At 41.6% G+C, this 121,896-nt stretch overlaps 5 protein-coding genes across 13 annotated transcripts; 3 read left to right on the top strand and 2 right to left on the bottom strand.

Annotated features, from left to right (window-relative positions):
• Positions 1-409: 409 nt before the first annotated feature.
• GART (phosphoribosylglycinamide formyltransferase, phosphoribosylglycinamide synthetase, phosphoribosylaminoimidazole synthetase) lies at positions 410-39,721 on the top strand. Of its 2 annotated transcripts, none has more exons than XM_055701353.1 (22): positions 410-467; positions 9,245-9,393; positions 13,518-13,613; positions 14,338-14,512; positions 15,192-15,303; positions 16,556-16,624; positions 18,653-18,778; positions 19,623-19,710; positions 20,128-20,213; positions 20,842-21,010; positions 21,604-21,835; positions 24,651-24,745; positions 25,921-26,030; positions 26,604-26,802; positions 28,942-29,190; positions 29,550-29,702; positions 30,849-31,052; positions 31,371-31,502; positions 32,113-32,243; positions 33,795-33,936; positions 36,996-37,111; positions 38,324-39,721. In XM_055701353.1, the coding sequence occupies exons 2-22, from the start codon at positions 9,249-9,251 to the stop codon at positions 38,504-38,506; spliced, it is 3,012 nt and encodes a 1,003-aa protein (XP_055557328.1). In that variant the 5' UTR covers positions 410-467; positions 9,245-9,248; the 3' UTR covers positions 38,507-39,721. The 2 variants fall into 2 exon arrangements, with proteins under 2 accessions (XP_055557328.1, XP_005438601.1); XM_005438544.3 differs by lacking the exon at positions 410-467 and adding an exon at positions 6,165-6,311.
• LOC102054569 (trifunctional purine biosynthetic protein adenosine-3-like) lies at positions 39,548-63,453 on the bottom strand. The gene is made up of 21 exons (XM_005438606.4): positions 63,291-63,453; positions 62,416-62,511; positions 61,594-61,768; positions 59,880-59,991; positions 59,357-59,416; positions 58,392-58,517; positions 57,618-57,705; positions 56,347-56,432; positions 55,671-55,839; positions 53,311-53,542; positions 53,081-53,175; positions 52,290-52,399; positions 50,309-50,507; positions 49,475-49,726; positions 49,049-49,201; positions 47,526-47,732; positions 46,383-46,526; positions 45,931-46,061; positions 44,349-44,490; positions 43,103-43,218; positions 39,548-42,615 (listed from the first exon to the last, which is right to left on the bottom strand). The coding sequence occupies exons 1-21, from the start codon at positions 63,433-63,435 to the stop codon at positions 42,343-42,345; spliced, it is 3,111 nt and encodes a 1,036-aa protein (XP_005438663.2). The 5' UTR covers positions 63,436-63,453; the 3' UTR covers positions 39,548-42,342.
• A 6,544-nt stretch (positions 63,454-69,997) lies between these two features.
• DNAJC28 (DnaJ heat shock protein family (Hsp40) member C28) lies at positions 69,998-73,718 on the top strand. 5 transcript variants are annotated; one of them, XM_055701226.1, is made up of 3 exons: positions 69,998-70,113; positions 71,276-71,379; positions 71,866-73,718. In XM_055701226.1, the coding sequence occupies exon 3, from the start codon at positions 71,919-71,921 to the stop codon at positions 73,035-73,037; it is 1,119 nt and encodes a 372-aa protein (XP_055557201.1). In that variant the 5' UTR covers positions 69,998-70,113; positions 71,276-71,379; positions 71,866-71,918; the 3' UTR covers positions 73,038-73,718. The 5 variants fall into 5 exon arrangements, with proteins under 5 accessions (XP_055557201.1, XP_055557202.1, XP_027660226.1 ...); XM_027804424.2 differs by lacking the exon at positions 69,998-70,113 and adding an exon at positions 70,148-70,629; XM_055701227.1 differs by lacking the exon at positions 71,276-71,379 and having other exon boundaries at positions 70,013-70,113.
• Positions 73,719-73,873: 155 nt separating this feature from the next.
• Positions 73,874-93,605, top strand: TMEM50B (transmembrane protein 50B). Of its 4 annotated transcripts, none has more exons than XM_005438546.4 (8): positions 73,874-75,573; positions 76,708-76,819; positions 86,138-86,313; positions 86,868-86,980; positions 88,056-88,123; positions 89,178-89,270; positions 89,477-89,534; positions 91,925-93,605. In XM_005438546.4, the coding sequence occupies exons 3-8, from the start codon at positions 86,215-86,217 to the stop codon at positions 91,968-91,970; spliced, it is 477 nt and encodes a 158-aa protein (XP_005438603.1). In that variant the 5' UTR covers positions 73,874-75,573; positions 76,708-76,819; positions 86,138-86,214; the 3' UTR covers positions 91,971-93,605. The 4 variants fall into 4 exon arrangements, 3 of the variants coding, with proteins under 3 accessions (XP_005438603.1, XP_055557204.1, XP_027660140.1); XR_008730755.1 differs by lacking the exons at positions 73,874-75,573; positions 76,708-76,819 and adding exons at positions 78,535-78,689; positions 91,673-91,764; XM_055701229.1 differs by lacking the exons at positions 73,874-75,573; positions 76,708-76,819 and adding an exon at positions 78,535-78,689.
• A 1,316-nt stretch (positions 93,606-94,921) lies between these two features.
• IFNGR2 (interferon gamma receptor 2) lies at positions 94,922-108,256 on the bottom strand. Its single transcript, XM_055701228.1, has 7 exons — positions 108,043-108,256; positions 103,804-103,930; positions 103,151-103,326; positions 101,050-101,195; positions 99,653-99,806; positions 98,371-98,525; positions 94,922-96,011 (listed from the first exon to the last, which is right to left on the bottom strand). Exons 1-7 carry the CDS (start codon positions 108,116-108,118, stop codon positions 95,835-95,837), a joined length of 1,011 nt encoding a protein of 336 aa, XP_055557203.1. The 5' UTR covers positions 108,119-108,256; the 3' UTR covers positions 94,922-95,834.
• Positions 108,257-121,896: the final 13,640 nt, after the last annotated feature.

The raw sequence follows: 121,896 nt of genomic DNA, 5'->3' as shown, positions 1-121,896 counted from the left end.
CAATCTTTGTGCAGTCCTGCCCAGCCAACTTCATCAACCATCACCTTCACCCTCTGGGGTGATACTCTACTTCCTAGATAAAAGTAAAAACAATAACCTACATATAGATAAGGTTTTTCAGCTGGTTCTGGCACCTTCGCGGCCCGGCTCAGCACGCTCCCCAGACAGCAGCCACCCCCAGTGGAAGATATTTCGAGACTTGAGGAATTACGTGCAAAAGCCAATTAGTGACTCTCCGGGATGAGACATCGATTACCCTGCCTGCCTGCCTGCCTGCCTGCCTGCCTTCTTCCCTCCCTCCCTTCCTTCCTTCCTTCCTTCCTTCCTTCCCTCCTTCCCGCCCTGCTTCCCGGCCCCCGCCCCCGGGCTGACCCGCCGCCATGTCGCGGCGCCCGCTGGGTACTGTAGTTTTCGGCGCGGCACGGTGGAGGATGCTTTCCCGCTCCTTAAAATCCCCCTGAAGGAAAGTAAGTTTTTCTTTCGCTGTGGAGAAGGGCGTGCCTCGCGGGCCGCTCTGTGCCGGTGCCCGTAGCCAACCTCCCGCGGCCGGGCTTCTCGGCGGCGGCGCGGGAGGGGCGAGGCGGCGGCGGGGCCACATGCTCCCCGCTGCCCGCGCTGTAAAATGGCGGGGTGGGGCGGTGCGGCCCGCCGGCTTCCCCTGCGCCCGGGCGGCGGCGGGCAGCGGGGCCTTGCCTGGAGGGCCGGGAGGGCCGGTGTGGCCCGCGGCCCGTTCTGAGCCGATGAAGGGGCGTGTGGAGACAGGTTGCTAACGGGCTTATTCATATGAATACTTTTTTTTTTTTTTTTTTTAAACTGTGGGACTCCTGCTCAGATTTGCTTCTGGGGAGCTTGATGTGTAGCGTTTTTAAATGTACCGCATTTTAAAAGATTTTAAAATGCACATGGCTTTTATTCTTACGAGTTTGGGTCTTTTTCCCCTCAGCTCTGTTTGGCTTTGAAAAAGTGGTGAAATATTTGCTTTAAAGTAAACATTAAACTTATAACCTCTCATGTTTTGGACTTTGATTCTTTGTCTGCTGTTTGCAGAGTTGGGGGTTTACCAACGTTAACATTGGCCCCCTCTTTTATTTTTTTTTTTTAATCTACCCCCTTGAAATTAACGAGCAGTTAGCACTTACTTCACCGTGTGTGTAAAACTGCAATAGTGACACAGAGAGGGTGTTATGATTCCCCGTCCTCCCCAATCACACACACACACACACCCCTATTCTGGTAGTAGCTTCTGCTGAGGCATCCATCGATGGTTAAAGACACTGAGCACTTCCAGCTTCCTAGGTAGAACCTGACGTGTCAAAATTTAGTACTTTGAGGGTGGCTGTAAAACTTTATGATCCTGTTTATTTTTAGCAATGAAACTTCAGGTAATGTTTTGCCCAGGAAATGCACAACCTGGCTGTGTGGAAGATTGCACCAGAAGGCAAGGTGCCTGTCTTGCAGAGCCTCAGTTTAACCCGCGAAAGACATGTGTTCTATTCTCATCTGTGATTCAGGCCTTCAGTGTGATGCTCCGATTTCTGCAGGGGTGAAACACAGATAATAATGACTTTTCTTTGTTTATTTTGTTTTATAAAGTGATCTGATATACCACACTATATGGCCAGGTGAGAGAGGAATTAGTCCAAAGTAAAACACATGAGCAGAAGAAGCTTGTTTAAACCCAAAGCTATAACTAAAAACTGTAATTGCCACCTGATTCTGGAGGCCTCTGAACTCCTTAATTAATTCTTCATGATATTGAAACCTTGTAGAAATTAAAAGTTATCTAAGGCCATGTTTTCTTTCAGGATGAGCCTGATGCAGCCCTAGCTTAAACTTGCAGTTCTGTCATCATATTTTGGCTGTTTTGCCACTTCGGGTGCCATGGCTGTTTGTTTGTACCTTAAGTTGCACCAGCAGAGCTGCCTGCACAATTGGCACGTTGAATTCCCTCTGGAAACCGATCCACATAGGAAAAAGACATGACAAGGCATGGAACTCTTACTGTCCCCAGCCCTTATTTGATTCTCTGATCCAACCTGCTCTGTGACTGTAAACAGGCTGGGGCAAAAGGTAGGAATGAGTAGTTGGGTGAGAAGGTAAATTGTGAAGCAGCATTTGCCACTGATTGCATTACAGTCTCTGGATCAATCAAAATGATCTGAGGGTGGCATTGCACAGGACAGCTGGTCTGACAAGCAGTTTGCTGTGGCATAACCAAGCTCTTTTCACCTTCTCTGGCTGCCTGCTGCTGCTGCTTCCCTCATACTCTCTGTGGTGATTACTTCATCCCTCGGGAAGTTAGTTTAGCTCACTAAGCTGACAGAAAACTACTTCCTTTATATGTGCATATAGATATCATTTACTTTACTGACTTGGTTGCTGTTGTAGTGTTGGCTTTCCAGCATTTATTGTCTTGCTGATTCAAGTGACTGCACACCCTTGGCACACATGGGAGGGAGAGGGAAGGAGAGACTGGAGGTGGAGAAGTTGGTGGAACCAATGGGAAGCTGCACCAGCAAAGGGCAGCACAAGCCAGTTGTGAAACACCAGTCAATGAACCTGCAGTTTGCACATTTCAGCCCCCCAGTTCATCTCCAAGCTTGGATGGTGTCCAGCAGTTGGCAGAGGTTCACCGAGAAGGCCAGCCTGGAGCTCACTTCACGTGTACTGAGATCTGTGCGTACTCATAACGTGCAGCGGACTCAAGAAGTTACTCGGCCTGACGATTAGAGTGTTAATTCAGAAAACAAAAGAGCTGGGTTCAGCCTGAGAGGGTTTGGGACCATGCGACCTGGCTGCTGGTGAGTTCAGCAGCCAAGGAAAGGATGGCTAGTTCCTGGGAGGGAATACAGCAGCAGTCTAGCTGTTGAATTTGGGAGGAGGAAGTTCTAGGTTCTGACTTCTTCTCCAGTCCATTCTTTCAAATTTTGTAACCCATTACAGGTCTACGAAAAAAACACATAAATGGTCCTGACTGCTAGGGCTAGAAACTAATACTACACTCGATGGGGTGGTGGCAGAATTGCACAGCCTCCCCAGTTTTGTGGTTTTTTCTGTCCACTGTGAGTCTGCTTTTCTTTTTCATCTCCTGCCTAACTTCAAGAAGAAGAGTGAACCTTCTCCTTTGGTACAAAAGCCAAGTGATAAAGAGTTCTTTTCCAGGGATGGGTGTGTGTGGGTCTGAACCTTCTCAGTGACTCTGGGCTTGGGTTCTCTGTGTTTGGGGTAAGTGCTGCCACTGCTGGGCCATTTTGTAGACTAAGCTCTAGGAAAAGTAGGAGTTAAGGTGCTCTGGGCAAGGACCATATCTTTTGTATAAAGAAACTTAAATGTCTGTGTCAGGTTTCCTAAATCCCAGTGTTAGGAAGCTAAGGTATTTCAGCTTTCAAATAGGCTGCAGCAAATATTAGATGTTACATGTTGCAGCGATACAGTAGATTGTTGCTGCCTGAAAGGCAGGTCTTGCCCTCAAATTCTTCTGCTCAGCTCTGTTGTCTCATCCATTCATTTTTGGTGTCTCTAGACCTTGACTGATTGCACTTCAAGCTAGCTGAGCTTAAAGAAATCTGGGTTTGATGGTTTTGGGGTTTTTTTTTCCCCGCTTAGGTTAGTTCTATGAAGTCTCAATTAATTGACTATGCTCAAGTCAGCACCAGAGCTAGTACAAGGAAGGGGAAAGTGTATCTGAGTTCATGACATCCCCTTTCAATGACAGTCAAGGTATATAAATGGGTCCAACATGGGTAAATTTTTGCTGCAAAGTGTAAACCTGTTTGATCAGCAAATAGATTTTAGTGAAGGGCTGCAGCACTTTGGATGCTGGACAGTACAACATTTTAAATATATCTATATGTCCCATTGTCCCTCCACCCTTGTTGCAGCACTCTCCAAACTAACCAGCTGCAACAAGGTCTTTTACCATCTCATACCAACATACTCTTCATGCCAGTCCCTCTGCTGCCTTCTCCTAGTCTCTCCTCATCCCAGACATGCATTCTCTCTCTTCTCTCTGCTTCTTCCTCCCCTCTCTTCCTCAGCTGCTCCCTCTTCATTGGTTGCCCAACCTCTTAACAGAACAGCCACAGCTGCACCTGTTCTACATCAGCCAACCCACCGCCCCTGAAGCCAGCCCACAGCTGTATATTATCAATGCTAATTAACCCAGCTTCATTCTTCTACACACCCTCAGCTCAGATTTTTTTGAAAGTAAGACACTACAAAGTCTCTTCTTATACTACTTTGTTTTGTGGCACCTTTTTCACACATGTTGTCAATATTTGGCATAGTTGTGTCACCTAAGCAAAACACACTCCACCCAGGTCTTTCAATCAAGGAACACAGAGAAAACCAACAGCACTGGAACTTAATTTTAAAAAAATAAAAAAGACACTATCTGAAGCAGTGAGCTGCCACTAGTCATACCCTTTACTGTCTGTACTATATTGCATAGATCTTATTTTAATTGTGCCTTTTTTTACTGCTTTAGTTAGGGGGTGATGTAATAAGGCAATAATTTAGTATGAGATTCCACTTAGTTGAGATAAAATATTTCAATAACTTGCACCACACGCTTATGATGTGAAACTGAAACTTGGGAAAAAAATCGCTTAAGTTTACATTTTCTTATAGTTATCTTTGTAAATGCAACCAAGGAGCTGAGTTTAACTCCCAAGGCTGTGTACAGGATCAGTTCAAGAAAAAGTCAGTGACTCCTGTCCCTTCCCTGTTAGTTTGTCACCTCATCTCACTTCTACCTGTACTTAAAATCTCATAGTGCCTTGTGGAGGAGTCAGGATGGGGAAAGCTATCAGATACTGTTGGGTTTGCCTTTCTTATTTTATTTTCTCTGCTCCACAGGCCCTGACCTAGTGGAAGAGTTGCCCAGCTTCTTGGTGAGCCATACCTTTTGTGGAGGATAAAGGTCTCTAGGCTGATGCTCTTCCAGTAAGGCTGGTGACTTACTACTGGCAACTTCAGGGATAGGCTCTGGGAATCGACTTGTCTTCACTCCATTTTTGTCCTCTTTTCTTGGATACACAAAGTGATTAGCTTGTTTCTGCTTTCCTGTTCCTACTTCATATAAGGACCTAGTAATAGACCCTTGCCTGAAATGCCACTTGTCTTTCCTTTAAAACATCTTTTAAGCAAACATATCTTCCTTGTTTACAATAGCAGACAAAGGTTGCTGAAGGTAATTTCGTACCATGTTTTGGAATCTTTAAGGATTTCACCTATTGCTTCCAAAAAACCTGAGTGCGTGATAATCCTCACAGAAGAAATCATCTACCTTGTGAATGGCTTTAGGTCTTTTGAGAACAATTTTTTGACTCCTGGATTAGTGACAAAATAAAAAGAAAAGTCACCTCTCGGAATTTTTATTTTTAATGCAAGATCTTGCTGGGCAGCAGAGGGCCTACACAACATCTTTCTATGTTAGTGTGAAAAAGAAATGTTGCCACTGCTAGATTTGAGCCTCCTAAACTGGGACTGCCACCAGAAGTTCTCAAGCTACATCTCTCAATAAAAGTTGCTAGGATACCACTTGTGGGATGCACAAGTAACACTGAGTTTCAAAACAAATGATTGAAACTTGGTTTTTACTCACATGTTGTAATAAATGGTTACATTTTATTTGAACGTATGATACACAGCTTGTTCTATTTACTTGTTCCATATAAAACTATGCTATATATTATTTATTTATTTTTTCCAGCTGACAGTACTATTAGAATATGTTACTTCAGGCAAAAAAAGGAAGTGATTCTTTGACTAAATTGCCAGCATGGTGAATTAATTTAGCTGGCAAGGTGTCACTGGATCTTCAAGCCTGTCCTACTGTTTTTAAGCAGTAGGCTTAATGGAGCATGAATATGCACCATGCACCTTGTTCTTTCATACTGTTGATATGCAAAGGACCATGCATAGCCTCATTTTTATGCACAGCAAAAACGCATGGCCTCTTTTTTAGATAAAAAAAGAATGTTTACAATCTTATTAGTAGATGTTTTTTAACTGCAAAAAATATCTGGATTGGTACAGAATTTATTTTGCACGTTTAGAAACAACAGGATGTGTTGCTTCTGCTCTGCAAAGTTTTTGCTCCTCACTCCTAAACCATTTGTTTGTAAGTTTCTGATCCCTCTTCCCAGCTGGAATAGCAGGACTTTCCTGTTCATTGGCTAGCGGCAGGGTGTCGTCAATGGGGCGGTTAATGATGGGACACGGTACTACATTTTAACCAGAGGCTGCTTATCTCCATTCTCTTTGCGCATCTGAACTCTTGAATACTACTTTCCAGCACATAGGAGAGAGTAAGTTTGTTCTTTGTTTGCGTTTAAATCTCTACACTCAGTTCTGAGGTACCTGTAAGAAAAATACGCAATGTGTATAGTTCAAGCTCTTAAGACAAAATCTGCCTTAAAAATTACTATTTAATGATGACTGTCTCTGGATAGCGCTGTGAAACATGCTCCCTTGGTTTAACTTTAGTGTAGGAGATAGCTGCCTGATACATGATAAATGTGTATTCTTTTATATTGCATTCTTTTGTCCTTGGTTACTGTCTTCATCTAATTCATCCCTTTGTTGTAGCCAGTCCTTTATTGTTATCTTTTCTTTTTGCTTGAATTGTAATATAAAAGACGTTTAGCATAAATTGGTGTCCCAAATATGTATATCATAACTCATAATTTTTACCCCAACGTACTTTTTTGGTTTGTAAGTAATCCTGGAGTTTTGTAATTAAAACATCTCTGCAACATGTACATTTTGTCTAACACTTTGACTAAAAAGCTGCTGGTCTCCCCCAGCCTGAAACTACAATCAAATTTTAACTCCAGTGTGTTTAGTTCATAGTTAACAACTCTGTGCTAATATTCTGTATTTTATCCTTCTATTCATGTGTATTTTGTCTTTATTCTGACTGGATGTTTTGCCTAAAAGTATCGCTCTGAACAAATCCTTCCTTCCTTAATGGATTAAAATACATTAGCAAATGGCATAGGAATACCTTCTAAAACACGTGAGCTCTTTCTGTCTGAAGTTTATTACAGAGGGCTTGGATTTAAAAATTAGGGTCATCATATGCATTGCATAGTGCCTTCAGAGCAGAAGCTTTTTCCTGCGTAGTCCAGGTCCTCAGGAAGGCAGGTTTCTCCAGGGTCACAGCTATCTGAACAGCTTTAAAGTCAGGCTGTAGCGGCGGATGTGAGGGAGAGGCACGTGCCCCTGACATATCAGTTGGCTGAAAATTTGCCTTCTATCATGTCTTTTTGCTTTTCCCTTAGAAATCTGTTGAGGGTTTTTTTTTTTCCTTTTATTTAAGATGTGTTTTGTGCTAGTTGTCTCTCTGTCCTCCCACAAAAGAGAGGACTGCAGAGGAGATCTGACTTTTTGCTGCTTTTGGAAATGGAGCTGTCACCTGTGTGTATTCAAGCTGCATTTTGTGTCAGGGGTTTTTCTCTGAGCTGGCCTTGGGAGGCACTGTACACATGGGCAAGCACAGGTCAAGGACCAGGTGCTTAATGGAAGAAGCACAGGGAGCGACCAAGGGTTGTGTGTTACGTGTGCCGGGATTACAACAGGGACACTGGTTGTTCCGTTTGACTAAAACTCTTATCTGGACTGCGTTCCTCCTCCTGATGAATGGGAGGTGATTTGTATAGCAGATGGACACATCATTCCTCTTCGCTGGCTGTGCAAAGGCCTTTGAACAAATTGTGCCCTTTTCAGCACAAACCTGTTCTTGTTTATTCTGATTACATAACAGTTTAAGCCATTTTTATAGGTTTAGATTGTTATTTTGCATATGCTAAGATTTAAAGTTTTTAGATGATTTTTTGCAAGTAGTGCATGTAGCACTTGGGCTTAGGACCACCTGTCAAATTGTAGCTGCTTGCTTTCTGCTTTGTTGAACAGGTTCTTCAGGGACCATTTGACTTCTGTGAATAAAACTCTTACTTTAACCAGTGCAGTGGCGTCATTTGTATATGTAATTTATATATGGCTGGACTAATGTGACTCTAACAGCTTATTCTTTGAATAGCTTAGGAAGCTAGCCTTTGCTTTTCAATGAACTCCACAAATAAAGACGTATGTACTTATTTTATAAATTATGTACCTACTTTATTTCTTTATTTACTGTTTTCTGAATTCCAGTAGTTTTTTTCAGTGTAAGTGAAAGTGTTAGCTGTGTGGTATCATTGTTGGGATAGCAATTCTGAGGTGACATACATCAGCAAATATGTAGAGAATATGCATAGAAGTGAATGTATCTTAAAAAGCAAAGGCTAACTTTCAAAGCTGCTCAAAGGAAAAAATGTAATCTTGATGTCAGTCCAATATGTGTAAGTTATGTGTACACACAGAGATAACGACATAGGGAGGGCAAAACAGAGTTCATTTCATTTTTGTGACCATTTTGTTTCCAAACTGCTGAAAAGGTTTTGGACAGTTTAAAATTGTAATGAAATTGTGGCCTTTGTTCATACACCTACTTTCTGCAGGCCAAAGGAGTGTTAATGTGTTTTTGTAAAACTCAGTAGAACGGGAGGGAGGAGTGGATGTCCAGCAGTACCTTCCCAGAGTGAGCTCCTTTATTAGTGACACCTGGTCTTCCCTGTTGTTTGCCTCGTGGTTATTCTCTCCTAAGGAAAGCTAGAGCTGGAAGTTGTTTTCCCTCTCCCATTGCTCGTAGCCTTTCCTTCTCATAAAGTATTTAGAGCTCTTTCAGATATTGCCTCTAAAAACTCTTGAGTGGCCCCATTCAGCGTTTACCACAGTAATACTGTGCTCATATAGTTAGTTCATCAGAAAGGCTTTGCCCTTTGCAGACTTGGATTCTCCAGGAATTTCTATAGGCCACAAATCACAGCCTGGTCACTCATAAGGGGTTTTCCTATATCACAGCCTTCTGAATGACTTAGAGCAATTGCCAATCTGACTAAAGGAAAACCAGGACAGATTGCCCTGTGGGTTAATTCTGTGTTCTGGAGCGTTTCAGTCTTTGACATTTAGTTTATATCTGATTAAGTCAGATACCCATTTTCATGTACATATCTCTCTCTTTTGTTTTTTGATCAACAAAACCCTTATAGAAATACTGTTGCCTGAAACTAAGTGACTTTCACCTCTGTTGTGAGTTGTGTTGCACCCAGCACTTAAAACCAAGGTCTGTGAAGCTCTTGCTTTCCTAACCTCACGCAGCTAATTCTGGCTGTTCCGCTTGTGTTCTGGTTTTATGCAGACTAATGGCTGACCGAGTGCTTGTGATTGGCAGTGGAGGGAGAGAGCATGCGCTGGCCTGGAAGTTGGCCCAGTCCCCACATGTGAAACATGTTTTTGTTGCTCCAGGAAATGCAGGAACAGCTGACAATGGAAAAATTTCAAATTCAGGTAAAACCAAAAAAAATATACCATTTTAAAATTTTTTAACCAGTAAGTTCTCTAGTCATCAATCTGAAATCACAACTGTTAATGTGGAAGGATTATTATTACTATTTTTTAAGGGTTTGGACATGTGAAATAGATTATACAGATGCAGTTAAGAAGAGCAAAGCCTTGTGCAACAGCCATTCATTTTATATGATCTCAGTTGTGATACTTAATTCTTTAGGTTTGGAGGATGCAGCTAAAACTCCGTCTGTCTGCTGCATGTTCCTCCAGGAATACAGCTCTGGATAGCTGCTCCGGTTCCCGCCTCCCAGCAGCCTAGCAGGGAAGGGGTGGCGGTTTCTTTGTACACACTGAAGATCAACAACTGGCTGGTGAGCAGCTGAAAAGTGCCTGAAGCAAATGCCAGCACCTAAAGTACTAAATTCACTACTGTATTTTCAGAAGTGCATTGAAGCCCTGTGATCCCTGCAGCCTTTGATGGGAATACTTTCTCACCTGAAATGTTCAACCAGAAAAAAAAAAAATCATGCCTTTGTCTTAGTGACCTTAAGAAGTTAAGGCTATTTTCAAATCTTTCTCTCTTTGTGCTGTAACTGCCTGTTTTGAGATTCTAGCTTAATATGTTAAGCTCTGACTAGCTGTAGTTGAAACTATTAATAGTTAATAATTTTGAGAAATCAAGCTTAAGGTATTTCAAATTGAGCATCCAAAATTACGTGCTGCATTTAAAAAAAAATACTGGTCTAAGGTGCTTGCCTGGAGGCACACAGTGAATCAGTACAAACCCAGGGGGATTACTCAGATATTCCTGTGTCATGTCCTTTATATAACAGATCCTGAATTAGGTACTTTACAGCAAGCAACTTAAGTTTCCACTTCAAAACATGTGATAACATACAGAATTAAAGTTAACATAGTATGCATATGAGCATGAATTATATACATTCTCTTTCTGCATTCCTATTTGTGAGTAAAATCTTTTTTTTGTTACCATCTCATGTGGAAACATGAATCCTGTCAGATCTTTGTACAGCAGGTAATTATTGTATTTAATTCCATTGGAATGCTTAATTACAGGCTGTTTGTCCTTAATTTCTTTGACTAGTCACAGTATCGTAAGTATTTTTTTTGTTCTATTTGGCCTCTGAGGAGAGGGCCCAAGGGAAGAGCATGACAGAAAAGTCATACATTTCCTTCTCATCCCAGAAAGTCAAACAAAGATTTCTACCCTTGTGCTAAATGGAGTCAATGCCAGCCTGTATGGCTTGCAGAATGTTCATTTCAGCATTTTTTTGCAAGTGGTGTCTTTTAAAAACTGCTGCACTTTTCTCTCACCTTGTTATTTCATAAAAAATACTGAACCCTCAACTGGAAAATATTTGAGCATGCTTGAGCCAGGTCCATGAAATCTACCATATGTACTAAAATATTTTTTTCTAGAATATGGACTCACATGTACTTTGGGAGAGAAATCCTCAGCCAACTAGGAGGTGGGAAGAATCTAAAATTTGTGAAGTGTTTGACTTCTTTGGTTTTTAATATCTGCTCAGGCATTTTAGTCCTACCACTGGGGTTTAGATTTTAAGTCAGGGGAGAAAATGGAAAACAGCTTTATAGAAGCCCTGTTATATTGTGTGAGCCTGGGCAGCAACATCTGTGAAACTGCTACCATTGTTTCTGGTTTTTTTGGTATAATCAAGATTTGACTTTGCAAGTTCATCCTCCCTTCATGGTTGATGAGATTGCCTTTAATTAGCATTGCAACTCTAGTTCTCAGATGATTTCTGAAACATATAAAGGTGAGCTTAAAATTATAAATAACCTTGCATTTTCAAAACTTGCCTGTATCTAAGTAAAAAAAAAAAGAAGTTTTATGGTTAATTTGAGTCAGTAATCATTTCTGACAATAAAGGCAGATTTAGGTTAAGTGACTAGTTTTATAGTCAACTTATATGTAATTAGCAGGGCAATTTTGGTGCCAGAAGCACACAGAATGGCCTGATGAACCCAGAGATAGACATATGAATGTCTGTGAATGGACTTTACTGGCCTGACACCTCCTTCCATCACATTTTTAGCTCTCCGTGTAACGTACACTCTTAACTTTAAGCTCTAGCTTTGTAAACCTTGATCCAAGGTCCTTCTGTCTGGTTCAAAAGGAGTGTTCAGCTGTCATTTTGAGAAATAAAACACAGCTACAAAAATGTCCCCTTTCTGTCTACATCCTGAGGAAAATGATGTTTGGGGGCAACATTGAAATTATGTATTAACAATGTGATTTATTCCTTTCCGTTTGTTACTAGGACATTTCCACGTCATATAAATCCTCTGCCATATTCACTGTTCATATCACTAGTAGATCAGATCTGTGGCAAGACAATTTGGGTTGAAAAGCGCAATTACCTTACAGACTCATTCCTTCCCTGCTCCCCTTTGCATGGATAGATGTCATGGGTAACAGAGATCATCCCTCTGCAGTTGCCCACCAGAGCTCCCGCTGTCTTTGGTTGGGATCTCCTGTTCTCCAGCAGCTTTCACAACAGCCCCATGGGACTGAAAGACAATTGACCTTCATGTTAATCAGTACTTTAAAGCCAAGTGTGTTATGCCTTTGGTTTTGCTCTGTTTTGAGCCAGAAGTTAACTGGCATAAATTGCTCCCAGAAGTCAAAGGCCTTGGCTTCTTACAAATATTGGTGAAACAAAATAATTGAACTGTTAAATGAGTATCAAGGAGAAACTTTTTATTAGTGTTCAGTCTGGTTTTTTCCCCCACTCCACCCGAATAGGGTAAATCTATAACCAAAATGTAGGTTTCTGACAGTTGCTTTTATGACATCTCTTAGGCAGAAATAGCTGCTTCTCTTGTGGAAGGAGGCAATTTACTCATGCAGGATGGCAGGAGCGCAGTGGGTACCGACACAAGATATGTCTGTCCAGCAGAAACTGCTGAATCACAGCCTCTCCCTTCTCTTTTATCACTTCCCAGGAAACCAGTTGGAAGAGACCATCAGCTCCCGGCATGCTTGCCAGTACAGTCACTAACAGGAGATCACAGGCAAAACTTAAAGCAAAGTATTTCAGCTGCAAGGAGGGTCTGTGCTGTGCTGTACTGTGCTCCCTTTGCCAACTTCAGGCCCTGATGTGTTAGTCCCCTTCCTGCAGGGTCAGCCAGTCCACCCCGGGTTGTGCTCACCACTTTTTTGGCTCTCTCTGGGATCGTGTTCCCATCCTCTGTAGACCTTGGCTTTATTTATTCTTGATAAAAGCAGTGGAATTGCATTGCCTTTGCGTAAACTTTTTATCATGAGACTTGACATTATTGTCTTTTGTGCAAGCTTTTTCTTTTGTTTACACAGGTTTTGGCATCCCAAGTACCGTCATATTAAATGTTTGTCTATGGAAAGCCTAATGGTCGGTCATAAAAGCCTAAGACCAAATATCCTTACCTGTAATTACAACACCTGCCCTTATTAAGTTTAGCCTACAGCAAAAAAATGTTCAGATTCCCCTTTGTTTCAGTAGGGTCCATTTAGTGTGGCAATTTTTAGCTGGCGCTACAGAAAGAAGGAAAAAAGAAAGCAGTTGCAGTCTCACCACCAGCCACTCATTCCTGTCCCCTACACTGTGCTGGCACAAGCATGTGTAAAGCTTCATTTATGGTGACCCTACTCAGGGAGAAGAGTGGCTGAAAAATGCATATATATATATATATATATATATACATATATATATACACACATATGTAAAAATATGTAATTTTGCTTGTGAGTTATTTTTCACTTGGATCCTTCACAATGATTCTTGGGCTTGGAAACAGGATGTTCCTAGATATGAAATCAGTTTACTGTATAGCCCCAAACTTTTTTTCCTCACCTTCAAGAGAAGGTGGGTTGACAATGCATATCAAACCACAGCCTTTGCTTGAGGGTTTGGTGGTGCATTTTGTTCTAAGCCTTGTGTGTAAGTCTGTGTATCAGTGTGCGCCTCACTATTCCAGATTCACAGTGACCTGCCGTTCCAGAGTATGCGACTGGTGAAAATGCTGCTTCAGTGTTATGTGATAAATAAGTGCTAAACAACAGTAATTAATACAGTCTTACCGCCCTTTTGTATCTTCAACAGCTGTTTCAGTCAGCAATCATGCTGCACTTGCCCAGTTCTGCAGAGATCAGGACATCAAGCTGGTTGTGGTTGGTCCGGAGGTTCCTCTTGCTGCTGGTAAGAGAAAACAAACAAAAAATCATAGCCTTCATAATTTAGGAAGAAAATAGATTTTAGTCCCTATCTTCCGTGCACCACTCAACAGTGTCTCAGTGTCTTCAATAGGAATGGAAACAGCTCCTCCATGGCAGTTTGCCTGAAATGCAGCATTGTGCTATGATGAAAATTAATTTTTGAAGGGTATTGTGTGAGCAATATAACAGTTAAAATATCCTTAAATGTTCAGTTTCTTTTTAAACGTTTGTGATTAGTAAAAGAGGTGTCAAAGTGTTTCCATATAGGAACCTTAACTAGAATTTTGATTTTCCTATGGAGTTTTCATTTTTTGAAATAGTAATAATTTGAGACTTGGTAAGAAAACCCCACATTTATAAACATGCTGGTAAGTTTTCTATTTTAACCTTTTACGTGATCCAACAACTGTCGTCTTCACAAAAGACTAATGTTGACTTTTTAGCTAAAAGCTATATAAACAAGGGGGAATTGTCATCAAATGCAGCAGATCTTTTTAGCCCAGAATGCTGCAGAGTTACCTGCTCCTCTTTACAGTGAACAATGCATGTAACGCCCGTTTGGTAAAACAGGCACAGAGGTATGTATGGCGTACTTTTCCTGAAATACTTGTTCCAACAAATCAGTACATCTGTAGACTTGGACTATCTTACTCACTCCTATAAATCATCTGGTGATTTATAAAATTCTTTTGTGTTGTCATTTTTAGGAATTGTTGATGACTTGACAGCCGCTGGAGTAAGGTGTTTTGGTCCAACAGCAAAGGCAGCTCAGCTGGAGTCCAGTAAGAGCTTTACCAAAGCCTTTTTGGATCGTCATGGGATCCCAACTGCAAGATGGAAATCTTTTACTGATCCTAAAGCAGCATGTAGCTTTATTAATAGGTAAAATTACCGTAATTTTAGAAATATTTTTGTTTACAGCAATGTATGGTGTGCTAGGTATCCAAAACAATCACATGATTACTAATGTATCAATGCTTTTGGCTGTGATAGAACATCTTTAAAGGTTTTGAAGGATAGTCTAACATGACACTATCACACTGCAATAAGTCTGATAATTAAATGGTTCTTATTTACTGCTCTAAAATGAAAATTAATTCAGTGTTCAGTTCACAGGAGAATATAGGGCAAGCTTTCATTTTTTTCGAATTGCCTGCTGTGGAAACCCAGCTTGCAGTCTGATAGTCATATGTTCTGCCTTCTTTGTACCTTTTCCACAAATATAAATTCTGCATTGGAGACTGACTTAGCAACTGCTGATCAGAATACAATCCAGGTGACCCAAAAATGATACAACAGTAAATTATTAAAAAGAAAGCAACCTTACCAGAACAGCAATGAAATTCAGTGGTGGGGAAAAAAACAAGAAGCAGAAACTCTTCATAGGCATAGCATAACAAGAGAAGCCTGGTGTTTGTGTGTTATTCAACAAAGTAGAATGGTTGCTATGAAAACTGACAAGTATTTTGATCTTTCAGCTGTTGAAATGTTCAAAATGTCTACAGAATATATTTGCAATACAGAGTGTTTACTGTTGAATCTCTCTCCTCTGTCTTTGAAGTGCAAACTTCCCTGCTTTAGTTGTAAAAGCTAGTGGCCTGGCAGCTGGCAAAGGAGTAATTGTGGCTTCCAACAAGGAAGAGGCCTGCAAAGCTGTTACTGAAATCATGCAGGTGAGTAGAAATGTCACACACTAACTGAAGGAGTTCTCACAAAAAGTTATTAACCATCTCAGAGTCCAAAGATACTAATTTCTATGTAATAGGAACTTGGCTAAAAGATATCAAATCTTTTACCCATTATTTGGACAGTTATGAAGCTCCGTCATATTTATTGCTTGGGGCAGGGTACTCTTTTTAGGCATAGTTCCTGTAGGCTAAAAGAAAAGAATTCTGAATGAAAACCCATGCTTATTTCCATATGGTTTGGTGGTTGGGGTTTTTTGGTTTTGGTTTTTTACCATTTGAAACCTCTGCAGCCAAACAGGTACTACAACGCTGTAATATTAACACGGTAATTGAGCTGGATCTTGACAAGAAACATCAGCTTTAGGATTCTAGTCACACAGCACTTAAATGTGTAGTGAAATTCCAGTGGAATGATTGCAAGTTAAGTATACATTTAGGTAGGATATTCAACAAATAATTAGGACCTTCAAAATCTGAAGAGAAGCAAAAAGAAGCGATTTCATCTGAACAGTTAAGACCATGGAGCTGGAAAATAAGGCATATACAGGCCAGGTCCTCAGCTGGGGCCAGCAGCACAGCATCTTACAATTCAGGGGAGCTATGCTGATTCATAGGAGATGTTATCTGACACTCTTGTACTTCAAGAATCAAGAATATAGGGTCTGCACTCACACTTTGCTGTATGTGTGTGTGTGTATGGTTTATGGACAAATACATGTCTTAACATGTGGCCCAATGTCTTGAACAAAAAAATGTATATTAGAGTCTTACAGACCCACAAAATCATCTTGTCGGTGTGGGTTCGATGTTCTTAATTGTCTAAATATGCAGTCAGTGTTCAGACATTGCACTGGAATATGAAAATATTGACCCCTTCTAATGTATTCTATAGAATTGCACTTTCTTACAAAGTAAAAGTTCAGATTATGGACTTGACAGCCATTGCTATTAGTCTCAGTATCATGGGCTCATACTAAAGAAAGTAGAGCATGAGGGATTGCTAAGTCATAAATATCATCTGCAATTTAAAAATGTTCAAGCATAAAATCTGCATTTAAGAACAAACAGAAAAGAGGAGCAAAGATTATACCATTGCTAACATACGCAGGGTGGAGAATGGATTAATAGTCTTAAAATTGTGCTGCGTTTTTCTTGCTGTATGAAAAATTTATTTTCTTGTTATTTTTTTAAGTAGCATAACTGAAACAGAACTAAAGAGCTTTTGTTTTTACTGTAGGATAAGACTTTTGGCACAGCTGGGGAAACTGTTGTTGTTGAAGAACTTCTTGAAGGAGAAGAAGTTTCTGTAAGTGTGCATCTCAGTGTAACACTTTGATTATATCTGTTCTAAACTATTTAGGAAACACTATGTAAGTACCTACAGCAGGGATGTGTAGGATTTTATTACTTAAATTGAAAAGTTTACCTGTTTATAAATAAAGTTGTATTAATTAGGCAGCTGTGTGAAGAACCAAATTTCCTGCAGTCTGTTAAAATAATTCAAATTATGTAAAAATAACTCCAACAGTCATCAGTGGTTGTTGCCACATGGGAAAAAAAAACACCTTAAAAATTTCGAATGTCATTGAGCATGTAGTTCTGTGTTATGATTTCTCTGACAGCAAAGACAGTATAAGGTGTCCCTTCCCTTCCCCTTTGCTACTTCTTCACTGCTGTTTGCTTTTGATAGTTCAGTTATACTAGTTAGCTGTTTGTGAAGCTACAAGCTAAAGACCTTTTTTCAAAGAAATCAACACCACCACCTTGCTTCTTTTCAGTGTTCTGGTTTAGAGCCCAGTGCCATTTGAATCAGTATGAGTAACAGGATGGTGAAGTGCAGATCAAGGCAGGGAGTGGCTGGGAGTAAAGGAGGATGGAGACTTTCTTTAATCAGCTTTGCTGAGGAGGGGGAAACGTTGAACTGCATTGTGAGGGAGCAGTAGGCTCCTTTGGAGCAAGAGAACAATCATCTCAAGACAGGCGCAGGCAGGATCCTCTAACCAGTTTCATTGCCAGAGATACTGCAACTTGGAAGTGCACCCGGGGACAAAGGACCTGGAACTGTTAAATGGCTGTAGAATGTTTTGACAGTGTTGATGTGCTCTGCAGATGTAGAGAGAACATTTCCTTCATTTTAAGCTGATTCAGTCCTTTGTTTAAAAAAGTGTATCTGATTTAATTAGCAGAGTGTGAAGGAGAAAAGGAGAATTAGAGCCTAGACTTTGAGGTGGCAGGGCAACTTGACACCTTCATCACACAAAGTAAAACAGCCAAGCACCAGCTCAGGTTCCTGGGTCCTGGAGCTGGAATTGACTTATGCTGAATGTTGTAAACATTCATCTTGGAGGTGGTGGTATTTATAAAGTAAGCGATCATCTTGAACTGTTGCCAATCTTTGCATAGTCTGGTTTCCTGCCCAATATGAAGAAATTAGATGTGCAGATACTGGTCTTATAATCCTTATTCCTTCCTGGACGGCTTGACCTTTTTAGGAGCTAAGGGGTTATCCAGATCTTAATTTTCTGGTGGAAAACCTGTAATGCTCTTAATTAGTTTTTAGAATGCTAGCAGGCTTACTGTAATATAACACAATAATATAAACGTGCAGTTTAAAAGGTTTTTATTCTATGAGGACTGACAACAATGAAGGAAACATACTGCTTGCCTTGCCTGTCAAAATAATTCACATTCCACAAATGACTGGAGTTTTTAATTTATTAGTATTTTGGCATTTTCAGGTTTTGTAGCAGAATCCTTGCTTGTTTTTTAATTAGCATTATAAAATGTTTTTGAGTACTGCTAGCAGTAGTCTGCACAGTGAACATCACCATCCAGTTACAGAAGATGCCAGCAGGCTTGTTATTATGAAGATATTGAGGATAAAAGCATTTGCTATATAAGTAATTTATTAATATTTCTAAAGTAAATAGCTTTATCAACAAGGAAAAGGAAATCTTGAAAGGAATGTAATGCCTTCCTTCTGGGGCAGGGGGGAGGAAGAGGGAGGGAAGAAGCAGCTTCCATTGTGAAGTATTTTAGTTTTTTTTTTAACCTTTTGAGTATCTCTTTTCAGTACAACTACTGATGTTACATTATTTTTATATGTTATATTAAAGGTAATTTCTGTAGGAAGGTCATACAAAATGAGGCACTGGTCCCTGTGGGTACTGAGGGAAAAGGGAAATGTTTAGTATACTATAGTTTGTTTTATCAGGGAGACAGAATTTATACTCTTAAATATCCATTTGCAACACTGAAAATCAAATATATTTGCACTTTTTGTACTTCAATTTTAATCATACATTGGAGTTTTAATTATTGCCGTGTTTTCTAGTGCTTATGTTTCACTGATGGCATCACAATTGCTCCCATGCCACCAGCCCAGGACCACAAGCGATTAATGGACGGAGATGAAGGCCCTAACACTGGAGGGATGGGAGCTTATTCCCCAGCACCTCAGGTAAAAATGTATTGATAAGGAGACATTTCAGTGCAGCTGTACTACAGCTCTAGTATTGAAAGTATATGTGAATTTTTAGTTCCACCACGAGGAACAGGAGAGAGTGAGTCTTGTGGATGGGAAGAGTTGCTTGAGTTGAGTTGTTGAGAAGAGTACACAGTCAAGTCCTTAATAAATCTGTTTCTCTAAAGAGGAGGGTATTACTACTGCATTACTTTTAATTATAAAGGTGGAAGTGCTGTTATTTCTGCAACCTTGTATTTTGATTTGGTTTTGTGCTTGAAACCATGTTTTTATCTTGGGCCAAACTAAGCTAATGACAGATTTTTGCTGTGACTTAAGGTAGTTTGGTTTCTGTGTGGCAAGGAACTTCTGTTTGCAAAAGGACTTACTTTGCTTTCTCTTCACCTATGTCATGGTCAGTGATTTTTATTTTTTTCTTTCAAAAAAATATGGTGTTTGTTCCTCAGTAAAGCTATTCTTTTTATTTATTGAATAAAATTCAATCACTGATCGCTATACTTTCCAACTGTGATTTTGTCTTTGGGAGGCCTTATCTAAATTTAAGTGTCTGTGCAAATGGTTTGTTCCCGTGAAGGCAGTGGGATTGCTTGCAGATGTAGATCTAAGCATGGAAAAGTGTCTGAAGAAATGCAAACAGTTGTTTTAATGCTGTGGTATGTTGTCTGAGGAGAGAGAAATAGCATTAGCTTTTCATTGTATGAAATGTTTTGAAGTGACCATCCAAGTGTTCTGCTTGGCTCTTAAAAATGCTAGCCATCACAGTAGGAAAGATCATGCACTACCTTTTTACAAACACTGTTTTCTAATCCTGTTTTATTAGATTTCTAAAGATTTACTGCAGAAAATAAGAGACTCTGTTCTTCAGAAAACTGTTGATGGCATGAGGAAAGAAGGTGTCCCCTATTTTGGTATGTACAAAAGTCTGGGCTTTTTAATCATAAAGAGAAAGACATATTTTTTCACTTTGTCCTCTTTATGGGCCTAAGTTACACTGTAAGTTAAGGAAGATAACTTCGATTTTTTTTTTTTGAAACTGCGTTTGGTATCAGTGGCTTGTTTTAGAGTCCATTGAAATCAATGGATATATATTTTCATTAATGGTGGATAATCATCAAGTAAGGAGGAACAGAAAGGAAAACATTTGAAAATAAGCTGCAAAATTTTAACCACAACTATTTTTGCCTGGTTTATCTTTTTCTCAAGTGTTAACATCCTGCTTTTAAATGAGCACAGGTGTCATCCTTTTAAACAATATTATGAATAGATTCAAAAGAAATGATCTATGCAGCTGCTTAGATAGCTTTTTATAATTTTTTTTATTCTAGGTGTGCTTTACGCTGGATTAATGCTTACCAAAGATGGACCTAAAGTTCTTGAGTTTAACTGCAGATTTGGTGACCCAGAATGTCAGGTAAGTTATTTTGTGTGTAGATACAGTTTGGCATTATGGGAGGAAAAAAGTCTGTTACCATCTACCATTATTCCTAACTAACTTTCAGATCAAGAATTAGCTAATTGCACTGAGTTTTAAAGTATTTGGTTTGTTTATTCAAGACAGAAGTTCTGTTATGAAATGATTCTATTCCAGAGAAGATTTCAGCAGGTCATACTCGAATATGGGCTTTACAAGGGTAAGCTTGAGTGAAACTCAGCACTTTCCTATCTTTTCTGGAATGGAGTTGGATTGGTTTCGGTTTTTTACTTTAATAAAGAGGTGAACAATTCTTTTCCCCACTCCCTGTTGACAAATGGAACCAAACACTGAATTTCTATCCTTCAGAACAAAATAGGGTTCTTTGGTTTCTACCTTTTCCCCTCCACATGAGCAGTTCTTTTACCCACAGAAATTAACTTTAAGGAAGAGTATTTTTAAAGGTACATAGATCCTGCACAGTATGTATATATATGTGAAAATACAGTATATGAACATACTTATTTAATGTTATTTTTACAGTTACATTAGTATTTTTAAAAGCTCAGTGAAGAAAATGTAACAGCGTACATTGTTTTATATAATTTGCTAATCTGTGTTTTCGTAGGTAATTCTTCCACTGTTGAAAAGTGATTTGTATGAAGTTATGCAAGCAGTTATCAATAAAAAGTTGTCTAGTTCCATGCCAGTTTGGTTTGAAGACAGTGCAGCTGTGACAGTGGTCATGGCTAGCGAAGGATATCCAGGAACATATCCCAAGGGTTTGGAAATAACAGGTAAATATAGCAGGAGAAACTGGAAATCTGATTCCCCTCCTGCTCTCTCTCCTTTCTCTCTTTTGCTGGATGAAGGTGAGTCACTGTAACTCGGATTCATAGAAACTGTAGATCTGGTGGTTATGGGTCAGCAAGAGACAACTGAATTTTCACACTTTAGAGTTTACTGGTAATACACCTGTTGTGTTTTCAATTCTCTGTACTGTGTTAAGTTCTGTAGCATTTCTTTAATATGTGTTACAGTAAAGTAGTTCTGGGCTGATCACTAATTCTTACATAATCTTGATGCTGGTCTGTTTTGTGGTCTGTATGCCAGTGAAGTATAAAATCCAGCTGGAATTAGATGTTGTATGCAGATGTTTCAGCCAAATACCTCTTTCTGTGTCTCCGAGCATGCAACTAGCAGACTTGTCTTTCCTCAAAACGTAGTTTTTACAAATTTATTCCTATTTCCCATCATGATAACACTGAATTTGATTGTGGTTTCTAGACACAGTCAATAAGTGCTGAGTATCTATTAATTTGCGATTTAACAGAGAATGTTCTAATAAATTGATTTTTCCTGCATTTATTTTCTTAAACAACAATCACAGGACTTTCTAAGGCTAAGCAACTAGGACTGGAGGTGTTCCATGCAGGCACAGCCCTGAAGGATGGCAAAGTAGTGACTAGTGGAGGAAGAGTCCTTACAGTAACTGCTATTAAAGAGGATCTCATGACAGCACTGCAAGAAGCCAACAAGGGAGTAGCAGCCATATACTTCAAGGGTGCCATTTATAGAAAGGACATTGGTTATCGGGCTATAGCTTTCCTGAGACAATCCAGGTAGATATTTGAAATACTTGAAATGGAAATAACTGGTGTAAAAGGGACTTAAAGACATCACTAGTTTACATTAATAAACTGATGTTTATATTATCTGTAAATCTAGAAAGTTTTAACTACCATCCTTGTAAGCAATCTAAGCAAGACCAGCCAAGGAGGGAACAGGCTGATGGAGCTCTCATCCATGCTCTTACTCTCCCAAGTCTGAGTTAAACTACAGTGACAAGCATATAGGAATAACTTGTACTGTTGCTATCTGTTACGTCTGTGTTAGGGAAGGTGAACTTCTGGTTCTTGGGCTTTAAATCATAGCTTTTGCTCTAGGTTTGTATTGTCCAGAAGTCTATTATTAATATAATGAAATATATATGAAGAAAGTTTCATTATTCGTTCATTTTAGAGTTTTTAGAAATGGTTAAAATTATCTTGAAACACCTACCTTGTTGGCATATGTGTTTTAATGGAATAACTGGCTAACAATGTGGGTAGGATTTATTGCTCCTTCTTATTCTTATGTCTTTTATTGTCACAGTATTCAGTTTAACAGTCTTGAGATTATATGGGTGCAGGTTTTTTTTTAAAGCAGTGTGTCCAGCTGTCTCTCTAATGGTATTACTAAAGGTAAGAACTTCTTACAGGTTTTTAGACTAATTTTTACCTAATACAAAGCATATCTTCCTGCCTATGCTCCAGTTAGCTCAAAACATAACTTTCGATAACAGGTGTTTTTGAGGTCTATGAAGTATATTAGTAAGAGCTCCATTTTTGCTGACAGCGTATACTGATTAGTATATTGTAAAATTATGATCAATAAACTTACTAAATGAACAAGGGTGTTTGTATTTAGTGTTCTTTCTCTCTCAAGTACTGTGCATCTTTTGAGAAATTTATGTGAAAATATGTAATTGGTATCTGTATTGTAGAAAAAGGTCAGGTCAGTGTGTGTGAGGCAAGAGAGTAAGGTACTTTACATTATAAGGTTCTTGAAAACACTTGAGTTCAGTGGCCATAATCAGCAAGTTTCTTGACTGGAGTGCCTGTATGCTGGGAGGATCCCTGGCTTATGAAGGAGACTCCTGGGACCTGTTTACAATCAGTGCCTGTTTCACTGCCCTTGAGTCTGTACCAACTTTTGCTCAGACGTCCCGAAATTGGAAAAACAGGCAGTCAGGCACATTTCACTGTGGACTCTGTGTTGCACATGCTTAAGGAAGGGTGATGGTTGGCTCTGTAAGTTCGAGGATGCACCTTCTCTTGGCACTTAGCAGGATTTGAGTCCTATGCATTTCACACTTCATGAAAATATCCAAATATTTATTTAATAAAATATGTTTAAGAAAATCTGAAGAATTAAAGATTCATTTAAAGAATCAAGGTAAATACCATGCTTTTAAAAATAAAGTGAAAATATGGTGAATATTTACCATGTTCAGACTGAAAGGGCCTGACTTTGGTCTCTTACCACAGGCTAGTATTTCCTTGAGTCTTACTCACAGGCTGAACAGCTGCTTCTTATGATTATTTTCCTCTTGCAGATTTTTGAGCAGTGATACGTGTGTGCAGATACCTTTGTATTTTCCTGGTAGCGCCACTCTTTGGCCAGCTGTTTTGCTGTATTTGTCCTTGTTAATCAACAGCGTGTTTCACCCTCAGCATTTAAACTTAACGCTGAACCACATCAATAAGAGACCTAAAATAGGTATGAACCTAAAATAGGAATGCAGCAGGTAGCCTGGTTCATGCCACTCACAGCATAGAAATAACAGTCGCTTAACTGGAGCGAGATATGTTTGGTACAAGTAGTGATGAAAAGTCATTAACTCACTATCTCCAAAATGAAAAGGTTCTTCTGTAAATATGGGATGGTACTTAACGTCCCCAGTCTGTCGTATGGACAGACACCACTTAGTACTAAGTGTGTTTTCTCTGTTGTATGGCTGTATATAAAAAACCACCTGGAGCTTATAGACGTTTCTTTCCAGATTTCTGAAATGGACCTCAGGGACATAGGTCTTTTAAAATAAACTTTAAAATATATACTTTAATAGAAATTCCATTTAAGCAAAAAAGATGTGTTGCTTGTTTTGTGATGGTATCATTCCAGGTGATAAGGAGAGGCAACCTTTAAGCTACAGTTGTAAATGTCAAAGTATCATAGAGGACTATTGATTTATGCGATAATTCTGTTTTGAAAAGCTAACTTGAGCTTGATCCTGCACAGTGCTGAGGTGTTCTGATTCAGCAGTGCATTTTTGTATACATTTTGGTTTGAGCATAGGAACTATACTACAGATACCTCAGTACCCAGGCCAGGGATTTGAACCTTGCAAAATCAGATCCATTAGTCCACTTACTTTACCTTGTTGATGTTTTTTTTTCATTTGGTTGGGTTTTATCTTGGTATTTGACTGGATGATGTATGATACTGATGCTCTGATGCTGTCTTCAAGATACCTGGAACTATTTGGAAAATGCTTATGGCAGACTGTCTGTGGTACAAATCCATGAAGTTTTGTTCCTTAGTTATAATACTCCCTATCTTCAGGTATATGTGTGAGATCAGGTTCCAAACAGGAAAAAAAAATAACCTTTGAACTATTGAACTTGCCTGAAATGAGTACTGCAATACTTAGAAATGTTTTTATATGAGCAAAGTTACTGTACGTGTGGGGAAATGGTGGTACTTGACAGCAGAATAGGATTCTAAATGGTTAATGCCCATAATGATGCAATGATGTAAAGAAGTAAATATTTTTAAATATATGTTTATGCATTTAGTTATCAATTGCCGTTAACATTTTTAACGTTCTTTCAGAGGCCTGACTTACAAAAACAGTGGGGTAGACATTGCAGCAGGGAATACTTTGGTTCAGAAAATTAAACCCCTAGCTGCAGCCACATCGAGGTCAGGTAAGACTTGTATCTTCTCCTCTTATTTCAGTCAGTTCATGGCAAGCAATAAAGCTTATAATTTGATCTTGATATGAAAGCTCATATTTATGTGTTCTGTGTGTTTCTAGCTTACACAAGAAGTCTGCAGTAAGCAAATGCCTGTGATTTCTTCAAAACTTACTTCGTTAAATTTACAGATTTGCTTCCCAAAATGACTAATCTATATCTCCTGAATGTTATGAATGATAGAGCATAGAGTTAAGCACTCTAAAAGGATAAATGCAAGCAGAAATCCTACAATTTAGTGCTATTTTTGATTACATGGATTATTATTTCTTGCAGAGTGAACTAGAGTTTTTGTAGATGGATGTTTAGAAAAGCGTACAAGATGTAGACTTCCTCAGAGACAGTAATACTTTAGATAGATATGGAAGACACATCTTTTGCTTGGTTAAAACAGAATCAATTAATCCTTTTTTTGTTGTGATCTCAGGCACATCTTGCACTAGCAGGTCCTTGTAATTCTCTTGATAGATTTAAAATATCATTAATTTCTGAAATAACCCTTTTACTTCAAATTAACTGATAACCTTCAAATAATGTCAGAAAAACATAGAGAGAAAAATATAAATACATATACACACACTAGTAAAGCTAATAATTTCTTATCATGCACAGTATTTTTCACTTATGCTTGTTTCACTTCTAGGATTTAACCAATTTTAGTTTTCAGGTTACCATACTTACCTATCACAACCAATTTTAGGAACAAGGAGTCTTAATATGCTGTAAGTAGCAGTATTAACAAAGAGATAAATTTCAGTTGGAAAATGCCTAGTTATCACCTGTTCCCAGGAGGCAGTGGGCTTCAGTCTGTTACCACAATTCCTTTTCTGTTTTTTGGAAAAATACTAAGTGCAAGTGTGAAATATATCAGTCACAGTGATTATTGAATGTTCAATCAAAAAGCTTTGGATTATTAGCCTTAAGTAATAACGAAGAAAAAAGACAAAGCAAACGTAAGAAGATTAGGAGCTCCTGTGCCTCTGTGAAGAGGCTCTAAATGTCAGAGAAGTTTCCTGGTGACAAAGCAAAGTCATGTTGACAAACATCGGAGAGAATTTGTGTTGGAGATCCTGGAGAAACCCATGAAAGTAAAAAATGATTATTTTTTCCTGTTTTCTGGCTGGCAGGCTGCAATGCAGAACTTGGAGGATTTGCTGGCCTCTTTGATTTGAAAGCAGCTGGTTACAAAGATCCGATCTTGGTATCTGGAACTGATGGTGTTGGCACAAAACTCAAGGTAATATGAAAATTTATGTAAAGGAAGGAAAATAGCACAGAAGGGAAAACGTTTTAACAGAAAATATCAGTTGTCTTCTAGAAATAGCTATTTGTCTTTCTAAAAAGGCAATGAAAAATAAAATTGCCTTCCTTTAGGCAAAAAAAATCAAGAATACATTTGACTTCTGGCATGTAAATAACCATACTTGAAATGATGCTTCAAATAACTAATTTTTAATCTTAATTATGTAATCAGGGACTCCATTAAGGTAGAATCTCCACCCTCAAAAAGATTACTCATGGGGAAAAACATTTAATTATACGGTTGCTATTGTGTTTATGCAAACTGCAATGAAGCCCTTTCCAGTTCAATCCCTTTCCATAAAGTGCCTTTTGTACTTGTCAATTAAGGAAGTAACAGTTCCTAAAATGAAATGTTAGGAGAGGCTCACAGCCATGATAATAAATTAGGCTGCTCCTCAAAAAGCATCTAGAGGAACAGCATGATTTCAATCCTCTTCCATTGCAGACTCTCTGTTTGTGATTCAGTTTCTCGAAGCTAACCAACAGGTTCTCTCGCTGTGTTTTGCAGATTGCACAAGTGTGTAAGAAACATGACACCATAGGTCAGGACCTGGTTGCCATGTGTGTCAATGACATCTTGGCTCAAGGAGCAGAGCCCCTCTTCTTCCTCGACTATTTTGCCTGTGGCAAACTTGATGTTGAAGTGGCTCAGGGTGTCATTGCAGGAATAGCTGAAGCCTGCAAAAAAGCAGGATGTGCTCTTTTGGGTAAGAACACTCTTCTTTGAAGGATATGAAAAATCTTATCCAATATCTTTATAATTGGTTTTAATGTGTTTGTTTTCTTACTCTGTTGAAGAATCTTAGAAAAAAACCCCAAAGCATCACATGTCTTTGTTTTCAGAGGACATAATCTCTACCCACTTAAAGGAGACAGTACAAATGATGCCATTAGCTCAGGAACTTGCACATAAATGTTCATATTCATTTATTTTCATTTGACTTTGCAACTCTAACAGCTACCTAGAAAACTAGCAATTTGTGTATTTTAATTCTTTGTATTTTTCAAGTAAATTTTAAAACATGCCAAATAGGTTTGTTTATTTTTATCCTTTATCCTGAAGGAAATCCTCAAGCTTTCCTCTAGAAACAAGATTTATATGCGTCACTGTGCATGCACATGTCCTTCTGTGTGTACATAACTAAACTTCGAACCTTTTAGCTGATTTTAACAAAACTGGACAGGAAAGGTAAAGATCTCTCAGTTGTGTTCCCACAAGCTTCATAAAACTAGAAGGCCTGAGAATGTTTTTAAGAATGCAACAAAAGCTTCAGCTGGAGCTCACTACTTCGGATACAGAAGTTAACCACAAGACAGAAACATAAAAGAAACCAGGTTTTGTTAGTTATAAAACTAATACCAAAATTATTTGTCTAGTGAAGACTTGCTGAAGGTTTATTTCACCAAGATGTTAGGACCCAAATTTAAACATTTTCCTTTTCAGACTTATAATACGAGTACTTAATACATTTTACTAACAAATTGTATATGTATTCTGGTATACAGTAATCTAGTTATCCATGAAAATGATACAGTATTTCATGTATTGAATCTTTAGTTTACATACATAAAGCTTAAAATACAGCTTTAACACTGTTCAACTCAATAAAAATATCTCTAGGTCAGTGAAAAATACATTCTTTTGTATAAGTCTTTAGTTTAGAAAAGAAGTACAACACAGGGTTAAATTTTAAAGCAACGAAACCCAGAAGTTCAGTTTGTTCACATAGGGTTTTTTTTTCCTTCTTTTTATATAAAAACAGACATGGAGAATTACCATGATTTTTCAAAAAAGACCTTTAAATTGACACTACAACTGACAGTTCAAGTGTCTTACTTTAGGTACCATTTCATAACTGGTAATACAGTAATTCTGTCCTTTTTTCCAGTTCTGTAAGAAAGTTGGTAACAGAAGTCTTTCCTAAGTGGGAGTGTGTCATTTTGAGGTAGTTTGCAAGCTTTGACCAAGAGGCTATTCATGTTCTCATTTAATTTCTTCTGCATGAACAGTTAGCTTTACATTTGTCTTAAGGTGTTCTCTCAGTTTATCAAATATAATCAAACAATTCATACTTCAGCCTAAGTACATGTTATGTTAAATCTTGCTATGAAATTTCAAGATTTTATTCCCAATTGGAAGACTTTATAACTACAAAGGGCTTTGGGTGTTGTAAAATTTATTATCAGACTTTCAGACTGCACTCTAATGAGGTCAGCCAGATAAAACATAGTTTTCAGGACAAAGCAAGAAGATGTTCTAATAATCAGGATATAAGTTAATAGCCTAGACAACAGTTCAGCTGCATGGATGGGTAGGACAGGCCCTCTTTTACAGTGTTCTCCCAAAACAGTCTATAAACCTCAGATGTTCAAAGTTGGTGTGATAATGATGGCCAGGCCGTGGGCAGGAGTGTCGGGCAAGATAGCGCTATATACAAAATCGTCATGAAGGCAAGACTAATAGCTGTGTGGTTCCTTTGATGCTCTTGTATGAATGTCTTGGTATCTCTTGCACCTTGTAGGTTTTTCATGGAGAATATTAAGCCTGGCAGAAATTTGGAAATATGAACAATTAAATATATGCTTTGTTTTTAAAATGTGAATGCACAGTGATTTGGTACTGGTTGTCAGAGTGAAAGAGGAAGTGTCCTTTCCCAGTCTGCTCTTGCTTGTTCAGTTGAAGGGCCTGTATTAAACACGTTTTTAATTATTTTTAATGTTTATTTATCCAATTAAAAAACCTAATCTGTTAATGCCTTATGAGTTTAAAACTTTGAAAAATTGCATGCCTACGGGTCCCACTGGTTTTCCAACACCCCCTTTCTGTTTCTTTTGGGTTCCCACAGGAGGAGAAACTGCTGAAATGCCAGGCATGTATCTACCTGGAGAGTATGACCTGGCTGGTTTTGCTGTTGGTGCAGTGGAGCGCGGGCAGATGCTGCCCCAGCTGGAGACAATTGCTGATGGAGATCTGGTTATTGGAGTAGCTTCGTCTGGGGTTCACAGCAATGGGTACAGCCTTGTGAGGAAGATTGTGGAAAAGTCATCGTTTGATTTCTCTTCTCCAGTTGGTGTCTCCGGTGATCAGACATTAGGTACCACTGATAATGTAGTTTCTTGCATTATAACTTGAACTTCTGAACATCACACTATCGTTTTATCTGTGCCTTTGCTTTTGTAACTTTTCTAAGGTGCTAGAAAAATTATTCCGTTATTTGACATGTTCTCATCTTGTTTTTTCCTGTGAATCACATATGCAGGAAAGAAACTAAGGGAGGGGGATAAATGACAAATTGTATGTTAAAAAAGGTAGATAGAACATTGTGTTTTTCTCCCTGGTACAATGCTCATTAGATTCCAGCAAATTAATATTTTGAGATTTCCTCAATTTAGTATTGATTAACATTTCTTTCTGTGCCGTAACTGGTCTTCTTTCATCTCTTTCCATTTACAGGAGATCTCTTGTTAACCCCAACTAAAATCTACAGTAAGACTCTGTTGCCTGTCCTTCGCTCAGGCCATGTGAAAGCCTATGCCCACATCACTGGAGGGGGCTTGCTGGAAAACATCCCCAGAGTTCTCCCAGAGTCCTTTGGTGTCGTTTTAGGTGAGGTAAAAAGACAAGCTGTGGAAACAGCCTCATGTTAATATGGACTGATGTGCAAGCCTGTGTACATGGGGCCATGTCAGCTGACTTGTGCTGTAAGAGGTGGACTTGTCTGTCTAGAAATGTTTGCTGAACCTGAGCCAGACAAAACACTTTGTAGTCTTAAGACTGCTACCCATCAAATTAACTTCCCCTGAAGGTGTTTTGGTTTGGATTTTCTAGGAAACTTTTTCCATGCTTGCAAAAATAAAACAACTTTAAAAGCAATCCAAAATGAGCTGTCATCATTTGCAATAACCTACAGAATTATTGCTAATTAAATGATATTCACAAAGTCTTCAGCATTCAGATATGTTTAATAGCTCAAGTACATCTCGTACTATTCAACATACCTTAATTAATCCTCATCATGAGCTCATCAGGTATGCTAGAAAGAGTATTTCACTTAGGGGGAAAGTGTAGTATGGAAAGGCAAATGACTTGCTAGAGGTTATGCAGTGTTCATTGGGTTGTAGAATAAATATTTATTTTAATAATTTAATAAATAAATGTAGAACTAATATTGAGTTTTGCACTCCAGAACTGCATGTAAATCGTTCTCCCACTTGTCCACAGTGGACACTAGTATAGGTAGATGGGGATAACACCATTTTAAAGATAACATAACAAGAAGGAAGCTTATTGTTTTTGGAATTCCTTTGCAGTGGCTTGTCCAGAAGCATTTCTCATGCTGCTGTAAATCATTCTTACCTTGTTGGAATTGGGTGCAGTGTGAGACTGTTGTGACAGTTTTTAAGGCTATTGTTTTGGTACAATAGTTTCTCTAGAAGCAGAGTTGTCACCTTTGAGAAGAGTATTTTCCAAAGACTGCCTCAAAGCCCATTTTGGATTACTGATTAACGTATTGCAGTGGAACAATATGATTAATTTCCTCCCAGAGTGACACTTCCTTCTATTCCCAAGTCTTGTTCAGTGAGGAAGGAAAAAACATCGTGTTTCCATGCATGGAAGCTGATTTCACTCAACTTAATGCTGCTGTGGGACTCTGTCTGTGCTTTCCATCCAGATCTTGATACTCTAATAATTGTAGTATTTGTCCATTGGTAGTGATTGCCACGCTTCATTTGTATTTTCAATTTTCTTCAGATGCTCTTACCTGGAAGATTCCTGAAATCTTTTGCTGGCTCCATAAAGAAGGGAACCTCTCTGAAGAGGAAATGACTCGCACATTTAATTGTGGGATTGGTGCTGTCTTGGTAGTTCAGAAGGAGCTAGCTCAGCAGGTCCTCAAGGACATACAGAGACACGAGGCAGCCTGGCTGATTGGGAAAGTTGTCTCCCTGCAAAAAGGTTATTAAATTTTTATTTTCCTTAAAAAAAAATGCAGAGCTAAACTCCTTAGCTGGTGAGTCTCCATGGAGGTTAGCTGAAAATCTCTTAACTGAAACTTCCATGCTTTTTTGCACAGCATATTAGAATGACAGTCCTTACAACTTCTTAGTCCATAGAACACGTGCTTAGCAATGTGAGATGTCACCAGAACTATAAATAATTAATGAGAAGTAAAGCAGTGCCATTAATCTCTTTTCATGGGAACTTTTCTCTCTGTTTCTCCTTTTATTTACATTTTGTTTTGTTGTTGTTGGTTTTTTTCCTCTATGTGTTCAGGCTCTGCCCATGTTAAAGTCCATAATCTGCTTCGAGCCTTGCAAGCCAATAGGTCACTGTCTCTGCACAGTCATATCCAAGGCAAAATCCAAACAAACAAAGTGAAGGTTGCTGTCCTTATCTCTGGAACAGGTGAGAGTTATATTCTTTCCTACAGTGTAAGACAGACTATTGAAAAAGGAACTTCAGCTCAAATTTAAAATCTCTTAAGTCCCTGCAATTCTCCATGGAGGCTCTGGTAGGCTTCTAACAGGCCTTCAGTAACAGGCAGAATATATTTTGATTAATTTCAGTAACAAACGGAATGATCTTTAACCTCTTCTGCAAACTGATAATGAATTGCATCTATGTTCATATTATCTAGAAATTTCTGCACATCTCCAGATTCAGGTAACCACTGTGTTGCACTACAGGGACAACAGCATTATTTTGCAAAAATATCAGAATTTCTTCTTGCCATATAGGTACTCCTAGGGTTTCCAGTATTCTCACTTGCTAAGAAGTAGACCATAATTCCAATTCCATAAATTGCAGTTTAAAAATGTAATTGCTAGTAAAAGCCCTGTAGCCTCCAGCTGTCAAATTCAGGTCCCAGTAAGATCAATTAAAATAGGACTATTGTTAATGGGTTTTAGATTGGGTCTCACCCACATTGCTGCTTATTTAAAACCTATTCTAGTTGTTAACTGTATTTATTGTCCAGGAACAACTTGATATTCATGAATAGTTTTTTCACTTATAGGCACAAACCTGGAAGCCCTCATAAATAGCACAAAGAAGCCTACCAGTTTTGCACAAATAGTTCTTGTTGTTTCTAACAAAGCTGGTGTGGAGGGGTTAAGGAAAGCTGAAAGAGCTGGTATTTCTACAAGGGTAAGTATTTCTCATCTTTTTAAAATTAGCCATCATTATCTCTGACTGTAGCAGGAAGGTACTGTGAGATAGTGAGTTTTGCTAGGGTAGGAGATGGTTTGATAAGGCCTTAGCTTTTCTTTTTTGGTCTGTCCTGAACTTGGGCCTTTGGGCAAACTACCTAACATGGGAAGCAAAGTACTTCCTTTTTTCCTTCTCAGAAATGCTGCCAGCAATCCTGATGGTTTTGGGAGCAGTCATTATATTAAACCAACGCAAAACTTTCACAGTTAGAATTTAAACTTTGCCATTTATTTAGCTGCAGTGCATTTATGCTAAAGTAACAAGCTATTTTATCTGAATTTAATTTTAAAATTACATGCTGAACAGACATGGTAGTTCATTTGAAAGAAACAGAGAGGTCAAACTCAGTGGGACCTTCCACTGACTCCCTGGGCATTGCTTCAGGCTCTCCAGGATTCATTCAAAACAAACTGTTCCTCTTAGTGTCACTAGACCTAGCGCTGCATTGCTTTGCCCTTTGTGCAGTCATTTGTATTACAGATGTGAAATGTTACTGTTCTGACTTAGGAGCATTTTACAGTCACATTTCACTGATAATTACAGACACAGGGAAGATCTGGGCCCAGTGCAAGCTTTGTTATTAACTTGAATAATAGCAGGATCTGAATGTTAGTGCTGCTGTCTCTTATTTGGGAGTACACAAAGATCACAAGTAAAATATGTCCATGGTACGCAGGGGAAGAACAAACATATAATGAGGAAAAAATTATAGTCTGGGAGAGCTGATGGTCTCAGTGGTTAAGATGGAGAGTGAATGGTGAAACAGGCACTGAGGAGTACCTGCTGTGCCAGTTACTACCAGGTAGCTCCTGGCAAAGTTCAGCCCAGTCTTGAGCTGGGCTCTGTTCCTAGTGCCCTCTGCCACCTTTTCACCTAACCCGTTCTGTTATTCAAAACTAGTGTGGTAAACCTGGTAGGGATTAACAGGCACTTTTATTTAAAAGACTGGATGTTTTAAGTTATGTAGCACTGCCTTCTTCCTGCTTAAATTAGGGGATGTATCCTGGATGACAAATACATAACTCAAGTATATTGACCTTATGTGGCAGGGGCTGTTTCAGGAGTTTGCAATTAGCCTTTCTTTCAAGGTTTTGTGTTACAATTTTCAGCAAGATTCAACAGCTTACAGCTATCAGAGGCCTTAAATTGTTTGGAATCATTGCAAAGGCTTTAGGTTGTCTTAATGACCTACATTTGTAGGTTGTTAAATTGTGTCAGAATGCTGGGGCCTGCAGCTATGGGCCAATTAAAAAAAAATTCTTGTTTATTCTGATGATTGCTCTTTGGGAACAGGAATAAAGACTGCATGTTTGGCTGTTAGCTGCATGCATTCATGAAATGTTCTTGCTGTGGATGTGCACCCAACCTGAGCCACATGTGGAGATTTGCTTGTTTTTTATTACTCCAGGGTACCATTTCACTGTGCTCTTAGGGCTTTTAGATTAAATTGACAGTGTCCAAATTTCTTTGTCTTTTGGGTTATCACAGGTTATTGACCATAAATTGTACGAAAGTCGCACTGAATTTGACAGTGCAGTTGACAAAGTCCTTGAAGAATTCTCAGTTGAACTGATCTGTCTGGCTGGATTTATGCGAATACTGTCAGGTCCTTTTGTCAAAAAATGGGAAGGTAAGCACAGCATAGCAGTGTATGCATTTTAAAAAAAATGATTTTATAGCTTATCCTCAGGAAAAAAAATGGGAAAAATATAGAAAAGGGACCATGTTATTTCTAGGTTTGCAGGAAACTAGAGTGTTCCCATCTTGTGAGGAAAAGGATGAAAAAGAGAAAGGCTATATTTTTCCCCTTCCCCCTATAATTTCTGCAGAGATTCAAGGAAGCCAAGGGAAAATACAGATCTTGTAGTCTTTGATTTATTAGAAAATATTTTACAATAAGGCTGTGAAGACTTTAGACCTCTGCATATGTTATGTGCAGGGCAAATTGTTGCCTAGGCAGTAGATGTTGTTTGGGGAGAGGTGAGCCTCCAGCCACTGAGAATTCCTTCTCTGCTTTGGCTGCATATAAAACTGCAAAACTGGCCAGCACTATCCAGTTCCTGTTAAGAAGACCTTGCTAGTCCTCTGGTCTCGAATCCCAGGAGCTGTCTGAATCCAAGGGTGGCACGTTTCACAGGCAGATTCAGCTCTTGTTTGTCCAGAGTGTTCACAGTGTCTCCATTCTGGTCATCTACGATTTTTCCAGGTCTTTGTTAGAGGCAGCCTACTTCACCTCTGCCTACTCTGCTCTCCCTCCCCTAGTTGTTACATTCCTCTTCTTATCTCTTATTGTTTTGTTTAGGGAGTCCTGAATCACACACAGGCAGCTGCTCTTCTCACTGTTTGCGCTGCTTTGGATTCAGTCACGGTTACTTAAACTACTTCTTGCTTATACCAGTTACAGGCTGGTCAGCCAACGCATTGCAGCTTTCTGGGCGGCCTTTGTTTTTCACATGGTGACTTTTGAGCTAGCTGGGTGTGTCTGTCACACAGGCCTTTTACACCTGAACTGCTTTTCAAACCTCTTTAAAATCAGGGGAGTAAACAGGCATTCCTAGGAGGCAATTCGTTTTATGCTATTTCTGTCAGCTAAAGTAAGTCAGATGAACTCTTTTTGGTTTTTTCCATTCATTACAGAGTCCAGAAGATGAAGGTGTTGGATGTCTGGTGTAGACAGCTGTAGTTAGGAGAGAGGAATCCCTCACTGCAAGAGATGTGTATTGAGTAGAGTATTTGTGTAGAGGATAGAAAAGAGCTTTCTCTGGTGCAGAGATCTTGTGCAAATGAAGGATGAGCTTAACTCCCACTCATGTAGGGAGGACTTCCAGTACTGATGATTGCCCTGCACACTGCAGGATTTGTTACATATTTGACTGCCCTGGGAGCAAAAGAAAATATTTTCTTCGGTACAGGATGGGTAACTCATTTTTTAGATGTCCAGAACTGAGCTTGAAAATAGATACCTACCTGAGCTCTGACCAAGGGTATGCTTCAGCTAGGTCTTAGATATGAGCTCAAACATTCAGTTCAGCTCAGGGATCTGTGCCAGCTAACAGGAGCCTGCTGTAAAACTCTGACCCAGACATGCCTAGGCACTGACTACCCTAAATTACCCATGGGTAATCAATTCTTGCTGCTGCTCTCTTAAAAGCTGTTACGTTTTCTTTCTTTTGCAGTCATGAGGACGTAGTGTGAAGTTAGTTGTGAAACTCTTGCTTAACGGCCCTGAAATGTTAATTTTGGATCTTAAAATAAAGGACACATGATAACTAAAACAAAGCCAAGCAAACAGAAAGCCACATTCCTTTAGAGCCGTTTCTGGTAGAACGTAACGAGAAACTGAGGAAACTCAGAAGTGCAGAGCGTTGTTTCCAGCTCACTGTCCCCAGTACCTTTTCACTCAGGCAGCAGACAGGGAGATGCTGATGCTTAAAAAGGGGTATTTTTGAGATACAATACACATCTGAGATATTGTTGAAGATCAGTTGATACATTGACCTCTTTAAGTTGCATAGGTCAGTATCTGCACAAGTTATTGCAGTGAGAGTGCGGGTTTCATATGGTGCTGCCAGAAATGGCCTTCACTGCACATTATGAAATCATAAGCCTCTATTTTGGTACACTGCTGCCTCCGCCAGCGTATGTCAGCTCAGTCTCGCTGCTTGGCATTTAGGTGGTGTTCAATGAATCCTGATGACATACAGTCTTCCTAAACAGGAGGCATGCAGAGACAGCGTGGGTGTAGCATACTGTGGTATAAATAGTATTGATGGCCACTTTTTTTTTTATCCTGTAAGGCTTTGTACTGAATCCAAGAGAAGATCTAGGGCTGTCAGGCACCTTTTGACTTCACTCTGGTTCAGAATGGGCAGGAAGAGTTGTCACAGACATATTAGAAGCAGACGGGGAAGTCTGGCAGAAGAAAGAAGGTTTTCTTACCGTTTAACCATCGCATTGCTGTAGTGGTGAGACCCTGAGGTCATGGGCAGCCACTCTCACTTACTGTACGTCTGGGTAGGAACTCAGGTATATGCTTTCTCTTTTAAGGGCAATGTATGGTACAGGCTTCCCAGGGTTACAGCCACGGTCACACCTGGTTGAGCATTAGAGGTTACCTTCAGGATCCCCCAGCCAGATTTCTGTGTGGAAAGTAGCAGTGGTAGACAGGTGCTTTTCAGAAGGGCAGAGAGAAGGGCTCCTATGTGAGCAGCTGTTGTCTTTTATTAAGCCGAAACAGGTGTGGAGGAAAAGTCCAGGCTAAAGAATTTTTGCCTTGTCATGGGAGCGGTGAGTGGGGGTGGAGTGTCTGTTACATCATTTTAAACTGCACCAAGTTTCTTCTGGGTGCTGAGTTTGTAAGAAGGAGGATTGTGCTTGTGATCAAAGAAGAGAAGAACAACATGCTGAGGGAAAGGACAGCTACATCAAAAAACTAATTATTATTAGTCACTGGAGAAATATGCTTTAGCCACGCAATTAATTATAACTGATTGCTGTCTTGATTTTTCTGAAATAGTGAGACATTCTGAAATGCTTTGGGTTGGTTCTCTGTCACTGTCATCAAAAAGTGAGCATATGTGAAAGTCATGAAGAATCTTTTTCACAGATTTTTTGTTCTTCTGTTGATTATGGTACATGGAACACTCTGGTAAGGCTGAATGCTGTAAGTAATGCCTCACAATTTTACAGGAAAAATACTGAACATCCACCCGTCTCTACTGCCTTCTTTTAAGGGAGCAAATGCCCACAAATTGGTGTTACAAGCTGGAGTCCGAGTCACAGGCTGTACTGTACACTTTGTAGCTGTAAGTACTTCCTTCTCCCTCCCTTTACAATTTATTAGTCTTAAGATTTTCACCTCAGAGCTTGCTTGAACACCATTATACTATCACATTTGATTACCTTTTCTCCTTTGTTCATAACATTATTAGACAATACAGTGCTTTAGTTTGCTGTCCCTGGAAAAGCAACTGGAGATGAATAATCTATACAATAGTTTAAGCTTCACCTAGGTTAACTTCTTCCCTGAACATCCTACTGCTGCCTTCCATCAGTTGGAGTGGATGTACTAATTCCTATAAGGCCTTGGCTAACCCAAAATATTTACACAGCACCAACAACTTAGATTTTATCAGACAACCTCCTTATTTGTTGCTCAAAAGAGAAAAAATAAAAAAACAAAATGACACTAGAAATGATACAAGAAGCTTAGTTTTCTTAGGAAATAATCCCGTGTTTGTGGGAAAAGAAAAAAACTTGGCAATTTATGTTAATCAAAAACTAAGAAAACAAAAGCCAGAGATCTCTTGACTTGGAAGGTGCACATTTTTATCAGTTCAGGGAGCATTTTTTCCCATCTTGTTCAGTTCTCAGGCTTGACAGTAACCGTTCTCCCTTCCTCTGCTGCATTCTTCAGATTATCTTCCCCTTTTCCACTGCTCCTGAAATCTGTTCTCATGTTTTTTCCTTGATCTTGGAAAAAAAGACAAAAGCTATTTTTCCAGATAGAAGGAAAAATTGCATTCCTTTCTTCATGATACGACTTAAGAGTTTCTTCTATGTGTGGCAGTGTACTGAGAAACAATAACTAAACAGCAGGGATCTGCCTCATTAATATGCAAAAGAAAGATCTGCTGGGTCCTCTAGTCCGGCTCTGTGCCCAGGCTTGGCTAATTCACTCTTCTGAAATGAAATGTCATTGTTTTGTCCAATTTAGCCCATCATGCCCCCTGTTAACATGGCTTTTGTGGTTTTCTGTAGCAGAAATGTTGCTTGCTGGTGTTCTGTCTACCTCCTCTGTTTCTTTGAACCCTACATTTCTGTTAGTTCCTCACAGGCCAGAGTGAGTGCCAGCATCTTTTCTGCATTTCTCACATTAGCCCAAATTCGTGTTTCCTGTAATAACTTAATGACAAACAGATCCCCGAGGCAGCTGGATTACATTCCTTGCCGTACAGCTGGGCCCTCTTCTCTCTCTTCTTTCAACCGTACAGAATTTCTGGCTGTTGCTTTTGCAGGAGGAAGTCGACGCTGGAGCAATCATTTTCCAAGAGGCAGTTCCAGTTAAGGTTGGTGACACAGTGGAGACCCTGTCCGAAAGGGTGAAGGAGGCCGAGCACCGAGCCTTCCCAGCTGCCCTGCAGCTTGTCGCCAGTGGGGCTGTTCAGGTGGGAGAAGCTGGCAAGATCTACTGGAAGTAGGAGCAGCATGTCCATGAACGTCCTCAGATGGGACGGCTGGGGTGCCTTAATTGATCAAAACAGAGATCTCAGACTAATAACATGGACACTATTCTCTTCACAAAGAGTTTTCAACATAGAGTTTACCATGTCATGTTCTCACTCAAATGGCTAAAGATTCAAAGTACGATCCGGAGAAAGCCACAAATGGGAATACTGAGGCAAGGGGGCTGCTGTTCTCAGTAGTTTCAGCAACGGCTCTGTTACATGCTTCCTAACCATGATCACTTCCTTGGCCGACATTTCGGTTCTCAATCACTTTTTTAAAAACAAAAAAAACATTCCTTTGGTTACAGAGAGATCTGAGCATCTCTGAGATTGACTTAGGAACATCAGTATTACCCTCTAACAGACCATACAGGCTGTAACAAGGGTTCCTCTTGTCATGTGCTGTGAGGAAAAGTAATGGAACTAGTACAATGGAAGAGATGGCTAAAGGCAAAAAACTTTGCTCACCAAAACCTCTAGCCAAAACAAGATAAACCGGCCTCCCAAAACACTAACTATTTCTGCAGATAATGAAATAGACTTTTTTCCATATAATTTCTGGTTTAATGTTGGTAGATCTTGTCTGGCCCAGATTCTCAATATATCCCATGATTTCAAATACTGGATCTGCTGTCAATCAGATGCTAAATAGAATTAAATGTCTGCTGACCATTTGCCTTCAAGCATCCCCATGTGAATTCACATGTGAATTCCCCTCAGAGATTTGTTCAGAGCCAAAGGAGTTGGGTTGGGTTTTTTTCTTTCAGTTTTGGGGTTTTTTTATGAATGAGCAGAAAGGGAGTTAGGACTAGATACAAAAATTCTGTTGAAATAAGTGCCTTTATTCTTAAAACATAATACTGATGGAAACACAGTAAATGTTATTCTGAAAGCAAGAATGGTTTTTGCACAGCTCAACTCTTATGAAAAAGCACCTGGTTTTCTTTTAATGTTTTACTATAGTTGTGAAAACATTTGAAGGTACGTACTAAAATCATCAGTTTTCCCCCATACAAACCAGAAGCATCTGACTGAAGCTGATTATGTATGTTTTAGAGCTCCCCTTTAATACAGAGAAAGCTGATTTGTATTCTGTGCACTGATGTCCTTACGGTACTTCTGTGTTGACATAATCTCAATTTGGATTTGAAATAAAGTCTAATAAAGTTAAAAATTTAAATATCAAAATCCTTCCTTGGAACTCCCTTACCCAGGGTATAAGCTGGGGGAGGAGTTTGTGAAACAGAATTTGACTTAGTCTACAGTACAGCAACTGTGAACCAGTTTGTGAGGTTACAGCCATGTGCAATCCTGCTTAAGGTGGTATCCGCCGAGTGTGGTGACCTTACTGTTTCAGTGGCCAGATGGTCCGTGATGAAGTAACTTGCTGACAGAATATTCCCGTCATTATTTGCCACCGAGGATAAAGCTGAAGCAAATACAGAGGAAAATGACACGGTCAAATTTAATTTGCTTGTAAAAGGCAAAGAATAAAAGATAAGTCTTCATCCCAACTTTTTTCTGTACGAACCTGCCCTCCCACAGCAGGGCCTCCCCCGCGGGCAAACTGCCCACCGAGGCTTGAAATGCAGGCTGTCTCGGAGAATGCAAAAGATGTGGGGAGCGTCCAGCTCTGGCAGGGGTTCAGTCTGCTCGAGTCCAGTGCCTTAGCCATGACAAAGTAAACATTTTACAAGTCAAAAGAAATTGTACTTCAATGAACTCACACGTTAGAAGAAGTAGGACTGCTAGGGGTGAAATCGCTACCTGTACAGTTAATAAATGTAATGTCAGTGATAAAAGCCGTTTGATAGCTGCCAGAAAAGCCAACAAGCTGCTGGAAAATCCAACAGCCCATTCCGTCACAGGTGGCTCAAGCAGGGCTCAGGTAATTTGCCACTGGAGGCTGATAACAAATGGGATTTGAGCCCCTAGCTGTATTTCGACAAATGCATAAAAAGAAATTTCATAGTGAACTGGATCTTAGCTGGCTTTACTTCCACTGCCAATCTGTAAAAAAAATAAACAGATTAACAGACTGTCACCACACCCAGCCTCAGAGGGCTGCCAGGAACACAGGTACAGAGTGAGTTGTTCTAGACATGATCATCTGGAGACGGATCAGAGCACAACAACTAGCACCCTATTCTCTGTTAACATTTTATTTGTTAAGTTTGGAACAATCAGTCATGCGTGCTATGCAATTCAAATAGTATACAACAGGAAGTTACTACAGAGTTACAACAGGCCAAAAGCAAACTCAGCAATGTCTTTAATCAGAAATATTATCTATATATACCAAATATTTGTTGATCTTGCCTTGTTACAGTTCTTCCTATTTCTCCCAGATCATGAAAAATACATGTTCCTTGCTCCAGTTGCTGAAATGCAAGAACACAAACGTAGATTTCTGTACATAAATGGCAGAGCTTTCTGGAGGAAGCTGAATCTTTTCTCCCCTCCCTAACTAGGTACATATATAAAATCACTAGGTACATATATATAAAAAAAGAAAAATGTAGATTTTTTCACTGGAGCTGACTCATGTGCTTGAACAACCTGATACAGCCAAGAGCGAGACATACAGTATTTCTGTTTCTAGGACAGTACATGTGATACCAAAACAAAAATACATTTTTTTTCACTGCATTTAATTGCTGTTAGTGATCCCTCCACTAGAAAGTTCAGCGCTGGCTGCTTCTTTTCTAGTCTGTTCAAGTAACTTCTTAGGTAGCTTTCTTCCTCCAATTTGTTACGTGGGTGAAAGTCATTATTCTGGCAGATATAAAATAAGCTTCCACAGAAAAAGCTTTTATTTTACAGCAGAACTCTCTGGACCAAGCCAATCACTCAGTCAACAAAGAAAACTGAGATTTTCCTGCTACTGCAAGTTAAGCTGAGGATGCTTTGTTCTGTGTATTCTAATGATGAAGGAAGAAAAATGCCTGAAATCTGGTGTTTCTAGTTCCTCTAATCAAATATTCATCCCTCAAGATCCAAATGTTTTAATATGAAATTCTGGGAATGTCTATGCACCGCTCCCTTTCAAGGAGTGTGGGCAAGTGCCTAGGTGTCTGTTCGGTATGCACTGTCACATACTGACAATCTGTGAAGGGGGGCTTGTTTCATTTTATTTTGCCCTCTGAAAGTTCCTCACCTTTTTGGCCTTTGGGTCTTCTGCTTGGCAGCTCACTAGTCTCTGGCTCCCACACTGGTGAACGTTTACACATCCTTTTCTCTACCCTGAGGTGCTCCCTCAGTGATGGGGCTCACAAGGACAAGGTCCTTGTAGGCTCCCACCTCCTCTCCCAGAACAATGCATTCATCCCTAATGCTTGTTCACCCTCAAACCCACGGCTCTGCCCCGACACGTCTGGCCTCTTCCATCCAACAGGAGCTGGTCACCCTCTTGCAGCGGAACGGTTCCTGCTTGTAGCTGCTTTGTGAAGCTGTTCATGCTCTGCAATGTGATGCAGCCAACAAAAACTGGTACCTCGGACTGATTTCTCTCCAAAGCACTAGACCATTTTTACAGCTTAGGCCCCCTCTTTGATTTGTAACAACAGTATCTCCTTTACAGATGAAAAAACAGAACAAAGAAATTCAAAATCTGAAATGATCGCTTGGCTTCCACTGCCGATTTTGCAAAAGGACTGTAACTAAAGCTGCAAGCTGAGGGAAGAGGATCACAGCCCAGAATGGAAACCTGTGACAGTGATATGTCTGCAGTCAAAGCAAAGCACATCAAGGGCAGGGAGGAGGAGGGAGGAGGGAAAGATGAGCAGAGAGCAAACCACTCAGTAACCTGGCTACACCACATCGTTTTCTGGAGGCTCCAGAGCCACAAGAGGTGGTGTGCAGGCTCTCTTCTCTTCTTGATGACAAAAACTCTGGCTCTCTTGTTTCCAGCAGGTTTTACCATCAGCTCTCAACTGCACTGCTCCACTGGCCACCAGCTGCAGGGCAACGGGAAAAGCCCGACACTCGGCTTCTTTAACCTTTTCTGACAGTGTCTCCTCAGTGTCATCTGACTTCACAGATACCAGCTCCTGGTGGATCACTGCTTTTGGACTAGATTCCTCCTAAAATGGGGATATTGGGAGTCTTTTAGAAGAGGCTGGAACGTTATGGAATGTCTCAAGAAGATTATAGATTATGTGGATGGAGCAGAGAAAGCCTCATGAGAGATCTCGACAAGCACATGTGTAGTTGTGTGCAGGAGGCTTAAAGGATGCCAAGAGAGGCTTGCCACCTCCATTAGGGGCACCTACATTATGCTAGGGAGTACAGTGTGAAGAGAGACATGGGCTAGAAAATTCACAGAGCAGTTTGCTGAGAGTAGGAGAAACTGGGAAAAAACCCAACCCCATGCATGATATGAAGGAAGAAGACAGGACCTCAAGAAACCACAAATGCAATGTAACTGCCTCATCTTCCTGTTTTTACTGGTAACAATCCCAATATTTCCACACATTCCTGTTACGTCTTCCTGTTTCTGCCTTCAGAAAGAGAAGAAAAAAGCAAATTCCTTTTCATAACTTACTCAATGTTAGGCAAGAGGACACTTACCAAGACAAAATGCACAGTGCAGCCTGTGACTTTGAATCCACTTTCCAGAGCTTGCTGATGGGCATTTCCATCCTTGACCAGTGGGAAAAGTGATGGGGAAGCATTCAAAATTTTCCCTGGGCATTGGTGTGAGAGGAGGAAAAAAATAGAAAAAAAAAATCAGTTTGAACTGAATTTCCTTTAAAAACGAAAGTGAGATGTGATCATCAGTTCCAAACAACAGCACTGAGCACCACTTGGGAGTTTAAATGGTCTCAGCTACTGTCAGAATGTAACAGGGCATGTTCAGATCCAGGTTAAAAAGCAAAATGTATACATGGGGTTACGGATCTCTGCAGAAATCTGAGGAAGGGCTGCTCTTCCAGAAACACAGGTGATGGCATGCAGGCTTTGGCAGTAGCCAGGCAAGCATGTTTCAGTTAAGGCCAAGAACCTCATTTGCTTTTGCATCTGCGAATGGACAGACAGGTCAGTCTCTCCCCTCCCAGGTGCCCAGCCCTCATGCTGCAGATGACGGGCTTAGAAGCAGAGGACTTCACACTGCAGCCTCCTGCAGAGCCGCCGGGCAGGTGGAAGTGATTCTCACAGGAAACACCATCCCCAAAGAAGCCTATACCAGGTGCATAGTGAGCGAGTAACTTCTGAGCAAGGTCTCAGGAGCTGGCACTCGGCATCCAGAGCCAGGAGGAAAGAGGAGTGTGCGTTCCCCCGTCCACTGGCCTGGCACGTATCTAAAGAAAGCACTGCCCTACAGCAGTCGGGGTCTGTAACGGCTGTATTCCCAGCACACAGTGCAGAGTAGTGCTACGCAGCACAGGCAGGAGGTGAACTGAGAAATCAGTCTCTCACTCGTTTGTTTCTGAGCAACAACTGCAGGAGCATGTTCAGCAGAACTCCCCAGCACAGCTCCTTGACACGGTTAACTCTGCCTGAACTCTTGCCTGCTCCACAGGCATTCCTCCTTCCCAGAAGGAAGGCAGACAGACCAACTCAGTGATTTTTCCCCTCTGCTACTCATTATGCCAACACAAGGTGTTTCTCTGCCAACGCATCGTCAGAATTCTAGCACAGTCCCACTGGCTGGAACAAATTAAAACATAGGGCAGCCCCACTGTCTAACATGCAAACCTCAGTATCAGCAAGGCTGTGAGAGATTTAACCAAACGATAAGAACTGTGACTGTGTAATTCTGGTGAGACCAAGCACCCATATTTTAATTTCTCTTTTACACTTAAGAGTTTCTTACCTTTCCATTTTCTGAGAAAAGGACTGGACAAAATTCTCATAAATCCTGAAAGACATATCAGTTCAACAGCGAATTCTTCAAGAACTCGGTCGATCGTGCTGTCAAATTCAGAGCGACTCCCATATAATTTATGATCAATCACCTAAAACATTAAAACACATCAAAAGCCATATCAAGGAAATAACCGTGTGAATGAGAGCAGCTACTTGGGCAACAAAGAGAAAGCAAACTGGATTCATTCTAGGATACTCAAGGCCTTAAAAAGTTCTAAGTTGGTACATTATTCAGGACATCTGTGATTTTTCATATTCATATAAACATACCTGGGAACACCTCAATCACTAGCTAACACCGTATCACACAGGATGCTTTCTAGGATGTGTAGAAAATCTGCACAAAGAGAAGCCAACTATGAAAAGGAAAATGTGGTTTAGAGGGAATGCATCAGAAGATATGGACCTCTTAATCCAGAATGTCTGGCCAAAGACTAAAGTAAAAATAGTAATGACTCATTGCATTGACAATATCACTACCAGTTAGTCTGTAGTGGCTTACTGAAAATCACAAACTTAGCTAAAAAGACCAACAAACTGGCCAGGCATTCTGTGTAGGGGGAGGAGGAGTCAGGAACTTTTTTATTTCTACTCCACCTCTCAGCCTCAGCTCCCATGGTGTCGATTCCTGACTCTGTTTATGAGGACATTCAAATAAGGTGTTAACAAAGCTGTCATGCTCTTGCCTATGAAAATGTGAATGAATTTCGACGTAATTTTTTCTCTAGAGATGTGTCTTTACACTGCCAGGAAAAAAAATAACAAGTTCGACCCAGCTGCTGAGGAAGCTTGCTGAAAACTTTTTAATGCATGAAGAGCCTCTAACAGTATTTATTTCCATCTGTGCATAGCTGTACAAACATGGTAACTGCTCAAAATCATTTACCATTAGAAGGAGGAGTTCCTGGTGGTGGGCTCCATTTGCAACCCCAAGTTGTTGAATGTTTTCAAAAGTCGTGTTCTATACTTTGACAAATACGATAGCATGATGGTAGCCCCTTTCTATAGCTTTTTTTATTGAAACGAACCAGTGAAGGTTTCTGTAACACAATGCTACTTTACTGACCACAGGCAGGAGAAAAGACTTGTAGAGTGCTGCTGGAAGTGACTGAGAACAACATGAGACAAAGGTCTTTCTATAAGAGGGATGAGCCAAGGAGACCACACGTTTACGTGTTTTGCAGAGCATGAAGTCTTACTGATTTCAGTTAAAGCTTGAAGCTCCATGGGCTACAGTCTCAGACTCAAATCATCGAAGCACTTGCAGTTTTAAGTCCCTTCCTAACTCTGGACTGTTGCAGTCACTGAAGAGACGGGGGAGACTCACAGCCTCCTGCGAGCACTGTCCATACAGCTTTTCAGTTCTGCCTTTGCTGATAACTCTGACAGCTTTGTGCTACATCCACTTATCCCCAGTAAAAGTTCTAAACAGAAGCGAAATATGAATTCTTACCAAGCATTTCATAAAGACCTATAGATTCAGAATCTGTGAGTTGGTGACAAAAAGGAAAGGAAATGGGTGTCTTTACCCTGGTGGGAATTCCAGCCCGGGCTGCATTTCGTAGTTCTTCCACACCAGACTTGTTGGAGATGACAAGGACAACTTGAGCACAACTGCCTGGCTCTTTTGCATAACTGATGAGCGCAGCAAGGTTTGTGCCTCAAATGAAGAGAAAGCAAACATTGATGAAATAGATGAGCACCTATGTCATGGGGAATTGGCTCTCAATCCTGTTTATGTAACAAAAATTTTTTTCAACAACTGCACAAATAGAAGAGGACAAAGGAATTCGTGCACTGATAAAGCTCATTTGTTAAGCAGTGCAACTTCTTGATTTCCAGTCAAAATGCAACCTTGGTTTTAGAGGGCTCCACGGACTCTACTGAAAAGAAAGGCAAAGTGGATGCACTTGTATCAGGGCTGAATTCAGTCTCTCCCTTGTAAGGACATTTCTCTGTGTGATGACAAATGAAAGCTCACCTGTTCCAGAGATGAGAACAGCTACTTTAACTTTGCTCTTTCTGGGTTGGTGTTGACTCTCAACAACAGCGTTATTCAGCAGATGCTGGGGGCTGCTCAGCTGCAAAGCTTCTAGAAGATTCTCGACTTCGATGCGAGAACCTCCTCCAAATATGTGAGGAAAATGTTAAAATACTTCAGATTTTACTTTTCCATCTATATTTACTTTGTATAGTTTATTAATCTTGTTTCGATTAAGAGAAAACTTATCTGCAATGAATTTGTGCTAGCACTGACTGAACTGCAAAAACATGTATTTACTAGAACAAACCAACTCACCCTAGTTGTGCTGATCTCTTTTGTGTTACTCACTTGCAGAATTGTTTACAAAGGCCCAGGTATGGGTCTTCTCAAAGGATTATCCCCATCTTTTATAACCATCTCCCTCTTCCTCTCGTGTTGCAAAATTACCCAGACAGAACTGAGGTTGCATTTTGGCTGCCTGAACTGCTCCATAACCTCTTTGGTTTCCAGTGAGATTTTGGTTCATGTCTTGCTGTATGTCACCCGATGGACATGCCAGAATGAAGACTTATCATCATATATGACTATACACAGCTGTGGCCTACCCACAGTCTTTACAGGGAATCTGTGTGGAAGGGCTTGAAAAGGAGGTGGGTTGATTACCACAACTGTGGTAAAATATAATCACCTAATGTTTAAGACCTTACAGAGAGTCATCAGAGTGATTTACTCAAGTCTCAAGCAGGTACCTAAGTAAGACATTATTCAAGTACTGTCACTCTGAAAACAAGACATTCACTTCTCACTTCATTTAATAGTGAAATCTAGATGTGAAGGTGTCAAGCAGCCTCCAGCCTAGTGAAACCACAGGAAGAAGATGTGAATTACACAAACTTTGCAATAGGGAGTCTCCTCAGTGCCTACAGAACTGAGGACAAGAGGACAACTGGTGCCTCCCGGGAGATGCTCAGCACTTCATAGAAGCACACTGTAAAACAACTTATCCTGTATCAACTTAAAAATTAAATAGCACATCCTTAAGTGGAAGCCCCTCTAAAGTGAGACAGATGAATTTGCTACACTTTGAATCAAACCATAGTCTGTTTCATTTTGTGTCTTAATTTCCCATCACCTGCTAACCTGTGTGACAAGGGGCAACAACTTTCCCAATCAGCCAAGCTTCTTCACGTCTCTGTATATCCTTGAGAACATGCTGACCCAGGTCCTTCTGCACAACCAGGACTGCACCAATCCCACAATTAAATGTCTGAGCCATCTCCTCCACAGAGAGGTTTCCCTCTTTGTAAAGCCAGCAAAAAAATTCAGGAATCTTCCAACTGAGAGCATCTGAAAATGATTGAAATATGTATACAGTCAGCACAAATGTTTGCTACCCATCTTTTATTATATAGAATGACAGTGGTACATTACGAAAGCTAGTAAGAAAACAATTCTTGCTGTTCTAAGAATACTGTTGAAGTATATGAAGGACACTGACCCAGGTTCCAGTCAACTTTATGGCTGCTGTTTAGCTAGAGGTTTCTAGCCGTAATTTGTGTAAGCCAAGGCCTCTCTAGGCTTTCTATTGAGAAAATGTAGGGAATGATGGCAAATTAAAATGTATTCATCCCCCATTGGCCACAGGGAAAAAGCTACAGATGACTTACATCTCTTCCATAAGAGATAAAGGAGCTGTGGGACAAATCGTCTTCTGGCTTTTTTGGACTACTTAAGCAGATCCTGGTTTTCGGTTTCAAAGAATCAATAATTAGCTAAGAGTGTATATTTAATCATGTTGATGAGCAGACTGGAACAGGGCTGACTGTTCAACACATGGATGGGAAACATGGATGGACTTTCACAGTGATCCTACTCCACAGACATGGCCTTAGGTGGCCTGTGAAAAGCTTAATGGTGCAGGCTTGCCATATGGACTTCATTTTAGAGAACTAAAAATCCCTTGGGCTTGTTATCTTGTCTGTGGTTCCAGGCACTGGCAAGCAAGCTAGACACCACCTTAGTAAGCTAAGTTTGTTTTTTTCCTTTCTAATTTTATTTTAAAGAAATACAGACAGGCACACAGACGCCTTCCTCCCCCTCTCCTCATCTCCACAATATTTTTGGACTCACATGAATATGGTTTTCTTCAGTATTTTGAACTTTTTAATACTTTGCCCAATTTTGGCTTCAAAAGAAGAAGTTCTACCTTACTTACAGATGTCGAATACTAGTCTTGTGGGGAAGCTACCACCTACCATAAAACTGCATTAAATATGTTTGTGTGTGTGTGTACATGTACTGTGGAGAAAATCATGCAAATTAATTCTCTCAACAAGCTTCACCATTTTGTCAAAATGTTTAGCATGTAGAGGTGTTTTGCAGAACACACAGTCTTTTCAAACACCTGTTGTCCTAGAGATGAGCTGCCCTCAAACTCTCCTTAAATTTCCCTTCTCCAAAGGGAAAGTGGTACTCATCAGTGATGCTTACTTGAAACAGGAATGCACTTGTTAGGCTCTTTGAAAAGCATGAATGTCAAGTCATTCAGTCTCTAACTGTGTAGACACATACATTTCTGAGTATCTCTATAAGTGAAGCTGAGAAGTCAAGTCCATGCTGTATATAAATTTTGTCAAACAGAAACAGTGATCCTTGATATTTACCTAGGACAGCACTGACATGTTCTGGCAGGATTCTGGAGATCCCTTCCAGCAACCCCTCCTCAGCAATGAAGGCAAAAGTCTTCACGTGCCCTGAGCGAAGGACAGGCAGCAAAGATGGACTGTACATTTTTGCTGGGGTCAGCAATATATCTCCTGCAAACAAAAGTGTCGGTTCAATCAATTTGTTTAGTGGGAATTCTTCTCTGAACAGATTCCCTTCTGGTCTTTGTGGCAGACTACCTTGGAAAGCAATGAAAAGTGCTGGTCCACGCTTCCAAAGCTGTGGATACAAGCCCATATACCTACCCCAAAGATTTATAAACCCTAAGCCACCCTGAAGTAAACAGCCCTTGGCAGCACCTAATTATGAAAATGTCTGAACACAATTAATTTGCAGGTTTGCTTTTGAGAAGAAAGATATTTTACCTAGAGTCTTGTCACCACAACTGCCAGGTGCTGGTGAGGAGTAGCGTAAGGAGGACATTAAGAGAATCTTCCTTATGACACTAAAGCCACAGCCGTGAATTCCAGAAGAGGCCAATCCAATAAGAACATCCTCCTCATCAGCCCTCTGCAGCCCCAGAAGCATCTGCCCTCGCTCCACTGCGCCAACCACAAAGCCAACCAGGTCATACTCTCCAGAAGAATACATGCCAGTCACCTCAGCCACCTCCCTGCCTAAGTGGGGAAAGAAAGCAGTCAGCACTAGCTGCGAGTATGTTTTATTGTTAACTTTAAATCTATAGCATCTCCTAAATTAAGCAACATATCCAGGACAGCTGTGGAGACATGCAGCTTAAGAAGTGTATTCAGATACATTTTTTAAATCCTTCTTGGTTTCTCACTTCACCTCAAGACTTCAACAAAAGAAGGCTTCTGAGGTTACTGAAAAAATAAACGTTTTAAAAAAATGTCATGCTACTTATCTGGCACCTCCCTGCTATGACTGAGTATCAGAGAGGGAATGAAAACATGTTAAGGCTTCAAGAACGTGAGGCATCCAGTTTTGCTCTCCTTTGTACAAGGATAAATAAGCAAGAATTAGGATCCAAATGCATAAATTGTAAAAAACATCCCTCTATGCTGACCCATTTTACAGATATAAGGAAGAGTTTAAGCCCAAATGCTTGATTGTTTTTTCCACCAAACAGAAACTAACAGTTCTAATATCACATACTGCCTCTGTCTACAAAGTTTGTTTCACTAGAAATTGTTTCAACATCAGAATCTTTAAATCTCAGAGGATAGGAGTGTTCATACCCAGGAAAGCGCATCCTGCATTTCTGCAAGCTTCGTCTATTCCTTCTTTGATTGTTTCAGTCACTTCAACATCAAGTTTGCCACAGGCAAAATAACTGAGGAAGAAGAGAGGCTGTGCTCCTTGAGCCAGAATTTCATTGACACACATGGCAACCAGGTCCTGACCTATGGTGTCATGTCTTTTACATACCTGTGCAATCTGCAAAACACAGTGGGAACCAGCAGTGGTGACAAGAAATACACAACACTCAGATATTAATCAGTCAAATGAGCAGAAAACTTGTTTTCCCTGAAAGGAAGCACTATAGAACATGCATGGAGAACATAACCTGGTGCATCATCTAGTCTAAATCAAGAGAAACGAGCTCATTTTCTTGCAGAGAAGAGAAAGATCTATTTTGATTTTTGAAACAATAATTCAAATTCTAGCTCCAACTACCCAGAAATTGTCATTTGGGGTTGTTGTAATTTTCTTCTTCTTCTACAAGACCACAGGGAATGAGATTCTTTACTCTCACCCTCCCCAAGGAGTCTTTTGATCTCAGATATCTCATGTCACAGGCAACAACCTGGGACTGGTCTGTAGGATCCCTTGAAAGACAGGTCTTTCAACAAGCAATAATATGTCTGTCAGGAAGGCTGCTATTTGGATTTTTAAAAATGTATCAAGGTGTTTACATCCTACAAGTAATGAAACCTGATTCAGGCATCATGGCTTCTATCAAATGGTGACATTTACACTCCTTTATTATAAGCAGATGTTTCTACACTGTCATGGATACACCAGAGCAGTTCTGCCTGTGCCAACTGCTAATGTAGATGCACAGCACCAGCTCACACAGTGCAATTCATCTCTGTCAGTTGCCACTTCAGGGTCTGAAGCAGGACAAAGATTGCATACGTATGGATAAATTTTCAAGGTAACCACCTTTTACTGATACAGCTGTATCAGTGTAGTTCATAGCTGTGCAGAAAAGCTTAGTACAGAAAGATGGACAAGGGAAAAATGCAGATAAATACAATCACTGGCTTCAAAATGGTAACAGATCAGCAACTAAACACTCTGAGTTTGCATTACACACCGGATTTCTTTCACTGGCTGATGGATTTAGAAGTGCTATGGAAACCAGTCATCCCACGTTCTTTGTTGTATTATAACATTTCCCTCCCACTGATCTAATAACAATTCATATAGGCATCGGCCAACTTTTTTTGGCCAAGGAAGAGTCTTGAGAACAGTCTGTGTAAACACAGTTGGGAATGTCTCTCTGCCAAGCAGTTGGAACAAAGACTCACAAGAGCCAGCACCAATCACTTTTTCATGCTCAGAGGTGTCCAAGGCTGTAAGACTGCAAAAGGCTGGATTATAATGTTCAGTCTCCTGCTGTTGCAGGAAGCCACAGCATATCATCCCATTATTGAAGATAATTACACCAACTTGAAACAAGTTAATTTGCTATGCCTGATCAGTGAAAGGCAGCTTCACACCTCCACTCCTCTGATGGCTGAAAGCCTTCTCATGATTCAATATATAAATATATTCCTGACTCAACTTCTCCTATGCGTTCTTGTGTAATTAGCATTCTCTAATCCCCAGTGCCCTGGCAGAGGTAATTGCACTACCTCTCTGCATACGATTTATTAAGCTAAGTCTGACAATTATCATTTCAACACTCCCCTGTACTCCTCTGAACTGACCTTTCTCAAAGCCAACGGAGTCTCTATTTTATAGCATAAATTCTGGTTCATAGTTCCTCAAGTGCTCAGCTAAATGCTTTGGGTTAATATCATTTCATCACAAAATATCCAATGCCTACACATTCTCAATGACATATGCTCAGGCCTTGCTCAAATGACCATTCCAGTGGACTTGAGATGTATTTATAATGCTCAGAAGGATGCAGATGGTGCTGTTGGCTGTGGCATTTAAAACAGTTTCAGGAGATAACATAAACTTTGCTACAGTCAAGTTGCAAGTTACCTGCAGTTTAGGTCCAAGGCCTTTAGTTTGAGATACCAAGATAGGATCATCATAGCCAGATGCTTTCAAGTCAAAGAAACCAGCAAAGCCTCCTACTTCTGAATGACTACCTGCCAAGTACAAATATGTCAAGGATCAAATTTAGGGGAAATAAAAAGACCCAAAACACTCACTGAGGCAAGTACTGAAAATTATGGTTTCTTGGAAAAGACAGCACTGTATCCACTGACAGAAACATGCACAGCTTTATAAAGCATGGACCCCAGAGTCACATATGTCACCGTGTTGTAAAAGATCTTTATTATTCTGTATTTGTGGCCTATGGATTGTGTATAGCAAAGGTTAAACATTTTACCAAAGTGCTAACAGATTGCCTTTTTTCTTTACATAGCTACCTTTGTCTAATGGGGAAAAAAAAACCAGCAAGAAATTTTCCTCAGTAGATCACTGCTAAAAGGACATGGTCTGAGGAGCAAATATCAAGTTTAATGATTGTTAGCCACACTCTAGTAACTGTCTGGATATGGTACTCATATATACAGCTAATAGGATCACTTCTATCCAGTGAAGTACAAAACTATTCCATTAATCCAGGAGTTATTCTGTTCACTAGATTAACCTTGGAAAAGTACAATCATCCCCATAGTAAGCCAACTATTTTTTAATTAAGCAAAAGAGGAGTGATGAGAAAGAAATGAGAGTTTTCTTTCTTCACTGTGACCTCTGGGGAAAAAAAAAGTTCTGTTCCATTCAGTATACTGAGAAAATTCAAAGATTCTTCCCAATCTTACCTGATCTGGTACCACTTACAAGTGATGTTTCTGGCTGATGAAACAAAACATCACCAGTTACAGCTTCCAGGTGTCTCTCTTTGTATATTAGACCCCTGTGGAGAGTAAAGGACATGCTAGCAGCAGTAGCAACATTTTCCACATAGACTATCATTCATCACACAAATGGGAACAATAGATATAAAGCTTTGGACTAGCATCTGTTTCTGCTAGTGCCTTTGCTTACATACAGAGACTGTTTGAGAAGCCGTATACCCCGATGGCCAATGTCCTTCCTGTAAGTGGCACCCTTGAAACGAATGGCTGCTACACCCCTGTTGGCTTCTCCCAGTGCTTTCATCAGGTCCTCCTTCACAGCAGTAATGGAGAGGACTCTGCCACCACTTGTCACCACTCTGCCATCCCTCAGCGTTGTGCCAGCATGGAACACCTGCAGCCCTAACTCTTTGGCTTGCAGCAGCCCTACAAAAGCAAAAGGAATTCTCTGAGTATTTTAAATCACATACTGTGTTGGCAAAGCAGGGAAGATTGAAGTTCTTTCTTCAGTCAAGGGAGAAAAACCCTAAAACTACCCACCTTACCTTTCTTCTGAGAAATAGCATTACCAGTGGAGAGCATCCCACTCCGCTGGCCCTAAGGCTCCCCTTCTCAGATGTACAGTAAGGACACAGATCACACAGGAACAGAAATAAGGGATCCAGGAGCCATAACAGGACATATAACTACCCTGTGACAGGGCAAAGCTGTGCTATATATTGTAACTGAATAGTCTTGCAGGGCTTTCCTGTATGAAATCACAATTCATAGCAGTTTACTGTCTGGTTTCTCCCCTCTCCCTGACACTAAACCATTAATGCTAATGTTACTGCAGCACTCCCCTAACTATTTGGCCTGCGCACTCCTCACAGTTCCCTACCCTGCCTGCTCCACAAACACTCACAGGTGGCTGTCCAACAGCTAAAACACAAGTGATGTATTTTGTTCTTTTCATTTGTCTCCATGTATTTTCCTGTTAGAGGAAAGCAAAATTGTTTAGGGGGTTTTTAGATTTGTATTTTGAGGAGAAAAGGATAAGGGAAAAGGAGGAACTGCAGCCATCACCTGGAAAAAGCAAAACAAAATACGGTTTTCTCTTTGCTATCAGCTAGATAGATTTTATAAACGAGTAGAAAGGACATTTATACTTGCTGAAGGTAGTGTGTGCTACATTGCCACAGCACTGACCCAGCAAGGTCAAATCTAAGCCCCAGCTGTCCTTGCTGCAATGGAAACCTAACCCCTTCCCATCGTGTTTTAAGGAATACTCCAGAATAAAATGTTTGCTAAGCCATTAAAATGTGGGAATCAAGATGAAAAAGAGGAAAAAACTAATAAACCCCACACAACTCCTGAGGCTGGATTATATAATAATAAAATAATGGATTGAATTTCATTGTTTTGACTATCTTTTTTTGTGATTAACAAGCAAGGGGGTCATACCATCTCACTCCTAAAGGTATGAATATCAGTTTGAAAAAAGTTAAGCTCCCAAATCTGACTAGTGAAAGGTAGCTCACTAGAAGGATTCATTCAGTTATGTTGTTTGGATTTTTGCAGTTACAGAAATGCGGAGTTCTACAGAATATCACTGATGAAAAAAAATAAATGCAGTGAGGGAACTGGAAGAGGAGGGTGAGTGCGGAGAATGTGACAGCAGAAATCTTGACAAAGGGAAAAAGCAATATAACATGACCTTCTCCCTGGGTGATGTAGGGTAACTGGAGTTCTGACAAAAATAAGGCGGCCTTGATACAAGATCAGTTGTCTGGTTAGCTTTACACAGGGCATGGTGTTGGACTGGCACAGCAGTAGCTGAGGGGGAATGAAACAGTCTGCAACACTTCCTTCTGTTTTTAAACATTTTAAAAATCTTAATGAGGTAATAAAGCACAAGAATTTTAACACATAAAATTAATATTGATCTAAAGCCCATGTGCCCACCTTTCCAAAAACCCTTCAAGCCCCATGAAGAAGAGGTCCTCGTTAGTACTACACAGCAATGAACCTGGCTGGCTTTCACAAGGGAAGGAACCATGCTGATGGTGGAGGCTTGCACTGCTCCAATTTTAAAGGCCAGAGGTTCTCAAGTCTCACCCTTATCACTTGGTCAGGCATTAGCTAAAATAATGTGACCTCCTGATAAAAGACCAAAGCTAGGAAAAAGCAATCATGTACTGAGAACATTGTGGTCCATATTTCCAGCACAATTTGCAGAAGTACTCCACATGGATGCACCAGAGTTGTTCCAGGAGGACGTAATTCCCCATCACCTTCTTATCTCAGCACCCAGCTACAGGCAGAGCTTTATAGAATGAAGTAACTTTAAACATTTAGCCCCTGTGCTACTTTGGACAGGCATACACTCTAGTTTGAAGATCTTACTGAACAGCTATCCCTTCCATAGGGATGAGGAGTGACAGACGAAGGCAGACTCTTAGGGTGTGAGGGGTGGGGTGGACAAAAGTTATACAGATCTCTGGAAGATGAGGTAAGTGCAAACCTACTGGAGTATTACGCTGAAATTAAGTAGTACTCAACCTACTGCAGTTACCTGTTACTTCCATGCCTTTGTCATAGTCTCCTGGGTATCCTGGACTTGCCATGACCACACACACAGCTGTACTATTTTCTGACCAGGCTGGCATGAAGCTGCAGAGTTTGCCATCAATTGTTGCTTGAATCACTTCATAAAAATCATTTTTAAGCAGTGGAAGAATTACCTGCAGAAAAATTTCATAGTGATAGTAGTTAATTTTTATTTTGTTGACTTGTTCAAATTCCACCTAGGGAAAATTAAATTAATAGAGTAAAATCTGTACCTGCCAAACTCAAATCACTGTATTTGCTTATACTGGTAGATTTGGAAACTATAGGTGAGTATTAACTTGCAGCATCTTTTTGCAAGTCATAAATTTACAAACATGAGATGTGAGATTATGTAGAAGGAACAGGAATTTAGGCTCCTCCCATTCTGCTTCTATCCAGAAAAATAAAATCTGAGGAACAGCTCTTTAATTTAAAATCTTTAACTGATAATTTACAGAAGCTGACTAGCCAAAATGTTAAGTTATGTCATACATTGTCTAAGAAATTCACATTCAAATCTGCATGTTCAGGGGAAGGAAGACATAAATCCGAATATAGCATGCAGATTTCCCTAGAGGTAAGCTAGGACAGTCAGAGTAAACCAATGAAGCATATTGAAGTTTTCAGTATCTTTTACTCACCTGGCACTGGGGATCACCAAACTGACATTTAAAGTTTAAAATTTTCACACCATCTTTGGTAAGCATTAAACCTGTTTGCAGCACACCTGAACAGAAAGAACACAGCCAAGCAAATGAATTTTAACCATTATTTTTCAAGAACTCCTTTAAATGCAACACAGTATTTTGGAATGAGGGATGCATTTCTGCAAATCATAAGGAATTAGGAGCAAGGATTCTGCAAGCACTTATACACAAGTCATAGTAACGACACAAAAAACAACAAAGTGGCAAGCAGCAGTGTGAGGAACATTGCATTGCATTTTATATTGAACACAACAGAAAGCAACAGATCACTGGATCAGAAAGTCAAGTTCTGCCTTTTGCTATAGCTCTCTAGATGCAGGTGTTCAAAGACCAGAAGGAATTGACAGGATGAAAAAAACCCCAACCAGTTCCCATAAACCCCTATTCATTACACAGACTTTGTGATTTTCTTACCATTAAGTGTGCTATTGTTATGCATAAATATAGGTGTATAACTCTGTATTTCAGGCAAAAATACCAAACCACAATTCGCTACTGCTACTAACAAACAAAAACTTCCTGAGGTTGGTATTGGGTAATTTCTACTGCAACGCATATATATGCACATGGCTACCTAAAGAAGACCTTTCCTTGTATAATCAGAAAACCAATCCCCAGAGAATAACAAGTGTTAAATTTAAAACCCACAAAGCATCAGGTCCTCCAGCATCATCACAAAAATACTCAGCACCCGCTACATTCTTACTGTGGATTTGAGCATTGTAAAAAATTTACCAAATAGCAGAGAATACATCACAGACCAGAACCCAACTCTTTACATGTATGTGATCTAGACATTCTTCGGTACCAAAAGCAGCCGTTGGCGTTAAGTGACAGCTGTAAGCATCACCTTTCTTTTTCAAAAGTCTTAAGACAAAGATCTTAAGAAAACTTACACCGTTGTATACAGAACTGAACAGTACAACTGAATTTAAGTATATATTATACCCTGAACTACAAAGAGACTGGTTGCAACTGTTTTAATAAAAAATATTTAATAAAAATACAGTATGTTTTATGAAGAAAAGACAAAACTTCTCTCCAAAGGAAGAGCTATAAACCAAACAAGTAAGGCTTAATATGACATGAAAAATCAACTACTATTTTTTTTTTAAAAATATTATTTGGAATTCAAAAGGACTCTCTAACAATGAAAATAACCTTGCTAAGACTTTACCTTGTTTTTCAGTTGAATGCCCACTTACCTACATAGGCTGTTCCTTCTTGTCTCATACTATCAACAACATGCTGAAGGATAGCATCATTGATTTTCTCTAGAAGAACTTCTGGAACCTGACGACCAACATCAAACTTATTGAGACAGTGATGACATTTTCTGCACTAGCTCATAGGACCTGGAAGGACTGGGGTAAGTAAATGCCTCAGCTGTTTTCTGCTCTCCCACCCTCAACCAGTATGCTTTCTCCATTAGGGTGCTGCTGCCTGAAGGACAGATACGCTGATCTGTCTCCCAAGATTTTTTGTTTGGTTCTTTCTTTAAAAGGCCAGTTTTAAGGAGGTTTGAGACACTGCCAACCTGGGCTGCATACAGTAAGAATGTTTCTGTACTTAGAGAAAAAAAACACTCCTAACGTACTCGAGTAGCATATTTAGAATGATGCAGTGTGCTTTAAGAACCAACAACAAGAAACCCAAAGTTATGTTCAAGACACAAAGACTCCAGGCACGCAGGGAATTTTGCAAGGACATTGCAAGTGATGCTAGTTAGGAGCAGAGAAATATAAAGTTTAGGAAAAATGGAAAAGGTAAAAGAGAGATCATTCCTCAGAACACTGGCTCATTAAATACCAAAGAATGACTACTAAAGTTTGAGCCCTGTATTGCACTTACACAAGCAAAGCATCAATTCCAGAAGAAATTGGGCCTATGTGGTAGAAATAAGATAGAGCCCAAAGGGAGACCTATTAACCACAGATGTGATCAGCCATATTGCAGGCTGAGGAGGAGAACTGCTATACCTGAGGAACTGGGCAATAGGCTCCCATCCCTCCAGTGTTTGGACCCTGGTCACCATCCAATAATCGTTTGTGGGCCTGGGCTGGGGGCATTGAAGCAACAGTGACACCATCCGTGAAGCACAAGCACTGTTAAGAGATGCACACAACATAGGAACACTGACAAAGTTCTGTCCTAAGGGAAGTTAACACTGCTGGACACAGGCTGAGGCTCAGTTCTGCCAGGAAAATTTAGGAATCAAAGACAGAAATCAGTAAAACCCATTTATTCTGCTCCAAGCAGACTGTTCCAAAGGATTCATTGAGCTTTCGTTCCCATTTTTAAACAATCAAGAGAAATGGTGGCCCTCATGACAATTCCTTTCTGATGAATTAGATTTTGACCTGTTAGTCACGAGGACATAAGCTTACCTTAAGGCATGTGAATAGTCTTTATTGACTTGACAGAATTATTAATATACTTCAAGTCAAACCTGTGTGCTTGCAGATCTGGGGCCTGAATGAGTGTGAAGTATTCTCAGTGCAGGACAAACCTTGCACAAAGGAATAATTTTCAGTTGTCATGTGGCATATAATATACATGCTTAAGTTTTATCCTGCCACTGAGTAATAATCCATGGTAAGGGAACTATTAAAACAGGCACTACATATTAGCACAAAATTACTGATGTAACAAGAATTACCAATACAAAGTCCATACAAACATGGTTTATGTCACCTTAGGAAAAAAAAGATAATTTTCTACCTACAAAGATCACCATAACTGCAATTTTATGCCTAATGTAGAAGAAAATTCTACTGAAAACATACATTGATGAGTATGACATCAAATTGCCTAGATTGCATATTTATTTAAGTGCAAATAAAACAAGAAACCTATTTGAAACAATAAACTTGTATGTTTATGCATAGAGCATAACAATAATGGCAAAGAATAAAAGGATATAACCACACCATTGATCACATACAGAAAGTTCTTCCCCTTGAAGAAGTTCTTCAATAACAACCATATCTCCAAACATTCTGTCCTGTACCAAAAAAAAAAATCTGCAGTTAGCAAACATGACATCTACTGGCTAAATCCTCTCTTTATTTTCTTTTAACAGAAAAAACAATGTATATGAAAAGTACAAGCTTGCTTGAATTTCTGGTATGTTGAGCAAAGCCAACAAAATCTCATTTGGAAATAAGGAAGAGACTTTGAAATGCACCTTATCAGACCCTGGGAACCAATGAAAAATGGAAAAAGTCAGGGGGGCAGGGCAGCAGGTCTCAGTGCTGGTACAAGAGCTCAGTCACAAACTCTACAAAGCCCCACTTGCCTGTCTGAAGCAAACATGAGGAATCTGAGGATAATACCCAGAGAAATTCCCAAGTTGAATGGGCAGATTCCTCCTGAAAATGCTTGCCCTCTGTGGCCGAAATTACAAACTCATAGGCTACAGAACATCGAGAATTGCATTCCTACTGGTTAATTAAAGGTTTAATCACCTGCATAATCTCTTGGACAGCTCTGCAGGCTTCCTCTTTGCTGGCTGCAATAGTCACTTCTTTTCTAGCAGCAGGACCCCTTGCCCGTACGACTCGTGCAGGAAAGTCTGTGCTTTAAATGAAAGCAAAGGTGAAATTCAAGCATCCCTACTGCATCCAGTGAAATTATAATTTTTAAGCTGAGTGCCTCCCACATTCTTCTTTGTTTTCTGAACAGTTGAAAAGTATCACATCAGAAAAATGCATTCCCTGCTAGCCTATCTGTCATAGAGGTGAAGGGACTCTTATAGCACCCAGCACCGGATTGTGAACCAGAAATCTATGAATTCTGTTGTTGGTTCTGACTCAATGTATATCCTTGGACAAATCACTGAACTTTAACACCTTACAGTTTCTTCCTCTTTTCCCTGAGCTAGGTTACTATTTATGCCTGTCATAGGTTTAGAAAGATGAACTCATTGATGATATATAGTTTTGCAAAACCAGATTACAGTACATAATCCTATAAACCACTATGGAAGTTCTGTTTAGAGTTGTAAGGTTAGGACTGAGTTAGGTCTTGCACAAAAAGGACATGGTAGAACAAGTGTATTAACACTGTACCCCCAGAATTGCTCCACTTGGTCTTAAACACAAGCTAAATATAGAAGGAAAAAAAAAAAAAAAACAACCACAAAACAAAACAGCATAACAACATATTCTAACTACACTTTGCCCATTCACCTCTCTCTGGCTTGTGGACAGTCAAACAAAATGTTCCTTTTGAAGAGCTGATTCTACACACTACTAGCCTGTTTTCTGAAACAACATCTCATTTCTCCTTTCCACTTTATGATTTATACCAGGATAAATCTCAACTCTAGATTTATACAAGCAGCCAAAGCAGGCTCACACAAGGCCCCCTTTCTCCACATCTCAGTGTGCTGACCTGAGACAGCTTTCCTTTTCAAGCCTTAGGCATGCTTATAGACATAGAAGTTGTTGGTCTGTTTCTATACATGGCAGTAATACAGACTAAATGCTGTTGCAAAGTGAAGTCAGTGAAAAGGCTGGTTTTATTTAGAAAAAAAGAAGTTCCACTAGATCATACCACGTGTAGCATGTGACAGCAAAGACAAAAAGTCTGTGAAACCAACACACAGCCACAGACCAGCACAGTTGAACACAGCAGCTGCTGTGAGACTGGACCAAAATAGCCACAGTGGTAGGTTACTCTCCCAAAGGATCCTCAATGACTTCAGAGGCATTACTGCTCAAAGCAATTGCAGTTACATTTCTCTCTCCATGTAAGAGAGATGCTGTCCGGCCTTGAAGAAGTAAGAGTATCCTCCTTAAGTAAAGAGCGTTTGACCAGTCCCAAATCACTCCACAGATAGCATTTTCCTGGTATCTGTCTGTGTATAAATTATTCTTACTCTAACAGAAAGATTGACTGAAATACTTTGTCACAATTTGTTTGTCTTTTAAATGGCTAACTAGCATCCTGAAGAAGCTGATCAAAGGGAAGAAGAGCTGTGATCTGTGAACAGAAAAATCAACTTGTTAAAGTTCCCTGCACCTTCATCGTCCGTCTCTAATTACAAAACTGATTCATTCAGTAGCTATTTGAGAAGAACAACAGTTGAAAAATTACCGAGTTCTAGGTAACTGTCTCGGGTGAAGGCCAAATGCATAGATAACTGAAGAGAGATGTTTCCGGTATCAAAATATTTACCTGATAATAAACCTACAAGCTTCCTGGGGATTGGTGAAGGCTTTCCATCTTGCTGTTGGGATCCCATGTCGATCCAGAAAGGCTTTGGCAAAACTGGTGTTGGATGCCAGCTGAGCTGCTTTTGCAGATGGTCCAAAACACCTAACTCCTGCTGCCTTCAAGTCATCAACAATCCCTAATTATCAAAAATGGCAAAGGAACCAAATTGTTTCTTTGGAAACATCACGTAATTTTGACAAAAGGAAAACCACACAACCATTCTGGCACTCTGTTACACTTTTCCTTGTCCCAAACAGCCAATTCATCCTTAAAATAAGGTTCTGCATATCTAATGACCCGTTTCATTATTTAGTTTTAAGAGGTCTTTAGCTCTTTACATTACTAAGCACTGTCACAGTTACCAGCCCATAACTACTGTTAGGACTCTCTGGTACTTCTGTTCACTGTTTAAGAGGTAGATATCTTACTGTACCACATTACAATAAATGCACGTGATGGTCTGAGTACTGTTGCATACAGCAACAATGTTAGGACTACTGCAAGAAAACTCTTTATATAAAGGAAAACAGAGAAGAAGACACAAGAGTACTTATAACCATTACTGATTCTCGATCCTGCGTGATCTTCCCTGCTGATTTCTAACATACAGCTACGAAGCCAAACATTTTAAGTGACTACAATTTACATTTACAAGATAATCCAAAGTGTCTTGCTCTTCAGTTTAATTAAGTCAGTGTGTGTCCTAAGAGCCAAAAGAGGTCATTTTAAAGCAGAATACAAGATGCTGATTTTTACTGTGAAGTTAATTTATTTCAGCCTTACCAGCTGCCAAAAGAGCTTCTTGTCCAACTAACACAAGTCCAATGTTATGGTCTTTGCAGAACTGGGTAACAATAGTGTGATTGCTCACTAATACAGCTGAAAAGGAAATATACTGAAGTTACCACTGTAAAGCCTAAATAAGAGATGGGATATGATAATGTCATTGTTCCATCTCCCTAAGAAGTATGATTGAAATAATGAAACAGCCCATGAAGGGCGAAGTAAAACAAACACTGTAATAATAGCAGAGTCCAGAAAGACAGTAAACATTTCCAGTTTGCAGTACTGTTTTTAATACACATCTGCTAACTCATTAAATTCATTTTATTTGCTATATGTAAGCAATATAATTATCATAACAGAATAAAACTGTTTAAAAAACCCAACCTCTAAGTTTACAAGGAAACTCAATTTCCACACCTGAGCAAAGATTTACTCAATGCTTGTGCATGATGTAGCTAAATTTAGCTGAGCAGCCTGGGCAGACACCAGAGAAGTTTCTAGCCAGAAGTTAATAACTCTGAGCCTTCTATTCCTCTGTTAAGTTTTGCTGAAATTGGTCAGTGAATTCAAGCATAACAGTGGGAAGAAAGAGATGAGGTGTAGAAATACAGTCTCACATAAGCCTCACTGTCTTAAGAAGCTAGGCTAAAAATAGGTACAGTATGATGTTTTATTAGGCAGTTCTAAAATTCAGAAACAAAACATACAGAAAAAATAAATATGTGCCTTACATAATCTGTGGTACCAGCCAAAGAAAAAAGTAATTGTTATCTCCTACCAACTCAATACAAATATGGTCAGTTTTGTTTCAGTTCCAACACCTGTATTACTGATTGCTTGGCACAATAATTAATTTTTTCCCCACTTTTTACCTGAATTTGAAATTTTTCCATTGTCAGCTGTTCCTGCATTTCCTGGAGCAACAAACACATGTTTCACATGTGGGGACTGGGCCAACTTCCAGGCCAGCGCATGCTCTCTCCCTCCACTGCCAATCACAAGCACTCGGTCAGCCATTAACCTGTGCAAACCCAGAATTATCATATATAGTACTACTTACTTATTTCACAAACCCATGTAAAAACAAGCAAAAAATACATAAATTATATCTCTCACTTATACTTGACAAGTAGTATCAATCCAGTTTGTATTAGAAAGGTACCTATAAGACATCTTAACAAAGTGACTGTACCAGTAGTGTCACTGGATGGATGAATCATTCACATTTGGTTTCAATACCGTCAACAATGGAGTAACTGAGAATCTTTTCCACTTGTTTCAGCATAGTCAAGATTTCCGCTTTTATGTATCCAGACTGAAATAATCTTGTCATGAGAAGGTCACATCAAGCCCTTTGCACAACTACACAGGGCGGGACCGAAAGTTTCACACAAGTGCTTTGGGTAACTTACCAGATAAATATATTCCATACTGAACACTCAGATCAACCTAGGAACTTTTATGAGTGTAAACATTCTCAGTAATAAATGGCAAAGACAATTTTCAGAACAGATTTTATACTTTGAAAATTGCTAAGAGGGCAACTTCAGCAGAACAGCATGCTCAATAAAAGAACAACTGTTAATTTCAGTAGCACACTGACATTTAAAACAGATCCTCAGTAATATTTCTTGGCAAATTAGTTTTGATTTATTTCAGAAATATTATCATACTCAGCATAGGTCACATCTGCCAAACTTAATTTTTCGGTATGTGCTGAATGTGGACAAATGTCAGAAAGAAAAAACACCCCAGAACATGACCTTTAAGGACGATGTTAATGGTGTAAACCAGTCCTTACCCAGGAAATAGACAATAAATTAAAGATAACATAAACCACCAGCTTTGCAAGAAGCATGTCAGCGGTCTTTTCCCAAGAAATCATAACCATTGGTTTGAATTCATTACATAACTTCCAAAGAAAAACAGAAGCTACATGGTGACACTGAAGTATAATATTTCAGAAAAGATATTCATAGAACACATTGATAAATCAATAATTATGTTTAGATTTCCTGAGACAGTATTAAAATGCCTTAACCTAATACCAACAAAATAAAATTTAACTATATATATTTTCATAATTATTAAATTGTCCAAGTACAATGTAACTACCTTAAGTAGCATGTCCCTGGGGAATACAGACCATTATGGATTATCTAAGAGGCTAATTTTGAGTTTTAGGTATTGTGCTCTGGATGTACAAACACAGAGTATACACTTAATGCTCTATCAATCACCGGATTGTTTTTCCTTGCAAAAGACTTTTCTAGATGTTTATACCATATAACTATCCAATATGTCAGACTTTGTCTTTCCTTTTGTCACTGCTTGACAAATAATTCTGAACTTGCTAGGAGCTTAAAAGTAAAGGGTTACAACTGCTTTATCTCAAACAAAAACATCAACATGCTGTCCAAAAAGCTTCATTAGGCATGGCTATCCAACCATTATTAACAAGAAGTGAAGTTTTTTTAAAAGCAAAATTATTTTTTCCCTTAATATAATTTCACAATTCACTGAAGTTTTCTAAGGCAGAATAAATTAAAGTTAGTGACTGGGAAACCAAGCAGTGCCTCCTACCCTATGGAAATAATGCAATTTTCATTCCACAACATAGTGAGGACACTAAAGAAATTTTTTGCAAAGCAATTCAAAAGTGTGTTGAAAGAAAAGACAGCTGGTAAGACAGTTGGTCCTGGAGGAAAGGCTATAGAAGGGGACTGATCACTTGAATTGTCTTCCCTTACCTTTGTCAGACCCTGCTGTTTGCCTACACAAAAGGCTGAGAAGTCCTCTTGACCAGTCCAAGTTCTTCCTTCAGCTCCTGCTTCAGATCCAAATGATTTCTGATCTCCTAAGGCCAAGTATAAGGGTGAGAGGGTGAAAGAAGCAGACAGACCTGCATGCTGCCCTGTCCCCTTTTATCTTCCTATCTACCAGGAGAATCCCCAGCAAGATCCCCGTAATGCCACCCGCCCTTCAAAACAGACCCTCCCCACAGGCTTCAGCAGTGTGGACCATTCTCCTGTCTTCTCATTTTTCCTCAGCTAACAGCAAACAGAACTCCTCCCCACCCATCGGTCCTACAAGTATTCAACCTTCGGGGGGAAAAAAAAAAAAGCAAAAAAAAAAAAAAAAAGCTACAATGTGGTATCAAAAAGCTGACATCCTTGTTCAGTTCAGATGTTAAGACCAATTTTGTATCCTATGACAAGTAAAGGATCTTAAAGACTACTTATAAAAATATAGCTGAGCAGAAACACTCTAGTTAAAACCTGCACACATAACTCCCACAGACCTATTCTTTGTAGTGGAACACATCCTTAGAGGTATATATAAAGGTTATTTTACTACCTAGCACACACTGAAATTGTATCCCCCTTAATTACTACCCTTTTTACTTTTTGAAGAAATTTAATACAAGCAATGCCAGAGATACAATGTATGTAGTAAGTGTTATTTTATTCTCCCCTGGTTACTGCACCATCCTCCTCAACAGCCTAATCCTCTCATGACAGCATCTGAAATGCTCTGGTTAACATTAGGCAAGCATGCAATGCTACTGCTCTTTACTGAAAACAACGCACCTCAACACAGCACCGAGCAGAATCTGTGTCTTGAAAGTCAGGCAGTGAGAAATAATAAAATACATTAATAAAAACACAAGAGTATCTGTTGGGGCTCTTGCTGTATTGAATGATTATACTGAACTCTGAAGCAAGTGGAAAAATACTGAAGAAATAAGACGAGGTTACGGCCAGAACAGTGGGATGAAGAAAAAGGAGCAAATTGCAGATGTTTGCTCAAAAGCAAGGCCAACGGGACGTGATAAGAGGAGCTGGGAAACCGCAGAAAGGAGCCTACATGCCAGATCAAGCAGAAACAGAAATCTTCCCAGTAAACAATTGTTAACCAATCATATTATTATACGCTTGTAAAATAGCCAACCACATTATTGCACGCTTATAGAATGCCTTATAAAAGTCTACCTGGTTTGTACAATAAACGGATCAGATCTTGAACTCTGTGAGTATTTGAATCTGACTCCCGCTCGCCCGAAATGCCCGCAGCATCTGGTGACCCCGACGTGATCCGATGAGGGTCGACAGGATCGGTTAAAAGTCAGGAAGATTCATTAAGGATCGTGTTACAAGCTGCGGAGCCGGCGAGGATCCTGCTGCCAGCGGAGAGAGAGCTGGGCGCCCGAAGAAAGGCGGAACGTGCACGGCTGACCGGTGAGTCAGGAAATTTAAGCAGGATGGGAATCACTGCATCAGTGGTGGAAAAAGCAACCGTAGACAGTTTGATGAAACTGGCAGAAAAAAACTGAAACGCCAGTCTCACGGCAGGCAGTAGTTGATCTGCTATGTTGGAGTCGCCGCCGTGGTTACCTTGCTTCTACGCAAGATGTATATAATAATGAAACATGGAAGAAAGTAGGAGAGGACTTATGGGAATCTGTGCAAGTTGGGACTAAGGGGGTAAAGACTTTGGCTCGCACGTATCGAGCTGTACGGGGTATGGTCGCGCAATTACCACCCTGGTGTCCTGAAAAGGAACAAGCGGCGAGCGGCGGCGTGCGGCCCGGCAGGCCCCGTCCCGGCCGCGGTTTCTCTCCAAGGCGGCACCCCCCCTCCACCCCACCCCCCGCTCCGATCGGCGCCATGGCAATGCAAGCGGCCAAGCGAGCTAACATCTGGCTGCCCCCAGAGGTCAATCGGATCCTTTATATTCGGAACCTGCCGTATAAAATCACAGCGGAGGAAATGTATGATTTATTTGGGAAATACGGACCTATTCGACAAATCAGAGTTGGAAACTCTCCTGAAACAAGAGGAACAGCTTAAGCTTCTCAAGGAAAAATACGGACTTGATTACAAACCCCTCCCCCCCCCCCCCAAAAAAAAAAAAAAAAAAAAAAAAAAAAAAAAAAAGAAAAAGAAAAAAAAAAAAGGAAAAAAAAAAAAAAAAGAAAAAAGAAAAAAAAAAGAAAGAAACAAAGAGAAAAAAAAAAAAAAGAAAAAAGAAAAAAAAAGAAAGAAAAAAGAAAAAAAAGAAAGGAAAAAAAAAAAAAAGAAAAAAAAAAGAAAAAAGAAAAAAAAAGAAAGAAAAAAAAGAGAAAAAAAAGAAAGAAAAAAGAAAAAAAAGAAAGAAAAAAGAAAAAAAAAAGAGAAAGAAAAAAAAAGAAAAAAAAAAGAAAAAAAAAAAGGAAAAAAAAAAAAGAAAAAAAAAAAGGAAAAAAAGTGCTTCAGATGTCACCTACAAGAAATGCGTTTCTGCTTTGAACTAGCTTTTGAGCCTTTGGGAGTAAACTATACGGCTATAAATCAATCATATTGGGGTTGGTTAGATAAGAAGTATAATGACACGAATTTTGGCTTTAGTGATAACTGTACCTGGTGGAATACTACACTTGTTAAAAATATGTATTTTTTGCAACAGTTGATTTACCGTTTAAATGTATCAATTTATTTACCTCAACAAGAATTGAGGGTGGTTGAGGGATTTATTGAAACAAGGTCTGTCTACATTGTTGTTTGTTATTCTTTTGTTACTTTTAGTGCCTTGCCTTTTACAATGTTTTCAGAGCTGTGTGGAACGCAGTATTAATGCTGTATTTAAAAAGAAAGGGGGAGGTGTTGGGGCTCTTGCTGTATTGAATGATTATACTGAACTCTGAAGCAAGTGGAAAAATACTGAAGAAATAAGACGAGGTTACGGCCAGAACAGTGGGATGAAGAAAAAGGAGCAAATTGCAGATGTTTGCTCAAAAGCAAGGCCAACGGGACGTGATAAGAGGAGCTGGGAAACCGCAGAAAGGAGCCTACATGCCAGATCAAGCAGAAACAGAAATCTTCCCAGTAAACAATTGTTAACCAATCATATTATTATACGCTTGTAAAATAGCCAACCACATTATTGCACGCTTATAGAATGCCTTATAAAAGTCTACCTGGTTTGTACAATAAACGGATCAGATCTTGAACTCTGTGAGTATTTGAATCTGACTCCCGCTCGCCCGAAATGCCCGCAGCAAGTATCCCTTTCACACCACTGAACAATTATTAAAGGAAATCTGCAAAGTTTGTTTAAAACTGTGGAATTAATGGGTTGTACTGTTGAACAGATGCTGTACTTGAACCTCCTGGTTTAAGGAGACTTGCCTGCTACAACGTTAAGCATCTCTTACCACGTATCCATAGCCTGCCTTCCTTAGATTTGCAAAGTCACAGTTCTACATTTTCTACCTGTGACTGAACAGCCAACGACCACGTGCAAAGAAGAGTCCTATTTCTTACAAGATTATAAACTTCCTCTCTTTTACAGCTGTTTCGCATTTTATTCTCCTCATCAGGAGGCTGTGACAAATAAAGTCAGAAACAGAACTCGCGCAGCCCTGAAACGTCTCTCTGCTACCTAACTTGCCAGAAGAAGATAATTTAAACTTGCATTCATTCCAGCAGGTCAATTTGTATTGCAATTATTTAACCTCTTTTTTTTTTTTTCCTTAGGTGATGAAGTGAACACGCAGTAGAGAAAGACAATATACATGGTAACTTTCAATACCAAAAGCTGACTTTTACAGAAAGCAAGTCTGAAATAAAAAAATAAACGCAGAAAACCATCGCCTAGTGAATAGAAGAGAAAATCTCTGTGAAACGATGTATTTTAGTGTTGTTTATTCGCGAAGATAGCATACCCCCAAAGCCGTTACAGGACAAGCAGTCTTAAATATAACACTGGAAGCTGTAAACCAAAGCAGGTTGCTCAGTGTGGCTGTTGCTGCCTTTCAGGCATCAGTGCCACCGTGCCACTGGCTGGGTGCGCAGCATGCCCCGTCACACCAAGTACCATATAGAAAACACAAGGGGTGGGTTGGTTGGGTGGTTTTTAATAATGCACACTGGTGTTTGGGGAGGAAACAAACTGTTGTTTCACTTGCTGGGCCTTTAGTCATGCACCTGGGCCCTCCGCTCCAGGCTGAGGACCAGAACGGTTCCAGGGCTTGGGGATCCTGCGGCCGAAGCTGCCGTTCCCCGACAGCCCCGCGACCGCAGGAAACCCACCACGCGCCAGCCCCCCGCAGCAACGGGGCCGAGGACAGGAGTTCCGGGCCACCGCAGGTCTGGCACTGCTGTTTGGGTGAGCTCAGGCACTCGCAGCTCACCCTGCCCCCGGCACGGCGGCGCCCCGAGAACCGCGGCGGGGGCAGCGACGAGCGCGCGCACGAGGCCTTGGTGGGGGCGGGGCGCCGGCAGGCAGCGGGGCTCGCGCCCGCTGGGGCGGAATCCACCCGGACGGGGGCGAACAAGCCAGTACGGGCGACGCGGGCGCGCATCCGTTCGAAGGGGGGATGTGGACAGCTGCGCCGCCCGCACGGCCGGGGGGCGCTGAGCCACCGCCCCGGCGCCACGTCACACGCCACCGAGCCGCGCGCCGGCCCGCCCCGCCCCGCCGCCCCGGCCCCCCCGCGGTCACGGCGGGCCTCGGGCGCCCCCTGGCGGCGAGCGGCGCGGACCGCCCCCCGCCGCAGGGGCAGCGCGCCCGTCCTTGAGCGAAGGGTGCAGGCGGCCGCCCCGCCTCTTCCGCCGCTCCCGGCCCCCTGCCCCTCGGCCGGCGCCCGCCGCGCCCCCGGGCCCGCGCCGCTGCGTGGGCGGGGGAAGGGAAGGGGAGGGCGGGCGGCGGGACCAGGTGAGGCGGCGGTGTGGGGCAGGGGGCTCGGGGAGGAGGAGCGCGCGTCGCGCTGCGGGAGCCTCCCCCGCCCTCCGTAACCGCCCGGGGAGGGGAGGGGAGGGGGCCCGGGGGCCCGGCGTGCCGCCAGCGGCTCTGCTCGCCCGCCTGCGCCGAGCGCGGCCTTGTCCCCGCAGCCCGCGGGAGGGGGCGGCCCGGGCCGGCCTGCTGGGCCCCGCGGCGGGCCGGGGCAAGGCGTGCGGGGCCGCCGCCCTCCTCGGCCTTGCGGGGGGCTCGGGTTTGGCACCCCTCCCCCAGCCCCGCCGCGGGGAGCTGGACTCCAACGGCGGGGGAATACCAGTCCCCCGGCAGCCGGCACCCTTCGGTGCGGCGGGGGTGGGTGCTATACGTACAGCTTGGTACGGTTTTTAAGCACAAATATATTGAAATCGAGTCTACAGTTGTGCGAAAGTCTGCGCTTCTGATCAGTGCATGGAATTTCAAAAGTGATTAAGTGCATCCGTTGATCTTTTCCATGTAAGTACTAGTTACGTGGATTTTTATGGCCACGTGGAACTAAGTAAGCATCCTTGCCAACTGCCTAGAAGGAAAGAAATCGCTATATATCATACATGAGAAGCTTTAACATGTTAATCAGGTCCATTTATAATAACTACTCAGGTACATTATAATAACTACAAGCTGATGATTTAATATGTTACCTGGATCAAAATCAATTGAAAACATGCAGGATTGATCCATTCGGGCCAAAGTACAGCTCCTTTCCCCTCCCTTTTCAGATGGGTTAGGGCAGAAGGACAGTTTGTTACACGTGGAACGTAAAAACACTCTTGATTCCTTAAGCTTGGTTTAGCCTAGTTTTTTGTTTGGAAAGGAAGCCAGCAAAGGATATATTTCAGTCACTGGTGAATCTATGAGACTCCTTAGCACCGTGTACGCGGTGTTAGTCTTAGGATTTTCATTAATAAAAAGAGATTGGCTGATGCGTAAATTGTGTGTGCAGTTTCTATAGCATTTTTCTACTTTTGATTTTACATGAAGACTTACTTATGTCGTAGTTTGCTAAAGGTGTTCCTTCTGCTGTTTCCCAAAGTAATTCAGAAGCACTGGTATTCCTGACAGGATGATATACTGTCTGCTGTTAATTTGTTCTGAATTCCAGATTTATAACCTTACCTGGCACAAATGAAGGAGATTGGCCACTAGGATGTGATCGCCCTGCTGGGATACAAGAGTTAATCCAAATGAATCTGTAACACCAAAAGGGTACTGTAATGAAATCCTTTGAGAATGTACCAGGGAGTAGATCTTGAGGCAAGGATGTATGTAAATAGAAAATTCAGTTGATGACTGAATGTAAGTGTATAGAGGAAAAGGGAGAGGTTTGTTTCAGCAGTTACCACTCAACACACAATCACAGAATCGTCTAGAAAGTATTACGTTGCATGGAGTTTGCAGAAAGGCAGTAAAGCTTTGGCCTTTCGGGAATTCTGCAGTGCAGAACAAAGCTATGCTACTGTTGCTATACCAGGAGAAAAGTATATTGTGAATTAATTTTAATTCATATTGTAATACTTCAATAGAAATTAATAAGAAATGCCGATTTCAATATCAATCTCTAAAAGAAAAGAACATTGCATACTGTTCTGAAATTTTGTAGGGGTTTCTTTAAATAACAAGTTAAAGATCAAACAAATCATTTAAGTTCTTTTAAAAAGCATATTTAACAATTTTATAAAAATGTGTTTATAGGTCATTGTTTATAATGTAGCTGCATCTGAAGAAACATAAAGTGGCTTTCTGTCATGCTGACTAACAACATAGGGCATCACTTAATGGTATGCCAAGCAATGATTCCAAGAAACCTGAAGCCGTTTCCCTACGTTTGTTGCACCAGAATGTTGTCAGGTTACAAACCTAAAAGCAACATCAAGGACTCTTACAAAATTCTTGAGCTTGAGGAAGGATGTTCCCTTGACGATATCAGAAACTCTTATCGAAGTCTTGCCAAAAAATACCATCCAGACAGTGGTTCTGCCACGGCTGATTCCGAAGCATTTATGAAAGTAGAACAAGCATACAGAGTCGTGCTCAGTGATGTGGCAACCAGAAAGAAATCAAAGGAGAACAATGAAGAGGAGGAAGATCCATTCAAATTAAAAGCACCACAGCATAGACACTACTTGAGTTTTGAAGGTGTGGGTTTGGGAACACCAAGCCAAAGAGAAAAGCAATACATGCAATTTCGAGTAGACCGTGCTACTGAGCAAGTGTTGGAGTACCGGAAGCAGAGACTTGAAAGCCAGTATACTGTGACTGACCTAATGAAAGCCAAAGATGTGAAGCAGAGCAAAAAGGTGAAAATAACTCAGGCAGTTGAACGGTTGGTTGAGGACCTCATCCAGGAATCGATGGCGAAAGGAGACTTTGACAACCTCAGCGGCAAAGGAAAACCTTTGCAGAAATTTTCAGACTGTCCACATATCGACCCTATGACTCACAATTTGAACAGGATTCTGATAGACAATGGATACCAGCCAGAGTGGATCCTGATGCAGAAAGAAATACGGGAAACTATCGAGCGGTTAAGGAAGAGTATAGTGGCGTCTAGGTGTAAGCTTGGAGGGCCAATGACACCATATAGGCAAAAGCAATGGAATCGTATTTGTGAGCAATTTATAGAAGATATCAAGAAATTAAACAAAAGAATTGACAACTTCAACTTAGTTGTTCCTATTCTGAGCAGACAAATGGTGCACTTCAGTGCAGACAAAGAAATTGTTCGAGCACAAAAGACTTACGAAGCTTTGATGGAAAACAGAGAGGCTTCTAATTCAGACACAAAGGAAAATGAAGCAGAAAATGTTAAAAGGTTTGGGTGGAAGTCTTCTCTATTGAAGTGGTTAAACCTTACACTGAAATAAGATAATACAAATTCATCTGTCTTGTCAAGATTTTGAATGCACTTTATTAATGAAACTTGTAGCACTGGAGAATTTTCATGTACACTGAAAATGTAAAATTGAGCTTTCCACTGTTACACCAGCTAAAAGGAATTGGGTTGTTTGATGTGCATTTGCATGTCCTTAATCAATTTGTTTGTGAATATTGTTAAGAAACTGTGCTGATTTTGACTGGGGTAGAGATAAATTTCATCATAGTAGCTAGTGTGGGACTGTGTTTTGGATTTGTGCTGGAAACAGTGTTCATAACACAGGGATATTTTCGTTACTGCTGAGCAGTGCTTACACAGAGCCAAGGTCTTTTCAGCTTCTCACACTACGCCACCAGCAAGTGGGCTGCGGGTACACAAGAAGTTGGGAGGAGACACAACTGGAAGAGCTGACCCCAGCTGACCAAAGGGATGTTCCATGCCGTATGATGTCATGCTCAGCATATAAAACTGGGGGAAGAAGAAGGAAGAGGGGGATGTGCAGAGTTATAACATTTTGTCTGCCCAAGTAACAGTTACACATGATGAAGCCCAGTTTTCCTGGACATGGCTGAACACCTGCCTACTGATGGGAAGCGGTGAATTAATTCCTTGTTTTGCTTTTCTTGCGTGCGCGGCTTTTGCTTTACCTATTAAATCATCTTTATCTCAACCCACAAGTTTTCTCACTTTTACCCTTTCGATTCTCTCCCCATCCCATTGTGGAGGGAGTGTGAGCAGCTGTGTGGGGCTCAGTCGCTGGCTGGGGTTAAACCACAACAGCAACAAATTGGTTATCCTCTTGCATCTCATTTTACTTCTGCTTAAATCAAAAGTAATGCTTCACTTTCGCATAATCACTCTCACAGTTTCAAAAGGTGAAACTGAGGCATAACAAAAACATTAAGGACAAAATGGAGGAAAAAGTCTTGCTGTGCCCTGTTCGACCTTTATCCTTTCTTATTTAAATGCTTACAGCTAGTTCATAAATTGTTGGCAGGTTTCATGCATTTTTTTTAAAGTACATTCGTCTCTTCAAGGTTAAATTAAATGGGAATGAAGGGAGGGTTCTGGATGTCTGGGCTTGGACTGTGCATCCTGCAGAAGTCCATTTTTGGACCTGGCTTTTGACACTGAGGGAGGTTTCAGAAAGCATCTGAGCAAATAAGTAAGAGTGGCCAAAACTGTACCCTACTCTAGTTGGAGTCAAGAGAAGGGAATATTCATTTTCAAAAGTAATCGCACCATTTAAGTATTTTAGGATACTGGCATCAAAGCACCTACTGTGAAATATTGCTGTACTATTAAAGTTTCTGGGCAGTGGCTTGGAGGGTGGGAAAATCTCCATGATGCCAAAGATTTATTTATCTTTAGTAACCTCTCTGCTCCCCACACCATCTGGTTTTCCTGGAAGACTCTGCCTTTGAAAAGGTGTCACTGGATATATCAGTATCTGTGTGGGCCCCTTCCTCACTCATGCCTCTGTGACTCAGCCTGTCACTGTCTCCACCCATGCAGGAGTTGTGCTGTGCCCTGCCAGTCTAACCACAGGCTCTGGTATGCAACGGAGGGGGAATTTACACTCTCAGAGTTTCAGAAATGAAAGCTAGATGATGATGATGATGATGATCACAACCATCCTTTGGCAGATGCCCCAGTGCTGGCAGTCTGGCTTAATGTGTTCGCTTTTGGGTGGATAATGCTGCATGTGCTCCTCTTGGTCTTTGTGCTCTTGCTCATCTAGATGAGTCCTTAACATGCAGGCAGAACATTATTTATATTTGTTGGTAGAATGAATTAATTGAACCATCATTTGTCAGAGGGTATTATATAATCTAGTAATATAACTGAATATAGTTTATTTGTTGGTAAACACTATAGGTCTTTCAAACCTTTATGTTACAGCAAATAAATAATAATGGCAAGATTTTTTTCGTGTTTTAGGACATAGGGCTAATCTCGGCTTCCTTTAACATACCTTTTTGTAAGAATGAAGGTGGCAGAAGTAAGAAGAAGGGCATTATGTGACGATGGATCTGTTGCCCCCAGGTCATGCCACTGGGAAGCTTGTGCTGTGCTGTGCCCTGGCGCTAGCTGAAAGGGTTAGATCGTGGCTATTCGTTCCTTTCCGCTGAGATTCTGTTGGGAGGCAGGGGTACACTAGGAGCGTGCATCGGTTGTGCCAGCCAGTAATTAATGTACTCTTCAGTGGCTCTCCCAAGTTTGCAAAGATGGTGAGAAATAATGTCTGTCTTGCGTATTAGGAGAGAAGTGTTACACAGTGGTCAAGTGGGAACAAAATGTGCATGTGGCCTTGATCTGCCGTATCAGTAGCCTCATTCTAAATGCTGGGAGAGAGCAATCAGGTTACACGGCAGCCCTCTGTTTCTGGGGGCTTGGTAAGAGTTCAGATTGCTGTCCTTTCCTTCTCTCCTTTGTGGTACAGATACGACTCATTGAGATGGTGGTGTTAGACCAGGGGATAACAGAAATCTTTGACTTCATGAGCTCCTCACTCATTTTAGCAGGTATGTGTATGAATGTTTGTTCATTTCAATAACTTACCTATGCATTCTTGCTCTTAACGGAAACTGTAAATTCAACATACTTTTATGGAAGTGTTTTGACACAGAAGATCAGATTTTGATTCTCATTATGATCTATAGGAATTGGATCTGAATTGCTGTTTAAACTAATCCAGTGACAGATTTAAAAAGAGCTAATTGCAAACTGAATTCATTGTACAAGAGTAAGTAGAAACCAGATTGCAGTAAGTCCAGCTTTAATGGCACCCACTTTGGCTCACAATGAAGATAAGTATCAGCAGTTTAAATATTTAAATTGCCATAATGGATGAGTCAACATACTGAGTGAATTTTATGTTCCTTTTAAAACGACTTGGTTTTAAATAGAGCAGATGTGACCTGACTCTCAGCACTTTAAGTCAGCCTTACATTGTTGTCATGAAAAATTGCCAGGCACAAAAATCTACTTCAGCACTTACGGCAATGATGATGAAAAAAATTATCTAAATTTTTATTTTCCCCAGGTGTGTGGAGGAGTATATTTTTGCAGTGCTGGTCTATTTTTTTTGTTGCACTGAGCTCACAAAATCTTAAGAGCAGAATTTAGTCATTAGTCCTAGAAAAAGTAATACCAAGTTCTTGCATACAAATTGGAAAAACCCAGGAGAGAATGACCTTCAGAAGTCATTTTTCTGTCTGACACTAGACTGTTAATTTGAATTTTATAACTGTTATCTTATTACTGACCTCAAAAGGATAAAATCACTGCTGATTCCAGATACAAATACATGTTGCTTATTCCCAGAACTCCCTATGTGTTTGTCTAATTACCATACAGCTTATCTAGATGACATCTGAATACAAAGGCAAAATATTATTTATATGCATTATTAGGATATATTAAGTGAGGTATCAGGTTTTCTCAGGGTGAGGAATCTGTTTCTTGCCCAACAATCTGATGGCTCTTTCAAGCACTATTAGCAAGCTCTACAATTATACATGTTAGTGCTTTCCAATTAAAGGAAAAGACCTATAGCTGTAGGCTGTCTGAAATAATGTCTCAGGCTGTCCTATAAACTCAAGAGTTTCGATGTATGCTGTAAGTGTTGAGGCCTGCTGAATATCCTTCTGTTTCAGAGCAAGAATGCCTCTCAGGATGCACCTAGAGTTTCAGAGAAGGCTCTGAGGAGAAGAAATAAAAGTCACGAGAAGCAAGAGCAGGGCATGCTGTAAGAGACAAAGACAAACGGTAAATCTTTGTTCTTAGTGGGAGAAACTCCCTTCATGAGGGAGAAGGGGATGTGTGGTGTCTCCCTTGCAGTTATTTCCCTACCAGTTGTGTTTCCCTGGATGTGGCAATCACACAGTTTACCTTTCCACAGCTGAGATCAGCTGTTGGGAAAACAGAAACGTGTGTGTGCATGCACTGGGGGTGGGAGGGGTGATAGGAAGGACCTGGAAAGGAGAAGAGATTAGGGGGAAAGTAAACTGCACGTAATGCTTCCAGATGAGAGTGAGAAGATGGTGGCACATACTTTAACAGGTATAGAGGCTGGAGAGTAGGCATGTGTGAATAACAAAAAAAAAAAAAAAAAAAAAAAAGAAAAAGAAAAAAATGGCTGTGATCCTTCTCAGTGAACAGCAAGGCAAGAGTTTTGTTACAAAGTTTTTTCTTCATGGTATGGTTCTGAGCATCATGAGTAAGAAACAACTGTTCCCATTGATGCTGTGTGCAGGAGAGAGCCTCTTCTCTGGGCTGGATAAAGTGAGAAAGGATGAGCTGCTTCGAAGGAAGACTGTGGCTTAGCTCCAGCGCTGGTGGAACACAGTGAGCACATGTAACTGAAGGCAAAAAGGAGGAGAGGCTTTGAGTACAGCTTTTACCTTTTAGTGGGATTTCATGGGGTGACAGCTTAACTGCCTTTTCACAAGAAACTTAATATTGTTGCCATTTGGTAGCATCAGTAGGCCTTGCTCCCCGGGCTCCTCTTCGTAGTGCCCCATATTGCTCTTCCTTGCTCGTGAGCAATATCCTTAAAATGCCTTCCTCTTTTTTTCTTTTGTTTATCCTTGTCGTACTCTTTAATTTCTACTTCACACTTTTCAGATTGATTCTGTACTTTTTTATCTTACCACAGCGTGAATTTTCAAGACTAATCACTTTCCTAACTTCAATACTTAAATTAATTCAGTTGCAGCATTTTCCCTTGGTATCTTGACATCGAATCTTTTATAATGGGCAGCTGTGTGTGCTTTACAAGATCTTTCTTAAGGCACCTCTGGTGCTGGTGTGGCCTTTCCAATGCTTTGGAAAGCAATGGGCCGGAAAGCCAGGCAAAAAGAACCGATCCCGTCTGTGGGAAGCGTGAAGGGAATTTACCCAGAGTCTAAAGCCTGGGGTGGGTTAGCACGGCTCGGGCACGTTCAGCGCCGCGGTGCCGGCAGACGTCAGCTCACGGCCGTCGGGCGGCTGAAACGGGTAGATAGCCCCTCGGCTCTCCCCGGCCGCGGCGGGTGCGGAGAGATCCGGGGTGAGCAGCGCCGGTCAGGGCTCCCCACGGGCTCGGCCCCGGGTCCTGCTCGCTTGCGGGCTCCGGGGAACGGCGGCGGGGCCGCTGCTGCCGGCGCCGGGCGGGAGGCGGCTCGGGAAGGCGGAAAGCGGCGATGGAGCCGCTTCTTCCCGGGGGCTGCGGGAGGGACGCGGGGTCCGTTAACGTTATTGTTTGGGTTTATCACGGCAGGCACGGGGCTAAGGCCTAACAACGTCCGGCGGCGAAGTGCGTACGCTCCCATACGGATGAGCAGCGGCAAGGTTAGCGCGCCGTGCCGCACCGTGAGACGGCCCGCGGCGCTCCGGGGGGTGGCACCCGCACCCGCGGGCTGGGCGGGGCGCTCCCCGGGCGGGGGGCGGGTCTTGCGCCGACCCCGCCTCCCGTCTCCGCTCCGGTGTCTGACGTGCCCCGCCGCGTCGGCCAACCGCGGCGCCCCGTCCTCACCCAGCCTCCGGTGACGCGCGGCCCTCGCTGCCGATTGGCGGGCGGCCGCGTCGCTCGCGGGTCTCTCAGCCCCCCTCCCACGCCCGCGCGCCGCCGGCGGAAGGCTCTCGCCCTGGACGGGGGGTACGTGCGGGCGCCGCGTTCCTGCCGCGTCGCTGGGGGCGAGGGGCGGGGGGGCTGCGCGCGCCGGAGCCGGGGGCGGCCGCGGCGGCGGGCGGGAGGGCCCGCGGGACGCCCCTGTCCGAGCCTGCGGCGGCGCGCGCCCGCCAGCCTGCCCCGGCCAGGGGCCCTCGCGCGTCCCGGTGCCGCCTCGCCCGGAGCGCGGGACCCGCCGCCGCCCGCCCCGCCGCGAGGAGAGGCGGCCCTTCCCTCCGCCTGCGCCCCAGCCCGGGGCGGCGCCGTCGGTCCGGCCCGGCGCCCCTGCGCAGCGCTCGGTGCCGGTCGCGGGCAGCGAAGGGGTCTGCGTGCCGCGGGCTCGGGGCGGGGGCGGCCGCCCCCTGCCCCTCCGCCGGAGCCGTGAGCTAGAGCCGTAGCGCCGCCCCGCCGCGGGCGGTCAGGGCCTCTCCGGGGGGCGGCAGGGCCCGTCCCTCCCCTCTGCAGGGCCGCTGCCATCGGCCGCGCACCCGGGAGCGGTGGGACCGCGCGGGGAGCTGGCGGTCCGCGGGGGAAGTTAAAAGCAACAACAAAAACATTAACTTATTTTTTCCCAAGCGATGCTGCCCTCGGTAGAACAGTCGCTGTCGGGGCTGCGGCTCTGGGGTGCTGCCTCATAGTGCCCCGTCACGGCCTGAGCCCGTGCGCGCGGCACCGGTGCACGCAGCGCGGTGAGGGGCGCGGGCGGGCCTGTGGGTAACTGCAGGACCGAGTCGGTTTATTCCTCTCTCAAGTCCTCAAACTTCAGTCGCACTCACAGAATACCTGCTGCAGGCGGCAGTCACGCTGCTCTGGGGCTGATCTGTGCGAAGTGGTTACCTCTTGAGTAATTTTGCCACGCAGCCTTGTTTTTGTATAAGCTCATTTGAAAAGTTCCTTTCTTTCCTTCTGTCTTTCTGTAATACTTGAACTAGACTACAGATACATCATAGTGCTGTGGTGTGGGGGAAACTGAAAGTGAAACTGCATGTAATTACTGAAATGAGTGAGTGTCTGAAGATCCCCCTTTAAAAAATCCAGTGGGCTTAGTAGAAATGTTCAGGTAAGCCACTTACAGTGAGCGTGCCGAGTGTCTTTTCATAGTATACGCATATGGGGAAAGTATGTGACTTCAAGCATATTCTGATCAGTTGCTTGTGGAAGTTGTTGTCTTGTTTGAGGAAAATAGGGTTTTCTTCTTGACTTTAAATTTCTCCTCTTCGTGTCTATCTTTTACTTTCTTCTTTGAAAAGAGGAGGTTCCATTCTTTGCTAACCTGATGGTATTCTAGGGCCCTAGCACAGCTTAAGACAGATTCCTTTTGGCGGATTCTTTTTGTATTTTTTTGTAACTGCTCTTAATATTTTGTTCAAGTGAAATCAATTCATTTGGGGAGGGAGAAACTGATTTTCTGATGAAAATTTTGATCGATTCTTGGGGTTTCATTTCACCTGTCTGAATAATATCCTAGTTGTTTTAACCTGAGTGCTAGCGCCTACCAAGTATTATTTTTACAGTAAGTGTAACTGTCTCCAGCCTCCGGTTTGTTCTTGCAAGCGTTCTTGTGTTTCTGTTTATTGGACGTGAGTGATAAATGTTTCCTGAGAACAGTGGGAGAACCTGTCTGCCCTTGGAAAAGGGGAGGAGATAGATTGTAGGAAGGGCGTTGAAGGACAGCTAATGCAAGGAGTTTTACCTGTTTCCTTGCTGTGAAGTATGTGGATGTAAAAGTTTAAACCAAGAGAGTGAGTGTTGTACATTTACTCAGGTAAGAAAGTCCAGCTGAAAGCATCAGAATCTTCTGGCTAATAGGATACAATTGGGCTAAAACCTAGGTAGGTGTCCATACCAGGGTAAACTTTAGCCCAGCTCTTGTGATCTCGGTGGATACTCAGATTCACAATGTCACTGGTCTTTCACAGTTGAAATACAGCTTATTATTTTCTTCCTCCTTTGCTAGGCGTGTTGAGAACTGCATATATATGGAATGTTATCATAGAGTCACAGAATGATTTGGGTTGGAAGGGATGTTCAGAGATTATCTAGTCCAAGCCCCCTGCCGTGGGCAGGGACACCTGCCACCAGACCAGGCTGCTCCAAGCCCCATCCAGCCCGGCCTTGGACACCTCCAGGGATGGGGCATCCACAGCTCCTCTGGGCAACCTGTGCCAGTGTCTTGCCACCCTTGTAAAAAATGTGTTCCTCACACCCAATCTAAACCTACCCATTTCAGTTTGAAACTGTTGTCTCTTGTCCTGGCACTACATGCCCTGGTAAAAAGTGTTTCTCGAACTTTCTTGTAAGCCCCTGTTGTGGCTTAACCCCAGCCTGCAACTAAGTACCAACCCCTCCCCCAAAGGATGAGGAGGGGAGTTGGGAAAAAGGTAAAACCTGTGGGTTAAGATAAGAACAATTTAATAATTAAAATATAAAAATAACAGTTGTAATGAAAAGAAAGAGAGTGAGAAATAAAATCCAAAAGGGAAAAAACCCAAGTGATGCTCAATACAGTTGCTTACCACCCACTGCCGGATGCCCAGCCAGTCCCACAGCAGCGGTCGGCAGGCCCTGGCCAGCTCCCCCCAGTTTATACACTGAGTGTGATGTTCTGCGGTGTGGAGTAGTCCTTTGGCTAGTTCGAGTCAGCTGTCCTGGCTCTGCTCCCTCCCAGCTTCTTGTGCCCCTCTAGCCACCTTTCTGGCAGGCTTTTAGAAAAGTCCCTGACTTAATATAAACATTACCTAGCAACAACTAAAACATCAGCATGTTATCAACATTATTCTCATACTAAATCCAAAACCCAGCATTGTATCAGCCGTAAAAAAAACGTAACAATCCCAGCTGAACCCAGGATAGCCCCTTTTATATAGTGAAAGGCCACAATAAAGGTCTCCCTAGAACTTCTCCGGGCTGAACAACCCCAACTCTCTCAGCCCGTCTTCATAGGAGAGGTGTTCCAGCCTTCCCAAATGGGAGGCCCCCATTTTTGTGGCCCTTCTTTGGACCCACTCTAACAGGTCCGTGTCTGTCTTGTGCTGGGGACCCCAGAGCTGGATGCAGCACTTCAGGGGGGGTCTAGCAAGAGCAGAGCAGGAGAATCACCTCCCTTGACTTGCTTCTTTTTATGCAGCCCGGGACACAGTTGGCTTTCTGGACTGCAAGTGTGAATTGCAGGCTCGCATCCTTTTTTCCACAGGGCTGCTCTCGTTCCATTTGTCCCAAAGTCTGTATTGATATTGAGGTTTGTCCCAAGCCAGGTGCAGGACCTTGTACTTTTGTTGAACTTCATGTTGTTTGCATGCGCCCACACCTCAAGCTTGTCAAGGTCCCTCTGGATGGCAGCCCTTCCCTCTAGCATATTAATACCAATACTGTATAGTAGCTAACTGTTTATTTAGCAGCTTGTGAGAGGATGGCCAACCTGTTGCGTTTGGGTTGGCTCTGTACATCCTTCCAGTAAGTCTGATGGGCACTGTGCCTACTTTTTAAATGAGAGCACGGGAAAGTAGTTGGTTGAACTTCAGGCTGGATGAATTGTTCCGGCATCCTGCAGTCTGCTTCTTGTCATCCTTTTTTTTTTTGGAAACCGCATGGCCCTTATTTGTCGTGCCCTCTACGTGTGGGAGCCCTCGATCAGGTGTGTGTTTGATCACAGTTGGCATTGTCCTCTCATAGAAAGAGGAGTATCTGCATGTTGGTCACAGAACATAGGCACGTTCAGTAATGCTGGGAGAAACGGTGTATCACTGCTTTTTAGTCATGTGTCCTGTACACATGGAGCTATGCCAGTGGTGAGAGATATCTTTAATTATTTCTAGTGTTAAGTGGGGCTCTCTTGAAATACCTCTAAGAAAGACTCCTTTCCAGAATTCTGAATGGCATTGATTAATGTTTAGATTGTCTTAGAAAAGGGCAGCCACATCAGCACCTCCGTTTCCTTTTACTGCTGATTGTGTTTTTGCATGTCAGCTCTATCACCAAGCTTTCTTTGTGAAATCGAAGCTAGTTTCTGCCATTAGGCACATGTAGAAATAATTCTAGCCTTCTTGTCTGTGTTCTGCTGCAAATTCTCTGCACCTTGTTTCTTCATGTTTGTCATTTATTCCAGTGAAACAGGAGAATTGTGTTGTCAGTCACTGGTTCTTGCTGTAGAAAGACTGCCACCTATTCACATATTCATTATGGGTGCTTCTCTTCTGAACACAAAGATAAGGTGAAAACAAAGTGCAGGTTTGTGAGCCTGTATTAAGCACCAAAAATACAATTTCTGGTAAAATAATATGCTTTGGCAGAAGGCTGCTCTGTATCTTAGAAGGTATTAAAAAAAAAAGTAAAAATCAGCCTTCCGGTCTCCCTAGCTTCACTCATTTGTCACTAATGCAGCTGTGAAAACTCCATTTGATATCCAGTAAAGTATTGGGAGAGGCTTTGTCTCAAGTTTCTGTTGTAAGTGAAATGCCTCTGGTTTGTCACCTAATGTTTAAAAAACACTTAATTATTAAGACAGGGTTTTGTGCAGTGTATGGCATCCATAATGTTTATCATTACTGACTTTGTGAAGTTGAAAGAGTTTTGCTGGAATAAGCGCTAGTCAGCATTGTATTGGAAGTTGGTTTAATTATACTAGCTGACAAAACAAACTATATATACCCTTTAAGCCATAGAAGGGAATGATTTTTTTCATTTTGTTTCAGCCTTTTGAACTAGAGCAATTTTGTAGAAGTAAGAAGATTTCTTTCATTAAGTCATCCAAGGATTTAACAGGCTGTTTCTTAATTTTCACAGACTGGTTGAGGTTGGAAGGCACCTTTGGAGGGCACCTGGTCCACTCCCCCCTGCTCAGGCAGGGCCACCCACAGCCAGTTGAGCAGGGCCATGTCCAGATGGCTTTTGAGTATCTCCAGGGATGGAGGCTTCACAGCCCCCCTGGACAGCCCCACTGTAGAAAAATGTTTCCTGATGTTCAGAAGGAACCAGCCTCCGGTGTTTCGCTTTGGGCCCATTGCCTCAGGTCCGACTGGGCACCACTGATAAGAGCCAGGCTGCATCCTCTTTGCACCCTCCCTCCAGGTGTTTATATCCATTGATAAGATTCCCCTGAGCCTTCTCTTCTCCAGGCTAAACAGCCCCAGCTCTCGCGGTCCTTCCTCACAGGATGGATGCTACAGTCCACCATCTTTGTGGCCCTTCACTGGGCTCTCTGCAGTGTGTCCATGCCTCTCTTTACTGGGGAGCCCAGAACTGGACACACTACTGCAGGCCTGGCCACAGGAGCACTGAGTAAAGGGGAAGAATCGCCTCCTTCAACCTGCTGGCAGCACTCCTGATGCAGCCCAGGCTACCGTTCACCCTCTTTGCTACGAGGGCACATTGCTGGCTCACACTCAACTTGGTGTCCACCAGGACCCCCAGGTCCTTTTCTGCCAAGCGCTTTCCAGCTGGGTGGCCCCAGCACATTCTGGTGGGTGGGGTTGTTCCTGGGTGCGAGAGCTGGCACTTCCCCTTGCTGAACTTCATGAGGTTCCTGTGGGCACATTTCTCCAGCCTGTTGAGGCACCTCTGGATGGCATCCAAGTAGAGGGTGAAAAATAATTTCTATTGTTGTTGTTGCCATATTTGAAATAACTTTTTTCCTGTGGCTTTGCTTGACCTCCTCTCTGAATTGCAGTTGTACTTTTAAGTTTGAAGGAGGCGATTTTATTTAGAGATGTTAATATTATTTAGATGGTCCGTTATGGGGAAAAAGATCTGAAGGAAAATATAGCTATGAAGAAACACGCCTTCAGTCATTCAAAAAATGACTGAAACTGTATTTGCAGGCAAAGTCATAACTTTTGTAGATTTGACGTAACCACCATCGTGTTCAGTGGGGAGGAGGAGTAGTGCAGTGTGTTAGCTTACTCCTACCTGCGGCCAGCCGCCCCACAGGGTGAGAACCCTCTAGCCTGTAGTAGCTGCAGCAGTGGGAACCACGAGCTGTGTTCCAGTGCGGGTGGGCAAGGAGCTGGGACGGGAAGGGGGGCATTGCTGCAGGATGAGGAAGAGACACATTCACGGTTTGAAGAGGAACAGATAAAAGTACAGATGGAACCATTTTAAAAGTGGAAAAGAAGGAAGGGCTGTTGGAGCAGTTGTAAATCTGAGACAGTTCTGCACAGCAGTTTTGTGCGAAGGTTGCAGAAAAAATAGGGATCTGGAAATTGCTAGGTAGAAGTATAATCTAGGAAAATAACTATATGGTTGGGCCCAGATACTATAAAAAAGTAAAATACTTTTGGAATTGAGGCATTGATTTTAATGCTTTAAGGTATCATAAATAGGGATGGATTTCTGGAACTAGATTCAGGAGGGCAAACTTTCTTATCTTATTCATAGGAGATGGCCTGTGTTTGTAGTGTAGGCAAACTCTATTTATTATTTATTTATTATCATTTAACTTCTTAGCGTAGACTGCTAATTACTGTTATTAACCAGAAAAATGTTCTGCATCATCCTGTTCTGTAATACAATTGTAAAGGACATTTGGCTGTTGTTAGCCTTTAGCAAATATCTGGAAATTATTTATGGCAGGTTGGGAAAATACGGAAGCTGACAATACTGAAACAGGACAGAGCAGCATTAAGGATGGCTGTGAGTCACTGCTGGACAGAAGACGAGTAAACGTTCTAACTTCTGACGCTCAGACTATATGTGCTAATCCTCTTACAGTGTGAGAATAGATGTAGTGTAGTGCAGAACCCTTTGTAGCTACTCGCTCACCAAACTGATGGAGAACTGTGTTGTTTCAGTAGTCACTTTGTAATACTAATTAACCTTGCGTTCCCCTTCATGTATTTAAAGTTCTGTGTGATCCTCTCTTTGTGAAGCAGGACATTCTTTACCCTTGTCATTAGTTGATTCACTGAGCTGATCCCTTTTCCCCTGTGTTAGAAAGGCACTATTTTATCGATCTTATTTGGAGACTGGAAATACAGGTATCTTATGCAAGATTCCATGGCCTGACTGAAAGACCCAAGTTCTGGTCTGTATATGAAGCCCCGTTGTATGTATCTTACTTTTTCTAACTGCTAATGCCAGAGAGAGCATTACGGTTTGAAGATGAAACTTATTTTGCTCCTGGTTTTTGCTTGCTTTTATTTTTGTGTTTCATACAGTTGAACAAACAATATATTCTATTTAATTTCTTTTGTCTCAGATATGATGATTTATATGTAATACATAGGTTTTTGACTTGTGTGATGATTTTATTTTGTAATTCTGTTTGCAAGGTTGGTTGTTTTTTAAAATATAGCTCAATATAGAATCCATAGAGTAAATGGAATACTTCATTCTGTAAAAAAAAACCCACAACCCCACATGGTAAAAATTCCTCATGAGAGTTGTCAAGCATCTCAAGATTTTGCTACTGTGTATTAAGTGCAACTTTGGCTGTGTTTCAGGTATTTAGGGCACAGTTGTTAATGGGAAAATTAATGTGCAAGTACAAAACCAGAAGAGCAGTCTAATCTCTGAGGAAATGGCAGGATTCCTAGACAACTTCAGGTGGCCAGAATGTGAGTGTATTGACTGGAGTGAAAGAAGAAATGCCATCGCTTCAATCGTTGCAGGTGTATTGGTAAGTTTTAAGACAAGGTAAATCATGAGTGTGTTGAAAAATTTGGAAGTACCACAGTTACATTTTTGTTTCAGATTTTGTGAAGTTTCACTCCTAACTGCAGTTCAATCCAGTATATTTCTTAAAAAAATTTTGTAAAGTGTAATTATTAGACAGCTCTTTTAAGAGTCACATAACTTTGCATTTTCTCTGATAATGACGTACCATTTCTGCTATCTCTTCTTTATAAAAGATTGATTTTCCTAGTGGATGAATCTCATGTGTTTAGACCCTGGATTCTTGTTCTTAAAGCTGTACAGAGAATTTAACCATACATTGATACTTAATTTGAATAGAAAATGTGACTGATTTTCAAGTGCTCCTCTGAAAACATTGTTAAGGTTTATGCAGAGCTTGCATATCAAACAGATTTAGAGTCTGACTTAAAGCTAATGACTTTCTAGAATAGTTTGTAATTGTTAAAAGACAATTAAACAAATGGTTTGCATGAACATTTGCCACTTTTTGTCTCTGTACCCTTCCAGCCTCATAATAATGGTCTATTTTATTTCTAGTTTTTCACAGGTTGGTGGATAATGATAGATGCTGCAGTAGTTTACCCTAAGCCAGAACAAATGAACCATGCGTTCCATACCTGTGGGGTGTTTTCAACACTAGCTTTTTTCATGTAAGTGTATACAAAGGGAGTTCTTATAAAACAAACATGAGCTGTTAAACACAGTTTTTACTAGACAATATGATATATGATAAAACTTTGAATAACTTTGTTATAAATTACTTATAAATAATCTTCTTGTACTTTTTTGCATGGCAATGAAAGCCCTTTTTACCTTTTACCTGTGACCTTTGTTTCTGATTGTGGTCTGTTCATTCATTGATTCGTTGTTCTGCTTCCTGCCCCCCCCCCCCCCCCCCCCCCATCTGTTTAGGGTAAATTGCTTTTCCTATGTACTTTGGCTGAACATAAAGCAGACCCTCTTTTATGCAAGTGGCTTTCTATAATAAGTAGTTAGATTCCTAGATGAAAATTAATGTAATGTTGCCCAGTTACTTACCTCAATATAAAACATTTTCCCTGCTTTTAAAATAATTTTTACAGCTGTCTCTGGCCCAAGACCTCTTCAAATAAGAGAGGTGGTAGTATTCTAGCTATTGTTACAAAGATGTAAATATGGCAGGCTTGAAGAAGTAATATTTTTTATTGAATTGTACAACATTGGTGAGAAAAAAGGATGCATTTAAATACATAAAACCTTCTTGACACTTGGTGTCTGAAAGTTTCTGATTTTATTTCCTCAGCAGTGTAACTCTTTTTAAGAAAATACATTGTCCCTGACTTGAATACTTAGGGTGTTCATTGTGAAGGAAAGCAACTTGTATCATAATCATGAGAGCACAGTGTTGATGGCTATTATTATTCCTGTGAAGTGGCTTTAGATATTTTAAAAACTTAAACAGCCAGAAAGTGACCAGGAATATTTCAGTCACTACAAAGGGCAATTCTTTCGTTTTACAGGTCTGTTAATGTAAAAATTGAAGTAAAACTTACGAAAAAATATGGGATTTGCTTGAAATCCAGTTGAAATCCTTCCATTAAGGGACATGTAATAACATGTTACTAGACAGAATGCCAAATAATTTTCCCAGAATTTGTTGCATCTTAAAAAAAGCTAGCTGTTTACTTATAACTTCAAATTTATTTTCTAATAATCTGAAGTGTATACACATTTTTTTGTTCCTAGGATAAATGCTGTATCAAATGCACAGGTGAGAGGAGACAGCTACAGTGACGGATGTTTAGGAAGAACAGGTAAACTAACTAAAAATCAGGCTGAGTTGAATGAATGATTATTTTGGTGCTGGGTGGTTTTTTCCAAGTGGTAGTTAAACAAATCATAATCGTAAGTTAAGGAGTAGGAGAGAACTTCTGTGAAGGTAATTTCTTTACAAAATTAACACTTGGAGATAAGTATTGTCTAAGAGATGAACTTAGAAAAACTCGACATCTGTATATCTTGAATACCTAAGCTTTCTTCTGCGAATCCCCCATAGCTGTTGGCAGAAATTTATTTCTGCCTTGTGGTAGGCTATGGAGCAGACATCCCTTAAGAATGTCTTCTTTTAGAAGGTATCACAAGCATTCAGTTTCCATTGTATGTCACCTACTGTTTGGTGTCTGTGGACCTGCTGTCCTCTCTCTGCTTTCATTCATAATTCCTTTACTGTTTCTCATGCAGATGCCAGCATCTGTGTTCATGTGATTTGTAGAATGCTGGAAATCTGGTAGGATTTACTGAGTTTTGAACTAGCGTATGAGGCTTTTCTGTGTGTCATTCACAAGTCAGCTCGAGAGAATCTTTGCATAGAAGTATTATTCCTTTCCCATGAGTGAGCAGGTTGATTATTTTTGAGTGTCATCTTCCTTTTTCAGCAGACAATATCTAGTAGCTATGGTAGATGTTGCCCGTCTGAATATATCTTTCTGAAGTAAACACAGGAAGTATTTGCTTTATGTAACCTATTGAAATGCCATCTTTAGCTCAGAAACACTATAGTTTTGGCAAAGTACCTCATCATTAGCCACTCCAAGTTGTGTTAAATAATACTATAAGCATTCCCTACAGATAAGGGGAAATTTATGGTAGTTGTATCTGTTCTCTAAAATAAGGGGAATCCAAGCTACTATGTGCTTTACTAGAGAAGGCAAATTTGGGTTATCTTGTCCATGATACAAGGATTTAACCCTTTCCCTTTGTGCCTTCAGCAAGATAACATATTGTATCATAATAGAGTCATAGCTTGGATCATCTGTCCTCATGGATAACAGTCTACATCGTTCTCAGAGGTTTTAATATTTCCTGCAGGTGCTCGTATCTGGCTCTTCATTGGCTTTATGTTGATGTTCGGTTCACTTATTGCTTCAATGTGGATTCTTTTTGGAGCGTACGTTACACAGAGTAAGTTCATTTATTTTCACATATAGAAAAGTGCTTTTGCTGTCAGCCAAAAGGCAGAAACCCCAGTAGAACGGAAATGTGTGGTCTGTTCTTGGCAGAGCTGTACCATCTAGTTTTGTAGGCAGAGAATGATAGTATGAATAGTGTTTTAAATACACCTTCCAATACAAAAGAACTTAATATTTCCTTTGTTACTTACTTTGCAGACACTAATGTTTACCCTGGATTAGCAGTGTTTTTCCAAAATGCATTGATATTTTTCAGGTAAGTTGTCTCAGCAAATTTCCCTCCTTCCAAGGGGGGTATATGACCTACCTGCTTCCATGCACATTGATACTCCTGGAAAAGAAGTTCTGAAAGCTGGAGGCTGACTCCAGGCTTGGACCTTCCACAGCACGGAGTTTGCTGCTGTCAGTGCAGGACCCTTCGTATTACACTTTATTACCCCCCCTAGCCTTTATTTGAGGATGGTGGCATGTAAGTCAAAGGGACCCCTTAGGTCGCTGAGTAAACTGACATTGTCCAGAGAACTGAGGTGATATTCAATGCCTTGACTGATGAAACTGTTTCTTAAAAACGCTTTTCTTTTTTTTTTTTCCCCACTCTGCTACTTTTTACTACTCCCTTTGCTCCAGTGCTTAGAAACAATGTTTTATTTGCCCCTTCTCAGCCCAGGAAAGGCTCTTCAGTCCCCTTTGTGCTCCTGTTAGTCCAGCTCTTTCTGATCTCACTGAATTTACAGCTCTAGAGTGTGGATGACCAAGAATATAGACAGTGTTCTGGGTGAGATACTGTCAATGTCTTTGGATAATGACAATAATGCTTTCATCCCTGTATTACAAATACTTTGGCATATGTCCTAACAGCACTAGGCAGGAGATCCTATTGCCCTTTTCCTGACTGTTTCATACCAATGGCTCAGTTATCTGATAATTGATACACCTAGATTTGTTTCTACTGGATGAGCTCTCAGTTATTAAGAGGGATAATTTATTTTTTCTAAGAGCATGATGGTACATTTTGTAATATTACACTTAAATCAATTTCTTTTATGTAGGTTAATTTCATTAAGTATATCGTATGACACTTTGAACATACCTGTTCTGTAATGACTCTTTTTATATGTATAATGCATTCTGCAATCCATAAATTTAATTAATAAAAGACAATGAAAGCATCAAATAGTGTAAGTTCCCAGATCAGTCACTGAAAAAGTTCACATAACCTCCTCTTTTGCAAGTTCTTCCCCACTTAAATTACTGAGCTAGCAATTTTCCTTCTAGGACCATATCAAATTCTCTGCTAGTGACCTAGATTGACTGGCTCCACTGTGCTTCCCTGTTTGGAGTTATGTTCTTGCAGAAAATAGCAGTTCCTAAATCTCTTCTGCTCTTTTGTACCTGATTGAAATGGGATACTGAGGAAGGCTGACTTTTGAGAATAGTTTCACCATGCCTGAAATCTTTAGTCTTATTTCAGTAGTCGAACTTACGAAGCTGCTTTCTGTTTCTGAAAGTGTCTTTCCTTGTTTTCTATTGTACTGCATATGTAGATTTATTTCAGGTTTTTGTCTTCTAAAACTTGTTTTCTAGGTATGCACTATGAGAGAAATGACAACCTTTTTATTAAAACAAAAAAAGCCTTTTTTTTTTTTTTTTTTTTTTTTTTTTGTATCTCGCTTTGCACTTTAGGCAGTAACGTTTGCTAAGTCCATCTATTGCCACAGACTCCTTTCCTTAGACCAAACCTGGGTCAATCAGCAATGTCCTTATCCAAAACTTTTGTTTTGATTGAATCTGGTTCTCTTCCATCGGTGGTGTTCCCTAATGTCTGTATTCCCTGAACCATGTGTCCCCTCCAGGACTTGTGCGTCAGCCCTGGTTGTTACACCACCAGTTTTTTTAACTTAGTTTAACATGCTGTATTAGTAGTTCTTTTCTCTAGTTAATCGCCCAGGTGACTAGCTTGTTTTACTTATTGCTTGTTATTGTTCTCAGTGTCAGTGTTTCTCATTTCCCTCCCTTTTCATTCTGTTAAGATTTAGTATGACTGTGTCCTTCTTTACTGCCTGTTTGTTGGCTGTAAGAAAAAAAAAACATGGGGAGCAATAAGGAAATCATGCTTGGTTTTGTTCCCATAACATTTTTTTAATTTGTGACAATATATAATTGCATCCAACTTTATAAAAGGAGTTTTGGAAATCAAATTGCAATCTGGATCTCACTTATCCACCACAGGATCAATATTCTTTTTGATTTGCTCATAAAAATGTAAGTGCTTAGATTCCATCCTAGCATGATGAGTTATGTTCAGCTGATTGTCAGATGCCTGGATGAGGCTTGCTGCTCTGTAACTGTGTATTGGTCCTAGAATCTTTTAGATACTGGAATTTTTTCCTTCAGAAGGGCAGATGCTTTTACTGTGAGAATGGTTGCTTTTTGAGCAGTTGCTTCAGCTGGATCTCATAGGTTTAGCACTGCATCGTAAATGAAATGTAAGTACAAACCCCAGATAATGACTTGTATAAAAGTTAAGGTTACTGGAGTGCTGTTGATTTGCAGTGTACGTAGTAGATGATTATAAGTATACTATTAAAATTACCTTTTCCATCTTATGTATGGTCTGATTTGTTAAATTTTTTTTTTCCTCTGTAGTACTCTGATCTACAAGTTTGGAAGAACAGAAGAGTTATGGGGATGAGAGATCACGTATAGTGTTGTCTATTCCATAGTTGCTATGTCGTACTATGTATGTAGAAATATTTACATTTATTTGTTCTTGTTTTGCTTTCTAAACTGTATGAACTGAGAAATTACAGGTTCTGTAATAAGCTCCCTCTTTTCACAGGATGGATTTGTGAATATGTACATACAACTGTATATATCTTAAAAAGGGAATGTCGGGCTTTCTTTCTGAAATCTTCAGGTATATCTTCTAACATGTGGGTTTCCGTCAGCTCCCAGGACCTGATCTTCCAAACCTTCCCATGTGTCAGAGACTTCAGTGGAACTGTTAGTGAACAAGCAGGATAAAGCCCGTGCCCTGTAAAAGGGGTTATTAATTTTATGCTTAGGTGAGCTAGAGCCAGTATTGCAAGGGCTGGCAGCAAGGGCTGCCTGTGGAACCTGAAGGAGTAGTCAGCGCGTGGAAGTGACGCAGCTAAACCTGTATTTAATGAGGGCAGATTCTGTTGTGTGCCGAGGTAAGAGCTGCTTTTAAGAATTTTGTATAACTGTTCAGAAAAATACAAAGTAGCTATTTTTTGTAAAAGGTTATGAATTTTTAACAAGGCCCTATATTAAGCAGGTTCTGCATGGCAAATCAAACCGTTCTTGACTTCTCATTGCTAGCACAAATTACATTTGGCAGCACCACAGTTCTTAGAATTAATTTCATGCTGTTGAGCGTAATAGATACCAATTAGTATTTAATGTATTTACTGATACTAGACTAAAAAACCCAACAAACTGATGCCAGTCATACTTAAGGAATATAAAGAATAAATGAGTCAGACTACTATCTTTAAAATTATGCTAGCATAATTTTCTTCAGGGGAAGCTTTTTGCGGACAAATGAGCAGTTATCCTGCTACCTATTATCTTTTCTATTTAAAAGGCGAGCATTTCAAGTGGGGATATAGTAGATGTATTTATTGCTCACAAACTTACCTTGAAATAATTGCCAGTTTTAGGACTGCCATTTGCCCCAGTTAAAAATGTATTTATCTCCTAAATTTCATGGGCACTTTATGGGAATGCTTCCATTATTGAAATCCAGTTTCTTCTAGCTGGAGTATACAGAAAGGAAGAATAGCGATGTTTTATAGCTTTGGACTGATCTTGTATATTCATCTTGCTGTTGATTTAGGAGTTCTATGTGGTTTTTAAAGCATTTGAATCTACTTTGTGTTTAAAAGCTTTTATAACTTTCCATGTATCAAGATTGCTGACCAAATAGTATTAAACTGCAGAATGTAACTTCTGTGCATGATTACCATATACTGTTAGTCATCTAATTGCTCCCTTGTGGGAATCTCTCCAGTGGACAGAATATGAAGCAAATACTGCAGCTGAAATTGTGCTACTGGCTAGACTAACTTTATCCTGATTTTGCCATCCTGCAGTGAGTTACAATATATTCACTGGTGTTGATCATAGCTTTGTACATAAGTTGTCTTGGCTGTAATTTCAGAAAACTGCAATAAACTTTTATGTTCTCAAATTAATGAATTTCACAAGGTAATTGTACAGCAGTACTCTCTGTAACAGGCCGGTAGTACTGACTTTCAGCAAGCCTTACACCAGCTATTAAGTAAAAGCAAGGTTTTTGTTTTCAGACTGGTTGATTTCTTGCTTAGGAGATTGGGAACATTTGTTGGCTTTTTTACTAAGTGAGAAACAAGCATGGCCTGTAACTCATACCATTTACAGTATCTTGTACCTGACACGTGAACAGCATAAGCTGAGGGTTTGACTCTTAACAGTGTGCTTTAACTCAAGTTCCCGGTTAAGAAAAGAGTTTTCTTAAGAGCAGGGCAAGAGCTTCTTTCTGAGGTTACCTGTATTTTCTACCAGAAGTTTGCTTTCTTCCAAGTATTTTTTAGCCATCCCTTCTGGTTTTAGAGAACCGGAATGGTAGTGCTCTCTCTAAAGCTGCCAAGGGGAGAAAAGAAACAGCTTTGAACATGTATATATGCAAGTATTGCTTCTGGAGATACTCAAAGCCCACCGGGATGTGATCCTGTGCAGCTGCCTCTAGCTGTACCATTAGGTGGACTAGATCTCCAGAGGTCCCATCCAACCCCAACCATTCTATGATTCTGTGTGTCTTTTCTGCTAGCTGAGGCTGAAAATGGGCTTAGTGCAAGAACCAGGCAGGCTCCATTCAGAACAGCCCAAGGTCTGCTTCTACACCACGGGTAGTTCCAGCACAGGCCAGAGTGGATAGGGATGGCTCATTTTAGGTAATGCCTTGGCCTGCTACAACTGGCAGTTGTGAAAATAACCCTTGAATTATCCCCAACAAAAGGTTTTTAACTTTGGCCTATTTGTGTAAAAAATATTTAGTTAACAACTATCTCTAACAGAAGTCTTGTGTAAGGCTTGTTCAGGAAGTTGTATTGCTAAATACTCACAGGAGGAGTCTCAACTGTCTTCTCATTTACACCCTCTGTTATGCAGCTAGGTTGTTCCTTCTGTAAGCCTGTCATTCTTCGTTTGTTTACAGCACCGTATATAAAAAAGAACATGGATGAACTTAAAAGTAGGTATTACGCAGCTTGTGGCCAACTTTAAAATTCTTGCCAGACTTCAAGTATCACTAAGTCTTCAGATAACTACATTTGTTAGCGTGTTGCCTGATCACAAGTGACTAGATTAGTTCTATGAGAAAACAACCTCATAAAGCTTTTGGAAAAAAAAGTTACTGATTTTACATGCAGTCCTGTATATTCCTGGAAGGGGTGGAACAGCATTACCTCAGCTAACCCACAGCTCTGACAGCGACCAGGTTTCATTAAGAGACCTAGGTAACTTGAACAAGTCATTTGCAAATAAACAAGCATATTTATGCTTGGATTTTTCTTTTTCCCTCCAAAACAACTTGTATCAAACCCAGGAAAAAAGTCAAACAAATAAAAACAATCTTTCTAGTACAGAAGTGGTTAGTTTGTGCTTTATTAGACACCTTCTAGACCCCACAGGCTTGTGATGTGAGGGTTAACAACTTCTGCTTCTGCAACCAGAACCCTCAGTCAACTTCCATTTGCAGGATAATCTGATAGTCAACAAGTGATTTTAGTGTCTGATAATTATTGATACATGTTATATAAATTCTGAGCAAAGTTATCTTAAAAGTTTGTTTTGCTGTGGAGAGTGACTGTCTCACTGCAGGAGCAGAAGATTAATGCTTCTCATGAATGTGTTAAGAGGCAGATGTTAGGAAGTCCTTCTTGGAGCAGTTCTTTGCACAGGTTCATGTTGAGGGAAGTACTATAAAAATGACAGCCTAAAGAAATTTTATCTGGAGGGAAGAAGCTGCCACAGAAAACTGCATGTACTTAAAATGATTCAGAAAAGCATACTAGGGTGGATATAATATACGTTGAGTGCTAACAGACTGCACAAATATGGCAACAAAACAAAAGCCATTATAAAAGTAATTCACGGTGCAATTATTCATCACTGAAAAATTTTAGGTTGTTCTATATCCTACCATAAAGTGCCATTACTTCTCAAAGCTTTATTTCAGTTTGAGCTGGGAAATATGATGATGTCAATATAACAGTTTTAAAACTGTCTGTTTGCAGGCAATTTAGTGTTCATTTCCCTTTCGTGCTCCACCTTTGAAGTCCGTTTGGCAGAACACAGCTGCTGTTGTAGCTCTGCAAAAGCCATTTAAACAAAGGCTCCGCGCTAGTCTCAGGAAGCAGCATCTCACTCAGGATTTGTCAGTGGCCGTATTTTGTCCAGAGCTCATCATCTGTCCTGCCAGCAGCCACACGGCATCGCTCACAGGCAGGAGCTTCTGCAAAGGTGTGGTACAGCACTCTCACGAGGGTGCCGCTTAGGTGACTTCACTGCCACTGCAGACACTTTGTGAATGATGAGCTCGACCATCCAAACTGCTGCCACAGGTTTGGCTTCCTTCTCCACAAGATACAACAGATAAGGAATCGTGGAGATCATCCTCAGCATAATTGTCCAACCCCTCTAAAACAGGCATGCTAGGGTCCTTCAAATACTGGAAAAAGCCAGAAACAACAGTTTAGGTATCTATCCACAAAACAGATGTATTAGAAATTACAAAGACAGAGCAGGTATCACCACCTATAGGCAAACTGCTTCAGACCAGAATTCACAGTGAAAATTAAAAATACCTTATTTCTGTGGGGGGGGGGGGGGGAAAAATCAGTTGTGCAAGCATCCATTTAAGTGAGTTAAAGGAGCCTGCATTTCCTTTTTTTTTTTTTTTTTTTTTACTAAATTTTGGCTAATACTCTTTTCATGTTTAAGCAAATTCCCACTTGTTAAGAACAAACCATAGAGAAAACTCTTCTCTGTTACACAGCTGGGGACATAATCCTCCAACTGCAGGAATCTAGTGACTGACAGCTTGGCTAAAGCACTAACAGAGCAAACGAGATCTAAGATTTGGTTTGCTCAGTGTCAGGCAAGTCCAGTCTGCATCTGTTACTGTTACCAGAAAACTCCAGTGGCATTCTTCTCTTGTAGTTACTTTTTGCTTTGACTTCCTCTGCTCCCCTTTCCTCCAGAATTAAGTCCTCAGCTTTACAATGAGTGAATAATCAAAGAAAGGAGCATTAGAATAAAATGTAGGCCACAGCTTTCTGTTCTTTCTGCCCCACCCCCCCATACTCTCCTTATCACCAAGCTGATCTTGTGTTTCACTGGGAATTTAAGCCATCTATCACTTCATGTACTGAAAAACAACAACAAAAAATCATCTGCCACCACTCTTCCCTTGATTTGAAAAAATAAAATGTCTGGAACACAGACACTTTTGCACTGGTAAGAGACTGATGTCGCTTGTAATTTTACTCAAAAGCTTGTTCTGTACTGCAGGAGGTTCATAATCTGGCTGAGACAGGACCGCAGCTCGACTTGAGCTGTTGTGGGATAAAATTAACCTTAGTTTCGATTAAGGCACCACTTCCTCTGTAACCATAGCAAGGCTAACGAGCAACAGGATTATTTTTTCAGGCATCTTAAATGTTTCATATGGGAACCTCAAAAACATCCACTTCAGCAAATTCAAGACACTATGTGGCTTTGCTATGTGAAGGCGTTTCTGCAGCAGAACTGCTCCCTATAACTCAGGCACCAGAAGCTTAGATCCTTTTGTAAAAGAAGGAAGCATGTGGTTTTTTTCTGAAAATCTAGAAGAGTACATATGGTATTACCTTAAAATAATCAGTTTTAAGAGGAGAACCCCCAAGCTGGTTGATCCCCTTCTGAAACACGTATATCTTATTTTAAAATCAAAATAAATGTTTTGCCCAAAAGCAGGCTCACCATTGTTCAAAGAGTACCTGCTCTTGCTGCATGTTTTCTAGATTAATACAATTAACTCCAGAACACAATGACAGACTCTATTCTTGCAAGTCCTTTGCATGAAATGCTGCACTATTTTAATACACTGTACAAGGATTAATTTTTTTTCCTATGTGAGATTTGCTTGATATGCGATACAGCTGTCTCCAATGAGCCTCCATGAAACGGAAGCTGTGTAAGCATGAAGAAAGAAAATTTACTCAAGGCTCTGCAGAAAGTCTGGGTTCATTCACCCATACATCTGTAAAAGTCTGGAAAAACAGCTCCACAATCACAGAACTACCAGAGTACATAGACTACTCTGACATGCAGGTATATACAGAGAAATACACCTAAAAAAACTGCAAACAAATACAAGCTTTTAAAAATATGGAATGTTTACTGAACAAGAACTTTTAAATCAACAACTTCACTAAAGACTACTTCCTGTTTTAAAAGAGGAAGATGAACAGGACTGAAACAACTGTTTAGTACAGAAATGTGTGAGCTATAAGGAAAAAAAAAATCCCAGGATGACTTTTTCATCTGAGTAACCTACAAGGAAAAAAAAAGCCCAAGGACATTCTCCTAGGTGGTCCATCGTCTTCAAGTCAGTCCTTGCAATTAATCAGTATTTGCTTTTCCATATTCGATTTCCAATCAGAGACCTAGGTTCCAAGTACATGCTCTGCAGCACAAAAAAGCTTTTTTCTTAAAGTGAGCAACTGTTTCAGGCCTGATGACTTAGATAAGCAAAGAAAGGGGTGGACAAGGGGTAGTCAAGGAACAGAGAATCTTACTCCAGTTTCATAACAGGATTACGGCAGCATTTGTATCTTAGTGCAGAGAAAAACAAATCCGTTGAGTAAGAGAGGAACAAAGTGGGAGATCATAGGTGAGAAAAGAACAGTTTACACTGAGTCAACAATTGTTTGTATCTATTTCTGTTACGCAACAACTAGCTTTGTTCATATTCACTCCAAGACCGCTGCTGTCTTTTATAGGGGGAGTGGGGCAGGAGGAAAGAAACAAAAAATGTCTACACATACCTCTTCAAAGTGTGATGGGATTTCTAGAGGTGGCTGAGAACAATATTTAATTGTTTTGTGGTATTTCCACAGAAGAAGCAAACCAACTGCCACCAGACTTACAAAAAGCAACACCAACAGAAGTACTAGTATACTATACCCAGCTCTGGTTGCCTCTGAAAAAGAAAAAAAAAAGCAACAAACAAAACCCACAAAAAACCCCATGTATGTACATATGGTAGGTTCATATTTATACATCATCAAATGTAAAACAACATACAGCAAGCTGACATTTACACTTTGATTACCAAGTATAGTAATTCCCAAGGCTAAGATCACAACCCTACTACAGATGCACTCTGAACACCGGTGTTCAGAAGTAGCTTGTTTTGTGACTCCACGTTGAAGTCACCAGCTCCCACGAGCTTCCTTCCACCCCTTAATCACGCAGCCTAAGGCAAAGCTTCTACTGTACATGCTAGCAGGGCAAATGCAGAGCTGGAGGAATCGCCGCTGGCGGGCAGAGAGCCCGTGGGGAATGCAATCTGTCTTTCCACCCTCCTGTTGTCAGCAAGGGTCATTAATGCCAGGGGCTTCTCTTCCAGAACATGCATCACCTTTCTGCAAAGGGAGCATCAGAGACTCCAACATCACAGCTCAGGGGCTTGTGATCACGTACTTGGTCAACACTACCCGGGAGGTCAGCTCCTGTGGGGCTTCCGAAACTGCATCAGCATGTTTCACCTACACATCTTCAAGCGTGTTCAAAGCATGCTAACAATCGGTTGTACCTGTGTGCTGGCGATCAAGAGAGGGACAAACTCCCATTACCTTGCACACACCCTCTCCTCCCCTCACCCTCTCTATCTTGGACAAAAACAAGGAGCTTTAAATGTCGGAGGAGGAAGCAGGTGAAAGAGGAGAGGGACATTCCTGTCCTGCAGGAGGCAGTTCATGAGGGAAAGGATTTGCAAGAGTAATACCATCTTCTCCATCAATGACCTCCTCCAAAGACCAAGTATGTGTATTTTCTTTCTTTGCATATTTCTAGAAAGTAATACCCATCACCCATAGTATTTATGAAGGAAAAGGACAAGGGGAAAGAGTACAACACAGACCCTCAATTAACGATTAAAAAATTCCTTATTATTTTGCCATTAATGACAATGGTGAACTACTATTGGCGGCGCTTTCTTAGCACTCCTGACAAATACGGGTATGCAAGTGCCCAGTTAAATGATCTAAGACTCATGGTCTACACTCATCCCACTATATATAAAAAACAACAAAATTTGATTTTTACCACTCATTGTAGTCCTGTGACACTCTGGGACACTTTGCAGCCCAAGCAACTGGAAATCCGAATATGTAATCAATTCTACTTGGATTCTAAAACAATAAAGTGTTAACTCCTTTAGATTTCTGATTTTGAATAGTGTACTGCTTGTCTTTGTCTCCTGTTTAAAAGGCAAGAAAAAAAAAGTGTTACTGTAAAAAACAGACCTATCTTCAACACAAATCTCCACCCCACACCCCCAGTTTAAGTTTCTCATTCAAAAAGCACAGATTTTATTTTTCATAATTCAGTTTTCCCAAACAAGAGAAGCAATGTGCTGCTGGATGCTTTGACATGGCCTCTGTAACAGCTCAGGCAGTGAGCACAATATAGGAAGTGGGAGGGAAAAAACAAGCCATGAGAAGTGCCTCCACCATCAGAGGAGACTGATGGAAGTGTAGTTCAGTGAAAAGCTTCCACCATCTTAGCTCCTTCTACTGAGAACAGCTGATGGGCAGTGCAAAATCTCCACAGTCCCCACACAGCCACCACAGCCTCTTGTGAATTTTTAACCTGTAAGGGACTAAGATAAGGGCCTCGGTGAAGCCTACAAGCATGACTTCTTGTCTGAATCTCAAGCATGAAGGTATTTTATGTGTGTCAGAAAAATACACATTGGTACAAGAGAGGAAGTAAGTGGTGGTCTTTCAGATTTAGCAAGGTCTTTGAAACAGAAAATTTCTTTAAATTATTTTTTTCTGCTTCAGTTTTTTAAACATTTGACTTCAGAATGATGGTTTGGGGTTTTTTTAGTGCAGCTTAAGCCCTCCCTTGCAACGCTAGCCTCTCAAGAACACAGTTCCCGGGGCCTCAGACAGCAGCATAAGTGCACAATGAGACCAACACCTCTAAGTCTCAGTATGAACAGGGATAGCTCATTCCAGCTGTGTCCAGCGCATGTTTCTAGCAACTCTGCCTTTCTCTGCCCTAGGAACAGGTGACATGAGGCCAAAGCAGCCTGTCACTGAAGCTACCAGCACAAACAAGCCCAGCGCAGGAAAGGAGGAAGGAGATTTCGGTTTTCCAAACTGCCTAAGCAAACTTTGGAATCTAAATGTAAATTTAAAGATATCTTTGACACTTTGTGGATTCTCTCCCTTGAACTGCAATGTGATTCAACCTTTGTTTCATATGGAGGAAAAGAAGGTGCTTTCAGAAGTTTTGTAATATGTGCAATACTTGTACAAAGACCAAATTAACTTTTTTTTCAAGACACAAAATGGTAGCCTTCACTGCTAGAGAAAAGAGTTAGTTTTCATCCTCCATTTCTGCTGTTTTGCCAAAAGACACTGCCAAGAGACACTGACTCATCTCTCTTAGTCACGAGGGCACCAAGAACAAAATAATTGAGAGAGAATTCTTACTTTTTTAGTAGTACTTGTGTTCTCCCAGTAGGACACATGATACTGAAGAAAGTCACCTGCTTCAGATCCAAAAGGGGATGTGACACTAATGAGAAGCGAGTCAGAGCTTACAATCACGCTGTTCACTTTAGGGGGCCCTATAGTAGCTGAAAATGAACACAGAAAGAACAGTGAACCTCTGGGATGCATCATACCATCTCCAGCTTTACTTAGATACTCTCAGCAAACATGCTAAACATTGACAGCTTTTTCTCAAGAAAGCAAATACATTTTCTCATCTACTTAATGCATTTAAAATGCCTACTTTACTACAAATCTAAGGAAAGAGACTTGAAAGCCTAAGAAACTAGATAATACAAAAGTTTCCTGTTAACTTTACCTGGAATATTCAGTAAATATTCACTAGAATGTATCTGAGTTTATCTGCAGTTAATGGTGATAAAATATTGGTTTGTTTGTGGTTTTTTTTATTCAAACAGCCTGATACATATTCCTTGTTCTCTAAAAAACACAGTTTGGGTCAATACATTGGAAGAGGAATAACTAGTTTCCCCCTCCTTGCTCTCATGAATCCATCTTTCCTAAATGGTAGAGGTGACGACTTCCTTTTGTGAAGTACTCTGAGGTCTAACCCATGAAAAATGTTATATAAAGTACTGTCAGTCCTAATGCATGAGACTTGTGTGATCACAGGTCATATATGGACATCAGTCATTTATCTGTTGTATCTTGACTCCTTTCACCAGTTAAGCTTTGTATTTGTAAAGCACTCCAGGATCTTAAAAAACCCACTCATGCACATACTAGTGTAATTAACAGCTGCTTGCATATTAAAGAGGGGTAACTATTAAAAGTAAAAATCAACCTTGCATGCAAACGTTGCTTATTGTACCTCAAAAAACCTAGCAGAACCTGCTGTCCACTGTTACTTTAGAGAAAACTGGTCCCCATGATCTTTATATTGGTAGAGAAATTTCAGTTTCTTTCTACTTCCTGTTGCTGTACAACTCTAAACACCTTGTTGCGTGCCCTCGCAGATTCCCAAAGCTCCCCTCTTGAGTGGGACTGATCTAAACATTAAAAGAAGAGAATACCCAACTAGTAGTCCATGGTCTCGGTGCCTAGGAACCGATCCCGAGGGCTGTCACACAAGAACGATCACGTAACGTTCCTCTTGCTCTCCCAAGGAACAGACACACAAACAACTCTCCCACACCGAGCCTCTGCTTTGTCTTGTATTGCTATTAGCCCAGTGCCTTCCCAACCCCCAAAGCGTGCCACTCCTAAACAGCCCTGCATCACAAGCTACAGATACGTCAGTTGCAAACTTCAGTTCAGGATTCAGGCAAGTCCTCACCCCACACTCTCTACTATTAGAGAAAATCCAACTTTTAGAACTGAAGTCCACCAGTCCCCAGGGAATCTGGTCATGGTCATAGCAGCAGAGACTACCACTGCTCCTTGAAAGGTATGGGAGAGCTTGAGCTAAAGAGTTAATAAACCCGTTCCTCTGCTTCCTTACCATTTCAGACATATTTTTTAACTCAGTATTTACATTCTTCTAATCCTGAAACCAATCACAGCAAGGCAAAGAGCAGACCTTATACAGAACAACAATATGCTTGTTCGCACATGTAACAGGATTTAAAGTGTACTCTTGACCCTTCCGCATGTAGTCAGGACCATTTATATTTATTAGAAAAGGGATCTCTTCAATTGAAACAGGTACTTTGTACTTAGACTACCACAAATCAAGGGAGTGTATGCGTGCACGTGGCAGTGCTAAGTAGGATATAAGAAAATGGAAAACTACCAAAATAACATTGTATACAAGGCTCAGCCACCCAAGGAAACTCATCTCTTTCAATACCTGATGAAAGAGCGCATTACTAACCCTAGTACAGAAGAACTAAGTAGTATCAAATTCCTAGTGACACACTGAGGCCTTGCAGTCTTCGTTAACCAAACACCTACAATTCTCTCACTTGGCTTTTGTACATAACAGAGTCAAAAAAGTCTTGAACAGACAACAGACTTTTTTTTTTTATTTTTAAGAAACGTCCTTTAAGACAGAGACACTGAAATCATCAATAGCACTTACTGTTTCTCTCTGCCACAAATGGATCTGTTTCCACCCAGTCAGAAGTCACATGCCCTAGCTCAGCCCTCACGCGCAAAACAACAGTCCAGCGCCGCTCTTTAAGTGACCAGGGCAAACTGCATTCAGTCTGGGCGATACGGGTGCAGTTCATCTCATCCCAGTGGTTAAAGGCCCCCCTGCAATGCAAAACAAAGGACAAATAAAGTATCAGCAGAAGAGTGCAACTACCTAAAATACAATCCCTCCCACCTAGACAATTTTTGTAATAAAAGAATGTGTTACAAAGCTACCATTTTCATGCAGGTTTAATTCCACAGCCCTGGAATTTCAGCACCTGCATCTCCTCAATATCTGGGAAAAATTAAAATTAGTGAGTGAGAATTTGGTAAGGCTAAAATTGTACACGAAACTATGCAACATTTCTGGGTGCTCTTCAGGCCTTCAATCTTTTCGCAGTTTAGTGGACACATCCCAGGCTAAGAGACTGTCAGTTTTCAGAAGCGGCTTTTGGACACACATAAAAGCATCAGTAACAGACAACCCTTTCATTTCTGTGCTTATTGATTTTTAGGTTTGGGGGGATTGTTTTAAACCAATTGTGTTACTGGATTTGAACAAAATTAGTTTGGTTGTTTTTAGAACTATATACTTACGTTTTAAAATTGACTGTATATAACACCAACCCTCTATCCACTTTAACAGGAGACCACCTCAGCACACTATGAAAGTTATAGGAATAAATCATCACATCCTTCGGTGCCAGTAAATGGGAAGAAGATTCTAAAGTAAGAAGAGGAAACCAAATAATTATTGAAACATTCAACTACACAGTAACTAACTTTTGGTCTCCACATGCTGTCATCATACATTACATTTTCACCATTTTGCGGGCAAAACCATTCCTCCTCGTTCTGTTTCTAGGTGCACTAGTACCAATACATTTAAGTATTGCTGCTACCCACAAAGCACTGAATTGCAACTTATTGCCTTTATTTTTTCCATACAGAACACAGCACTGAAAGTACCAAGTCCAGCACAAAACAATAAACCCCACGCAGCTCCCCCATGAAATTATTAATTAAGGTCTACAGCCACTTATCATCACAGAAGCTCATCTGTTTCAATGGTCTGCATCTCACATTTTACTATGTTAACGACTTGCAACATGTTTTCCCTGACCATTTGCCTCCTGCTAAGCTGTTTGAAAATGTCGAGGTCACTTCACTGAAACTTTCAAAGAAACAGGTGAAGGGGGGAAAAAAAAGGCATTCTCATACTTAAACATTCACAAATACATGGTGTGCTGTTCTACTTGCAAGCCTAAAGTTTCATCACTTTTGAAATAGAACTCACAAAACAGAGGACAGAAACTTCTGTTAGAGAGTGCCTTCTACTAGTAGGAACGTCCACCCAAATTCGGTCAAGTTATAAACTCCTGGGGGTTAACAAAGACTGCAGCCACTCTGAGCAGCTTGGCAGGAGGTCAGCAACACAGAAGCGGAGAGCCAACAGTTGTGTCTCCAGTACAGGGGAAGAACCACTCCCCTGCTGGCCTGAGCAGAGCTGAGGAGGAAGTTGTCTATTGGGACTGGAGCACAGCCAAAGGCCAGGCACCGAGCTGGGGGCAGAGGGACAGAAAAACCAAATGGAGGGTGGGAGGGCAGATCACCAAAAGGCAGAGAACCAAGGGCTGGGGAAATGGGGGTGGGTGAAGTACAGGAAGGCAGATGAGAAAGAAGTTAAGTGGAAGAGCAGCTGGCGGGAGATGTTAGCTGGCAAACTGGGCAAAACAGCAGGCTGGAGAACCAAAAAACACTGAAAGACAAGGAGACCAACAGCAAGGAATTGGGATAGCCAAAAGAGACTAAGATTAAGAGAAGTAGGCTGAGGCAAGGAATACAGGAAAACACAGTTACCTAAATGCCTTTAAAACCAGAAAAGCCTTGCATTTTTAACCACAGCACTGCAGTCACTCAGGTGGGAAGGCCAGTCCAAGCCCCTGCCCCAAGCAGGGCCAGCTCTGGCATCAAACCAAGCTGCTCAGTTTTCTCCAGGCAGGTCACAGAACCTCCGAGGACAGAGCCTGCACAGCCATGCTGGGCAACAGCTTCACTGCCTGCCTGCCCTATGAGGGAAAAAGGTTCAGGTTTCCTTCTACACTTGACTTTTATTTCTCCATGTAGTAAACATACTGGGGCAACAGCTGCTGAGCTCAAAACAGACTGTGACAAGAGATTATATGATATCCAATGTGATAAGATTTCTTTTTTTGTTGTTCTTAAGACAATAAAATATCGTCTGTTTATTTTTACATAAATAAAATCAAAAGATCAAGCGCTTAAGCTAAATTCTGGCCCCATCCTTCTTTCGGAATATGGAGATAATGTTAAAAAGTTTTCTCTTTTATTTCTAGTGCTGTGTAACAAAGCCAGATGTAAAAAGCACACTGATGCTGACAGCACTATCTTTCAGAAGAGGCCTCAGGCCAGGCTCTTAACATCCTCCAAGCGCAGGAAAGAGATGATACAAATCTTTATAAACCTGCGTTGAACCCTAAGCCCAAAATACAAAATAACTAGCTAAGCTCTCAAAGTTTTAATTACATATTTTACTAATTCCTTAGCTTCACCTTTTAAGCAGTGCTCTTAAGTAAACACATATCGCCTTAGGCTACAGGCCAATCATTCAGCTTTGCAAACCTATTTGAGATTCCTTACAGTTACAAAGGCTACCTAAACCATTAATCTCTGGTGTATTTTAAAGGCTAACAAGTAGCCTTTTCTTCATTCAAGAAAAGTTTTCACTGTCCAGTCATGCATATTCTTTCTTGCACTCTCACTGCTGGTCTAGCATGTGGCAAGGTATCTCACACCATCAGTAATCTGTGCACTCAGACATCCACTATAAACTAATTTTACAAAATTCAAGAAACCCCTCAGAACAAAACACAAGCACTGGTGTTCTCTTTTCTTCTCTCCCTCTCTCTCTCTCTCAAAAAAAAAAAAAAAAAAAAGGAAAAAGAAATGAAGAATGAGGGCAGCTAGTTCCACCTCCTCAGTCAGGCCTACACACCGATTATTTTGCCTTATATTAGCATTCAGAAACAGATTATTTCCCCTACCAGCTTCAAAAACACTGCAAAAGTTATCAGATCTATGACTGTAGTTGATCCTCAAGATGCTGTGTGCCACAAGGCATTTACTGCTGCACTGAGCATCTGGTCTCATAGCACACCATGGGAAAACATACGTATTTCAGTTAGATATCTCAACCTGGCAAAGGAAGTTACTTACATTTCTGAAATCACAAAATGAACTCCTTAACGATTTTTAGTTTGTATGACCCAAAGTAACAAGATGCACTCTTCAGAAAAAAGCACCTACATATGCAAGTATCCTAGAAAACCAAAACTACCTAGGTCAGGGAAAGGTACAAATGCCTTGTCCTTTGTTTTCATCTGGAAGGTGGTCTTGCTGAACCAGTTCTTCTAAGGCATCTGCCAAACACTGCTCAGATTGTTTTTTCCTGATGCATAGACTTTCTGACTCTTCAAGCCACAAGTCAAAGCTTTCACAGAGCAGAGTGTGAAGCCACAAGCTACACTGAGTGAAAGCTGCTCAGCTTGGTCTAGCCATCAGTTTTGCAGCCTCCATTCCTGATCCTGAATGGTTACTGATCCCTTCCCCTGCATCTGCCTGAGCACACATCGTTTTCCTAAATGGGCAAAAAAGAAGTCTGGGGTTTTTTTTGGATGGACTTTTGCTGTTCTAGTGCAGCAAACTGGCTTCTTATACTGTCAGACAAGCACCAAAGCCTGCAAAAGGTGAACAGCAGAAGCCTGTGGCTAGGTGGGGACATGCGACGACAGCTGGCTATTCATTTGGCTTTGATTTTAGCATCTCCATTCGCAACAGAAGAAACACAACACACCATGCCTGTGAAAAAGTGCAGAGGGGGAGGGGGCCCCACGCTCAAGCCCAACACCAGAATGGCTCCCTGTGAAATCCCACTGATGCCGATGGGATGGGACTGGGCAACACGGACTGCAGCAGGTCCCTCAAACCACCCATGGGCATTCGGGCTCCCAAGTCTGGCCACGGACTGCAGGCCTGGAACAGCAGCTACCCCAGAGAGCCGGGGAGCCTCGTCAGGCTCCCCTGCCAGGCCCTGGCACGCGCGAGGGAGCATGGCAGCAGGCATGCCGAGCTCACGGAGGCACACGCCTGCCCCAGCAAGGACCACGCCGCACACTTACCTCATTCAGAACATGTCACAGCAGCTCTTCCCACTTGCCGGAATACATACAGAAGCCAGGATTATACCCTCTGACTCTGAGACAGCTATAGCTCAGACCTGGCCTGAAGAGCAACACACGCACACACACCCCTTACGGCAAGAAATTTACATCGAAGCCTAAAGCCAATCCCACCTAAACTGTCAATTCACAAAACCAAACGGAGGAGGCTGTTGCGCGGGTACCACATCAACAACTTACACCGCACCAGTCCCGCCCGGGGCTGCACCCAGGGCCGCACCCGGGCCTCTCGCACAGCGGCGCCGGTTCCGGGCCGCGCTGCCTGCAGCCGCCTGCGGGCCGGCCCGGGCGCCGGCGGCAGCCCCGGCGCCGGCTGGACAAAGCCGGCCTTGCTCTGCTCCAGCGGGCCGGGCGAGGAAAGGGGAAACTCGCGGCAGCCCTGTTCGCATCCCCCCCCGCGGCTCCGGCACCCGCCGGGGCTGCTTCAGGCCTCCAGGGCCGCCTCAGCCCGGGCCCTCACCTCACCTCACCTCACGGGCCGCCGCCGCCCGGCCGGAAGCCCGTGGGGAGGAGGCGCGGAGAGAGGCGCCGGCTGGGCGGCGGTGGCAGCCGCCAGCCCCCCCTCCGCAGCACCTACCTGCGCCCGAGGCCCGCAGCAAGCCCAGGAGGAGGAAGAGACGGAGGAGGCAGAGGCGCGGCACCCGACACGGCATGGCCCGGCCGGCAGAGCCCCGTCGCCCAGCCCCGCTCGCCGCCAGAGGCTGCTCGCCTGAGGCTGGCCCGGCGGCGGGCAGGCCTGGCAGGGCCGCCTCACGCCCGCGGCCCGGCCCCTCGGCTGCGCCTGCTGACGGCGAGCGGGGCGGCCGCTCCCTCCTGGTCCCGCTCCGCCTTCGCCTCCACCCCCGCCTACGGGGGGCTGAGCCCGCCCTCGGCGCCGCCTGGCGCGCTGCGGGGGCCGGGGTGGCTGCGGGCGAGTGGCGGCGGCGCCCGCTCCGGGCTGGGCCATGGGCCGCGGCGTGGCCCCGCGGCCTGCTCGGCCCGGCTTGGCCCTGCCCTGCCCGGCCCGGCCCGGCCCGGCGCGGCCCGGCGCGGCGGGGGTCCTGCTGTCACCGCCGCATGCGGCGGGGCCGGGAGCTGCCTGCGCGGTTATGGAGTGTGGTTGATGTGGAAAAATCTTTCCATTAAAGTGGTTCAAGTTCCCCGGCTTTCTCTGGCTGCGTCTAGCACCAACCCGTGGTTAAGCCTAACCACATACCTTCCACAGGGCATTGCGATTAAAAAATGTGGAGGTGATGCCGGGGGACAGCGTTCCTCCCAGATTACTACTATTGTAATAGAACGACAGCTTATTTTAAAATTCACTAGGCAGGGGTCTGTTGTTTTTAAGAGCTTTGACACTACTTCAGACAAAAGTGCCATAAAGCGGAGGAGTGTTTCATATGTCTCCTGAATAAAGTCAAATACTATTAAACTCTCTTATATTAGTACAAGGTTGGGCAGTCATCAGAACTATGACTGGCAGAACCACCAACAGAGGAAACCATGCAGAGTTAGGGTACTTAAGGCATCTTTAATTAATATTAATAAAGATGATGTTTGGCCACCTGAAGGCTCCCTGAGCAAAGTTTACACCACTGCCGTTGGATTTCTGACAAAAGGAAAGCAGGCAAGTACAGCAAGAGTATCTTGCATTCAGAGCACTAGGTAAGGACTGGGCAGCTTTGATTTCTGAGTAAGATTGGATGAATCACTTGATTTCACTGTAGTTCAGCTCTTCCTCAACCAACAGAGAGATTCCTCCCTTTCTCTTAGCCCTTTATGGCCTGCTCTTACCAACTGCAAGCTTTCAGGGCGAAGATCCTCCTTTTGCAGGGAGGTACAGTAATAAAGCTGGTCAGAATCTCAGTCAAAGCTTTTTAACACTGACACAAATGATAAAAGCTAGAAAAGAGTATAAACAAAAGTGGGGGTGGGGGTTGGGAGGAAGCAAATGCTGGAAAGACAACTGGTTGGTTGGTGATTGTCAAAATAACGCAGCCTAGAAGAGGGTGGTAGAGATTAAAGTAATTCAGTTAGAGACCAAGCCTGTTTTCTCTGCACTTAACATGCCTGACCTCTTTTTGAACCCTTCTGGGAAAAGTGACTCAACTCTCTCAGTTGAGCAACTGAGCTCTACCGAAACCCTCCACTCCACAAGCTTCTCTTTGGGATTTCCCCAGTGCCAGGCCTGTGCTGAGACACAGATCCTTCAATAGTGATGTCTGAAAACAGCAGAGGAATTCAGTCACACACTGTTAGCATGATTTGTGAAGCATTTCTGGTGACAGGTAGCCAAGCAGGTAGCTGGGAAAGCCATTGGCAATTTCCAAGTATGAAATTTAAATCAGAACAGCATGTCCAGAAGGCATGTTAATTTTGGTGGCATCTCTAATTCACACATTCACAGAGGAAACTTAGTTATGTTAAAGAACAAGTCAAAACATGAATTCTGAAGCGGGGTTCCCCTCTACCCTTGCACTGAAAGACACGTATTTATTGCAACTGTTAGAGAAATCCCATAACCGATCATGTGTGTTTTCCCATTGCCAAACCAGACAGGAAACTTGCAGGCTTTTAGTTTTGCTCCAGCTGATCTCTCTCGTAGCTGGAGCTTCCTAGTAAGTCAAAGCCCAAAAAATTACTGTCTTACAGTCTAGCAGGCTGTTGGGAGGGAAGTAGAAATGACTGGTTGTGCCTTCATGGAAAAAGGTTATGAAATACATGGTTTTCACCATCAGTGGACGAAGGATGACTTCTTAAGACTGGTAGCTTAAGGAGAGCTGAAGAGAGAAAGGAGAGAACTGAGAACAAACGCTAATTTAATGAAGACAGAAGATAGAACTGGAGTCAATGCAACATCTGATCCTATCAATCGGCTCCAAAAGAAAAAAAAATCATTAACCCAGGAAATCTGTACCTACAGGGGTTCAGAGATAATTATGTATATTGTTTTCTTTTCTTTGAGCTTAGGGAGCAAAAAACAAAGTTAATGTCAAATTAGAAAGTAAGGGATAAATTATTTTTTCTTGCAGATCCCTTTCCCTCACTAAAAACTATCAATATAAGAAAGTGGAAGCTAGCAAATGAAGGTAGAAGGAAATACATTTTGAAGGAGAAATAGCTCCATCTATCATTGCAAGTTACAGTCTTTTAAAATCACTGAAAAGTCTTATATGCAGAAAAAAAATATACATTATGGCACATAACTGCAATAAACTGGCATAGTAAGTACTTTTGGGTGTATTTTTCTATTTGCTACTCTAAAATCCCAGCCTGGCTGATTATTATATGTGGATGCTTGAGTTCACCCTTGTAAAACTGAAACCAGCTCATCCATAAGAAGACAGCTAATCAGTATCAAGCCAATAATTTTCCTGCAGCCAAATTTCTGGCACATTTGAATCCACAAAAGACAAGGAATTTCTCCAAAAATAATACATAGATAGAGGTGAAATGCATGCACTGTAAGATTCAGGGACACTCATACATCAGTTAGTGATTGGTAGGTGAACAATTCTGGGGCCGCAGTGATCAAGCAACTTCCTTGTGTTCCTCCATTACCCCTCTTCTAGGCATCTTATGTAAAGAACCATGGCTAACTCAGTTAAGAAACCAGAAAAAGGAAGAAGATAAAAAGAAGAATCCCCCCTCCTCCCCAGTTTGTAAATAACAAAAAATTTTTAACAGGCACTGGAATTCATCTGTGGTATTTACCCTGCCAATATTTTGAGTAGTACGAATTGACACTTGCAAGACATGTCATTAATGTGCAAGAAACAACACAAATGTACTGAGAACAGGAAACAAGCATCAACACACACAAGAAAGCCCACTGCTATTCAAACTATACTTCAGCAAGCCTTAAACAAATTAAAGACTTTGACAAAAGCTAGCTCTTCAAACTCTTCCCTCCTTGCTTCCAACTCATGGTGTTTGCTGCTATGATTTTTAATCTTACTGGAAGAGAAATGTAATTAACTGGTTTGATACTTACCTAACATGAAAAAAAAACCCAAACCAAACCCCAGATCTTATAGAAAAACTGTACTGGTCTGTTCAGATACAAAGCTTCTTCCCCCTGCAAAATTCGCTGTGGTAGCTCTACTGACTTGTGGGAGAAAACTGGAATGATCTGGACCCTCCTCTGCAACCTGGGTCCTTTTGGAGGCAGATGGAAGGGTATTTAGGCATATAAAGGGGCATCTCCAATTTAGCAAGACATCTTCATTCTCTTAAAAGTTCTATTCCCTCTGGAACTTTCAATAACTAAAATGTTCTGGTCCCCAGCACCTGACAGAGTAAGCCTTCTGCAGCCCACTTCTGCTCGCAAGGGGTTTGTAATGGGAAACATCATTGCATAGCTAATGGATGAAGACATTGAGCTCTTTACCTTCCCATGCTCTTATTTCCAGCCTGTAAAGGCAGAGGTGCTATCATCAAATAGCTCAAAAGTTAAGAACAAATCACAATATTAAAAAAATGCTCCTAATATCTTGATATTTGAGATAAAGATTATATTGCATTGTTGCATTCAGGCACATGCCATATATACCACCCTCTGTCTTTGAATGTTTAAGAGTGAACAAGTGTTACCATCTACTCACAAATGCATGGAAAGAGGTCATTTGGGGTGGTGCTAGAGAGCTAATAAACATCTGTTTATTCTCTTTCTGTTGTCCCTTGATACAGCCACCTAAGTCTTGGTCCCCTGTGCAACAGCTCTCTTCCCTGTCAGTTGCTCTCTTCCAGCTGTGTTTATGCTCCTCCAGCTGCTGCAGGATCCATTTCTGACGCTTCTTCTTGAAAAAGGTGAGGAAGAGCAAAGAAGAAAAAATCCAAAACTGGGAAAGAGGAGCCAGGAACACAACTGGGAGAAAAAACATGCACAAACTGCTGCACAGCCATGGCAAGTGGGCTGTAGCAATGCCTGTTCTCAGAAAGAAATGCTGGGTAGCACAGACTTCACCCTGCAAGGAGACATGAGCCCCCACAGCTACCAGCAGTGTCTGACCCTGCTCCTGCCTCGAGGAGTGTCAGGAATACTTGAGTTTGCATGTGACCCCGCAAACTTGGTATTCTGGTGACTGGGGGTGTGTGTTGATGAGGCCCCTGGTAAAGCAGGCAAGTGGGCACAGGTTTTCCAGGCCAGCACCTGGAGGACTCTTGCCAGCTCTTTGCTGAGCCTGATACTCTTCATCATCTCTCAGGAATCAGCAGCTCCGGCACTAAGGTAGATGCACACTGGTTTGGGAATTCATTGGTTCAGTGCCACCACGGAGGAAGGCTCTGCTGCTGGCTGAAGGGGATTCCCACAGTGTCACACAACCAGAAAACACCCGAGTCATGTGAAGTGAGGTTTCAAAGATCAGCCCTCTCCTTGGGGGAAAAAAGTTACTTTATTTCTCTGAGATGTTCTGAGCTAAGTTTATAAAGTGAAAAAGAGAGTTAAGGAAGTTATGTCATACTACATTTGCTTTAGATGGTTTTTGAGTTTTAATTGGAAAGTTGGTGCTGTCATGCTTTGCATTTCAATCTTGTAGCACAGGGAAGTGTTTTTAATCACAGGACGTATCAGTTAGTTCATATCCAGGCAAAAGGTAGGAAATATTTTTGTTTAGTATTTAATATAAATATATTACAGTGGGAGCTTGGCCCCACTAAACTCTCTCCAGGTTGTCTTCTCCCACTCACAGGTGCAGCAGCAACCTGTATTCCTGTGAGACTCAGGTTCTACCGTTTGTGCCTCTCAAAAGGAGAGAAGACTAAGAGATCAGGAAGAAAAAAAAGAAACGCCTCCCTCCCTTGATTTTTTTTGCATATTCTGGATGAGAGCATTATTTAGGGTGTTTACTGGTGAACTGAGAGCTAGAATAGGCTTTCCTAGAGGCCAGTGGATTTGAGCCCATTGTGGTGTGTGCATTTCAGCACGCTGTGGTGCTTAAATTTTAAAAAACAAGTTTTACAATTCATTCCAGTAACAGTCTAATGAAATAAAGTCTCCTAGAAACAGAGAGGAAGTATAATCAGTTAGTCATGGCATGTCTACTTAGAGCAGTTGTAATCAGCAGAAACAGAGATGTGCTTATGTGACTAGGTAAACACCCTGTATCTGCTACAGATAAACTTGTATTCCAGCTCATTACTTCTAAAACAAGGCATGTCCTGATGTCTGAAACTGATCATAAATTTAAGATGCCTGGGCATGTTGTTGATAGTTGTCGGTAGTTGTATTAACAGAAAGATCACAGTGACAGAAAAAAACCAAGTTCTTCAAATATTGATGTTTAGATGCAGAATTGTTCAGAAGGTACAACTTTTGGTGTGGGAATTTTCATGGGGACGGGATGGGAGGTTAAAACAGATTAATTTCATAGGTCATTCTTCTCTGAAGAGCACACCCTAAGGAACATTACTTCATCAAATATTATTTCTGGTAATGGAAGGCTTGCAGCACTGGGAGGTGACTTACAAAAGCACCCCTGGTAAACATGACTGTCCCAAACAGTTGCATGTAAATAACTCCTCTTTCTCCTCTGAGTTCTTGTCTAACATATAGATTTATACTATGGGCAAGTACAGGCAGTGACCACATTAAAATGCCTGGGAGAAATCCCCGACTTCCTACCCAAACAACAGCCAAGCCAGCCGCACAGTCAGCTGCACTGTAAAGAGGAGGCTGTGCCCCTTCTCTGGCTCGTGGCCCTGGTCTGGCCCGCTGGCCTGGCTGATTTGACACAACTGATGCATCCCAGCACCATGCACTTACTAGATCCAACATGAGGCAGTGAGGAAGGAGTTGGGAGAGGAAGGCTTGAGGCTGGGGTAAGAGAGAAGCAAGACTCATCCAGTCCAACAGCTGTAAAACTAGCTCTTCTGTAAGGTTAAATCTCAACCTGCAGGACTACCTTACCCTTAGCAACATCCCTCTTTGATGCCTGAACTAGACCATAATGCTTGCTGAAAAGCACAAGTGGAGATCTATGGCACGACCTTCTGGATCTCACCTATTACTGGAATTTCAAATGGATGTTGCCACCACTGCTCAGGTTCTTCATGAAAAAAGTCCTGATCAGATTTTGAGACCCTGCCTTGGCTCCCTCAAAAGTTTTCAGAAGCAGCTTTCCCCTGGGGCATCCTTCTCTGGGAACAGCCTAGGATGGTTAAATCATCTTGTCTTCAAGCTAGGACAAAGCATGTCCTGCCTGAAGTAAGGGAAGGCTCAAAAATAGAGCTTTAAATTTCATAAGACTTCAGAGGAAAACATACGGGTTCACTTAAACCAGATGATTAAATTCTGGCATCACTTTAGGTTCCGTTTGAAATTTGGTATCAGATAATTAGTTCTTAAAATAAATAAAAAAAAAACCAAAGGAAGAAGAAAAAGACTAACAAGGTTCATCTTTAGGACCTGAATCTCTCCTACCCATCTAATGGAAATAATGGCTACCAAAAAGTCAGACATCATAAATAAAGGTGGAAAGAAGCTGCTCCAAGTGTTTCCTCTTGCAGCATGACTAAGGCCGTGCAGCTGCTGGCTGCTATTGCATTACTTCTCTTTCCTTATTTATTCTGGTCATTTTTAGCTGTGTATTAAATAACAGGAAACTATTTGCTTTTGTCAGGTCTGGGGTTTTTTTTTGTTTTTTTTCCTGCTGGCTTACTGAGCTCTGGTGTGTTGTGGTTTAGCCTTGGCTGGCAACCAGGCACCATGCAGCCACTCAGTCACTCCCCCCTCACCCAGAGGGAAGGGGAGGAGAATCGGAAAGGAAGGTAAAACTTGAGGGTTGAGATAAGACCAATTTAATAGGTGAAGCAAAAGCCACGCACGCAAGCAAAGCAAAGCGAGGAATTCATTCACCGCTTCCCATGGGCAGGCAGGTGCTCGGCCATCCCAAGGGAAGCCGGGTTCCGTCACACGTAATGGTCACTCGGGAAGACAAACACCATAATGCCGGATGTCCCCTCCTTCCTTCTTCTTCCCCCAGTTTATATATTCAGCGTGATGTCATATAGTATGGCATACCTCTTTAGCTAGTTCGGATCACCTGTCCTGGCTGTGTCCCCTCCCAGTTTCTCGTGACCCTCCAGCCCTCTGGCTGGCAGGGCCCAAGAACCTGAGAAGTCCTTGACTTGGTATAAACACCCAGCAACAACCAAACCCACCAATGTGCTATCAACATTGTTCTCACACCAAATCCAAGCATTGCACCAGCTACTAAGAAGAAAAATAACTTTATCCCAGCTGAAACCAGGACATGAATATATGCTTTATTCTATACCATTTACATCATGCCACACTTTCCAATATAACCTCGTTAACCACCATCACACTTCACGCCCTTTGATATAATACACAGATATCATTCCCCTAGTCTATGCACCACCCTTGTAAAAATGTCTATAAAATGTCCACAAATGTCCACAAAATGTCCACTGAGTTCATTTAGTCCATGAACACGATCTCTTATGGTGGTCACTCAGGAGAGGAGAGGTTGTGTTTTGTATGGGGTGATCAGGCATCAAAGCCAGCTCAGGTCGAGTCACCGCTGCACTTGCACTGCTTCTTGTAAGGCTTGTCCTCCAGTGGTTCTGGTGATTCCTGCTATAGTCATTCCTATATCATGAAACTCAAATCATGGCTTACAACAATTTAAAGATATATCCATTAAAATCTTCACCACAGGTCCCTTTGTACCAGCCCATAATGTTTAACATTGCAGTGAACTTCTCCCCTTGCCCCTGCTCCGGCTTGGACTTACCCACGGACTGCAGTCCCTTAGGGCTGTACCTGCTCCAAGTGGAGCCTTGGTTATGAGCCACAGTCTCTCCAGGGGTGTACCTGCTGCGGCACAGACTCAGCCACAGCCACAGTCACTTCGAGGTGTACCTGTTCCAACATGGCCTTATCCATGGGCCATCACCACAGACCTGCTCCAGCACGGCCTTACCTACAGCCACAGTCCCTTCAGAAGTAAATCAGCTCCAGCATGGCCTTATCCCTGGCCACAATCCCTTCAAGGCTGTACCTGCTGTGTCGTGGGCTTATCCATGACCACACACTTTGAGGTGCTCCAGCATGACCTCCTGCACAGCCACTGATGCTACTGCAGCACGGAATTATCCACAGCCACAGATGTTTCGGGGTGTATGTTCTCCAACGTGGGCTTGTCCTTGGGCCACAGTTCCTTCAGAGGCATACATGCTGCAGCACAGACAGAACCATGGCCACAGACACTCCGAGATACACCTGCTCAGGCATGGGCTTATTCATGGACACAGGGGCTTTGGGGTGTCCTGCTCCCACGTGGACTCATCCACAGCTCACAGTCCCCTTGACCCAAGTTCACACTGGAGTTCCAGCCTGTCCAGCACAGAACAGCAGCCATGCCCTGGCCACCTGCCAGCCCAGGCACATTGCCATGGCTGTTACCAGAATGTTCCCGGGCACAGCGCGGTGAGATGATAAGCAGTGCAGCAGCACAGCAAGCAGTGAAAGCAAGAAGCAGCCACTAATGAGCACTAGACCCTAATATACAGTAAGGCAAGCAAGCCCCAGGGCCAGCACAGAGACCTGCCCCCCAACAGCTGAACAGCAATAACAGCTGTGAATTTGAACTAGCACATTCCAATCAAATCAGTTGTTATCTCGAACGCTTTGAGCCCACGTTGGGCACCAGAAAGGACTGTCGTGGTTTAACCCCAGCCAGCAACCAAGCACCACGCTGCTGCTGGCTCACTCCCCTCACAGTGGGATGGGGGACAGGATCAGAAGAGTAAAAGTGAGAAAACTCGTAGGTTGAGATAAAGACGGTTTAATAGGTAAAGCAATAGCCGCGCACACAAGCAAAGCAAAGCAAGGAATTCATTCACCACTTCCCATGGGCAGGCAGGTGTTCAGCCATCCCCAGGAAAGCAGGGCTCCATCATGCGTAACGGTTACTTGGGAAGACAAACAACATTGCTCCAAATGTCCCCCCCTTCCTTCTTCTTCCCCCAGTTTATATACTCAGCATGACATCGTATGGTATGGAATATCTCTTTGGCTAGTTCAAGTCAGCTGTCCTGGCTGTGTCCCCTCCTAGTTTCCCATGTCCCTCCAGCCCTCTGGCTGGCAGGGCCCAGGAACCTGAAAAGTCTTTGGCTTGGTGTAAACGTTAACTAGCACAACCAAAACCATCAATGTGCTATCAGCATTGTTCTTACTCCAAATCCAAGCATTGCACCAGCTACTAAGAAGAAAAATAACTTTATCCCAGCTGAAACCAGGACATGAATATATGCTTGATGTTCCTTATCAAAGCAGTAAAAGTCATGGCAGCGGCTGCGCAGGAGAGGAGACCCTTCCGCCACAAGAAACATGTCTATAGGCAGCCAGAGTTTCAGAGCAGTACACAGAACCCATGTAGAAAAATCAGTATGAAGAGAAAGTGGGGGATGAGGGAAAACTGGTCATAATAGCAAAGTGAATAAGCTTTTAGGAGGTCAAAAAGGGCCTTACAAAAAAATAAGGCTGTTTGCTAGGAAGGCATGAAAGGAAATTTGCTATGACTCAGTCAAGAAATTCAGAAGAACTGAGAGGAGACACACACTGCTCCTTTTATAAATTTATAGGGTATGTACAGGCAGGAATGACTGACGCAGTCATGGTAAAGAGTAGTCTAGCCAGTACAGCATGTACGTGTAGGCTGCTTTCTGTGGTTGCAAATCTAGGTTTGTACTTGAAGGAGGATTTAGATTGTATCCATTTATACTTTTACAACCTTAATGCCAGCACAAATTAAAAAATAAAAAAAGAACAGGGCATGAGTCCTGCAGACTGAGCTACAGCAAAAAAACTTAGATGACCTGTATACTCAAAGGAAGAAATTGGCTCCTAAAAACTTTCAGTGGGGGAAGAGGAAGATATACTGGTGTATGTATGCATGTACATACACCACACACAGTTATAGAGAGGTAATGGTTTAAGAAAAATCTTTTTGAGCTTCTCATGGAAAGATTTACAAGTTTTGAGGTACCATCATTCCTATAGGGAAAAGACACAAAACTGCTAACATCTGCTATATTTTTCAGCTTTTCAATGATGAAATTTCCTCTGTGTGTTTTACTTTAACACAAAAAGATAAGAGACTGTGTGGTCACTATGATCTTTGTCATATGCAGGAAGGAAGAGATGTGTTATCATACAGAGCTACAAAATCCTCCCCCCCACGCCCCCCGCCTTTTTTTTCCCCCCTTTTCTAGCCTTTCAACAAAATTCTCAAGTTGCATAGTTGCATAAGAACACAGGGCTGGGGGGACACAGGTTGACAGTGGGGATGACTGGAGGGTAGCAACTTAGATCCCACCAGGGGTCAAACAGAAGTAGCTCACCTAGCAGGTATTTTTCTGGCAAGGTTATGCATACATTTTCCATGGGTTGTAAAAGACCTTTTGGCTCAAAATGCCAACAGGCATCTTTCTTGGGATATCAAGCAGGGTCTTACGGCTAGACCTTTTCCAGGATTGCTTGTATGACAACCTCCCTCAAATGTGTAGGCATTTAGGAGCTCAGTAGATGTTTGTTCTGTATATTATGAAGTTAATCATCTTCTCAGTGTAAGGTTATATGGAGGGAGAGTGTCTGCTCCTTTAAGGGTATCTGGTCCAGAAGCTGCTCCACCAAAGTTATCTGATCAGGAACCTTGTCAATTAGGAAACAAAGGATAAAAAAGGAAAACCAGAAACAAAGTACACAGAGACAAAGACCTGACAAAACAAACCTTGCCACTCACACTAATAGATGGGCTCTTCAGAAACTACAGGCACTCTCCCAGGACTGGGAAGTCCCAACTTGGAATTTGCAGCTGATTATGACTGTAAAACAGGGAGATCCCAGACACTGGGCTGGGTTGCATTCAGGAATCAACAGAGCTGTAGAAAGGACACGCAGGGGGAAGGGGGAGCAGGAAGGAACAAAGTTGGGGGTAGACAGAAAAGGAGATAAAAGGTGCTGGCTGCATGTAAAACAGCGCTTGTCGGGCTGAGGCCTGGGCCTAATCACTGCAGCCTAGCCTGTCTTCCTGTGTCTTATTAAATCTTTTCTTAACTATTTATTTCTCCATTAATCTCATTGTCTATCTCGTCTGTATATGTAGGGTGAGGACTAAGTGCTGGCTACTGGTGAGAGCTGTGCGAGAGTGGATTTGACACAAGCTCCTGGAGTCAGACGGGGGCTGTGGTGTCAGCTACTGGAATAGGGGTCTTTAAGCTCCAGCAGCCACCGGGGCAGGAATGGTACGTGCCCTCAAAACCAGCTCCTTGGGGGGAACAGCAAGGGTGAGACAAGTGAGGGGCTCAGCACTGGCAGCTGGAGCAGGACAGTGAGCCACAGCCTATGTGCCTGGTGTTGGGGGGCAGATGTGACACCGGTCTGTATCTTCCCTAATCACGGTGTGCATGCGGTGTACATGTGTATTCACCAGCAGACTCCAAGCCAGACTAGCCAGCAAGCTGTGGGGCAAGGGTTCTTGCTGGTATCCAGGGGGACTTGGAAATGAGTATTTGAGTGTGCTAGCAAATGTGAGGCTGGACTAGCCAAGGAGCAGGAGCGATGAAGGACGTAAGATGGTCTGGGACCAGGGTAGGGGTATACCAACAAGGCAGAGGGGCTGTGCTGGTGCTTGGGTGATCAATGCATGGATGTGTGCTTTTGCTAGTAAGCTTCTGTCTCTGCTAGCTGGAGAGGAGGAAGAGGAATTGGCTGTCGATGCTTTATGAGTCCTATACATAGGCACACCTCATTCATGGTAGTCTGTGTAACCAGCCATGTCAGTGTCCTCTGTGTGTGCCCCTGGGACACGTGCTCAGCTTCACTACTGGTTGACCCTGCAAACAAGAGACTAGTGGCCACATCCCTCAGCCTGGGCAGAGACTCCAAGTCCCAGGGCTGGGGTCCAGCAGCTGGGCAGGAGGGAGTGCTGAGACGGAGCAGCTGGAAAAGGGTTTAGAAAAAAACCCCCCAAACAAAACAAAAGACAGAAACTGGCAAAGCTAAGTGAACTACATACATGAAACCTACTACAGTATTAATGAACACAGAAATTTAATTTCCTTTGTCATACACTATGTGGCACACCAACTCATTTCACAAACACCACCTTTTTTGGAAAAGGAGTGCCCTGGGTTTTCTGCAGAAATGCTTATCAGACACCCCATACCCAAGGAAATGACAGTGTTGAAACAAAAGGGCTGAGAAGCGTCTGTAGGTATCAGCTAATATGGATATACATACATATCAGTCTAGATTAAGTGTTTTCAACAATCAGTCTAGTTTAAATGTTATTTCAGGGAGAGTTAATATTAGAATCCTCAATGGATATCCTCAAAGAAACAATGCTAGAGAATCCATTAATGAGTCAAAAGTCTTAAGAGTCAGATACAAATTGGCAAGACGTGCTTAAGCAGATACATGATGTTCAAATAATTGACAAAGAGCTTTATGTCAATTATTGTTTATTCCTGAACATTCTTTGTTTGGTAATAGAAAAATAACATCCTTCTGGTTGTCGATACTTATGATATTAATGTGCAGAGCACAGAGACAATTGCCATAAAGTACAGGTTTCTTTCAGAAGTGTTTTTTAAAAAAATTATACATTTATACACTGACCTTGAATCTCATTTGAAAATAGAGGAGAGAAAAAATAATTCAGAAAAATATCAGTATTCTGATTTACTTTAAATCAACAGCTTTGCATTACTGCGCAGCTAGTCGGTTACAAGTATATACATATATTTGGATTATGGGCAAGGACCTAAGGATAAAATCATTGTGGCACAAAATTACTGGCTAAATAGTTTGGATATTTAAACTTTAAGTTAATCTTCTTCTAAGAGACTGTGTAATGAATTTAAAAAAAGAAAAAAGTGTTTTTACAAGGCTGTTTGAATATTGCCCCTGCCCTCGTCCCGTCTTCACTCTTGGGTGAGGATTTTTAATTTGCTGTTATAAAACCAGTAGAGGGAGCTCAAAACATGAGGTACAAGCACTGCTTCTGGCAAGGGATGGCGGGGGGTGGCGGGGGGGAGTAAAATCGCTTTTCACATAACTGGATAACAATACTTGGCAGGTTTTAGTAAATACGTGACACTCAATGAAGGAAAGGAAATATAGTTACTGGAAGCTAAGCAAAGCTGCCACTGCCACCATTTTCTTTTCATGTACTCTTTGCTGTCTTAGGAAAAAAGCAGCAGCAAGGCAACAGAATTCGATTTGGTACGAATTATGAGATAATTTCAGGATGCCAGACACTGCACAAAGTAAACTAGTTAAAAGTATAGGATTTTTCAAGTTTGATGTCTCCATGACAACACATCGGTACATGGTCAAGCACGAGTTCCTTTGATTCTATGCCACTTCCTGTCAGACTAACTACATCATGCCTTCTTTACACCATGGGAGCTCCCATCAACT

Source organism: Falco cherrug, chromosome 2, assembly GCF_023634085.1.
Source record: "Falco cherrug isolate bFalChe1 chromosome 2, bFalChe1.pri, whole genome shotgun sequence".
Lineage (NCBI taxonomy): Eukaryota > Metazoa > Chordata > Aves > Falconiformes > Falconidae > Falco > Falco cherrug.
Note: the sequence above shows the minus strand (reverse complement) of the source record. Positions and strands in the feature narration are given on the sequence as shown.

Excerpts from the sequence above, each read along its gene's own strand:
- LOC102054569 (XM_005438606.4), bottom strand. The coding sequence starts at position 63,435 with ATGGCTGACCGAGTGCTTGTGATTGGCAGTGGAGGGAGAGAGCATGCG. Across the intron at positions 53,176-53,310 it reads CGGCTTCTCAAACAGTCTCT|GGGTCTAATATACAAAGAGA; the intron begins GTATGTAAGCAA and ends TACTCTCCACAG. Across the intron at positions 44,491-45,930 it reads GGGCTGGAATTCCCACCAGG|GTGATTGATCATAAATTATA; the intron begins GTAAAGACACCC and ends TTAATGTTTTAG.
- GART (XM_055701353.1), top strand. The coding sequence starts at position 9,249 with ATGGCTGACCGAGTGCTTGTGATTGGCAGTGGAGGGAGAGAGCATGCG. Across the intron at positions 29,703-30,848 it reads GTCCTTTGGTGTCGTTTTAG|ATGCTCTTACCTGGAAGATT; the intron begins GTGAGGTAAAAA and ends AATTTTCTTCAG. Across the intron at positions 33,937-36,995 it reads TTTTGTCAAAAAATGGGAAG|GAAAAATACTGAACATCCAC; the intron begins GTAAGCACAGCA and ends ACAATTTTACAG.
- IFNGR2 (XM_055701228.1), bottom strand. The coding sequence starts at position 108,118 with ATGCCGTGTCGGGTGCCGCGCCTCTGCCTCCTCCGTCTCTTCCTCCTC. Across the intron at positions 103,327-103,803 it reads TATACAGTCAATTTTAAAAC|GGGGGCCTTTAACCACTGGG; the intron begins GTAAGTATATAG and ends TTTGCATTGCAG. Across the intron at positions 98,526-99,652 it reads TCACAGGACTACAATGAGTG|AGGCAACCAGAGCTGGGTAT; the intron begins GTAAAAATCAAA and ends TTTCTTTTTCAG.
- DNAJC28 (XM_055701226.1), top strand. The coding sequence starts at position 71,919 with ATGCTGACTAACAACATAGGGCATCACTTAATGGTATGCCAAGCAATG.
- TMEM50B (XM_005438546.4), top strand. The coding sequence starts at position 86,215 with ATGGCAGGATTCCTAGACAACTTCAGGTGGCCAGAATGTGAGTGTATT. Across the intron at positions 88,124-89,177 it reads CGGATGTTTAGGAAGAACAG|GTGCTCGTATCTGGCTCTTC; the intron begins GTAAACTAACTA and ends TATTTCCTGCAG. Across the intron at positions 89,535-91,924 it reads AATGCATTGATATTTTTCAG|TACTCTGATCTACAAGTTTG; the intron begins GTAAGTTGTCTC and ends TTTCCTCTGTAG.